The sequence below is a fragment of the Sprattus sprattus genome, assembly GCF_963457725.1.
Source record: "Sprattus sprattus genome assembly, chromosome: 19".
Taxonomy (NCBI): Eukaryota; Metazoa; Chordata; class Actinopteri; order Clupeiformes; family Clupeidae; genus Sprattus; species Sprattus sprattus.
In genome coordinates this window covers 6,666,822-6,811,000 of record NC_137917.1, presented here as the reverse complement: position 1 = coordinate 6,811,000, position 144,179 = coordinate 6,666,822, and the positions used below count along the sequence as shown (strand labels likewise).

Sequence of the window (144,179 nt, the reverse complement as noted above, 5' to 3'; positions counted from 1 at the left end):
CAATACATATATAATTTCCCATGACGCCGAATTAAGATGAAGAATATCCTATGTTTCACTGTTTTACACTTCTTTGCCGTGCATGTAAAGGATAGTTACTTCTGATGAAATTTGGCATAGTCATGATGACAGACATTTAGCATAAACATCCTCATATATACAGAATCATCAATTCATTGGGGTCTAGAAAACATTTTCATAGTTCAGATTATTTTTCCAACAAAGAACCAAGGATAGGTCACATCCTTTGTTAAGTACGGTCAAATACAGCATTTAGTCTTCAACTGATGAGAGATGAGGACATTTGGTTTACCTCTGCGTTTTCTGAAGCTGTATTAAAGAGTCAAGGGTAACATTTAGACGTAATGATATGAATCACACACACATAAACACTCACAAACAACTACAGCCATTACAGCTTTGTAATGCATTAAACACATTTTCTCTGAAAATGCAGCCAAAGGAATTGTGACAACTGTGGGAGCCTGAAGAGATGTCTGCAGCCTGCTGCTGATATAATGTCTAACTGCTGCCTTTTTCAGAAAACAAAATGTAAATGAAACACCAGTAACATAATAAACAGGCATGTGAAAAAGGATATCATCGCATTTCTCTTTGAACTCGTTCAGAATTTTACTGTGGAAGGAAAAGACAACAGACCAATGTTACAATCACAGTCTGATGAGGACCGCCACTCAAAGAGAATTTTCATCAAACATTAATACACCACACACACACACCCACCCACCCACCCACACACCCACACACCCACACACACACACACATCATGACATATATGATACATCACTTTGAGGCTAATATGCAATCCAATGTATTAGCGACCAATCAGCTGAATAAAAATGCAAAGAAACACAATGAAAGTTATGTTGACAGTTATAGAACAACTCACTCAGTTTCGATTATCTTCTGTTTGAGTGCCAAAAACGAGGTCATGTATTCGTGCAGCGTCTGAGAACGAAAACACAACGTCTGAGATCAAACAAAACACCCTGTACAACTTCAAGGATCACTCCAGATAGCGTTAGCATGCTAGCTACAACTAACCCAATGTTTAAGGTGTTACTTGTTCATGTAAAGCACCGTATCACCATACCGGTAACAGCGACTTTTGGTGCACATGACCAACCAAATAGCAAGTTACTATATTCATTTGCCGACTATAACATCGCAATAAGGTCACTAGCCACTGTCAGTAATGTGATTTCACCTCATTCAACACAGCGCAGTTTTGACAAGTTCCAGCCGTTCCGTCCGGAGCAACTCCAGCAGTTTTCGCCTGATTCTCTCCGGGCATCATGGTACCAACCTAAAGACACCCCAGGACTTGAAAAATATGAAATAACACGCAAAAACATGAATAATAGCCTAAACACCACAAACTAAAACTTCTTCAAAAGCATGGGGCACAAAACGGATTTACGATGTTTGCCTGGGGTCCAAAATAAGGACCTTAGGTGTCCATTACAAAGCCGGTTTCAAACTCTTAAAAAAGAAAATATGTGAGGGCTCCTGTATCTCTTATATTTCATTTTAGTATGTTCTTAGACCTATTATGTGACACAGAATATACTGTAGGATTAAGCAGTATTTAACAAACTAATCGGACAATGTCGCCAGTCAGGCAAACTATGAACTACTAAGAGCTGAATTGAGGACGCCTTTATTATACGTCATTACTTCTTTCAAAATCGTCGCACATCCAACGTTGCACGAGCACACTTATGACCAATCTTGCAGTCAAGCAGCAGAAAAAAACTGTGTTTGACACGCTAAGAACCGTTAGGATGGCGTCTGACTTATCTCACCTCAAGATTGGTTTCATTGGTGCAGGAAACATGGCCTATGGCATACTTAAGGGAATCCTCAAATCAGGTGACATAAACCCTGCAAACGTCACAGTGAGTGCACCATCAATCAACAATTTCCCTAGATTCCAGGAGTTGGGTGTGCATGTCATACACTGTAATGGGGATGCTGTGTCTGAGGCTCAGTTGGTCTTTCTAGCAGTGAAGCCCCATTTCATCCGTACTGTTGTCAATGAAGTCTTGCCACATTTAACAGAGCGACACATCATCGTCTCAGTAGCTGCTGGTGTCACTCTGGAGACTCTCGAGCAACTCTTGCCGGCTGGAGTTGAAACTGTGCGCTTAATGCCGAACCTACCCTGTGTGCTCCAGGAGGGGGCGCTGCTGTTCGCTAGGGGGTCATGCGCCACACCGGAGACGGCCTCCCTTCTTAAGCACCTGCTGTCTGCGTGTGGTTCCGTGGAGGAGGGACCAGAGAGTTGGATCGACATTCACACGGGTCTGAGTGGCAGCGGCGTGGCGTTCGTATACCTGTTTGCTGAAGCGATGGCAGAAGGGGCAGTGAAGATGGGTATGCCCAGTGCGCTTGCTCAGCGCATTGCTGCACAGACCATGCTGGGTGCGGGCCGCATGCTGAGGGATTCGGGGAAACCGGCGGCGGTGTTGCGAGGAGAGGTTTGCACACCAGGCGGCACCACGATCTATGGCCTTCACGCCCTGGAGAAAGGGGGAGTGAGATCGGCCGCTATGTCCGCTGTGGAAGCTGCCACTGAGAGGGCACGAGAACTTGGCCGAAAGTAATGTCATGAACTCATAGCACCCAGTCACACAGATATCCTGCAGAATTAAGCATTTCTAGCTGTGAAGTTCACAATAAATGAACGTTTACATTTAAAACAAGACTGTTGACATCCATACTAAAACCTACATCTTTCTTACAAAAACTAAAATGTTTTGAAAATCAAAAGAATGTTCCACCCTCTCACTGGATGATGAACGTGCATGCCTACAACTTATGCTGAAATGTCAGAAACCAGAAGCGACAAAAGGTAAAAAGTGAACTCCCATGAAAATAACGCTTTAATATACTCCTGAGAACTGTACTTCAGAAAAAGTTATAACATCCTTTGAGATTAGTAGATGGCACTCATTGCAACTAAACATTTTTGTTTCCTTTGTACACTAAACCTACAAGAATGTTTCAATATATTGACCTTGCAGTACAAACGTTCCTGTCAAATTACATGGAAAAATGGGATTAGAGTCGAGGATCAGGACTTCATTCCATTCAGGCAATGGCATATTGGTCACTTGTGGTGTCTACTTGGCTAAAGCTCATCTGCAATCAAACGTCCTTGGTTGATTTTGTTCACCAAATGTGCTTAACAATTGGATCAAGTAGGCTAATTCTTATGAATATTATTTAGCTAATCTGAAGGTAATGTACACCAGTTTATTTACCCTGATACATATGCATTACTGTCTCATCTTCCTGCTATGACAAAAGTGGTATTTGTCCAGGTTAGGCTTTCAGAGGTAACTACTCCATGTAACTACAAGTCAAACTACTTCTGTCTTTGCTTTCAAATACACAGTTTTCAAATATACTCTTGTCCAGTGTGGAAGGGGATGTAGCTCAGTGGTAGAGCGCATGCTTTGCATGTATGAGGCCCCGGGTTCAATCCCCGGCATCTCCAGTGGTTGCTTTTGAGGTTCAACTGGCATTGACATTAGCATTAAAGATAGTAGTAGATTTACACACTCTGACAAAGACCACAGTTGTGTACCACCTCCCCAGTTCAAAGGTGGTTGAAGCATGAATATTGGGTGGAGCTATTCTAACACTTCAAGATACCTACACTACCTACGACACTTAACTGGACTTTCAATCATAGTTTCTAAACTCCTTCTGTTAATTCTCCACATGTTGACCTGGAGCTGCAGAAAGGTTGTCTGGGAATTCCCCGCCCCCTTCACTGAATTTCATTTGCTCAGTTAGTCTGGCGAACTACTCAATGGCGGTCCACTTCAGTCACGTAATTGGACACTCCTTTAACCAATCAGACCAACGATACTATTCAACGATACAACGATCGGTAATAAAGCAAACACATATTTTTGAATTGTTCCAAGGGAAGTTTCTGTTCTGTTTTCAAAGAAAACTTGCCTTTGAAATCATCCAAGACATCCGCGAGAGCAGTATCGAAGTTTTGCTGTGCTTCGGCGGCCTCCATGTCCAATGTTTTCAAACTCTCTTTGCCGTCGATTTTGTTACGTAGTCGTGGTTAGTTTAAATCCGCCAATGGCGCGCCAGGTAGCCAATAGCCAGTTTGTGACTGGCTCCAAGGATCCTTACAATGCTGAACTAAACTGGTATAGCCGCCTTGCCAGACTGACTCTGAAGGCAAAATCAAATTGGCCGGAAGAAAAGGGGCGGGACTTCCCAGACAAGCAGAAAGGGACATTCGCCATCAAAGTTAAACAGGACATTTGATACGAGTGGTAACAGAGATATCGGACAATTTAATTATGAGAACTTGATAGATACAGGGGATGAAGCTCAGTGGTAGAGCGCATGCTTTGCTTGTATGAGGCCCCGGGTTCAGTCCCCGGGATCTCCTTGGGCTATTTTGAGGTCCTATTGGGAATGACCGTTCATATTTTAGGACGGGGAGTCTTCATAGAAGATGGAAATGGCAGTGGATTTCAACCCTGAAGTGAAGATACATAGACCATCTTGAAGGGCACAGACATGTACCACCTCCCCTGTTCAAAGGTGTTTTAAAAATGAATGTTGGTTGGAGCTCTACTATAACCTCAAGATATGTACCCTACCTACAAAATATTACTGGAACTTCAATCACAAATTTTAAACTCTGAGTTTGAAACCTTTTAACAGATGAAAAGTTTACGGGTTTGCATAGGATGGAAGGCATGGAGCTTGTTAAACTTTGTTGTGTAGAATGATACATCATGCTATTGATGACAGATTTATGTGATATATAATACAATGTCAAATAATAATATAACCATGTGATATTATTGCCCACTAAAATGGGCACTCATACAAAAATATGACACTTTATTTAACTGCTCAGTATTGATGTGAGCGGCAATGGAGGTAAGTAACGGTCAAGTTTGGACCAGCTGTTTGCTACAGGGGATGTAGCTCAGTGGTAGAGCGCATGCTTTGCATGTATGAGGCCCCGGGTTCAATCCCCGGCATTTCCATGGGCTGCTTTTAAGGACAAACTGGGAATGACCCCTCACATCTCAGGACAGAGGAGTTGACATACATAGAAGATGAAAATGGCAGTAGATTTCAACACTTACCAGGGACAATGAACATCTGAAGGGCGCAGACGTGTACCACATCCCTGTTCCTGTTCAATGGTGTTAGAATGAATATTGGGAGGAGATATAGTATAACCTCAAGATATGTACCTCACCTATGACACCTAACTGGAAATTGAATCGCAGTTTTTAAACTCGATCTGAAACTTTTTTAACAGATGGAAAGTTCATGGAGGAGTTGCTCAGGATGGTGGAAGTGGAGCTTGTTAAACTTTGTAGTGATAAATGAGACATCATGATGTTGATCACTACAGATTTATGTGATATATAATACCATGTAAAGTATAATAATATAATCATGTAATATAATTGCCCACTAATGGCTCTCTGAACAGTTGGGTCCTCATGAGCTACTTGAAGGTAGAGAGGGACGCCTCTGCTCTGGTACTGCTAGGCACGTGGAACTACGAATGAGAATAGTCTAGATTGCCGTACTTGCACAGGCGGCAGTGCTAAACGACGCTCATTAGATGAGCGCAGCATCCTGGGGGTAACATTTGGTTAATCTAAACATTTACATGAGAGCAGATACTCTACTCTTCAACTTAAACATAATGTAATTCCCATCGGGGTGAAAAAACAATGGTAGGAAGATGGAAGACAGTAGGATGGAAGATGTTGGAGAAAGTATAAACACAAGAAAAGACATTTTTATGGAAAAGCCAGAAACAGACGACAGGAGAACGCAATTATGATGCTAAAGGGAAATTAATTTTTCGTAACCATATGGAGAGAAATGTCTGGTGTCTGTGGGCTGGTTAGAATGTCCTGCATTCTTTAAGGCTGAAAAACAAACAAACAGAAGCAATATCATTAACATAAAGAATGTAATATGAGTCAAAGTAATTAAAAAAATCATTTGTAATTTCAGGCTTCTTATACTGGCAGAAACTTACAACCAAAGATGAGTTGATGAGGATTAAAAGCCCTCAGCACTGACAAGGTCAGCAGTCTGTTAAACAAAAAATCAACATAACATATAACAAACATCTACACTGTTTTCTATACAAGTGGTTTAAAGCCTACATTAGTTCAGTAAGACTTGTGTGATATGTGTTACCTCAGCTGCAATGGGGAGTCTTGAGAGCCCAGCCAAAGGTGGACAAGGCTGCATTATGCCTTTGCCCATTTCACTTGCACAGACTGTATGAAGAACAAACAAGACAACAATGAAAACATTTTGCTCTAGTTGCAGGAATATGATATGATGATGACGACCTTTGAATGTGAACCATCATGAAAGTTTAAAACAAAGAACACAATTCCAAGACTGACCTTGGGCTGGGTCGAATGTTCTCCCTGTCATGTCCACATGAGGGAGCAGGGCCAACATTGTTGTTGGAGGAACAGACATCACAGGCTTAGTGATGTATCCACCTGTGTTCATCACATCAATATATCTGTTCCAGGTTCCTGCTGAACAAGACCACTGATGTCATTAGCGTGCTGTAGATCACTATGTCAAACTTACTAATCAAGAGGTTTTCAGCAGGGCTGGGTAATGTGCTAATAATAACATTAAAGAGAAGAAGAAGAATTTCACCAATTTACCTGGAGAGAGACAAGTTGTTTTCAAACCCTTTTCAAACTATAATTACAGATCACTGAATCTAAAGCTCTAAAAAGGTCTGAAGAAGGACCATAAACACGACAAGGTTACAACCAATATACTGCATGCAGTGCAACTACTCTCAGGGCCTTGGTCTGAAATGTTCTAAGGGCTGACTATTGAAAAAAATGGAACTCTGCTGTAAAACCTTTAGAAATATATAACCAACTAAGTGATCTAATATAGTGACAACAACAACCTTAAATACAGCATAGCTCTCAGTCTGTGAGATCACTGAATTTTAGTATCAAACTGACTCAACAGTCAGGTGTTGTTAGTAGCACACTGTAGACAAACTCGCCTGCTTTTTTCCGGAACATGTTAGCCGGCAGTCCATTGGTTGGGGGTCCACTAGCTGGGCCTCCACTTCCTATTTTACTGCCACTGAGGGGCATAAATGGAAGGCCCATAGGTGGTGGTGGAACGGCTGTATTCTTTGGAGTAAAACAAAATCGATAAGCGGATCTTGTTTATTTAAGAAACTGTATTTCATTCTATAATCCATGGGTACTATCTGATTTTCACACTTTAATGTGGTTGTTTTTAGTTAATCTACATTTCATGGTTTGGAAATGGCTCAAAACGCCATCTACTGGTTGAAATCACTGATTGAAGGGACCGACTGGTACACATCTACGCCATGAAATGTGTATGTAAACGCCCTAATCATTTTATTTCTGGAAATATAAAAAAAAATTGTCTTATCAACCAAAGATTTCGCGACCCCACTGCAGTTGCTCCGCGGACCCCCTGGGGGTCGAGGACCCCCTGTTGAAGACCCCTGCCTTATACTAATTTAAGAGGTTACCTGTAAGAATCAATTTATGTGAAAGATGTGTTTATCATCTTCCTTGTATCATTATCTTACCTGATTTTATTTAACCCAAATCAGATTCCTTACAGATTTTTTTGTGTCATCAGGAAGATGAACCTCTTTCTTCCTAGGCACTATCCACCCTAACCAGCTCCTACAAAATCTCTGTGGAAAATACATCAAATCACTTACATTCAGAAGCACAATCTATAGTAAATGTATTATCTAATAACACCTACTTAAAATTAATTACTGACAGAACTCTATTATTCTGTACCCTAAATACAGAATTTTAATCAAATCAAACTTGCTAGATAACACAACACTAAACAAAACAGCACAGAAAAAAACCATGTAGTCTTAAAATGTCTGTAAAACCCAATATTTGGGTCTTCTTCCGTTTCTGTATCCAAACCTTAAAGGATGGTGCACCATTCTTGGTGGAAACAGCCCTCTGTGTAGAGGCCACTGCCTTCATGTTGCCAGGACTGACAGGATTTTGTTTCACAATCTCCACCAGCCGCATGTCACTGAGTGTTGCTGTGACAACATTGGCGACTGGTTCCACAACCTCTTCCTCTATCAGAGGCTGTAGATGGGGAGCCTCCATGGTAGCAAGAGCAGTTGGCTTGGAGCCACTCATCACCTCCTGCTGAGGGGAGAAAGGTTCAACATGTTGAATTTGTTCAAAGGGCAATCATTTAAAAAACTACTTATGTAAAATCATTGATTGATATACTGTCTGTCTGTATAGAACACGTTATTTGACATTTGACAAAGAAATTGAACTAGGAATCGGCATTTGAAACAAAAAATACTTCAACCCCTTCCAGCACGCACATGCACACTAACCATTCCCACTCACAGTGAAAACCATTTATTTTGCATTTATTTACTGTGATAGTGTTGTGTGGGTATGGAAAGTAAGCGTTTAAGTTGAATAGTTATTCAATCCCCCCCATTCAATTATTCGATCCCCTGGTGACCTAGCCTACCACAAACAAACGATAATCTTCTGATATGCTTGCAGTGCGAATCGCTTAAAACTTTAAAAATGTGTTCAAGAAGGGCAATAAAATGGAGGGACTAAAGCCCCCTTCATTCACTACACTGATACAGAGTAAGCCCTCAGGATTGTTAAATGTCTACGTCAAGCCATTTAACATCATCCAAAAGTGGTTGTTGGCGAGATGAGTTATTTCAATTAAATTGAGCTTCAGGCTATGCAGCAAACGGTTTCCTGGTTGCTATGTTTGTCTTGTTGCTATGCAAGCTATCTAGCTAGTTAGCTAAGGAAACTTTAAAGTAACCTTAAAAAGTTTAAATAGGAGAGTTCCATTTACATCAAATGATACCTAGGATCATTTCTAAATCCTTGATATACCTCTGAACAGAGACAAGGGTCAGGTTCAGGATCCAGGTTTTGGCTTAAGGTTAATCTTTTTCAACATTACATTACTAAGTATGAAAATCTAGCCTGTTGATGACTTATTTGCTGTATTGACCTGTTTTGATAACATTACAATATTACCTTATTAGAGTGGAGTATGCAGATGGCATTTCATCATCAGAGGGTCTCCCTTTTTCTGCAGCTCCATCTGAATACGTCAATCAGAAAAACACTATAGATTCTCTTGCCATTTTCAAATTGCATGTCTTTTTCTCAGCCATATTTCTTTTCGCCAAATGATGAATCGACAGATATAGGCCTAAGTGGGTAAAAAAACAAGTCTGTTATTGCAGTCTTATGACTGACCTTGGTCTTCAACCAGGTTGGGTATGGCCTGGATAGCAGCCTGAAGGCTGGTGGCCTCTGTGACATCAAGCAACTCTTTCTGAGAAGGTGCAGGAGGGATGGTGGCACTCTTTGCCTCCTGTTAAGAGGATTCAGAATCAAGGTTTTGGCTTGAGGCCAATCTTTTCCAACATTATTAGATTGTCATATTTCATATATACAAATGCAACCTTGTTATTTATTTGGTGTGTTTACAATTTTGGTTAACATTTCAGTAAATATTACCTGAATTGGAGCAAATACTGATGTTGAGGTTCCATCCTCATTGGTTTTGCCCTTTTCTCTGACCTCTGCATGCGATAAACACAGATTATTCACTCCAGATTTTCATCTCATTGGCAAAAAGCATGATTTTGAAAAAGTGATTATTACTTGACGGGTCTCAGTAGAAAAAATTGACACCTCAGAGGGTTTGATCTTCAGGACTATGTTTATATTTTCAACACAAGAGAGTATTTTGTATGACTGACCTTGGTCTTCCTTGAGGTCGGGTATTGCCATTGGTGCCATGAGGTCCCACATGTTGGCAGGGGCAGCTGACACCTCAGGCTTTGATGTATTAAACACTTCGTCTGTCCTCCTCCCTGGTCCTGCTGGAGAAAACACGATCAGTGCTGATTTCAGAGGCCTGCTGTTAATCACTTAACATCCCGTAATAACCTAAAGCTGACTCTGGAATAGATCCACATCCGATCTGGGCCACAGTGAGCAGCTTCTGGGAGTCTACCTCCAACATGATGGTTTGGGAGACACCTTTATGACATAAACAAAGACCCTTACCATTCAGTCTGTCGCTCCCAACATATGGCCGTTCCACATGGGACTGAGGCAGGATGGGAATTGGGGCTGCCACCGTGTTCCCCTCCACTGCGAGATACAGAGCCAGACTCTCATGTTGTTGTTCAGCCAGAGTAATGTCCTTCGCAGCATGAACCACCTCCTCTCGAGAAGATGGGCGCTCCAGGTTGTGGCTGCTTGCAATCTCGTCAGTAGTCACAATTGCCAGCAGCTGCAAGTGGTCAGCCTCAATATCAACTATGAGAGAGTCCAGTAGCCCGCTGGGCTCTGAGTCACTCGTCACCTGTGGAGAGGATGCAGGATGGAGGTTACGGCATTAGGTCAGTCTTTTAAAATATTATTCATTAGTTAAAGTATGCAATAGGGGTGCACGATTCAGAAAATGTCACGATTCGATTCGATACCGATTTTTAGGCTCACGATTCGATTCAAAATCGATTTTCGATTCAAAAACGATTCTTGATTTAAAAAAAAATTGATTCACAATCACAGTATGTAAATGTTAGTGCTGTCAAACGATTAAAATATTTAATCGCGATTAATCGCATTTTTGTCATAGTTAACTCAAAATGAATCGCGATTAATCGCAAATGAATTCATCGCAAATTTTATTTTTATGCTGTTATCATGGAAAAGTGGATTGGCTTGCTTTATCCAATGTTTTATTTTATTGAAAAATAACATTGCCAAACAGGGCGGTACAAAATAAAATTATAAAGTGCACATTTCAGACTCAGCCTATAGTGCAGTTAAACCATGGCTTAATATTTTCTTTTTTCAAGTTTGCTGTGAACATAGAAGTCAGGCCTCTTATTTAAAAAACAATGAACCGTAACAGTAAGGTTACCAATAAAAGGTAAGCCTACTACTTCTGTGCTTTCAGCCAGCTGCCTGTTGACATTTTCAGACAACAGTGAAGCTTGCTTCTTTTGCACAACACAACTTTTAAAGGTAAACTTTCTATTCAGAAGCTTTTTATCAACCATTTCGCCGTATCACGCTCACCATCACTCAAACCGTAACGTTAGCCTACTACACAGTTTGCGAAGCCAAAAAGAACGTTAATCTTAAAAAAAAAATATATATATTTTTTTTTATAAATATGAATCGATTTTTGGAATTCTATGAATCGATTCTGAAACGGGAGCACTTGAATCGCGATACGATTGTGAATCGATTTTTTTGCACACCCCTAGTATGCAATCTAGTCTGGTTATGTGTATTTGGTATCAGTTGACTACCTGAGCAGGAAGGCAGATTGTACGTGTAGGTGATCCACTCGACAAGCTTCTGGAGAGTGAGAAGCTACTGCACTCACTGAACGCATCCAGATGAACACTCTTGGATAGTGGAAGAGATTCGATGTAATAATCAAAACAGAATCAATTATATATACAGTATATATGATATATATATAGGGATTCTTGAGACAAGGGACAAAATGGGTTTTTAATTTCTAAAAATAAAAAGTTGATTTTTCCTAAATATATTTATATATCATAGTTGTCCCAGGTGTTGGCCTTTTGATGCTGTTGAAATACAATCTCCCAGGTTTAACATTTTTAACCATTTTGTCATATTTGCCGGACAAGCCTGGGATTTTGTCAACACCATAAGACACCAAGAAACATTAAAAAAATGTATTTTGAATAAACTTATAGCAGTATTTTGACTTTTGGAGGTTATTTTAAGTTGTGTTATTCTATCCATGTTTTTAAACAAATACATTTACTTTAAAATATTTATATGATCAAGCTGCAGATTATTATAACTAGGGAAATATACATTTACAAATGTATGTTTTATTCTCAAAAACAAACAATGAGAGTCAGAAATACAGGTATTACAAATGTATTCAGGAAATGCAGTGTTTTTATTGAGATAATCTGAGACAATGTAATAAAATGTCTTTTTAACAACAAAAATGAAGAGAAAACTCATCTTATGGAGTTGACGCACAACAGAAATTATGATATTCATGAAATGTTAAATACACAAAAGATATTTTTTTTTAAATAGGAAGTAATGACACTACAATAGTAATGTATAAAATGTAATTAAATGGGCATATGGTACATTTAAGTCCCATTTGTCAACACCATAAGGTAAGTCGTCAACACCATAAGACAAAATGTCTTATGGTGTTGACGTCTAATGCAGTCTAATGGAGTCTTACGGTGTTGACGAAATCTTCTATTTTTCATCATAACATGTGATTTCTTTGCAGAAGCCATCTTGTTTTTCACTAGCTGCATGTGGCCTCAACAATAAAGTTAGATTACACTTTTATTTCTTAATAAAATCACATAAACCTTGAATTTTATCGTCCACGGTGTTGACACTCTATGGTTGTGACATAGCTGGTTTTATAAAAGAAGATAATTCAGGAAAAAATTTGAAATATTTACTAACCAGAGCAGTGGCCTCATGGCATGTCCACCAAACAGGAAGTGGAAAAGGGGTCCTTAGAGAGTGAGTTGGCCAATATAATGCCTGATTTTTTGCATTTTTAGAAAAATCTTATGGTGTTGACAGAAACTCCGGACACAATTTCAATCACGTAAAAAGTACATAAATATATTTTTTAAGTGGTAAATTTCTATACAGTTTGAATAATTACTTAAAATACATGATCACAGTAGCTATTGTGTTTGTTTTATTTTATTTAAAACTATTATTTAAGTATTGTAAAGTCATGAATCTTCCTTTCGGACAAGGGTATTTTTAGGTTCAGGCAGCACACTAGGTGATGTAAAATAATAAAATATTTGTAAAAAACATTAATTAACGTTTTGTGGTATAAATAAGTTCTTGTTTTATTGTTTGATCTAATTATTTCACATTTTTTAAACACATTTTAAGAATTACAATGAGTTTTATCTCACGGACATGTTTTGTCCCTCATCTCAAGAATACCTGTTCATATTTAAAGACTAGATCGTTGCTTTGCCTAATACATACAGTTATACCCTTTATTAAAAAAAAAGACTTTGGGTGACAGATGAAAAAGACACAAGTTTGACTGTACAACTCTTACATTTCTTTCACACACTCACTGTTACAATTTCTGTACAATTTTGGTTAGTATGTTTTAGGCGACAGAAGAACAAAGGCAATGTATGACTGTTTATCCATTAATAATGGCGGTAACTTAGAAGTCATACCTTGAAGTCCAGTGGATCCTCTACTGTTCCTAGTAGAACAAGGGGAAGTCTGTGGGGGAAGGAAAGTCATGAATAGAGCAATACTGAATGGGAATTAAACCACATATAAATGCCGTAACTCTTCTTCTCACCTTTGCTCAGGATCCAGGAACACTTGAAACGCCACTTTAGATTGCGCGACCAGCAGGATTTTAGCTGCCATATAGCAAAAATTGGCTTTTTTAATCATGCCCTTAGAAGCTGATGAAAGAAATGGCACAAGCACAATCAGTATTGTTTATTATGGCACTTGATACAATGAGGTAGAGGTAGAGTTAGAAAGTTTTAAAGATAATATAATGCATAAGGACGAGCAAGTTTGCACTAGTAACTGTTTATATTTACCCAAGCTGTCTCCCATCATTCTTATACTTCTGATCCGTAGATTGTTTGGATCAGACTTCGCTGACAAAATCATGGCCAGATGAGCATGCCAGTTGACAAAAGCTTCACCGCCACAATGCTGGAAGGGAAACAGTTTCAAATGACAAATTGTCTGATATGATTGGCACATAAACACTGTTCATCTTAAAACAGGAAATACATACCTTGGCAACATCTGGAATTCTTCCAGACATTAGCTACACAAGGTCTTTAGGGGATCGGCCTCCTCCAATGAATTGGCAAATCTAATAGTGGAATAATTTACAACATAAGATATGAGCAGTAATGTGAAGCCAATGTGAAAGTAATAGATAACGTAGGAATCCTTTGCTCACCTGGTTATAACTGCATCCAGTGCTGCAGTGCCCATCTTGCTTGCCAGCATAAAGGCATGGCCCCACAGCCCCTCCTGTGTGGAGTAATCCAGTACCATGATTTTGTAGATTTCTATCCATTGCCGTCATACATGAAGGATGGAAACCAAATCATTCCGTTGAAACACAGTGTGTTGTCACAGTAATGGCTGTCTTGGGCTGTCATTCTTGTGTTTCAGTTTTTCTCAATTGTTTAAGCACGATTTTGATGGTTTTGTTTTTCAGAGCACTATAATGTTTATATGTATATAATGTAATATATGTATATAATGTTTGCTTGAATTTATTTGAGCCTGATGGCATTATTGACTAAAACCATGTTTATGATCTCTCTCTCTTGCTCTTGCCTGAATATGGGCCTCCTTTCAAGTTAATTTGATAAATTTGGTCCTCTTCTTCTTTGAGCAGGTTTTCCTCCTTCCGGTCTTCCTCTACGTCCGTCTCGGCCTCTAGCACGGCCTATGCCTCTTCCTCCTTCTCCTCCTCTGTGGATTCCCCCTCTCACCCTCACTCTTCTTGTTCTGACTTCTTCCCTTTTTGGTTAAAGACGGGTGTACTCACCTGCTGCATTTCTAAAGTGCTTTAACCTGTTTGGTGTGTCTACAATTAAGCACTCATGTGTTTGCGCACTTGATGGCTGTGTTTAACCAATTGGCTCATTTCAATCATAGTTTTTAAACTCCTTCTGTTAATTCTCCACATGTTGAGCTGCAGAAAGGGACATTCGCCATCAAACTTAAAGAGGACATTTTATTTAACTCCTCAGTATTGATGCGAGCTGTAATGGAGGTATTGGACAAGTTAGTTAGGAGTAACTGGTACATACAGGGGATGTAGCTCAGTGGTAGAGCGCATGCTTTGCATGTATGAGGCCCCGGGTTCAATCCCCGGCATCTCCATTGGCTCTTTAGGTGTCCAATTTGGAATGACCGCTCACAAGGGCGAGTTTTCAAATGCAGAAGATGGACATGGCAGTGGATTTCAACTCTGAAGTGAAGATACAAAGACCATCTGAAGGACACAGACGTCTACCACCTCCCCTGTTCAAAGGTGTTTTAAAAATGAATGTTGGGTGGAGCTCTACTATAAGCTCAAGGTATGTACCCTTCCTACAAAACATTACTGGATCTTCAATCACAAATTTTAAACTCTGAGTTTGAAACTTTTTAACAGATGAAAAGTTTACGGGTTTGCATAGGATGGGAGGCATGGAGCTTGTTAAACTATGTTGTGTTGAATGAGACATCATGCTATTGATGACAGATTTATGTGATGTATAATACAGTGTCAAATATAATAATATAACCATGTGATATTATTGCCCACTAAAATGGGCACTCATACTAAAATAGGACATTTTATTTAACTCCTCAGTATTGATGTGAGCGGCAATGGAGGTATTGAAATACTAAGTTTGGACCAGCTGTTTGCTACAGGGGATGTAGCTCAGTGGTAGAGCGCATGCTTTGCATGTATGAGGCCCCGGGTTCAATCCCCGGCATCTCCATGGGCTGCTTTTGAGGACAAACTGGGAATGACCGCTCACATCTCAGGACAGAGGAGTTGACATACATAGAAGATGAAAATGGCAGTAGATTTCAACACTTACCAGGGACAATGAACATCTGAAGGGCGCAGACGTGTACCACATCCCTGTTCAATGGTGTTTGAATGAATATTGGGAGGAGTTATAGTTTCACCTCAAGATATGTACCTGACCTATGACACCTAACTGGAAATTGAATCACAGTTTTTAAACTCGATCTGAAACTTTTTTAACAGATGGAAAGTTCATGGAGGAGTTGCTCAGGATGGTAGAAGTGGAGCTTGTTAAACTTTGTAGTGATAAATGAGACATCATGATGTTGATCACTACAGATTTATGTGATATATAATACCATGTAAAGTATAATAATATAATCATGTAATATAATTGCCCACTAATGGCTCTCTGAACAGTTGGGTCCTCATGAGCTTCTTGAAGGTAGAGAGGGACGCCTCTGCTCTGGTACTGCTAGGCACGTGGAACTACGAATGAGAATAGTCTAGATTGCCGTACTTGCACAGGCGGCAGTGCTAAACTAAGCTCATTAGACGAGCGCAGCATCCTGGGGGTAACATTTGGTTAATCTAAACATTTACATGAGAGCAGATACTCTACTCTTCAACTTAAACATAATGTAATTCCCATCGGGGGGGGGGGGGGGGGGGGAAACAATGGTAGGAAGATGGAAGACAGTAGGATGGAAGATGTTGGAGAAAGTTTAAACACAAGAAAAAACATTTTTTTGGAAAAGCCAGAAACAGACGACAGGAGAACGCAATTATGATGCTAAAAGGAAATTAATTTTTCGTAACCATATGGAGAGAAATGTCTGGTGTCTGTGGGCTGGTTAGAATGTCCTGCATTCTTTAAAGCTGAAAAACAAACAAACAGAAGCAATATCATTAAAATAAAGAATGTAATATGAGTCAAAGTAATTAAAAAAATCATTTGTAATTGCAGGCTTCTTATACTGGCAGAAATTTACAACCAAAGATGAGTTGATGAGGATTAAAAGCCCTCAGCACTGACAAGGTCAGCAGTCTGTTAAACAAAAAAAACAGCATATAACATATAACAAACATCTACACTGTTTTCTATACAAGTGGTTTAAAGCCTACATTAGTTCAGTAAGACTTGTTTGATATGTGTTACCTCAGCTGCAATGGGGAGTCTGGAGAGCCCAGCCAAAGGTGGACAAGGCTGCATAATGCCTTCGCCCATTTCACTTGCGCATACTGTATGAAGAACAAACAAGACAACAATGACAACATTTTGCTCTAGTTGCAGGAATATGATATGATGATGACGGCCTTTGAATGTGAACCATCATGAAAGTTTAAAACAAAGAACACAATTCCAAGACTGACCTTGGGCTGGGTCGAATGTTCTCCCTGTCATGTCAACAGGAGGCAGCAGGGCCAACATGGTTGGTGGAGGAACAGACATCACAGGCTTAGTGGTGTATCCACCCATGTTCGTCACATCAATATATCTGTCCCAGGTTCCTGGTGAACAAGACCACTGATGTCATTAGCTTGCTGTAGATCATTATGTCAAACTTACCAGTCAAGAGGTTTTCAGCAGGGCTGGGTAATGTGCTAATAATAACATTAAAGAGAAGAAGAAGAATTTCACCAATTTACCTGGAGAGAGAAGTTGTTTTCAAACCCTTTTCAAACTATAATTACAGATCACTGAATCTAAAGCTCTAAAAAGGTCTGAAGAAGGACCATAAACACGACAAGGTTACAACCAATATACTGCATGCAGTGCAACTACTCTCAGGGCCTTAGAAATGGGCTGAATATTGAAAAAAATGGAACTCTGCTGTAAAACCTTTAGAAATATATAACCAACTAAGTGATTTAATATAGTGAAGACAACCTTAAGAACAGCATAGATCTCAGTACGTGAGATCACTGAATTTTAGTATCAAACTGACTCAACAGTCAGGTGTTGTTAGGAGCACACTGTAGACAAACTCGCCTGCTCTTTTCCGGAACATGTTAGCCGGCGGTCCATTGGTTGGGGGTCTACTAGCTGGGCCTCCACTTCCTATTTTACTGCCACTGAGGGGCATCAATGGAAGGCCCACGGGTGGTGGTGAAACAGCTTTAGTCTTTGGAGTAAAACAAAATCGTTAAGCGGATCTTGTCTATTAAAGAAGGTGTATTTCATTCTATAATCCATACCATTTGATTTTCATTTCACACATGAATGTGGTTGTTTTCTGTTAATCTGCATTTCATGGGTTGAAAATGGATCAAATCACCATATACTGGTTGAAATCAGACCTGAGTGTAACTAGACCAATGCTGATGTAGAGTTGTAGAGACTGACTGGTACACATCTACGTCATGAAATGTATCTGTTAACGCCCTATAATCATTTTATTTCCTGATTGAGACTCATCATTCACATAAATTTACCCCGTCCCCCTTTTCAAAATGATGCAGTGGATTGAGCTAGGTTCAGAGCTGGGGGCGAACTGACCCTTTAAAACGGTAATAAAAGATCAGTGGCACAGTAATGGTTGTCTGAATATTCCTAATACTCTTTTAAGAGGTTACCTCTTCCTCTGGTTCATTGTGATCCACCCATCGCTGCGTAGACTCGTCCCAAAGAATCTGTAAGAATACATATTTATGTGAAAGATGTTTAACATCTTCCTTGTATCATTATTTTACCTGATTTTATTTATCCCAAATCAGATTCCTTACAGATTTTTTTGTGTCATCAGGAAGATAAACCTCTTTCTTCCTAGGAACCATCCACCCTAACCAGCTCCTACAAAATCTCTGTGGAAAATACATCAAATCACTTACATTCAGAAGCACAATCTATAGTAAATGCATAACCCAATAACACCTACTTATAAAAATGAATTACTATTTTATTCTGTAACTTGAATACAGAATTTAAATAAAATCAGACTTGGTAGAAAACACTAAACAAAACAACACAGAAAAAAAATCATGTAGTCTTAAAATGTCTGTAAAACACAACATTTGGGTCTTCTTCAGTTTCTGTATTCAAACCTTAAAGGATGGTGCACCATTCTTGGTGGAAACAGCCCTCTGTGTAGAGGCCACTGCCTTCATGTTGCCAGGACTGACAGGATCTTGTTTCACAGTCTCCACCAGCAGCATGTCACTGAGTGTTGCTGTGACAACATTGGCGAATGGTTCCACAACCTCTTCCTCTATCAGAGGCTGTAGATGGGGAGCCTCCATGGTAGCAACAGCAGTTGGCTTGGTGCCACTCATAATTGTAGGTATAGTCAAAAGTAGTTTTGCACAATTGCAAACTGAAAGCTTGTTAGATAGCCTTTGCCTGTTCCAACTTGTTAAAAAAAAGTTAGCCAGCTACAGTACGTTAGCATTGATTTGCACTTTAACTTGACATTTTTAATGCTATTATTGTATTGCACTTACATTTGAAAAGATTTTCCTTTAATTGAAAATAACTAGTTTTTGGATTGGATTTATGACCCCTTGTCCTTTTTTGCACTGTAAATGAGCGACCCCGTCAAGTTGTTGGAAGTAACTAAGTAACTTTAACTTAAAGAACATTTAAATGAACTACTTTTTTTACTTTAACTTGAGTATATTTTTAGATGGGTAACTTTACTTGTACTTAAGTCAAATTTAGTCAAAGATAAGGTACTTTTTACTTGAGTACAATATTTCAGTACTTTTTACACCTCTTCATTTGCCACTTACAATAGCATAGTAGATGGGAGCAGAACCAGCAATCACTCTGTAGGCAAGCATAAGTGACTTGAACTTGATGCGAGAAGCTACAGGCAGCCAGTGTAGCTCAATGAATAGTGGGGTGACGTGTTCCCTCTTGGGTTGGTTGAACACCAGACTTGCTGCCGCGTTGAGGATCATCTGTAGTGGTTTCACAACGCATGCCAGCAGGCCAGTTAGGAGGGCGTTGCAGAAGTCAAGGCAGGAACTCACCCAGGTTTGCACCAGCAGCTGGGTGACATACTGGGTTAGGTACGGCCTGATTTTGTGGATGTTGTATAGCTCAAAGGGGCACGACCGAGAGACAGTACCATTGTGGGCAGTGAATGTCAGTTTGTCATCAATAATGACACAGAGATTTCTTGCAGTTTTGGGAACAAGAGATAAGGAGTCAATTTTGATATTGATGTTTTGGTGGATGGCCTGTTTAGCTGGATAGACCATCATTTCCGATTTAGCCAGATTCAGCTGAAGGTGGTGATTCTTCATCCATGTGGATATATCAGAAAGACAGTCCGAGATTCGCGCAGAGACAGTGGTGCCGTCAGGAGGGAAAGTCAGATACAGTTGTGTTTCACCTGCATAGCAGTGATAGCAAAAACCATGCGAGGGGATGATATGGCCCAACGAGGTGGTGTACATTGCAAAGAGAAGTGGTCCCATCACCGATCCTTGGGGCACCCCTGTGGTGAGGCAGCTGACGAGCGCCCAGTGAGGTCAGATTCAAACCAGGAGTGTGCCCTGCCAGAAATGCCCTTACCTGACAGTGTAGACAGAAGCATGCGGTGGCTGACTGTGTCAAAAGCAGCTAATAATTCAAGCAGGATGAAAACTGAGGATTGAGCTTCTGCTTTAGCTGTTTGTTTTTTTGACAACAGGGCTGATTCGGTGGAGTAACCGCTTTTGAATCCAGACTGGTTTGGATCGAGGAGATTGTTCCTTGACATGAACTCTGTGACCTGTTTGGAAGCTGCCCTCTCAATGGTTTTGGATAGGAGCGTGAGAAGTGAGACCGGCCGAGAGTTTTCCAACTGAGTGGGATCAGGAGACGAGTTCTTGAGCAGTGGTGTTACCCGAGCCACTTTGAATGAAGAAGGAAATGTTCCAGAAGTAAATATAGCATTAGTCACCTGTGTGATTGCCAGTAAGACGGTAGGTGATATGGCCTGAAAGACGTTGGAGGGTATAGGATCCAATGGGCATGTAGTAGGACGGCTACCTGTTAGGATTTTGGAGACCTCAGTCTCAGTGACAGGGGTGAAGGAAGGAAACAATGAGCCATGAAGGGTTGTACCCTTAGACGGAGGAGACAGTTGGTTGAATTGGTTCCTGATGGCTGCCACTATCTCTGTGAAAAAGGAGCATTAGTATTGACGGGAATAGGAACGGATCGGACAGATTCATTGGGAGAAGCCAGCTGATACAGGGGATGTAGCTCAGTGGTAGAGCGCATGCTTCGCATGTATGAGGTCCCGTGTTCAATCCCCGGCATCTCCATTGGCTGATTTTGAGTTCCACCTGGGAATGACCACTCACATCTTAGGACAGGGAAGTCTTCTAATATAGAAGATGGAAACGGCAGTAGATTTCACTGATGTGAAGATACAAAGATCGTCTGAAGGGCACAGATGTCTACCACCTCCCCTGTTCACAGGTGTTTGAATCGTGAAAACTAGGGCGAGCTATACTATCACCTCAAGGTATGTCCCCTACCTATGGCAGCTAACTGGAACTTGAATCACAGTTTCTAAACTCTGAGTTTGAAACTTTTTAACAGACGGAAAGTTCCTGGAGTTGCTAAGGATGGGAGGCATGGAGCTTGTTAAACTTTTTAGTGTTGAATAAGACATCCTGATATTGATCACTACAGATTTATGTTATATAATACAATGTCAAGTCCGAGATTAGTCCGAGACAGTGGTGTCGTCAGGAGGGAAAGTCAGATACAGTTGTGTTTCACTGGCATAGCAGTGACAGGAAAAACCATGGCAGTGAGGTACAGACAGCTGACCTTGCCATGACACGTTGGGCGAGCGCCCAGTGAGGAAAGATTCAAACCAGGAGTGTGCCCTGCCAGAAATGCCCATACTTGACAGTGTAGACAGAAGAATATGTGATATATAATACATTGTCAAATATAATGATATAACCATGTGATATTATTGCCCACTAAAATGGGCACTCAAACTAAAATATGGCTTTTTATTGAACTGTTCAATATTGATTTGAATTGAAATTGATGCGAGATGTGATGATGTCAACAGTAAGATCTTTTACAGGGCATGTAGCTCAGTGGTAGAGCGCATGTGTCTGAATTGGACATTTCTCAATCTAGAAATAAAAGATTTAATTGCGTTGAACATGGATTCAATAATTAATTTTAATTTGTGTAGTTACAGAGATATGATGTAAATTATTTGCTCATTTGTATTACCTTGTATTACCTTGTAGGAACCTAGCCTTTTATGTTATTTGATACATGTTATAATGAGTAAATACCAATTAATACAATAAACTGTGCCATGAATATACTCATACCCTTTGATAAAGCTCATATTTCCTTTGCCTTGGCGCTTGTCTGGGAGGTGGTACACATCGGTAGCCTTTGTATCTTCACTTCAGTGTTGAAATCCACTGCCATTTCAATTTTCCATGCTTGAAGACTCCCCTGTCCTCAGAAGCGAACGTTCATTCTCAGTTGGACCTCAAAAGCAGCCAATGGAGATGCCGGGGATTGAACCCGGGGCCTCATACATGCAAAGCATGCGCTCTACCACTGAGCTACATCCCCTGTACGAACCTATAAGTCCTAACTGGATCGGCTGATATGGTCATTGTCATTTAAACCTATACTGAGTAGTAAAATAAAATGTCCTATTTTAGTTTGAGGGAGAATGTCCTTTTCTGCAGCTCCAGGTCAATTTTGCTGGGAAGTATTAGGTGCCTTTAGTCTGCAGGTTATCTATAAGAAGGCAATAATATCACATGGTTATGTAAGGGATAATGTATAGAACCGAGGGTGCTGTTCGCCCTGTCGGGGCTTATTTTCCCGACAATGACCGGCGTTCTATACATTATCCCGCTTATTATACGGCTACTTGCCAAAACAAAAAGTTAACTTAACACAGTGTGTATTTTTACAATGTATTTGTTACTATACGTAGTGTTAAAAAGCAGAGAAATAGTTCGCCAAAGACGTTGAACTTCAAAGACGTTGAACATTCTTTAGAACACAGCTGCTCAACCGTCCGCTGAAACTCCATTGACAAGTTACCGGACTACTTGCGGAGTGCTACGAAAGATGTGAATCAGAGGCAAAAAGGCCACTTTCCTTGACAGCGGTCATTAAGTCCATAGCAACGGTCAGTTATCGGAAAATAGTTGACCGCAGAACGTTGGGAAGCCCCATTCAAGTGAATGGAGAATTCTACAGCATTAAAAAGAGCCGTGTAATAAATTATTGTATTTGATATCACATAAAACTGTAATGATCAATATCATGAATTCTATTCAACACCACAGCCTTTAACAAGCTCCATGCCTCACATCCTGAGCAACTCCTCCATTATCTTTTTATCTGGTAAAAAATTTGATTCAAAGTTTTAAAAAATGTGATTCAAGATCCAGTTAGCTGTTGTAGGTAGGTAACATACCTTGAGTTGGTAGTAGACCTCCACACAGTATTCACGATACAAACACTTTTGAACAGGGGGAGGTGGTACACGTCTGTGGCCTTCAGAAGGTCTTTGTATCTTCACTTCAGTGAAATGTACTGCTAGTTCCATCTTCTATGTTTGAAATCTCCCCTGACTTACGATGTGAGCAGTCAATGCCAGTTGGACCTCAAAAGCAGCCCATGGAGATGCCGAGGATTCAACCTGTGGCCTCAAACATGCAAAGCATGCGCTCTACCACTGAGCTACATCCCCTAATTGACCTGTATGTCTTAACTCTGGATCTGGATTCTACTCTTAAGACATTCTACTTCAATGTCGCCACTGGCCCTACTGCTTGCACCCACACTACTCAAGGTCCAGTGCAGGGTTGTTGACGCCGACCGTTCTCCCAGTACATGCGCCCTTCCTGTTTTCCCATTTCAATCTAGTCCAGTTAATGCTCGCACTTCTTGAACATTGGCCTCAGGGCTGCGAGTTTCACCTGTGTAATGTATATTATGTATATATGTAGGCCTACTTTCTAGAGACCTAATTCCAGATATTCCTTTTCTATATGAATTTTAATAAATAGAGCATGTTACAGTGTTTGGTCAATTATTATCTCACACACTGTGCAGTCAGTGGAGTGCAATGAGTTATTCTGACAGGTTTGTGCCAGTCAGACGTGGAGCCAAGCCATACGTCCCGACTGATTCCTTTGCTCAGACAGAGATGCACCATAGCACCATCTAGTGGTCACTGTGTTCCCATTCTGTGGATCAGGCTTTCATTGGCAAGAGAACACATTCTCCATTGTTTGGTCTGTCTTTTGGTAAGTGATTTGCCATTATTAAATAAAGACTAAATTAAGGTCCAAGCTGACCGAATTGTCACCATGGCACAGTTTTCAAAGGTTACCCCTATTTTTTATCAACAAATTAAGATATGTTCATGCATTCCCACTTCTTTAAGTTAAGTGCCCAAAAATGCTGTGATGTTATACTCACTTAAACTTTTGTGGAAATGAGGGTATTTTGCATTTGAAATATGTTGACAAGACTTTGATATAAAGAGAAGTCTCCATAAGAGAGGTAGTCAGGAGGAAACTAATGGTGAGGAGGGGGGGGGGGGGGGGGGGGGGTTTAAACTTTTAAAACGTTGAGCTATACATTAAGAGCCTAAGCCTAACAAAATATGCTCTTGAATTTGAAAGTATAATTTAAGTGCTGTGCGGTATCTTCATCCTCTCCCTGGTCCTAGTATTATAATATGTCACAAACGAGTGCACGTCTGAGTTATGTCATGTGCTTCACTTTAGCCAGCCGTCAAAAGGCGTATGGGCCAGCACCCACACCCATGATTTCCTAAACTGGGACACATACTATGCAAACGTAGGCATTATGCGCTGGGCAGTGAGTTTCAGGGGTAGTAGGAGGGGTGGGGGTGCCACTCTATTGTCTGAGTTGCTGGGATGCGGGGGTGCTATGGTATAACCTAGAATGCTTGGGGGGGGGGGGGGGGGGGCGTTTTCTCCATTTTTTTTCGTCCTTTTTTGGGGGGGGCAGGGGGTTGTAGGAGAAGTTTAGGTGGGGGAGTGGGGCCTGTGGGGGGTTGTGTTAGAGGGTGGTGGTGGTGGATGTATTCCCAAGACCATACAATAACTCCCACACAACAGGGGCTTTGTGGAGAGAAGGGGCCAGAGTCCCCTACACCGACTCCCTGACCAGACAACACAGGGCCGAAGCGCAGACACTCTTCGGTAACAATGGTCTGAGTGGGGGGGAAAAAAACTTCAGCATGAATTGTGCCCAAAGTCCTGAGACAAGAGGAACACTCAAGACCTTCTTACGTCCACGGTCCTTAAATATCATGTTTCATATGACAATGGATAATCCTCGACTGAAGCCCAATATAAGCGAACTGAAAGTGAATTATTCCTGTTTGATTCTGACAGATAACACCCACATTCTTGTTTAATCTGTCCCTATGTATACTGTATAAGATTTACATACTACATTTGTCTTGATATACTTGAGGATCTTACTGAAGTGTCAATCTTCTCAGTTTTTCTTTTCAATCTGTGTCAAATTGAAATAACTTGACACGTGGATACATTGTGTCCCTTTTCACACACTAACATGAGGTACAACTCTTATAGCTAGGTGAGCACCTCAAATACATGTAAATGCTATCCCTCACATGCATGAGGGTCAAACATCTACAGTACCCCACTGGGTTGGTTTCACAGTTCCATAGCAGACCCCTTCACACTGGATTGTAAAAAAAAAAAAAAACAGCTTAGCTGTTTTTCCTTTCCCATGATCCTTCGCTCCTTGGGTGTGGAGTGCAATGGACCTCGTCTGTCAGCTCTCGGTGTCAGGAATCATCCCTTCATTTTATTACCGTCCCTCTTTTGTCATCCCACCACCCTTCCCTTCTGTTCTTTCCACCCAGCGGAATTTCACATGCAGGGGAATACAGTGCCGTTTCCTCCCAACACTTCTGCTGGAATTGACCTGTGTGGGTGGGGACTGCAGGCTGTGTACTGAAAGCCCATGGCCCGCCAAGGCAGGAAACTAGTTCGACTGGCTTTTTAAGTAGGGAAGGTGTAACCAGGAGATGAGCTTTAGGGATGGTGTGGTGGGTACTTTCACTCTCATGGAAAGTCGTAAGTCTAGGTCTGTGGGCAGTTTCAATTCTCAAGTAGCCCCACTTGTTTAAAACGCTGAGTGCATGACTTGACTCAACTTCATTGAACTCATCTGATATTGTGAGTGAACTGAGGGGTGCATGTCAAGCTGGCTCCTGCCTTTTGGATAGCATTCTTCTTACGGAAAAAACAAATACCCCCAATTCAACAACTGATCTTCCTGGCTGAAAATATTTCTATTTGTTATTCATATAGCTACGGTTAAAACTTTAAGTCTCTAATAGAACACTCTAATCCTCAGGGTTACTGAACAGCATAAATTCAATTTATGTTCAACAGCTGTCCATTTTAACACTTGTTCAACACAATCAAATAACAGTTGAAGAGGTGACTTGAGGGCCCTAATGAACTTTAGCGTTTAGTTTGCTGGTGTCACTCACTGGAATGTGCCTCTGTAAATGTTTATCTTCCCCGCCCTCCCATAGAATTGAATCTTCCCACCAAATAGCAAAGTTCACAGCAATGCTTGGCAGCAACAGCTTGTGTACAGGCCCAGTACCAATCAAACCTCGGGCCTCTTGCTAGGGCTTCAACTTCCAGAAGAACAGTCAACATACGATCAACAAAACAAGAATGGAAACGCAAGCAGGTTTTTCTTTGTCATTGTTTTTTGACATTATATGCTTTATTTTTTGAACATTCTTTTTCTGTTAATATTTGTACACATTTACAATCTAATGTATTTACATGTCATATGTTATACAGAGTTATACAAAGATCAGAACATCTGACCGGCATTGAAGTACAGTCCCATGTCGACACAGCTTTTAAAGTCCTCCGTCATCCCTCTAGTCACAAATATACCCCTGATCATCCTGAACTGAGGCAGAAGCCATAGAAAGCTAAAAGGCTTAGGATATACTTCTTACTGCATCTTTCCCCCAGCCCATCTGCAATCAAAAGGTAGTAAATTCATAAATTAACCACTGGAATTAAATATTTGCCTTTGGCAGCACCAAGGAGTACATTTCTTTTTTTAAACAGCTGGCAATGTACATATACACACACTTTGAAAATACTGCTGCATTATATATATAAAAAAATAAATACAATGCAATCATTCGGCTAATCCTCTCTAATCCACACTTCAACACACACACACACACATATTTTTTTTCCTTTTAAAATGATAATAATAATAATAATAATAACAACAGCTATAATAGCTTGTCAAGTCTTCCAGGAATGTTAATTTCGGCACGGGAGCGCAATCCACACATAACAGGCGTGCCAACAACTCCCTCACTCAAACACACGGGGCAGAATGAAAATGCCTGCAGCCCATGGGCACATCTAAAACCACTGCACACACACACACACACACTCAGACACACCAGTTAGGCCACGATGGCATATAGCACCAATGTCATGAGTGGGTTTTTCCTAGGATCACATGAAACTTAACTAGTTTCCCAGACACGCACATACACACATGATAAAAATCATATATGTTTTCAGAGCTAGGCAGTTGAATCCTCCTAACTGTGTATCAGCAGCATTTAGCCTTAAGACTGTTTTCACCCAATGTGCGGCCATTTTGTCCCCAACTTTCTTTTGGCCTCTTCTGCATTTTCAGCGCTTACCAATAAGCAAACATCAGTGATTGACAGCCAAGTACTGCCAAGATAGACTGGAAAAAACAGTGCAGTCCAATATAAAATCCCTGAATCCAACACAGGGAGCGGCTCATTTTAACCTGACATTCCTGCACAAGACAGAAAGAGGCACATCTGAGACATGAACACATATAGGGCTTCTTCGCCTGGTCCTCGATTGGCTTAGTGGCTTGTACTGGGGCTCTTCATTGGCTTAGAGGTTTCTCCGTACTCTTGGGTGGGGTCAGTACACCCATGGCAACTGGGGACAGACGGTCTTCATTTTCCTGCTGCCTCACATGAACATCATTCTGCCAAGAGAACACAGTGAGGTCATTAGAGGTCGAACAGATATACATGCAGACATGCAATACCGGTATGGGTCACAGCCACTCTGCACCCACAACTAGTTTACCATTAGCTGAATGGCTCTGCATAAATCTGCATAAAGTGCAATCTGCTCCAAACACATCTGGCTCTTAAGGCCTGTTTGGCCATAGATGATCCTTCACACTCATAGCACATGAAAAATTGGGACAGACATAATATATTATGGGTTCTATGACTGTTTAATTGTAAGTGAACTCTGGGATCTGGGCTTAAGTACATCCTGATAGCCCCCACTTCATACTAAGGGCGATTGTGGAGTGGAGCAACTGGCAATTAACTAGAAGTGATGTCAGAGTGGGACTCACCAGCATGCCCAGGTAGTCTGCGTGCGTCTGGATGTTGTGGCGATCTTCAGTTAGAACCTTACGGAAGTCCTTGAGCTCAGCCTTCTCACGCTCGCTGACCGCCGACATGTAGGGGGCCATCCAGCTTACACAGGCTGCCACATTCTCCCACGTCATACCTGGGCCAAAACAGACCAACCACACTCATGAGCACAAAGACGGCTCCAGAGTTCACAACCATATTCACTTAGGGAGTAACTCAGAACTCCAACGCTACATATGCAACTAAGGCATTATACCAGAACATCGCTAACTCCAAAGTCACAGCTAACTTGCCTTTACTGCTTTTCTATTGACAAAGAGGGGGGGAAAAAACTATTTGGAGAAAATGCAAACAAGCTAAAAAGTATGTCAATTAACTCCTTACCCGATACTTTATGAAGAACTTCAAACGACGAAAAGTGACAAAACGCTGCAGCGGCTAAGACTCCATAGTGGAACTCCAGTGAGTTGATGTCCAACACACACAAATCCAAAAGCTGCAAAAGCAAACACAAAACAGACCTGTCAGTACAATAATCTTTCACTGAGACACAAGTAGATGCAGAGCAGCACGGCAGGCAGTGGAGGAGAGGGAGAACGTGCCTGTGTGATCTGGATGAAGACTTCTTGGGAAAACTGTGGAATGAGGAAGTTGGGGCCATCCCTTAGGGAATCCACCTGTGCATAGAGCTTCAGCCAGGAGATGGCCGTTTCCGGGCAGAGTTCCCACTTCAAGGCCTGAGGAACAAAGAAAGCACACTATGAACAAAAAGATCAACTAGCGTGACAGAAACTTCGAGAGGCAAGCTCAAACACTGAACACACACCACTGACGAAGGTGATGTGTTATGATGAGACCATGTACCTTCAGCACAATAAGCTCCATCCCCAGAATCTCCTCCTCCTCACAAGCACCATCGGTGACGTAGGCAAACTCCTGGAGCTTGGGAGGGTAGATTTCCTGCCAAGACACAAGGATACAGTATAAGCACAGTGGCAAAGCATTGTAAAAATGGTCATAGCAGGATCATACATGGACGCATGATCTGAAAGATTAGTTGTGGCTTAAAGCAAGATACTAGCAATTACAAGGCCAAGAAACAATGATAATAACAACTCTGTAGACTGAAATAGTTGTTTAATAATCATGTAATATTTAACAATCAAGCCAGAGGCCTTGTGGCTACGGCGAACACCACCCGTGGGAATATCCCTAACCTACCCCACTCGCACGAGTACTTTATTGCTTTTATAAAACAATTTTATAGTCCACCAATTAACATTTAAACACACATTTTTTTTTTATTCGCCATTGTTTCTCCGCAACAAAAAAATGGTTCCATTGTCAACATCTTGGTTTGAAATTATAAGAACTTTGAATTGATGGTTGTCCCTAAATTGTATCAACTTGCTATAGAATGTTTCATCGCAGAGTGATTTATTATTAGCTGTGAAAAGTCCGAGTTGGGATGTCCTGGGATATTCCAACTCATGGAACGTCTCTCGTCCAATCAGAAACAGCTAAATAATGCGATAGAACCCAATTGTTTTATAACCTTACACAAATTACAGGATATCATGTTGCTCTGCTTGTAATACGCAGCACAAGAGCATCGTATATATCAGATGAACATCTCATTGCACCAAGTTAAACAGGGCCGTTCCTACCTCCATTTTGGCGGCGATGAATAGGGCCGTGATCCCGATGAGCTGCAGCTGGTTTTTCGGGAGGTCGCTCTGGGTGAGCATGAAGCGGTCGAAGAAGTCCTGGGCCAGGTAAAAGGTCTCCCGATGCAACGAGTACGCCTCACTCACCTGTGTAGAGATTGATTGATCTTTGTTTATTATTAGTGGTATATTGATGAAAAGCACGCTTGGCTGCACTCTGTATGAAAAGTGGTACTCTAGTGTGAATGTTGCTATAGTCATATTTGTTTTTGTAGAGTGAAAACTGAAATTGGCTATCCAGCATCAGCTAAGTGTTAAGCTTAGCTGTTTCCTCCAGTTGTTTACTAGCGTGCGCCAGCTCAACACAAGAGCACACAGGCTCCTGTGGCACGACATGAGAAATGGGTAACCGCTGAGGGTGGGGGGTAGGGGGGGCTGGAGCACCCACACAACAGTTTGTGTTCCCAATTCCAAGAGCCTTTCCCCCCCAGCTCTATGTGTCAACCACTATGTGCTAAGCAAGTGAGCCCCCCAGGAAGACATTGTCGTTTGGGTTGAGTAATATGCCCTGTGACTCATAGTATAGGGATGGTACATTTCAGTAGCATATAGACTCCCTGGGCACTGGATTATCATCTAGGCATTGCCAAAGTCTCTGTTGAGTCTGCACATTATCATGACTATCATACTACATGGGTATAACTATGAAGTAGCTCTCTAAATGGATTATATGGGGCTGCAAGTCGTCAACAACCAGCCACTGTTCTTTAATTGACTTACCTCCATTAGCCAGTCGAGGAGAATGGCCCTCATCTTGGGCTGCAGATTGGGGTGCCTTTCCATGAGACTCTTGTCATGACTGTACTTCAGTTCTTTATTCAGCATTTTAATCCACACATCGTCTGAGCTTGCCCAGCTGTCAATTAGACAATTAACTTAAATTAAAACAAAGATTGCACAAGTCTTTGTTTGTTGGGTACACATGGAAAAGGTGAAAACTGGATTTCACTGAATGAAAGCCATCAAATAAGGAGAGTTAATGACCTATTCAGTTTAGGTGTGCCGCACAGATTTGAATTTATAAGTAGTGAGACACAAAGGTAGCCACAAAGACTAGGCACCAAGAGATGGGCCATTCGCACCTTCTGTGGAGCCAATTGGGGGGACATTTTGGAATAACCCCCAGAAACCCCCTATTCCATGACTTTGAATACAAGGGACCAACCTGAGGCTTGGGAGTGGGGACGGCTTGATGAAAAGATTCTTGAATCTGTAGCGCTTGAAGGAGGAGGTGTTGGTCATGTCCTCTGGCTCCTTGTGAGGTGTTTCAATAAGGACACAGGGACTGACCTCTCCCTCTGGCCATCGGTTCTGAAGACAAGAGTCAGAACCACATTTCAGTATAAAACGGCTAAATACACCTACTACCAACAAAAGCCACTCATGTAGCCATGAATACCATACACATAAGCCATGTTAAAATAAACACAGTAGCTATCTCTTCAGGTCTCTAAAGTGTAAGGCTCAGACAGTACGCATCACATCTACCAAGCTAAAGAAACATCGAAGCAACTGAAGAAATAAAAAAAGCTCCATTCCCAAAATGTATTTTCTTATTATCATTATTTATAATCATATTATCGTTTAAAAAGTACGTGTCTTTGGGGGGGACAAAGAGCGGCTCTAGCGATTACGCGGGCTGTGGAAAAGGGAGGGACTAGACTTGAGGCTGGTCAGTGGCGACTGCGCCAAAACGCATCGATTAGCCCACTGACACAGTTTAGCCAGCACACGTATTAACACACAACCCCACGTTGAGCCAGACAGAGCAATACATTGTAATTCAATCCGTTACGAAACATAATCCAACAAACGGGAAACATATATAGCTCGCTAAAGTCAACAGTATATGGCCACCTCATATGGACCTACCTGAATCTCGTAACTTTGCTTCTTAGCAGCACTTGGCATCTTTTTATTGCACTCCTGCGATATGAAAATCAACGTTAAAATGTGTCCAAATGGGTCACACTAAGCATGAGTAATCACACTTCAATAAAGTTAAATACCGAACAAGATTACCAACAAACCTCAGATTTTCTTTTCCTTGTTAAAGTGGTATTCGTCTCTGGTGCGTTTTCATTTCTTGCTTGGAGAGTAGTGCGACCACTACAAAATTCCAAAAAGCAATGTTGGTGATATGTTTCCACCACAGAACACGCAATACGGTATTCTTTTCCAACCAAGATAGTATCAACTAAAAATGAATTAATGAACAACAAAAATTAATGTTACCTGCGCCTTGACATTTTGTTGATGGTGGTGTCTGGGTGATAAAAAAAAGTACCTAAAAGGGGGACATACTGCATTATTCACAATGAACATAATACCCCACAGTGGGCAAGTTCAAAAACATCGTTACGTTATAAAGCTATTTAAAGATTAGCTAGTGATTAGTTGGTAGGCTAAATTGGATAGCTTACGTTAACTAGCAAACTTCCAAAACCTCAGACCTTAAACCAGGATGGCAACAAAGCCACTCATCGAACTTCAACCCCAACACAAAACCTGACCATAAAGGTACATCATCGATGTTTCTTAGTTAAATAATGTAAAAATGTGAGGTCAACTTTCTGCAACTGACATATTTCTATATCAGTAATCATCAATGTTAACTTACATTAGCTCGAACTCGACGTACAGTCCTACGCGCCAATTTCTATTAAGCGGGAGGACAAGCTGATCACAGCAGGCTAGTGTCCTTATCTTAGCCATCCTACTCCTCACACCAATCAACATTTATTTAAGTTCCCAAACGGTTTAAAACCCACAGTATACATTAGCCTCTCTACTACAAACAATATTTTACACAAGAAGACCGTCCAAGGACACATCACTTCGGTGCCTATCACAGCTACCATCTGCAAGTAGCTTACTAGCTCGCTAACAGAATAAGTTAAGGTGGTGTGCCACGTCCATTCCCAACTTCAGGGCTTTGTCAATTCTATTTTAGTTAGTCTAGTTACACTGAACATGATCTATAGAGGCAGACAGACAGCAACCACAACTATAAACAACTATCCTTAGCTAACGTTATTGATAAAACTGTTTTGTTGCCTATATAGCTAGCTCGTTGTAAACTCTACGTCACTGATATTTTCTTGCCCCCAAAGGTTTTTTTCTGTCTGGCAGCACAAGTTATCTGCATTAAAACCCATAAGCTTTGCACATATGTAATACCATACACATAGTGCACCAAAAGAAGTAAAAAACGAGCACTAACATAGGAATATAAAAGTGAACAGACAGAGACCCCGCCAGCCCTTTCTTTACCTTCGAAGTAGAATGAATGAATGCATCAGCTGGCGCCGGCGCCAAACCTTATATTCGTCCACCACTGGCCAATGCGCATGTGTGTCCGGGGTTACTTTTTGCGCCTTAAATATTAAAATTAAGAACAACAAAGACTAAATGATGTGCTGTCGGATCTTTTTTGTGCAAAACTTTACCAAAGATTCACGAATACTACATAGTTTCGAGACAACAGAAGGATCTGGTTGCGGACTGCTCATCATAACACGTATAGAAGAGTATAGCGATTTTGTATATCTTTTTTCTTTAAAAAGAGCGCTTTCTCTATTTTCCGGTTGGACAGAATGGACGGGGAAGGATTCAGTGTAGCTATAACCATTGATCACATTTTATGTTTTTTTGTTGTAGATGTATTTTAAGCCATGTTTAACTCCAATACCAAACCCCCCAGATGACATTTCCTGATATGGGAGGAGCTTGAGAGTCAGCTAGCCAATAAGAACAGCGAAAGTTTCGGCAACGTGCTTCTACCAGAAAATGTAAACAAACCAATCACACTGTGGAACTTTTTCAGCGAGCCTGGCTGCGAACCTATCTCCAGTTAAATGTAGCCTTCATTTTGAATTAATTACCAATTAACAACATTTAAAAGGCCAACTGGAGTGAAGCATTCTTTTTCGTCTGATCTAAAGAAGGAGATTGATGTCGTAAACTAGCCACTCTGTCTCTCTGCTCTAAAGATTTAAGGCAACGTGCACTCTCTTCCTCGGTGCATGCCAGCAGCCTAATTTCTCTATTCTTTAATTTAAAGGCTAGCGTCCTACGCTCTTCAGATGTGGAACAGTCTAACACAGAATTCTGGTAAATATGTGTCAGTGGCCATGCATTACGGGCAGGTCTACGTTTAAATCATTGATAACTGATGTTTAAACCTTTTCTTTTTTATCTCCCTCTGTTGCCTGGAGGCCTAATATTTCAATGGATGGAATGTGATCGCTGACATTACACATAGACATAGCCTGTAGCCTCTGCTGTTTTGTTGTTGTTTCCATGGACAATTGAAAATGGGACAAACCCATCCAAACTGTAATGAAACGTTTTATTGAAGACTGGTAGCTTACATGGTATTACCAAATAATGAATTTCAGTGAAACAGAGCAGGCTACATAATTGTATCTGCAAATTAAAATGAAAATACAAACAGTCAATGACATTAGTAATGGTTCAAAATAAGTACATCATCTGAAATACAGATAAATAAATGTGACACTAAACCCTACACTTTTGGCAAAGTGCTGTATAATTCCAGTAAACTATAAAAATCAATCAAAAGCATAGTCTAAACACAATGAAAAAAATGCCACAGAAAATACACTTCACACATTTAACAAAAGAGGTCTGCTACATTTCGTGTATAAAAGGTGTACAGAGCAAGTGGTTCACAGAGAAAAACGAGCCCCTGTGCATATAAATTCGCTTTTTGTTTATGGTTGTGTCCTTTCTGGACTTTCAAGTTCTTCGTAAATGCATTGTCATACTGTTTTAACCTGGAAGGCACGTGATCAACACAATTCAAGGCAAAAATAATGGTATCCCTGTGATAAACATGACAAAGTGAGAGAAAGGAGAGAAAAGGGGGGTTTGTCCGGCATAATTAATGGAAAAATGGAAACCATTTGCACAGTTCCCATTCCCTTCGTGTTTTGCACCCCCCCCCCCCCCCCCCCCCGACATCCGAACAATGTCATGACACAAACACTGTTTTAACAGAAGCAAATTCTGGAGATTGATAGTTGTGTCAAATGAACTGAGTAACAAATAAGGATAGGAAACTGCGTATGTTGTTTACAGTCATGCTAGAACATCACACACAGCCACATACACAACGACAATTGTCCTAAATAGCTAAATACACGTTCTAGTGTCTTGCGTATGTCACTAACTGCTTGAAGAACAACAACAACAACAAAAAAGTAACAATCAAACAATACATATTGAGCAAATAATAGTCATTTGCAATGGATCTAAGAGCAACAGAAAAATAACAGGTGAATCTGGAAGGTGCATGATGTCCACAGTCATTCCTTACTGCCCTTTCCTTCACGAGAGTTCGGTCTAGGCGGAACAGTCCTAGCCCTCTGATGTCCACATATTATAAGGGCTATTCATAGAGAAGTAAGGAATGACAACAGATAACAGTAGGAAAGACTGCTGCTCTGAGAACCGCTACGCTTGTATTGGATAAGGATTGCTAGAAGATAATGAAACCAAATCAGACAAACATGGAACCATGGAAAGGTAACTGTACTGTACAAATAATAAAAAAAAACACTAACAGTTCCACTCCATCTTCATACGTTTTAACAGTCAATTAAGGGGAAAGAAGCATCATTTTCACAGTCCACAGCAAGCATCTAACTTCTGTTCTGCTTTAAGAAAAGCACTTTTTTTCTCCTTTAAGAAGTTCCACGGGTTACAAACATATCCACAAGGCATTATACACATTTTGATAATTTTTAGAGGTTTGTCTAGACAATTAACATCCATCAAGTAATCTGCATTTTAGTAAAAGGTGAATAGTCCTGACCCTGAGAAGTGTACTGCAGATTTCCAAGTTACAAGAGAGATACAATATTCAAAAACCTTTTTTTTTTTCATTGTTTTTCACTGTTCTGGAATCTAGACCTACACAACCATACAATGAACCACATAATTTAAAGATCAAAACAAAAACCAACTGTGGTTTACGTACATACAAGGAATAACATACACGCATACACAAACTTCATACTGATATGTAATATATAAGCCATCTTTTTTTCTTTTCAAAAAATATTTTAGGAATTTTTTTTCCATTTTATATATATTTTACATATTTTTATTATTCAAACATGGCTGTTAGTGAAACAACCATTATTGAACCATAAGTTTTTATTTTTTTCAATTCACAAAATAAAAGTTTAAGTACTAACCTACAGATATCACAGTGACATTTGCTCACTCCTAGACAGATTGTGTTACTAGCCTGAAGATGTCATTATGGCTTTGAATCGACACTGAGAAACTACACTGCCATTTTGTGTGGTAACTGTTCTTCATGGCCAGGCACTATAAGATGATCGCCTGGCTCTTGGCAGTTGAGCACCAGTTGAGGCTTATAAAGAAGGCAAAAATCCCATCTGCTTAACTGCTTAACTAACCAAACAATCCCACGTTCTGCTCAACACCAGCTTCAGACATGGCATTTCCATGTTTCTGATGCACACACACACACACACACAGACACACACACACTTGTTTGTTTCTAATCACAACTCAAAGCAGAGAATATGTGGAGTGGGGTTGGGGGCGCTCCTGCCTGAAAAGCCTTCAAACTATCTATCCAGATGCGAGCAAACCTGCTGTAAATAAAGTGACCTATGGTTTAAAGGCTCTGATTTGCGAGGGACTCCATTACAAAGACATATTCCTGGCCATGGAGGTGGCGGTCTGGAGAGCTGATTGTGGGTCTGAAGGAGGGCAGGTGATAGGGAAGAGGGCGACTGGGGCAGCTTCAGTAGTTGAAGTGCCTCTGACCAGGCTGATGGACCAGCCCACTGGTCGACTTGGCCTGACGGGCTCGGCCCTCACGGAGCAGGTTGAAGCGGCGCAGGGCGTTCCGGGAGAGGTTTGGCCGCTCCATGTTTTCCTGGAGGCGCTGAGCGAGACGGCCATGTTTGACCTGTGCCAGGAGGTTGGCATGTGCGGCCAAGGCAGCTGCATAGCAGCCAGTAGAATGGCTTGCCCGGCGCTGGACTTCAGTCCTTAGGAGGGGAGAAACAGAGCTGAAAATTAGACAAAAACACAAATCAAATATTTCGTCCTATACCTCGACTGAACTACCTTTCCAGAAACGATTTGATTTAGTCATTTTTGGTTGACTGCAAGGGTTGTATCGTGTTGACTGAATCGTATATTTCAAGGTATTGGGGTTAGCAAACAGTGACAAAAACACTATTTTGGACATATTAAGAAATAACTGTCACATAGATCAATAAATGATTCAAAATCCATTTTTATTTAATAGGGCTTGTTCAGAAAAAGAAAAAAAACGCTGGTATCTTACCTGTGCAGGGATGGCTCGCAAGAGCTCTCCTTTGCCAGGGGGCGGGTGACATGACGAGGGTTGTGGAAAGCATAGACGGACATGCTCGGGTGCTCGATCAGCAGGTTCTCCAGGGGGCTGGTCTCCAGTAGGACCTGATTACGCCCCCCAGCGGTGAAGCACGGCGGTGGGGTGATAAACCAGCTCTCCTCCAGCGCGCAGCTTGACGACTCCCCATCTTCCTCCTCCTCTTCGCTTGCCGCCTCCAGCCGTAAGAAACCGCCGTCCTCTGGGTCCAGGTCGGTGTCGGTTGCCGAATCCAGCGAGGAGCAGGAGTAGGAGCGAAGCGGGTGGTCAGGAGAGGGGGCCTCGAGGTCTTCCAGGTCCTCTGGGCGCACCTCAATCAGGCCAGGCCCACAGAAGGGTGCACAAGCCTCTGCTACAGACGGAAGAAAAAACAAGGCAAGGGTCAGTACAATAAGCCCAATTACCAGGCTGCACAAAGTTTAACATAGTTAAATATAGTATCAGACAGAGGCTGAAAATGGTACCAAAAGCCAGTGTTACTATTACCAGTAAAGAGATAAGATGGTTTCTGTTCAGAAAGTTTAAATTCTGGTTCAAGGACTTAACCTAGTGGATGAAAAAATATCGTAGAGACCGGTAGCAAAATTTGGGCGTTTCATATGTGAGGGAGCTTATGCCTTTGCTTATGCTTAAGCTATTTTACATAGTAAAACTGCACAATGAATGGCATTCGTTATTTGGAGTATTAGAATAACATCAACTAGTAAACAATTACCCAAAAGTGGAACAAAGGGAGAGGGGACGCTGATATAAGCACATTGAGAAACTGCACTTACATATCCTGCCCTTAGAGGGCGCAAGGGCATCTAGCAAAGTCAAACACTAACACGGTCAATCAAACTCTTGGACCACTTATCTACATTTATGTCCATAGCTGGCAGCTTCATGGGTATGGCAGAACTCAGGAGATTCTCAAAATGTATTACTTATCCTTAGACCGTAGTACAGCATGTAGCCCAGTCACAATGGGGTGGTTGGTATATACCAGCCCAATTTTTAGGGCCAAAAATACATTCTGATCTAAATTTTTATCATCCAAATGACACTAACCCTCCCACTACACCCGAAACCGAGGCCCACACCCTCTTCTGCTTGTTCTGCCCAAAGGTTTGGTGCATAACTATGAACTGCTCCACAGCATGACCTCCCACACCACGGGCCTAACAGATTGTGTGTCCACAGGATGTCTCCTTGCTGAGAGCAGCAAACATTTGGGTGAGAATGGCTGGTAATCCTAACTGCATTTGCTGACCCCTTAACCAGTTTAGGGGCCCATCAACGGGGCGTGCTTCCTGAAGCCAATTAACCTCTAATCCGCTCAATCAGGTGAGGCAGCAATGGTGACTGAGCAACCCAGAATACACAAAACTCAGGGCTTCTCATCTATTGGGTACGCAGTGACAAGCTTCAGATTGAAGCTCTTGTGGCTACCGATGCTCTTGTGGCTACCGATGGAGAAATAAAATGTCTATGTTCTAGCCAGGACATGTGCATTTGAGCAGCTCCTCTGCAGCATGTCTGTGATACTTCCCAGGGATGGACCAATCTTCATGTTTTCAAGCAGATGTTTTGAGGTGCTTGCCCAGACCCACCCGAGATGGAATTATATGGACATTTAATATTGGATGCGTATAGTAGCCTATATAGCCTACATTATATATAATCACTAGCCTAACACTAGATTGAATTGCTGTACTTTAAGCAACCAATACTCAAAAAGTGACATTGCAAGGTTATTATCTGTTAGGAAGCAGCTTTTTTTAAACATGAAATTACATTATTTCACAACCATTCATTGATGGAGATCAGCTACAGTATGTATATTTTGGCATTTGGGCAGCAAGGACAAAATGTGCCTAAATGTTGTTGTTGCTGTTGCTGTAGCCTTTCTTAAAATGTTAACAACTAGTAGACTAGCTGAGAAGACGAAGGAGAGGGGGCAGACTTTGTAGCTGACATTTTTTCTTAGAGAGGGTCGAAGCATCTCCTCATAGAGTTATGAGTTAAAAATATTGCGTTATTTTAGATTGTTGTTAATATTAACTGGGATGATAAAAAATGATGTGTACCCTAAGCTCAATCGGTTTCCCTCGCCAGCAATGTACACTGGCTACTCAAATGTTTAACTATGGTCAGCCCCTTCTTCATTACAGAACTCAATGAAATAACATACATACATCACATAAGTTGAAGTCGTTCATTCATCCTTTGTTGTGGTATTTATTCATTGTCTTTATCCAGAAACAAAGCATTGTGATTGTCATTGTCTATCTTTGTTTACTATGTTGTCACAGATTGCAACATGATGTTGCGACTTGCATTTGACCTTTGTCTCTCACCTACTCTGTTCCAATTGGTTATTGACATTGCAGATGGGATTTTGAGAGAGCAGAGGGAAGTCTGCCGGCCAATTAGAAATATAGAATAACTAGCCCAGCCTCAGAATCAGCTTGTCTCAGGTGCCCGGGCAAGTAATTTTTCCACCCTGCTTCCTTACTACAAATGAACAGTAGCTGAACTAGAACTTTGAGGCCTAGAGAGAACAGGGAATTTCCACACTTTTCTTGTTCTTCCTGACATGCTGGTAAATTTGTTTTTGAGCAGTGCTTCTATTTTCATCTTTTTCGTATTTATAATAGGAGATGGCACAGCCTCTGAGATGCTGATGGAAACTTTTGAACTCCGGTGTCAGGCGATTCAAATAGCTGTGCCACAGTCTATGTGTTACCAAATGATGATGGCCAATGGCTGCAGCCTAAAATAGCATCTCCCTCCTTCTTGAAGCTAGCCTTACCTTAATAAGAACACCTACGCTAGTGAATTGGCATGAAGTACGTCAAGGGCTATGACTACAGTGGTCTTGGAAATAATCTTGACCCTTGGCCCAAGCAAGACACACCGCAAGCCAGACCCTCCACACACACACGCACAGAAAAAAAATATTTTTTAAAGACACTGGCTGTTTGCCTGGTGCACAGTAGCATCTTGGTGTCTGCCATAAAGTCTCTCTTCAGGGGCACAAGTGTTATCAAGCTAACCCATGCAGTCAAACTTAGCTGAAGTCCGTCAAGACCATTTCATATATATAAGCCATAAGAGAAGTAGGCAGTGAGCACACTGCTCGCTAGTCTATTTTGGGGTACCCCCATCTAGGACATGAACTGTAATAACATTGAAAAGATGTTTTCACCTATGATTTACAGAAGGAGGTAAAACACAGAAGCAGATTACTGATGACAATGCCTATTGGGGTCTAAAGTTGTGACGACTTGTGCTACTAGAGTAGTGCTCAAAGCCAGGTGAGTTATAGTTTTATGCAACATCCAATGTTAGTTGCATATTTTTTTTCAGTTAATGTGTGTGGGGGTGGGGAAGCAGAGGTTGACTCACCTAGGCAGTTCACCAAGATCCACTCATCGTCCTCCTCTTTGTCATCGCAGCCTGGCTGGGCCATGCCTCCACGAACGTCCTCTTCAGTGTCCCCAAACAGGATGCTGGTGAACCTCTGGAACATGGTGGTGGTGGCGACTGTGGCTGCGGACCTGGAGGGCTGGGACAACGCTGGGCTGGTCGGACCCGCGGGCGATGGGAGAGGGTGGGGGTGCTTTGGTCATCAGCTGCTGAAACCGCTGCTTGGAGAAGTTTCCCGGAAGGTATGGAGGTGCATGAGGGGCAAGGTGCTCATCTGACGAGGAGGTCTCTCTGAAGTTCACTCATAGCCGTTTCCCAAAGTGTGCAGAACAAACACAAAATATAGAAAGGCCTAGAAGAACCAAAGGCAAAAATAACAATTCCCACATTATATCATGTGTAATAACATAGTACACTCAAGTAACAACACAATATTTTACTGGGGCATAGGCTGTTGTGAATGTTCCTTCATGTTATTTTGGCATTCCTAATAAATATAAACATAAACTTCACAACAGCCAGCTCAAAAAACATAAATAAGTTAACTTAAGTGATGATTCCAGTGTTCAATGATCAGCATTAGCCTATAGCAGAACAGAATGCTAATATTTGCTTAGAATGGCATATCTGATGTTTACGAATAGGGTGTGCGTGAAACCAGACCAACAAGATAACATAACTACCGGCTGTCTGTATATTCTCATCACAGATAACAGGTTGCTTAGCAAAAGCGAGCCAGTTGCCTGTTATGCTTTATCACGATACGACCCTGCCTGCAGAACAAAGCTGCACATATGAGCCTGTGTGATCGCGAATTACGTAATCATGGGTCCTCGGCTTTGTTTGGTCTGTAAGAAATCTTCCATAATGGCCTAACCTAGTAGGCATAAGTGGCACAAAGTTTATCTTGCTAAAACAGAATGATGGCGTTATGGCCACTATCGCTTTTTAATAAGTAAAACGGGTTTCACCCGACCAACAACCCATCAAATTGCGCTCCGGAGACAGTTTGTTGATCACCAGCAAGAGGAGGGGCTGAGGCGGTTCTGCGTAACCTTACACCGACTGGGCGGAACTCTACCGCAAACGTCTATAACACATTTTTTATGTAGCAAATGTTGAATGTCGAATAAAACCCGTTTGATAGGAATAGTCGGATAACTGTAGGCCTAGTCGTATCCACCACATTGCAAAGTTTCTGGAATAGCCTACATTTACGATAGGCTACCTAAGCGAATTATGTGAAAAGAGCAACATGGCAAAATAGTCTATTTTAAAACGTTTGATAGCATAGAGCATTTAACAATGTATATTTCTATAGACATTGTGGTGTTGTTAATTGTAAACAGCATATCTTAATTAATCAACATTTTACGAGTCTACTTCCAAACGAACTTTTTGTCCTTCCTCCGTCAGACAACAAAGAGCTCAAACTCACCTGCGGCAGGAAGAAAACTGTTAACAGCGAAAATATATTGACAGACTGTATGAGGTAGGTATTTGCTTTAAGGTATAAAAATATATTTGTTTTTCTTCGCAGAAGAAATTTAAGTTTCTGGACCCTATTTCGGAGCAACGTCGTTCTTTTTCTCCAGCTCCGTCTAGGTCTCAACTACACCCTTTGTTGTTATTGTTGTGGAGCATTAACAGCTGATCGGCTGCAACGTAACGAAGGACGGCCTACTGGGCGGGCAATAGAGCAGTCAAATCAGCCAATGAAACTCTGTTATTGACTCTGACTGACTGTCACCAACGCACGTGACCCAGCCTAGAAGGAGACAAGACCGGGCAAAGACCTGCCTTGAGGAAGAACTTGTGTTTGGAGTGACACAGATACCGTCTCAAGTTCTTATTCATTAAAGAGAAGAAAAGTAGACATCATTTTTGAGAATAGGCTACCTTTACACACACAGTGCTATTTTTTTCTTCCTTTTTACAGATATCTAGTTGAATCATCTTGACTTTAAAAAGCAATTAATCTTTACTACCTCAATTTATATTTTATTTTATCCAGCTCTCTGATGTGATAATGATATACGAGAATCATTAACTTGTAAAATAAGCACTCCATGTATTTGTCATATATGAGTGATGAGCATATGCGTTCAGCCAAATCAGTTGTCATAGGCCTGGGACCATTTGGTGTGATGACAAATACAAGCTCTCTGGTAGTTCACATCAGGTCCATTAGCTTAATGAAATACAGTATATTGAATAAATGTCAAAGCCAGTGGAGCATCCCACAGATATGGGCTCTTCCTAGAGTCTTGTGAGAAGGAGAAAGGGGTCCCAACAAAGAGCTTACAGATTGATCCCCATTCAGTATTTAGGTCACCCTAAAGGCAACAAAGCCCTTGCCCCCAAAGAGATGAGGGGGGGGGGGGGGGGGGGGGGGGGATGCATGGGGCTCAATCAATGATTCTGCAACCTCACAAAAACAGTTAAAACGAACAAAATAAAAAATCTGGAGCAACAATTAGACAGGGCAACCATGGCAATATTCTTTCTGCATTTGGTGCCCACAATTATGTCCTCAGATAAAACTGACTGAGGGTATGTCTTTCCATTTTAACTTCTGTTTATTTTAGGAAACAAAACTACAAAAACTATGTGTATGATAAAGATTAAATTAAATTAAATTATCGCATGTTCAATGGTAATTAGGGAGGCCAAACAGACTCTAAAACTGCTTGCCAGTCTAGACGCCAACGTTGTACCCATTCATCTTCCCATTCGGATTCACTGTGAACGGAAAGAAGAACTCAGTATTAATGCTGTAGTAATATAGCTGTATAAATGGAAAGAAATTCATCCTAAGTGAAATAACATGCATTGGTTATACAAACTAACACAAAAATACATGGCACAGGGAGGGAAATGCATGTCAGAGCAAGAACATTATCTCTGAGATCCAGGCCAGGCAAGATGATCAACATTTCCTGTGACTATGAGAGTCGGAGGCTGTATTTAGATCTGAACACACATGCACAACTAAGGAACTGGCGCAAGGGTAGGGTCACCCATGTTATCAGAGCCACATCATATGCCCCTTTAGCTGATTGTTCCCCTCTGGTGTTTAAGGCCAGTGTTTGTGTATAGAAAGGGACACATTCTTCCTGCAAGGCAAATATTTTCCTCCTTTTCCATCATTTCAAATTCTCACAGTGTCACACTTTCCTCACCTCAACCAAATATAGAGGCCAAAACAAGGTCACACCTGAAATGCAGTATGTGGTGTTATAACACTGATATGTTATCAGGTCTGGAAAAAAGCATTTTCCATAACACCTTTATATACCATTGGAAAATATAATAGCCTTAATATATAATCTTGTGCAACTGTGTGTATAAAAATAAAGTACAAAGTAAAACATTGTTATTCAAATGATGAAGCTACTTATCCATGTTAACATAATTGTCTTATGTTGGAACAGGTTTTTATCAGTCAAAAGTGTTAAAGGACAAGAGTACATTAACAAATGATTAACTTTGCCAAAACAAAATGTATTTTTCATAATTTGCTATTGTAATTCCAGTCCATGCCCCGTGACGACTACACAAGATACACTGTGAATCTCTTTGGGAGTCCGCTGTGAATGTTATGTAATGCTGTTAATGTTTAGGCCATGTCCAGTACTTCATGTGCGAGCATCGCAGGTTGAATGACCAAACACTTCATGCCACCTCCCATTTGGAGTCATTTGTTGACGTTCAATCACCATAAGAGATTGGGAAAAAGGTCTGTTGTTTTCTCAGTTTGCTTGTAGGCTAGGATTGTTCCCCATCACGCCCTATTTAGGAGATGATGTATATGCGAGTCACTGTTAATAAGAATAGGTGAAGTCAGTGTAGTAATTCAGATCACACATACACTTTTCATGAGGGTTTGGGTTAATCATATCAAAGTACTCTTATACTTATTTTACTGTTATGCTCAGGTCCAAATTAAAAAATGTACAGCGCCCATACGTTGCACCATAAGGCCAGCAGTGTGGTATACATACTGTAGGTCAGGTCTCATGTAACATGCACTCAGGAATGCCAAGTTCACAGCAACGTGAAGAAAACATTTGCAGACCTGTAGCAAGGACCTGTAGCAGCACAACCCCAACAAGAACAACTTTTAAAGTAATCATGCTTCTTCTTCCAAAGCAAACTAAACTATGTGAACCAGAGGGGGATCTGAAATTAAGCACTTGTACAAGAGAAAAAAAAGGTTGTAATTAACAATAATTGCCAACAGTGTAATGCCAACCTTACGGAGCGGTGAGCTAAGCTAAAGAATTGGATGAGGGGAAGGAGCTTAGAGTGACATCTGGGTGGAAGATTGCATCAGCTGAACAAGACAGGCAAGGGGGCAGGACACAGCAAGATTAGTCACTAACTTTTGGGGTGGAACATCCTGTCCATCAAGTCTGAGGTAACATTTGCCATGTTTTGCAAATCCTTCCGGTTGCTTTTGTGTACAGTAGAAATCATATGGGATACGACTGAATATGCTGATCAGTCCTGTACTGAACATTTGAAAAATATGATCTAAGATGTTTCCCTGTACACTCCTTGATATAAAAACACACCTTGTGGCTTCCATTTGCTGTCCCACAGGAATTCAACTTCAATAAAGTTGGCTGAATTTCCATTCAAAACAGGAATGGCACATACCTGTAGATAAAACAGGTATATCTACATCACCGGTTAATAGAAACAAAAACATCATAAAAAAACCTTGGCTGCGTTGTTGTTTGACAAGTTGTGAAAGGCATAGTGGTCTCAGAGAAAATGGCAAGACAGCCTCATTTGACTTAAGTTTATTGGAAGATTCATACAAATTACAATGTAACAGCAGTTGTTTTCTTCAGACAACAAAAATATTGCATCTACTCAAGAAATTTCAATGGCATGTAGGATTTTTTTGAAAAACGCAGCTTATTTGCATACTTTTTATTACAAAAGAATATGTCCAGCAAAATGTAAGTTGTACCACTAGATTTTCCATTTGTATGAACTATTGTACAAAGTGCACAAAATGACATAAATCTACCAGCAATCTTAACACACTTGCATCAACTTCTCTTAATGCATGCTAAATTGGTGTTATTCCTTTCACTAATTATAAGTATTGTGAAATTATTGCACATTACTTATTTTTGATTTACAATTTTTTATAAATTCCATATCAAACATGCATGAAATAAATTAGATGGCAGATCAAAGAAATATTTTGTTTAAACACTTTCTTGAAAGAACCTGAGCATAGTTTTGACATGAATTGGCAAACAAACAAAAAAGCTGCATGAAATGAAGAACACACAAAACATATCTACAAATAATTCACATTAGCATTTTGGAAACAACAATGACAAACAACTTCCTTGGAGCAAAAGCCTATTTTGGGAATCAGTAATGGAGTTGAATATTAACAGGAATGGACAGTACATTGTTCTCACAGTATCTGTTATTAGCTATGTGAGTCAGCTTCATAAACAGCTTTCACCTCTCCAGAAATGAGAACCATTAGTCAAGGTCCTGCGACCAAAGCCAGCCTCCTCTCACCAAAAGTCATACCACACTGACCAGAGCTAAAAGTACGCCAGATGCAACCACAGCCACACCAACGGACGACAACAGTCTTTCAATAACCATGTCTGCCATATCTCCAAATAAAACATGTTACAAAAGTAAAGCATCATAAGGTAAAGTCAATTGATAATAGCATAAATTAAAGTGATAAGATGGCAAAGACAAACACCAAATATTAACCAATAGACTTGTCATCTTACCCACACAAGGGGATGTATAATGACTACTGTCCGCCTCAGACTGTGGACCTCCAGTGATCCTTTCAAACTCTCTGCAAAATATGACCCAGTTGGCAGCTCAGCCAGAGTCATTGTGTGCTACTTCAAGAAGGCAGTAATGGCTGTGCCAAGCAAGCAGCCTTTGTTGTCAGCCCTTGCATGTGTCTGTATAATAGTCATCTGTGCTACAGTCGACTCCCTGGGACATCTCATTCAAAACAGGGTCCCAAGCCAGCTGTTTTTTTTGTGTGTGTGTGCTGCACACAGATTTGAGCATATGAAGAGGAACTGGGTTGTTATGGTAACGGGGGATGGCTTGACGAATGGAATTGAGGCCTCCTCATTCTTCTTGTGTGTTCTGAAGAGTCCATGCAATGCCCTTCATATTAATCCTATTCCCCTGGACAATATGTGCCTCTGCCTACAGGACGTGTGTCTCTGTTTTATTGTCCTGTGTGGACTGCGAGAGGATTGTAGAAGAAATACATTAGAACACATATCTACATAGACATTCAGGTTACTTCCTAGAGCATGGAGGCCATCATGCCAACTCCAGGTTGGTAGATACAATTATGTTCCAATCAACAACTACATAAGGAACTATCTGGAATGAGTTAAGGATGACTACCCTTTCACCCTCTGATCACAAATGTACCACAAAAAAGTCTTCAAAAACAGAAAAGAATAAGTCCAGCAAAAGCATCAGTAAACATCAGTTTGTTGAGTTCAAACTGGGGCCATATTTTGTACCTTGTGTGTGTCTATAGAAACAGAGAAAAACATCTATCCTAGTACCCTAATCTTCCATAGGGGTGAGGGTTTTAAAGGGACAAGCTGCCAAAAAGCATGAGTGCAGTTCTTTGTTTGTTTTGTTTCCGTCACCAAAAACTTCTAGCCTTTGCTCTCACGATACTTGCATGAAGAAAGAAACTCAACATGACTTTTTGTCTTAAAATTGATATGACTGAAAAAGGGAAAGTCATATGTGACCTCGTCTATCCCTACTGTTTAAAAAGACCAAATCCTTTGTCAACTTTAGGTCTGGCTTCGTCAGTGCTCCTTTAAACACACAGAGAGAGCATCACAAGGGTCTGTTTCAGGCTTTTTGGCCAGGCCATTCTGTGGGACCAGCTGCACTGAGCGTGTGGGACTGACAGCTACACTAACATCCCTTTCACGTCTGCGCTCCATCGGCTTTGCTTGTGGCCCAGATAGCCGGCAACAATGGCAGGGCTTCAACAGAGTCAGTGATTATGAGCAAGGACAAAAGGGGCTAGGATCAGTTAGGACTTTGTTTTGATTCAGTCCTTCAGTCCTTCAGTCCCCTTTTTCCTCTCTCTCTCTTTCCTTGACAAATTAGAATCCATTGCTAATGCAGATTCAGGAAAATAGGGCTCCCTGTGCAAAGGCCCCTCTGAGGCACTTGCTAAGGCAGAGGCTTTTATTAAGGCACAGGACAACATGCGCACACACACACACAAACAAACAAACAAACAAACAAAAAGTCAGTGACACTTCTTGGCTAGCATCCTACCAATTAACTATCTCCCTCTAATTTTTTCAGTCTCTCTCTCACACACACAAACACACACACAGACACGGCCCTGCACAAACGCACAAACACACATACACACACGCACAAGCACAAGCACACACACACACACACACACACACACACACACACACACACACACACACACACACACACACACACACACACACACACACACACACACACACACACACACACACACACACAAGCCTGCCTAAACACATTCATGGTTGTTCACTTGCTCTCATTTACTTGGCTGATATTCACTGACACACAGACTGGGAGGTGGGGTGAAAAGTGGGATCAAGTCTCCCAACCCCCGACATGGACACACACATACACACACATAGGCACATTCTCTGGCAGCTCTTTCAGGAAGAATCCTCGTCCGAGTCCTCCAGCTGAAAGTCCCCTCCTCCTCCTCCTTCTCCTCTTTTCTCGTCCTCTCTCTCCCGTGCCCCTCTCCTCTCCCCCCTCAGACCTCCGTTCATGTCGTGCAAGGGGGTGTAGGAGTACTGTGGCCGCCCGGGACGTGCGCTACATTTTCGGCACGCTTGGATCAGGTTACCGGCCACGCTCGCCATCAGTAGAGAGGCCAGGATTGCAGTGATAATGAGCCAGCTCTGCCTGCACAGAAGGAGGGAGGGAAAGAGAGAGAGAGGGTGAGAGAGAGAGAGAGAGAGAGAGAGACACACACACACACACACACAGAGGGAAAAAAAGAGAGAGAGGAGTGATAAACCTTGACCTCTAACTCACTTTTTGCACACAATACACTCCAGGACAGACAGTGCCTTACTTGGATGTAATTGTGTTGCATTCCCTGTGTATATGTATGCATGTACTGTATGTACAACCACTAATCAGAAAAAGTTGGGACGGTATGGAAAATGCAAATAAAAAAAGAAAGCAGTGATTTATGAATTTATCTTGACTTGTCAACTTGTATTTGATTGCAGACAAAAAGCAGCATCCTGGAAAGGATTAGTCCTTTAGGAGCAAAGATGGACTGAGGATCGCCAGTTTGCCCACAAATGCGTGGGCATATTTTTGAAAATGTTTAAAACAGTGTTTCTCAAAGAAAGAAAGGAACGGATTTGGATATTTCACCCTCCATGGGGATAACATAATTCAAAGATTCAAAGAATCTAAAGGAATTTCAGTGCGTAAAGGGCAAGGACGCAAGCCTAAGCTAATAACCGCGATCTCCGATCCCTAAGATGGCACTGCATCAAGAACTGGCATTCATCTACAAGGGATATAACCACATGGGCTCAGGATTACTTTGGCAAACCTTTTTCATGCACTACAATACATAGTTGCATGCAAAAATGCCAGTTAAAACTTTACTGTGCCAAAAGGAAGCCTTATGTTTACCGTGTCCAGAAGCACAGTCGACTTCTCTGGGCCTGGAGGCATCTGGGATGGACCATCACACAGTGGAAACGTGTATTGCGGCTAGACGAGTCAGTATTTCAGGTCTTTATTGGAAGAAAAGGAGGCTGTCCTGACTGCAGTCCTGACCTGTCCCCAATAGAGAATGTGTGGCGCATTTTGAAACGCAAAAAGGCGACAACGAAGAACCCGTACCTTTACACACCTTAAGACTTGTTTGCAGAAAGACTGGGACAAAGTTAAACTTGAAACGCTTCATCGCTTGGGGTCTGATTCACTAACAGGATTGTGCCCATTTCAGGCGTAAAATAGCGGGTGTAAACATAAAACGGTATTTACAAAGGAGGCGCATTTGAGTAGAAGCGCAGATTTACGCTGATGGGAGGGTATTAGGAAAAGAGGGTGTGTGGTTGGGTGTGTGCCGCAAAGAGATGGGTGGAGAGACGTTAAGTGTGCCTAATGATGTATTCCGTGGTATTTACTAAAACTGCCTGGCGAGAGTGCGACTCTAATTTGCGGGATAATTATCCGCCTCATAAAAGCACATCTAAACTAGGAAGCACTATTTTAATTGAGTCTGAAAACTTCGATATGGCAGCAGTTATTAGAACAACTTGACACAGACAAAGACAACGCGCAGAAAGAATGTTTTCAACACGAATAACACTTTTCCAGTTAAGTGAAGCAGAAATCATTAGACGGTACAGGTTAACCAGCCACGCAATACTACAATTACTGAACCAGATCAGAGACGACATCGAACCCCCACCCGGCGATCACATTCCATTCCATCAGTTGTTAAACTCCTGGAAACATTGCAAATATTGGCATCCGGATCATTTCAAACAGTAATAGCATCAGCATCTCAGCCTTCACTCAGCCAAATATTCACCCAGGTACTCGACACATTGCTACGGCGCACTGGTCAATATATACATTTCCCCAATACCATAGCTGAAATTAGAGACATCAAACAGGACTTTTTTGCAATTGCAAACTTTCCGAACGTAATTGGAGCCATTGATTGCACCCACATCCAAACAGTCCCACCTTCAATCCACGAACACATTTACCGAAACAGAAAGCACACATATTCAATGAAAGTCCAGGTCATATGTGATGCCAACATGACCATTACTAACGTGGTAGCCAAATACCCTGGATCTGCCATGACAGTTTTATCTTCCGGAATAGTGCCATCTATCCAAGATTGAGCATCGGGGATTTTGGAGAGGCCTGGCTACTTGGTAAATGTATTTGTTTCAGTGGGGATATATTGTAGTGAACCTATGTCCCTTGTAGAAATTCTTAATCTCGTCATGTACACATCTATATTGTTATATTAGACAGTTTATGCATTAATGCCACCCAAAAGTATATTCTTTATAATTGTGTTCTTTTAAACATCTTGCTGTAGGTGATGGCGGGTATCCCCAACAGCCATGGATAACCTATACCCAACCCAGCATCGGCAGCAGTATAACAATATAACCGCGCGCACATTGAATCAAGGGTAGTGATTGAGTGAATGTTTTGTTGTCCTGAAAAGCCGGATGAGGCAGTGTATTCCTTCCTTGTAAAAGGTTAATGTTCGCTGTTACTTCGCGAACCAATATATCTATCTCCTTCCTCGATTCACCCATGGTGGCAGTACCATGCAGGCGATTTCTCCCGTCTTTTAGCGACACGCTAATTAACAATAAAGGGCGGAGTAAGGCGCTGATTGCCCAACACGGATCTGGTTTGATAAATACCATGGAAAATACGGAAAAACACCGTGAGGTCATTTGCGCTTTGGCAAAGGCGCATATTAAGCTGCGGTCGCATTGTTAGTAAATCAGGCCCTTGGTGTCTTCAGTCCCTTAACATCTTTAGTGTTGTGGAAAGTAATGGCAACATCACAATGTGGTAAATTGTTTACTCTGCCAACCTTTTTTTTAAAATATGTTGCAAGAATTTAGAATGTTGCGTTTATTTTGAAACAACAGTAAAATGAATGAGGTAAAACATCAAATAATGTACTGTTGTATTGTTTTCAATGTAATACATGTCAAAGAGAATTTACAAATCACTGTTTTCAGTTTTAATTTTAATTTAACATACCATGTCAACTTTTTCATTAGGGATGTATGTGTGTATGTATGTGTGTGTCTGTGTGTCTGTCTGTGTGAGTGTGAGTGACACACCAGGCTTTAAACTGTATGGCTTTGTTGACAGTGTCACGCGATCTGCAATCACCATAAAAAAGCCGTTTGCTAAACAGAGTCCACCGGAGCAGCCATATTACCATGGCAATAATCAAAGTGTTGCACCCCTCACGGCACTCAGGAGCCAAGATAAAGAGCGACAATTACCACTGTGGACTTTTCCACCGACAAGTCCTTCTACAGAGATTTCTGTGGACGCATGTAAACATGTGAAGTAGGGGAGATTTGTACAGAGGCAGTGTTGTTGAATGATTCAAAACAAAGCAGAAATGTGCAGAGAAAAGGCCAGAAAAGGTCTTTGTGATGGGAGGAGCTCCAGCCAAAGAGGCTGGTCTGGTCGGAGGACGGGTGAGACAGATGATGGGATCTTGAGCTGTGGAGATTTACTTGCTTTGGGTGGTTTGGGGGTTTAGGGGCACTGGTTCAGGCTGGGTTGAGGTACATGTGTTGTCAGTGTGGGGAGATGAGGTGATATAGTTTGTGTAAATGCTCAGGGTGAGGGAGTAGATTGTGTGTGTTAACTGTACACTAGGGTGGTTGGGGGGGGGGGGGGTTACATGTCATGTGTTGTCAGTGTGAGTGGTGGAAGAGTGGTGATGTGAGGTTGTAAGATGAGTGTGTGTGTGTGTGTGTGTGTGTGTGTGTGTGTGTGTGTGTGTGTGTGTGTGTGTGTACAAGGTTACGTACTCAGTAAAATGAGGCTTTGGTTTGTGTGCATCCTCCTCTTCCTTCCAATCTCTCCACAGCTGCATGGCAAGGCAGTGGCCAGCTGTAAGAGGAAAAAAACAAACATTACCAGACACACACAGACACACACAGACACACACAGACACACACACACACACACACACATTTACTCACAAGAACATATACAGGTGTGCAAATCCTCGCACACACACACACACACACACTGGTGTGCATATACATTTACATCCACACACAGGTGCACATACATACAAACACACACACCAACAGGTGTGTAAATACACACACACACACACACACACACACGCAGTGTTGTTGTGCGAGGTCTCTGCAGTCACACACTGACACACATCTCTCCACCTGCATGCAAAACAGAGGCAAAGTACAGCTCTGATAAGCACAGTTGCCCTCGGCAACCTCACACCGTCGGGCTTCACGTGTGAACGAAACAACACAAAGCCAGCAGTGATGCACGCACGTGTGTGTCTGTGTGTCTGTGTGTCTGTGTGTCTGTGTGTCTGTGTGTCTGTGTGTCTGTGTGTCTGTGTGTCTGTGTGTCTGTGTGTCTGTGTGTCTGTGTGTCTGTGTGTCTGTGTGTCTGTGTGTCTGTGTGTTAAATACTTGTGCTTTGATAATCCCCAAAATGGACCCTTAAAAGGCCAAGGCAGGTCCCTGATAGAGCAGGGCACCGGAGTGGGGGTGGAGGGTTGGAAAACGGGGACAGTGAGTGTTTATGGGGGGTTGGTGGGGGTCTAATTTTAAACCCTCCATCTGTGGCAGGGGTCTGAGCCGGATGGGAGTGGGCAGTCGCTGGCAGGTTGGCTTGCCAGACGGATACCGATGAGGCCGCACTCTCGGACAGCCAGAGTCTAGCCGGAGTGATCAGCCGGGACTCTCCACAGAGGCCACCAGGTTCATTATCAGCTCAGCGGGGGAATGTTGAAGGTGGCGAGACAAATGTGTCAGAGAGAGGAGGGCAGAGAGAGAGTGTGTGTGTGAGAAGGGGGGGGGGGGGGAAGAGAGGGAGTCTAAAAGAGGAGGAGGGAGAGGGAGATAAAGGAAAGGAGGAGGGGAAGTAAAGACTAAGTTTCTTTTTCTTTTCAATCACGGTGCAGGAAAGGTCAGGGAGATGTGACAATGATATGTGCATGAGTATGAATGTGTGTGTGTGTGCTTGAGTGTCTGTGTGCATTCTGAAAGGGCTGCAATGTGCATACACAAGGCCAGCTAGGTGGGGAGTGATAGTTGTGCAAGATTCTGCAAGGTCCTTTTTGTCTTCTCTCCCTGCCCCCATACACATACACGCACGCACGCACGCACGCACGCACGCACGCACGCACGCACACACGCACACACGCACACACGCACACACACGCACACACACACAAACTAATCAGGGCCAACAGAGCCCCCACCAGCTTTGTTTATCACACCAACAGAGTTACTGGGGGAGCTATCATGTCTCAGCACAGCAGCTAAACCCAGGTCAGAGAGAGAGAGAGAGAGAGAGAGAGAGAGAGAGAGAGAGAGAGAGAGAGGCAGGGGGAGGGAGAGGGAGTGGGAGTGGGAGAGAGAGTCATAAACTAGCTCAAGTAGATGACCAAATCCTCCAACTCCAAAACAACCCAGAGCAAACACTAGCAGATAAAACAGTCCTAGCCTCACAGCTCCAGACCTTGCTGCACAGCCATGGGTCCCCTTAAAAGGTGCAACATGTAGTTCTCTTTGCAGAAAAAAAAATTCATATGAAATTTGAATGCATAAGTTCTGTTTTTAATGGTGACATTTCCACCACTCAAGTCACCGGATCACTAATTGAGCTTGGTTTGCTACACTGACAAGCACATCTCTTATGGATGACTACGGACATGAGACTGCAGAGATAATGGTAAACATTTATTTGGTGAATTATCCCTTTTAAACCCGTGGAACCATGACACAAGATGAACAGCTAGATATACCAGAAAAAAGAGTAGAACAGGAATAAACACAGAGACAGAGAGTGAGAGAGAGAAGGAGAGAAAGAGAGAGAGGTAGAGGTGGAAAAACAAAGGTGGAGAAGGACCAGAGATGGAAAGTCAAAGATTCATCAAATAAAAGTTGTTTCCTGTCTCTCTGTTCTGACTCACACAAGAAAAACTGCATTTTGACACTTAACAGACTCTACACTTTCTACCTGAATATCACATCTCCAAAGAGAATTGACAAGTATTCTAAGATATTCTACATGCCTATAGGCTTAAGTGGAATCAAGCAACCAAAAAACACATGCCCATACTTTCCACAGCCAGTTTAAAATGTACGTTGTAGGTCAGAGAGAGACTTTACTTCATATGCAAAGTGCCTTTTACAAACCACCCCTGCTGTCTTTTCAGTGTAATTTTATAGTTCTGCGTATTGCACTTTGCATAGATGTCCTATCACGCCACAATGTACCGTTTTATTTACTTATTACAAACTGTCCACTGTGTACTGTGTATATGCTTGGGGAAAAACATTGACTTTTAACCTGACGAAACTTCCTCATTTCACACAAACGAGTCGATGGTCTCCGCAGCAGTGATAAGGAGAAGAAAAACAAACAAACAAACAAAAAAAACCTGACACTCAGAAGCCTACCTCTGTGCATGGTGTCGTTTTGCTCTTTGTGAATGGTGATGTTGCAGCTTCCGGTGCTGGGGTCACAGGGACACATGTCCGCACACCTGCACGGCAGCAGGCAGCTCAGACCATAGAAGCCCTGGGGGCACTCTGGATAAGGAAGCAGACAGATAGTCAGACATGGCCTGAGGGATATGTACTGCTGTCAACATGCCAAGATCTATCTTTAATTTGACTGTCTTTAGAAAACAGGCAATACATGAGTGTTTATACATGCACTGAATCTCTGAAGGGGCAAGAAAAACACTTTAAGACATTTGTTGGCTTGGTATTCATTTGGGTTTTTTTTCTTCATTTTAACACAAACTGTCTGTAACTGTCTGTACAGCTGCAATCTGCAAGGCTGTAAAGACTGTAAAAGTTTGCAGTAAACAGCTTGTGAACTGAGGCCCAATGCACCCAAAACAGAGTGAACCCTTCCTTGGCACAACTGCACAGGAGTACATGACTGAAAAGAATAATCTGTTCAAGATTAATATACAGCCGCGGAAAAAATTAAGAGACCACTTCAAAATTATCAGTTTCTCTGGTTTTACTATTTATTGGTATGTGTTAAAGTAAAATGTACATTTTTGTTTTATTCTATAACCTACTGGCAACAATCCTACCAAATTTCAAATAAAAATATTGTCATTTAGATCATTTATTTGCAGAAAAATGACAATTGGTCAAAATAGCAAAAAAGATGCAGTGTCTTCAGATCTCGAATAATGCAAAGAAAACAAGCTCATATTCATTTTTTAACTACACAATACTAATGCTTTAACTTAGGAAGAGTTCAGAAATCAATATTTGGTGGAATAACCTTGATTTAAAATCACAACTTTCATGTGTCTTGGCATGCTCTCCACCAGTCTTTCACATTGCCGTTGGGTGACTTTATGCTACTCCTGGCGCAAGAATTCAAGCAGCTCGGCTTCTTTTCATGGCTTGTGACCATCCATCTTCCTCTTGATCACATTTCAGAGTTTTTTTTATGGGATTCAGGTCTCGAAATTGGGCTGGCCATGACAGGGTCCTGATCTGGTGATACTCCATCCACACCTTTACTGGCCTGGCTGTGTGGCATGGAGCATTGCCCTGCTGGAAAAAACACTTCTCAGAGTTGGGGAACATTGTCAGAGCAAAAGGAAGCAAGTTTTTCTTCTGGGACAACGTTGTACTTTGCCTGGCTGAGGTTTGTAAAAGACCATAAGGATTGAACCAAAGCGGACTGGAGGGTCTCCTAGTTCGTCTTCTCTGATGAGTCCAATTTTCAGCAATGCTCCATGCCACACAGCCAGGCCAGTAAAGGTGTGGATGGAGTACCACCAGATCAGGGCCTTGTCATGGCCAGCCCAATTTCGAGACCTGAATCCCATAAAAAACCTCTGAAATGTGATCAAGAGGAAGATGGATGGTCACAAGCCATGAAAAGAAGCCGAGCTGCTTGAATTCTTGCGCCAGGAGTAGCATAAAGTCACCCAACGGCAATGTGAAAGACTGGTGGAGAGCATGCCAAGACACATGAAAGTTGTGATTTTAAATCAAGGTTATTCCACCAAATATTGATTTCTGAACTCTTCCTAAGTTAAAGCATTAGTATTGTGTAGCTTAAAAATGAATATGAGCTTGTTTTCTTTGCATTATTCGAGATCTGAAGACACTGCATCTTTTTTGCTATTTTGACAAATTGTCATTTTTCTGCAAATAAATGATCTAAATGACAATATTTTTATTTGAAATTTGGTAGGAATGTTGCCAGTAGGTTATAGAATAAAACAAAAATGTACATTTTACTTTAACACATACCAATAAATAGTAAAACCAGAGAAACTGATCATTTTGAAGTGGTCTCTTAATTTTTTCCGCGGCTGTAGAACAAGGAAGTGATACAACAGGCACCAACAATAAGAAGAATGAGTACTCGGAGTACAAAGAACACGGTGCTGTGGTTCACCACTATGCACTCATACGGAAACACTGAAAAGTGTGTTTTTAAACATAATCATCATGTATACCTGGAGACAGCCTCTGATGTCTGATCACACACTGACAGACACACACATACACAAGCCTGCACAAACACACAGACACACAGACACACAGACAAACACACACGCACAGGCACACGCACACGCACACGCATACGCACACGCACACGCACACGCACACGCACACGCACACACCTTGTTCACACAGATCCCCATGGAAACCTGCCGGACAGGAGCAGCTGCCGTGGACGGGGTCACATGTGCCTCCGTTTGCACATCTGCATGTTTGATTGCAGCCGTCGCCATAGAAACCCCTGGAGCACACTGCACATAGAGGGGGAAAAGAAGAGGAGGAGGAGAAAACAGCCTCTGGTCAGGGGGGGAGACAGCTATAGAGAGAGAGAGTGAGGGAGGAGTGTGGGAACGAAGGGACAAAGCATTGGAGAGATAGATAAATATGGATAGATGGTATTGGTGTTCAGGAGAAGAGAGGTGTCATCGGGGTGATACCTCTCTATTTCTTACCTATTTATGGCTAACCTTGTCTTCCTACAGGGCAGCCTTTCAAAGGCATGCGTTAAAAAACCTGCTGCAACCTCTGTAGTCAGCATTCAGCACTCAACATATCTGTGACACCAGTCAACCAGAAACCGTGTTTTTCTTTCTCACATTCTAGGGGATGGGTAGGATTACAAGCCACGACTAACATGACGGGCGCTCCTGCACATTTACCTTGGCTGCAGTCTGAGCCTGTCCAGCCGGCGTCGCAAGCGCAGCCATCTGCGGAGGACAGACCAAATAAAAGTGATAAAGTCAGAGGAAGGAGAGATGAGATATGAGATACACAAACCATATGCCAAAGTGAAATAAAGCAAGTCTGAATAGAAGCATTCATGGGATATGATGATGAGCCTTTCGCCACACAAGGAGAAAAAGGAGAAAGAAGTTCAGAGAAATATTAACATAGACACTGTAATCACAAGCACACAGAGACAAACAAGCACACTCTAAGCTTACCAAGCAGTTGCATCATTAGCCAAGCACTTCATATTTAGTTGTTCTAGTAAAATGTTGACAATTCAAATCTAAAATGTTGACTAGTTAAGGTTTCTCAAGGGCCTCTATATGAGCACCAAAGGCAGATGGGATAGACCAACATGTTCTGGGCCGAGCATGAGCACGAGCATGAACATGACCATGAGCACGAGCACAACCTGACGCTGGCCCGACTCACTCTCTGTGCAGACCCCATGGACGCCACACGTTGGGGGCTGGCACACTAGACTGGCACAGTCTGGGTCCTGCCAACCTGGGTAGCACTGGCAGCGCCCCTCAACACAGATCCCGTGCCCGCTGCAGTTCTCAGGCTGGCACAGGGGCTCGTGGACACACAGCACAGTTGAAACATTGCGCGGGCAGCGCCACCTGGGATCTGGCTTGCTGCATTCGGAAGCACAGGTAGACACAGCATTATTCTGACATTCCAAAGATATCTAAATGAATTGTGGATTATTTAATAAGCTATGAAGGCTCATACAACTCAGTTCTACATTACAAAACACATTCTTAAATACAAAAATAAACCGTCTAACCATCATGTTAGAGCGACATTATTCCTTGTTGACAGCTTTGGTCATAGAGGCATTTACAGGACATATGAAGTAAATTGTGTGTGTGTGTGTGACTGTATGTAATGGCACACCAGTGGTCCGAAGGATAGCTGGCCAGGGAACCATTGACCACGTAGGTTGCGGATCCTCCTCCGTCCAGGTTGATAGCGTTGATAACCCCTTGACTCTTCAGGAAATTGGCCACTTCCCAAAGGTTCATGCTGCACACAAACGCACATCGGTGACGCAAGGCTACACACAATTGCAGAGTTGCAGCAGCATTTCACATAATCAATGCACTTAACTTACACAGAAACAGATACTGGGGTAGGTAAAAAAACTGAATTTGAGATATAGCTCTAACTTTGGAAATTAAACGTAGAACTTGCATTGTGCATTTCCACTCAGAAGAAAAGCCTCCTCCATAGGCACAGAAAGGAGTCATTATATAACAATGTATGTAATAATAACAATAATAATATACATAAATAAATATAATAATAATAATGTCATTATACAGTATATTGCTATTGCGGTGTGCAGGAATGACTACCAATAATTAAAGGAGCCTCCAATTAAAAACACTCTACTGTCTGACAAGTAGGTTGTGCAGGAGATGTAAAGTGTAGTTCAGTATTTTGAGCAGTGCAACAGCCTTCTGTCAGCAACCAACTCTCAAGGCTCCAGAGCCCTCCCCAGCACGGAGCACCACATCTTTCAAATGCAAATGTCGAAAAGGCAGTATTAACATGCCTCTTGCATTTAGCTAGTGTTACATATCGTTTCCTAAGTACCCAACTCTGGCTGGTTAATGTTAACTAATAAAACAATCCGTTTTCAAGCAATCCATCTTAAAGAAATCCTTTTACAGTAGCACACGCTAGTCCAACACACAGGCATCCTGCCCACACAGCATCCCTCCGACTGCACAAAGCCCAATGAAACCCACTGAGCATTAGTCACTCACTCGTCCCCGCAGCACCGCAGGGCCAGGGGTCAGCAGTGAGCCCTTCCCTTCCTCTGCTCTCTCATTCTTTTGTCTCTCCCTCCCCCTCATCTCTCCTTCTTTCTGTCTGTTTCTCACCCTCTGATGCTAGTCTGGCCATCGATGTGGAAGAGGACCAGCCTACCCTCAGCGTCGTGACCCACGGCGGTCCTGGCAGACCGCACGTTCACAAACGTATCAAATGTTCCTGTTGAAAAAGAAGAAGAAGAAGAAGAAGAAGAAGAAGAATAAACCAGAGGCACATACATGTGCATGTTAAAAAGATATACAGGACCACAAAGTCCACTTGCATATGAAACAGACAAAAATCTGTGTAACAAATGTTTATAATTAATAATTATAACCATAATTACCATAATAATAATAATTCATTATATTACTTATTATTATTTAAAGGTGCCTTTCAAGGCACTCAGACACTCAAAGAATAAGCGAGTTAGAAGAGGTGTGTCTTAAAAGCGGAATTAAAGGAAGGGAGATATGGAGGTGCTAGGTTAGAAGGAGTCTTAAAGTAAGAAGCAGAGTAAGTTTGCTGCTTTTATGCTAAAAATAACCCTGTAATTTGCATATTTGTGTCACCATTGCAATGTTATGAAAACAGTTCAAAACCTACTGGCTATGACCACAGTTAAAAAGACTGTTTGGCTGAAAATGAGTCTGTAATTGCTTCACGATGTGAATGGATTTACTTTAAAAACAAATAAAGAGACAGCCAGCTGGGTTGAGGCCCTGAGTTTGGTCTGCAAAATCTAAGAATCAAAAAACAGAGCATGATGGCTCAATTCTCAGATTTATATGGTGTCTCTCACGTGATGGTGGCGAAACTATCTTTAATAAACAAAGTTCTAGACTGAAAGTTGTCTCGAGGGGCACCAAACAGCTTTGTGTTCCCCTCTGAGCCTCTTCACTGCTGAAGAAGCAGGGCATGCCAACAACTCTCCTCAGGAGAAACAACAATCCATCCAATGTTGTACATTCTGCATTAGATCTAAAAATATGTCACCTGAACAACTGTGATAGCATTACAGTTTTCCTACAAGCTAGCTCTTGCTTTCCTGCCTATCCAGAAAAGCATCATAGCTTCATCATAGCATCAAGAGTTCTTTTTTTCCACAAAGTGACACACTGAAAACTCTAGCGATTTGAATGTTTTAGACACACCCTGACATTTGAACACTTCCCAAAAGGGTAAAACTCATACAGGCGTCAAATTCTGCTGATGGTCATCTTTCAGGTCATCACCCTAGCCACCGTCCCTACCATGGCAACCAGACTAAGCCTCTATTCGTTTTCCCCTGTCCCAGCCGTACCTGTATTCTGGGTCTTGCTGCACTCTGCCTTGATGCTTTCGTTGATGTACACCTGTCCGTTCCTCAGCAGCCACATCACCCCGGTGACCAACTGCACAAACGGGTTCTCCCGGTCCCGCACGTCGTCCTTAGACAGAAACCTACGGCCAGGGAACACAGAGAACAAACATGAGAATACAAACATGCTGATTAAACTTGGGTTTGACTAGAACATGTACGTCCATACAAATGGAAAAACATTCCTTCATTCCTTCATTAAAATAATGGCACATTTTTCCTGCAAATGGAATAGCTTGTCTCTTACACGTTTAGTTAGAAATGTCAGGTCAGATTAAAAAGCATTAGTGCAAAATGTTCGTTGAAATGTTCTAAAAACACAACAGTGCTGTCCCAAAAAATTGTAAACACACTCCTGACCAGCGATCACTTGGCAACAACAAAAAGACAAAATTGCACTTCAAAAAAAGGTTTCCATAGCTCAACTTTCAAATCATCCCTTCTCATCGTCCCGTTTTTTATGTAACCCCACTCACAGTAAGATGGGCAAAACATCTTGCATAACATCAGAGATGACTGTAAAACAAGTAGATAACAATGGACCTCACTTACTGAAACATTAACCCACAGACATAAGGTCAGCTCATGTATCAGTCTGTAGCGCTGCCTCACTCACTGTTCAAGGAAGATGGCTTTATTATGTTATTAAGTTTGTTATTGATTGTAGCACCTTTTGTATGTTTTTTCCCCTCTCGTGTAGTGTACATTCCAAGCTGGGTCATAACTTGTACTGGTTGACAGCTTGTGTAACTGAAGTGGACGCGAAAGGCTGCTGTGTTGTCTGTTTTTGCAAGCTACCAATTACATCACACTAGAAGAAGTTGAACTGCGGCAAAGCTACCCAAAGAAGAAATCTAATTTGGTTAACTACAGCGAGATAGATAACGTTTTCTTCAAAGTGCTTTGTAAAAGTTCATTAATTTGACAATGAACATGCGATAAGACATGATCACAGAATATGATACAAAAAAATCACATGCCAACATAAAATGCCACTCAGTTGATTGCAGAAAGTTCCTTCTTGTTCACAGGTCTTACATAAACCAACACAATAAAGTACCCCACTATTCAGAGGAAAGTGCAAAGACTCGCCCAGGTGGGGGTATTGCAGCAAGCAGGATTACTCACTTAGCCACTAGAAACTTCTAAAATAGCATGCAAAAAACATATTTGAACATTTGTTAATAAATAGCAATAATCAATACTTATGACTAATTCACAACTAATATATTTAACCTAATATATAAGTTAACATTTACATATTCCGATTCAAAACATTGAAATATATTTTACAGACGATCCAGCTGCCTGGAATACCCGAGACCCAAACCTATCCTCTTACTCGTGACTTTTTTTTTTTTTAACATCTTACCCATTCCATCTTAACAACTAAAACAGTATTCAACTTGCACCTTTTTAAAACTCTATGAACAGCTTGGTTTACTGGTCTAGACCAGGGGTTTTCAACTGGTTTTGTCCCAGGGACCACCATTCTGACTAGAAGGTAATCCGCGGCCAACTGATGTGCTTGCGCGTGCGTGCGTGCGTGCGTGCGCGTGCGTTCGTGTAGAGAGGAGAGACGTGTCAGTGTGATATCTGGGCATGGTGAAGTCCACACAGACTGTCTTTTCCTGGCGAAATGGTAGACAGCGACAGTCTAATATCATTATCTGATTCAAGCCTTGCCCTGTACTTATTCTTCAAGTACACCAGTGTAGAAAAAACGCTCTGGTAGATAGTTGGAAAGGGCAAAAGACACCTCATTGCTTTTGCAGCAAGCTCTGGAAATTCTGTCTGGCAACTTTTAAAGAACTTAAGACATATGAAAATCACGCAACATCTGTTGCATGTACTTAATAGGCTTAGCATTCAAGAAAACGTGATGCGTCTCCATATGCCTTAATAGGACTGAAACACACCAAACGCTTTTCTAAAAACGTGACGTAGCAAAACCATTGTTTCCTATGGTGCGGCACGCCTTTCAAGCATTTTTAGGTGCGCTTAAAAGTTGAAATATTCTCAACTTCTCAGCGCAAGGCGCGGATCCGCAGCGCTCATCAATGGCACACTCGGCCAGGCAGGTTGCGCACGCAGCTCTGCTTCATAAGCGCAGGGCAAAACAGGCTGGTGTGCCTGCTGCTGTTTTGCCCGTCGCACTTTGCCAAGAAGTTTTTGAATTGTCTACGTTTTTAGAAACGCGTTTGGAGTGTTTCAGCCCTTAGTTTCGACGGCTTCATTTGAGCGGTACCTCCTCTCCTGCTCTGTCTGTCGTTACTGTAAATTCTTATTTGATGTATTCCTCATTGTATTTTCTTTTCCAACTTTGTCTCCCTGTATCCTGTGTAGCTTTGCTGGAAGCCTGTCCTTGTCCCTATGTCATGGCAGTCTGTCCCTCTGTCACTCTCCTCACTAAAAAAGGATCCATTGGTGCATCTGACCAGCTAGCTCGACGTTAGAACGAAAGGTTAGCTAAGGACAGACGATAACTTCAGCCGTTCACCAAATGTATTACTTTTTCGACTAAACTTCAAAGGTACATGTAGGCTATGTTTTACTGCAGATGTGTTTCAACTTTGAGCGCCAGACTGTACGTTACAAATAAAATGCGTATGGCGTGACGTTAAGGACGCAATGCATTAACATTTGCAAAGCACAGGCTACCATAGACTGGATAGGTGCAGTGTACCTACATTCTGTCAGCGTGAATCTCCTTTAGACACATTTTTCTTATTTTAGATATTTTTCACGATTTCACGAATGTGTTGAAATATCCAAGCAAATTTATAAAAAATCAATAAAATCAATGGTGAACTGATCAACATAGGCTGAAGTTGCGGACCCCCTGCAATGCCGTCGCGGACCACCGGTTGAAAACCCCTGGTCTAGACAATGGGGCTGTCTTTTGACTAGTCAGAGCAGAATCTCTTGTTTATACAACACATGAGCAGTCTCTCAAAGCAGTCCAGACGAAAGAAAAGGGGGCAGGGCTGATCAAAGGGGTTCAATTACATAAGAGAAGCAATTGTAACATTCTAAAAATCAATCATTTATTTGTATAGCCCATAATTGTTTGTAGTTTCAGTAGTTAAAAATGCAAAACAATTGCAAATTTAACTTCTTGAATTACTGGGCAAATATGAATACAGTTGAACTACCAGCAAGCTACTGCAAAATGAAGTCAAACTACTGGTTTACATGTAGCCAATACTCCTCACTGCACATCGCACAATACTGTTAAGGTGTTGCTGTGGTTGTGGGGCAGATCAGATAGTGTTTCACATCTGTTATACAACTCAGCTGATATAAATAAGACCATGTCTGGCTTAGGCTCCCCTCCTCACATCATATCCTTAGTCATGGTTATACTATACAACTGTGAATGGGTTCAATGTAATTGTTTGACATGTGGTTTGGTGTGGCTCCTCAGAAACTATGGCTTTGGGTCACTCAGAAGAGTTGATGGATGTCAGCAGAAAAGAGCAGACTTTGGCCCAGCCCCATGGAGACAAATGGACTTAAAATACCCTTTTTCTCTCAGAAGGCTGCAGCTCTTTTGACAGACCATGAAAATATCACAAGGGTCATTTTAGGTCATGGATCTCCAGACGTTCTTAGTTCCCACAGTTTGTTAATTAATTAAATAATTCTAACTCCCATGTAGACTCCAACTACGTAACTCCACTATACAGCCTGTAAGTGGGGGGGGGGGGGGGGGGCAGGGATAAGCTATGTCACGCGCAGAAAAAGGTAGCCTAGATGGGCTTTGAGGATTAAAACAATATGACATATCGAGATCTCAGTCAGAGATTAATATATCCACATTATATTCTAGAAGCTGTGCCGTGTAGAAGCGGTACAGAAAACCTCAGGGAACCAGATGGCCAGGGAACCACAGTGCCTAGTTCAACCCTGGGTCCTTCTGGCTGCATGGTGAAGTGGCCTTGAGCAACACCAGGAATCCTTAACTAATCCCAGTTATAAAAAAAGGTCAAGGCCGTAGTGACAATTGCCAATGCTTAGCACAAGGCATGAAAGGGAAATGTAGTCAGTTTTCGATTTGTGATACTTATCCAGTCACCTACACTTCTTCCCACAGAATAAGGTCTTAGAATCGAATACATTCACTGAATGTGTGGCTCACCCAAACACCAGCGTCCCGTCCTTCCTGATTCCAAACTGGGCGTTCTGTACTCCTCCGCTGTCCTGCACCGTTTCTCCATCGCTCACCACGTTCCCCAGACAGTCGTTCTGGTCCATGTCAAAGAAGCCTCCGTTCTGCGCATACAGGCACTTCCTCAGCCTGGCCGTCTCTGGCACGTTCACGACCCTGCGGTGTCGGCAGCCCCCAGGACCTCCAGGCTCCAGCACCGACATGGTCCTCAGGGGGTCGGTGACGAACGTCATGTGGCCGCTCACCCACCTGGTGGGCTCCCAAGTCTGGGAGACGTCCGACACGAACACCCTGGACTGAGCCACGGGAGACGTGCTGCGGTTGTGGGCCTGCCAGGTCTCATGGGTGGCGTTGCCATGGACGACCGGCTGGCAGTCTCTCACATACCGGTTGGAATGGGGAGAGCCATGGCGGGACCCAGAAGGGTAGGGTAACAAGAGGTCATCACCCAGAGAATATCTGAAGAGGTTATGGGGAATTACAACATTAATGTATCACATTAACACCTCATAGTAGGTAAAACGCACACAGAAATAACATCAAACTTCAAGAAATAATGTAGAAGTAAATAGAGTGATGTCTGCAACAAGTTATTTTAAGTCTTGCCCAATAGTTTCTATGGAAATTAGCTGTAACACTGGGACTGCACTGAAAGCTGATAAATTCATGTCAATGCTAAGAACAAAAACAGAAACAATTTAAAAACACAGACACCATAAAGATTATATTATATTAGATTAGATTCAACTGTATTGTCAGTGTGCAGAGCACAGGTACAAAACCAAAAGGTAAACCTAACCAACCAACTGACCCAAAGTGAAACACAAACCACTGGGTAGGGTATCTCACATGAGGTCTATGATTCTGTAACCGTTACGCAAGGCCTGATGTGTTTAACTCTCGTGTCATATGACCATACTGTAAACATCCTTCAACGTCGGCAACGAGCCTCAGGGTGCCTCCATCTTGAGAAGTCTCATGATGCGAGTTGCCCTATAGTGTACTCTACCAACCCCCTTTCTTTCTCTCGCTGTGTGTGTGTGTGTGTGTGTGTGTGTGTGTGTGTGTGTGTGTGTGTGTGTGTGCAGTGGTCAACACTACCCTCTAGTGGCAACAAATTCAAACTGCTGTAGTCCGTTCACTTTTATAAAACTCTCATTTACACAATATCATGTTCAATTTAAACAACCAGACCCCTACACATTTTACTTCCTGCTGTCATCCATGCGCTGCTCCTGTATGACCTTTTCTTTTTCTATTGTTTTATTTTCATCGTCATGTGTTTAGTTAACAAAGTTAGTGAAACCGGCACAAACTGACATTGAACTGGTTGAAGTGGTTAGTTTTAAGATAAGACACCTTTAATGGAGTCAGCCGAGTCAACTACTTAACTACTTTACTTGAACTATGAGATGCATCCCACAAAGTGAGTACAGAAACAGTTCTCTAAGAAAATGCAGAAAATGTACCCCAATAACCGATATCACTGCCGATGGAGTGGCTGAGTGCGTCGACCTAATGCGAGTACTGACCGCTGGCACAGGTAAGGTGCCAGACCCAAAAACGAAACACTGAAAGGTTAGTAATTACCTCGACAGATTTTAAGGAACTTTTTTGTGCCCTAAATTAACTTTTATCAGTGGTCCACTCAGTGGTCCAAATTCAAACTATTCTGAAATCGCACCGAATATTTCAGACCAAAATAGCACAGAACTCAGCTGGATGGGGACCAAAGTTTTAAGCAACAGCTTTCTTCTCTTCCTCCATCACCCTTTGACAAGCACTTGACAGCCGTACACAACAAAAGGAAACCAACTAAAACTCAGTGGAACCAAAACAAAAGCCCCACCAGGCCCAGCCACCTCCACTGAAATGACGCAAGAGCGTGAGAATAAGAACACTGCTGGAATGACACACAACCAATCATTTCATCCAAACTCTTGGGGATCTCAGCTGTCAAATACAGATTGTGATTAGGTGGAAATGGATAACATTGGAGTGCAGCAGCTGTCTTTATCAGGCCACAACTACAACCAAGGCTGAGGACAGGCTATCTGACATTAAGGGCCATGTGAAGGGAGCCTCACGGAGGCTCACAGAGAGCCTCACGGAGAGCCATGCTGAGGCAGCCACAGGAACATGCCCACCCCCATTCCCTTGGCTCCTTGTCACCATCCCATCCCATCATCTGAAGTTTTCTGAAAGTATGGAGAGGTCACTGTCGATTGGCAGTCTGTCGATTACAGCATGTTACATATCAACATGAATATATCCTCTATTCTTACTGTAAAGCAAGCTCTTCTTAATATTAGATCTCATCTAAACAAACCATTTTTAATTAATGAATCTTATTTGCACACATAAGCTTTATTTTTAGTTTTAACTAACACAAGAACAAGCAAGCAGTGTTACTACTCTCATTTAATCAGCTCCAAATGTCACTTTTATGAGTGCTGCCAGAAAAGACAAAAGAGGTGGGGGGATAGCCACACTATTCAAATAATATTTTCGGTGCGAACAAGCATTTTACTTTATATCAATTGAATACCCCATGTGCTCTCCTTAAGTGTTCTCCTATATGTTCTCATATTTTGTAAGTAACTTTTTACAGGCCTCCAAAGCACTGGGCTAAAGGCAAACTATTGTCTGTTATTTGGTTATCTTATTATTGTGGGAGATAGTGGTTCATCAGGTTGCTAGTTCGATCCCAACTCCTCACCTAGTTTCAAGTGTTCTTGCGCAAGACACTGAACCCCCAACCGCTCCTGATGTGTATTTGCTTTTTTTCTATGTTATTTTAGCTTTTCAATAATTTATTTTTCTATCTACTTCTATAACGCACTTTACCTTTTTAATCTGTTATTTTTGTATATTCTTTTATCTGCACTTTGAATGTGTATAAATTATGCTGTATAAATAAGATTGCCTTGTCTTGCCAGGACATCTCTGCCCTGAAATGCATTTAATGACTTTAAATAAAGTAGGCAAGTAAAGCAACAATGTTTTATCATTTGCGCCTGGCATGTTGGATAATGAAACAGGTTACAAATTGGTCTACCCCACACGTTTTCATTCGAAAAAACAAAACCAAATTAGACATGTGCCATGACGTGCATTTCAATCCCAAACCCTCCCAGATCATAAATTAGCATGTCTAAATGAGGCTTTCCATTACTGCACTGGTTATATTGCAAGAATACATTTCCCTTAAAAGTTGGGTGGTTAATCGGTTACAAAGTTTGATAAATTATTCACTGATCTTACCGTGTATTTACACCTTCCGATAACCCTACAGCGATGCATGACAGGAAGGAAACCCATACATAAATACAGTTTAATAATATTGCCATAAGATAGAGACCACGGATTATATTTCGTCTTTAGCGAGTTATCAGACATACAACCTAATGTTTCTCATGTTAGCAGTGATCGTGTTTGCTTATCCGGGTCTATCACATGATGGACTGTCCAAAAAAACATGTTACGAGGGGAAGTAGGGGGAAGTAACGTTTCACTACTTGCAAAAAAAAACCACTAAATCATTTCGCGCGAAAACATAAAATCTAACATGAAACATGCCTTTTAACATGCCACTTTTGCCATTATCCTAAACTGAAACAATGTTGCTATACAGTAAATATTCCAAGCGGAACACTTCTGTGGTGCCGGAGTGATAAGTGTGTAACACAAGGGAAAAGGTGAAAGTTGAAGGGTGTATGGTTTGTCAACATGGCATCCATCAGCGTAAAACATGGACTGTTCTCTACCAAAGCTTCCTTTAAAAAAACGATATTGCCATATTCTGTTTACATGCAAAGAACAACTGAAGTGAAGTGTTTAAGAGCATCAACAAACTCAACTAATCAACACAACGAAAAATACTGTATTGACCTTGTAAGGTAATAAGCTATGATTATTCACAACATCTTGCTTCTGATTAAATTATCGCAACGCACTAATGATGGTTTACGAAATGAATGAATAAAGTAAGCCTAACCGCTAAAGCGACAGTTCACGGATAGCTTTTCTCCCACTTGCCAGTGTTGGAACTCCACACAAATCAATGTGTTAACGTTAAGTGCAAATAAGCATGTTACTTCTACTCAAGTTATCTAAAAGGTTTTTATGTTATACAGTTTTGTGTAATGAGCGAGCATTAACGTTAGATTGGTAGCTGCCTGTTCTTCAAACACGATGGAGACAACGATGTGTCCTGAGGTTCAGTGGTTCATACTGCTTTATTATTTTAGGTCGCGGGACTATGACGGATTTCTGTGTACACTTCTTTTACCTGAGGCCGCCCGACGATCCGCCTTGGCCCTAAGGGCTTTTAATGCAGAACTGGCACAGGCAGGTATTCCACCTTTAGCATATCACACAGCAACCCAGTCCAAAAAAGAACATCTCATTTCATTCACGAAGTTGACATTGTTTTCAGTCGTATATTGACGTTGTATTCATTCCTGTATGTCCATATAAACCTGTGAAATTAAATAATGTGCTGTCTTAACTCGGTTCACCTGGTTTAGGTGAAGGACTCAGTTTCCCAGAAAACTATTGGTTTGATGCGTATGCAATTCTGGAAAACAGCAGTGGAAGAAATTTACAGGGACGATCCCCCAGTCCAACCAATCAGTGCTGAACTATGGAAGGTTGGTGAAACTTCTTTTGTCTATCTTCACGTTTAATGATGTATGTGTCTGTGTAGCGAAGGGAGAGCGTAGTCACCCCACCCGGACTTGAACCTGGGTCTACAGGATGCCAAACATGCACTCTGACCACAACGCAATGGCATGAGCAGAGCACATACTCATCTGTAGTGACAGCACATCGTCACACTGCCCTCACCTTTGGGAAGCGCACCCTTGCGATTAACTCACACAGGCATTCCTCACGTATCCACCTACCGTACTTTTCCTACCCAGAGGGCCCCACACACAAGTGCTTCACCCATCTATGGGGTCCCTCACATAGGGGTCAACCTACCTGGGGGTCCTTGATACAGTTTTACGTGCACGCCTCCGAAGACCTCACGGCAAGCCATCCCACTTCTGACACCTTTTGTAGCAAAGGTTAAGTCACCCCACCCGGCCTTGAACCCGGATATGCGGGGTGCAAAACATACACTCTGACCGCAATGCCAAAGAGCACATACTCATCTGTAGTGAAGGCACGTCGTCACAGTCTGTGTTATTTAGTTTGACATAGATAGAAGGCAGGATGCATTAATGCTACAAATCTTTGCAGGCTGTCCGGAAGCATACACTGACCAAAAGGTGGTTGTTGAGAGTCATATCTGAAAGAGTAAGTAAAGCACATTTGTCCAGGACATATTTTATATGATCACTTATATCACTTAATTCTTAACTAAGCATGTTCTCAGCACTGGAAATGTGTGTCTGTTTGATGTCAACAGGAGAAAGACCTGGAAGACAAGGCATACAGGAATCTTCAGGAGCTGGAGGCTTACTCTGAGAACACCCAGTCCTCGCTGCTCTACCTTCTCCTGGAGACACTAGGTGAGCTGCCAGTCCACAGACATCAATCAATCATTATTTGTTTTTGTCAGAGGTCATGAGCCACTTCAGATAAATATTATCTTAGTGACTTTTGTGTTATGGAACCAGGTTGAGTTCAGTTGTCAGTTCAGTTGTCTTCTAAACACTTCATCACATGTGTCATCACAATATTGTGCCTGTAGATTTAAAACAATGACAAAAATATGTTTCCCAATTTTTCTGAGCATTCATCCACGTTGGCGTGAAGGCTTTTTGTTTTCATTTCCTGACACTTTTCCATCTCTTGCTAAATTAAAACTATTAAAGGAACACAAAGGTCAATGACATGCACAACAATAATTAATCTTTATAACGAATGAAACTTTTATGCTTTTTTTCTACTGGTTGATGATTTGGTGCTTATTTAATTCTGTTATCAGTGGTGATTATTTTGTGGATGACTGTTGAATTGAGCCAGTCCTGCTGAGATGAAAATGAAAGGCAGTGCCAATTCACAGGCCTCAAAGTAAACGAATGGAAGAGAAATATCTAAAAAAAAAAAAAAAAATTGGAAGAGTTAGCATTTCAGCATTGACTATCAAAGTGTTCCTCCTTCAAATATAAATGAATCAAAAATAAATAGAGAACAAGTGCATTTAGAGCAAAACTGTTGCTTTCCTATAACAATCCCAGTACAGCTATCCTGTTTTAATGTTGGACGTTTTGCTAATGTAGTGCACTCTATGCAGGTGTAAAAAATGTACATGCAGACCATGCAGCCAGCCACATTGGCAAGGCACAAGGCATCGTTACGTGCCTGCGAGCGACACCATACAACAGCCGACGGAGAAGGGTCTACCTCCCCATGGACATCTGCATGTTGGTGGGTGAAACACTCACATTCAATAGCAAACAGCAACAAACACAGTGACTCTGTATATAACCGGATTGTATTTAGGTCACATGAGCCACATATACTAATCAAAGGCTTTTAGAGCAGAGTTCGTGACTTAGTGTGAAAGTGTGTGATTTATGGTATGGGAATGAACTGTAGAGCCACATTCCTCAAAGTACAGTTAGTATATGGGTTTGATCAGCACTAGTTCTTTCTGCGGAATGGCTGATGGCCGTGGTGCTAATGGTGTCAGTGGGGCCAGGCGATGGCAGTTGTGTGATGGGGCAGTAATATTTGAACAGCAGCAGCAGCAGGAGGAGGAGGCAGGCTGGCTGGCTGACCTTCTGTTGGTATTTTCACCATGTGCCCATCCTCCCAGTTTACAGCTGTGTCCTGTTTAGACCGTGAGGCTCCCACTACACACACTCACACAAGCAAGCAGAGACACGCACACACGCAAGTGGACACACACCCATGCAAGTAGACACACACACACACACCGAAATGCACCCACACTCGCGCAAGCGGACACACACTCACGCAAGCGGACACACATAAGCATGCTGCTGCACACCTTCACTCACACAAGAGATTTGAAAACATCAAGCAATTACAAACACTCTAGCACACTGACAATAGTCACACACAAACACCAAACACACGCACGCACACATGCACACACGCACACACGCACAGCGTGTCCCTTATCTCATCTGATTGCACAGTAGGACCCCATGGTTTAAATACAGGGAGAGAAGGAAAGGCCCATATGGCGGCAGTAGAGAGATAGAGATTGACTCATAGTGGGAGACCAGTGTGCAGGAATTTAAGCCCAAACCCCTGCTTTTGTTTCACACCATCTGTCAACCTAAAGACAGCAACCTGTCGTTGGATGAGCTACAGATTCATGTCTTGTCTGGAGGGTCATGGTCTCTGATGCATTAAAAAATAGAGAAGAATATTATGATACCATAGAGTTAGAAATCATCACTACTATTCCTCATGATATGCGAAGTGCAGGCTTTTGAACAGCAGGGGGCACTGTTGTAACACTGTGGCTAAGTGAGTTGGTCTACTGCTGAAGTTAGTGTACACTTTGGTTGCGGTCATTAGTCGACGGTAAGTGCTGTTACTTGCACTCATTTCTTTTCAATTCCATGCAGGGGTCAGTTCTTAGTGTTCACCCCACAGTCTCTCTGGAATTCTGGGAAATGTCTAATAATGACACAGTACAGACGAGCACAGTAACAGTAACTTCAAACGGCGCATCAGAGCCATGGCCTGACTAATTTCAGTTTCTTTGTATGAGTCATATTTTGCTCTACATGCTCTATTTTGCCACAGAGAAATTAATTGTTTTTATTACATCAGTCTTCTGGTGAAATAGTTTCACAAGACAGAGAATTGGCTGGGAACCTTTTTGAATATATGTTCTGGGGTTTGTTATTCTGATATATGTTATTTTGGCACAGTTTTCCGTCTTTAGCAGACAATAAACAGTATGCTCGAGGTGCTGTTGATGGGAGATGCTCGAAAATACTGAGAAATCCCTGGGGAGTGGGGTCTGGTATGTCAATATTATTGATCCAGACCCTCTTTTCAATATGTTTCATGATTTGTAAACATACCCCTAGTTGTCCGCGGGTCAACAAGTCTAAATTTATAATAACAGCAGCCAAACCTCTGAGACACCACCTTCAAAGAATAAAAGATATACTCCCAGATCAATGAAGATAATACAATTATTCAGTTGTTCTTTTTTGAAAATTGATTCTTTTGTTCACTTGGCACTTTTTGTAAAACTCTGTAGTTGTATGGAGGGTACAGGGGATAGAGTTTTAAACTGAGAGCAACAGATTGGTATGTCTGTAAATGTTGGGGTGGCGCTGCAATCACAGAGCTTTTGTGCGGTTTTCAACAGAATGCTGATTGTGGGGAAAGTCAATTAGGAGAGCTTCAGGCCTTGTTTTTTTGTATTAAATGCCAATAAAGCCGCTTCAAAATGCTTTTGAAGTCTCTAATAATAGAGAGCAGCACTGGATGATCCCTGCATACGTCTAATTTGAAGGGAATGAGAACATGTAATTGGAACGTTTTGAGTGATGGACATTTCAATTGATTAAACCCGGCTCGTAGTTGGTGAAAAAAACATTCATGCATAGATAAAGACAGAAGATTTAAGTGCCAAAATGTTTTGTGTGAGTGTTCAGTGTGTACTGAAAAAAAATGGCGTCTGGGCCTCTGGCTTCTTCTTGTGAAGAGGAGATGGAGTCTGAAATTGTGACTGATGATATTTACTGACATGTGGAGAGATGCTGGTTAATGTTGGTCTCCTGTGGAGTGATGCTGGTTAATGTTGGTCTCCTGTAAAGAGATGCTGGTTAATGTTGGTCTCCTGTGGAGTGATGCTGGTTAATGTTGGTATCCTGTGGAGTGTGCTGGTGAATGTTGGTCTCCTGTGGAGTGATGATGGTTAATGTTGGTATCCTGTGGAGTGTGCTGGTGAATGTTGGTCTCCTGTGGAGTGATGATGGTTAATGTTGGTCTCCTGTGGAGTGATGATGGTTAATGTTGGTCTCCTGCCCCTCCAGCACGGAGTGTCTCAAGAAGACTTCATCCGTGGGAGCCAGGAGCAGAAGGTCAGGGACGTGGTTTACGACATCGCCAGCCAAGCTCATGTACATCTACAGCATGTAAGGTTACCCCCCCCCCCCCCCCCCACACACACTAAAACTTGTATTCAACAGCATGTAAATGTTTAAACAGTGTGAGGTCATCATACTTTGACATCAGCTGGTTTGTAAATGCAGTTGACATTTAGTTTTGTCACCAGTAATAACATTCTAAACTTTGTTCAAATAAAGTACACATTTTTTAAACCAATCCAGCCATTTTAGTTAAAAACCAAAATTCATCGTTGCCAAACCAGTCTTATACTGAGACTGAGATTGGGAGATTGTTGATTCTTCATTGTTGGATTGCTGTCAAATAAAGCTGGCACTAAATCATGGCAGAGCTGGTTGAATCTAATCTGGTCTCTATGGTTTAAATCAAGCCACTGTTTATTTTTCTCAGAATTGGACTCTCTGGACACCCCTTCTGTGCAGGATCAAATGATTAGTTGTAGGCCGGGTCATAGGGTCAGTGCCTTTTCACGTAAATGTAAAGACTAGGAGGAAGAGCTTCATCCTCAAGGCCATACAGACAGAAGGGGCGGATGTGGGGGTTCACTTCTTATGCGTCACCGCGGTGTGTGTGTCCTTCTCACCACTGTGTGTGACCTTTTTCATTGTTGCATTTTTACCCTCCACCTACACTGCACTAGCAGACTTCTTCCTGCTTCATTGTGTTCTCCCATTCACAACTCCGTGTATTGATTTCATGGTCCTAGGCCAGATCATTCAGCAAGAGCGTTCCATCTGAAGCTTCAGCCACCTTCCTGCAAACTGTGAGTATTTTCTCCTCCTCCTCCTCCTCCTCCTCCTCCTCCTCCTCCTCCTCCTCCTCCTCCTCACTGTGTGTGGGGAAAGTAGATTTTGCTCTTTTTGCAGGTTTGCTCTTAGAACGTCTTTTTTTTTGCCCCCACGCCAATCTGAATATGAACACATATGCCCTAAGGGTTAATATGTAGATATTCATGCGCAAAGTTTTCGGTTTTGTTTTAGATAGACAATCCCAGATTGAATGAGTTATTAACAGATACATTCAATTATTGATTTGTGTTCTATTAAACAGCGATGTACTGATTCATATTGTTTACGGATAACATTTTTACATTTTTATATTGTTTTTGCAGATATTTGCCATTATTAAGGGCCACATAGGCAGTGTAAGGAGCTATTCACACCTCCAGCCACAGTTCAAATTAGACATCTAGCTGAAGAGGCAGCCACCTCCAACGGCAGGCAAAATGCACAAATCCCTTATACATGAGGGAGAGAGAACAAGTCAGGCAATGAATTAGCATCATCCTCAGGTACTGAAAAAAAGGTTCGGATTAATTAATATGCTCGTTTCATGAAATGAGATCGTAGGCTTCTGCTCTTGCATAGACCTTCCAGTGAATCAGCCTGGTTTGTGGGGTACTGAGGCGGGGGAGGCTGGACTACCTTTAGCAGTAATTTTGCTCAGGAAAAGTTTGACAAGGGTCATTAAAAGAGGGTTTTTTTCCTCTGCGTTGGTTTTTATATAGACTTCATAATTGTTTTTAATCTGTTTACTTTTAAAACCTGAGGATTTTATGTCTCTGTGAAGGACTTTGTAACATGGCTTTTGAAACGTATTTCATAAATAAAGAATATTATCATTATTATTATTATTTCAAAAAGCAGTAAATGGACACGTACTAACAATGTACCTCTACCTCTAGCGGAGGTTTTCTTATCTTCCTTAATTTCCACCGACATTTAGTCTGGCATGTCTATAAATATCCGCACACAATCTGTACCTGTCCTGATGCATTCAAGGCACTCAGGTTTTTTTTGGCTTGACTCCCATTAAAAAGCACTTTCTTTGTCTACCTTACCTGAACTTCTGAACAAGAAGTTTTCGGTCTTGGGGCAAAATCTTTCACCATTTTAAGGGCACCACAATGAGACGCTGTTACAACTGAAGTATTCCTTGCCTGTTCATATCGTAGTATTTTTTATTTTACTTTACAGCATGGATATCCCTCATTTAAAAAAAAGGGTTCTCCTTGTGTAAAGGATTCGATGTAGATTTCAGTATTTTTCTTAATGAGGCAGTATCACAGTCTGCTCTTCTAAACTTTTAGTCGTATGGAACAGTATGGAGCCAAATACTGACTTTAATCCCTCTGTGTGTATCTGCTGTGTTGGAGATTAGTGTTGCTTCATTTGTCTCTGTTAAAACCACAGGTTGGTCTGGAGGACTACCTGCAGCGGGTGAGGAGGGTCGACTTTGACGTGTTCCACCCCTCCCTACAGAAGAGGAACCCGCTCCTTCCTTTACAACTCTATATCAGGTCATGGAAACAGACCTACTGATGTCAGCAAGCACTGGGCTTTTTTTGTTTTGTAGCTACGATTGCAAAATTCATGCAGTTCATATGAAGTAATGCAAAGGCACTGACTCAGTGAGTATTTCAATAAATCATATTGACCTGGGATCTGTTATTTATTTATTTATTGTCTTCCTTTCCTCTCTGTATGCATGGTTGTCGTCTTTGTCTACAGATGTTTATGATCAGGCAGTAATGTCCGGCCATTGAGAGAATGTGAATACTGACAAGATTGGATTTGCATGAAGCACATACAGTATATGTAGGTTTAGGCTTCCACATAAATTTAGCAGGCCATTAACTTTGGAGGCAAATATATTCTGCTTGTGTCTTACATGGATCTTCAGGTTTCTTCTTTCAGTTTGAGCAGCCTCACACAATGCTGTCATTAGGTCCTTCAGTCAGGTTTAGTCAGAGTCTGAGCAGCCTTCAAGTGAAAGTGAATAAAATGTCAGTGAATTATCTCAAAAAGGACCTATTGTTATTTTCAATGTTCATAGTTTTATTTCTGGGGTCTACTTGACCTTCAGTGTTCCAAAAACAAATTTTCTTTCTCATACTGTACATCTGTACTTACCCTCTGTCTGAAACTTTTTTTATATATATATTATCGCGCTAGTTTAAGACAGAAAACTCCTTACTCCTGCTTTATATGCGTTATAATTACAGTTGGTTATCAGGAGGCCATTAAACACAAATAGATGTTGGCATGGAGGGCTCCAGGATTGTAATTAAGAGCCCCTGCTTTCAAGCACTGTGAACACTGTGTCTGTCGCTAACAAGAGAACTTATTTAGCAGGAGAGCACTGAAGGCTACAGGAAAGGAAGAAGCACTCAGGGCTACCCACTTGGACCTTGTCTGTAATATAACAGATACACAGATGAAAAAAGACGGCAGATGCTTGTTAACGTGTGTTCTTTTCCTCTCAATGCTGCATTGAAGTACATGATGAAAAGTAGTGCCATGTTGTGCACACTGCACTCATGTCTGATGGAATAACTCATCGGAGGAGAACTTTTGTAAGGAACAGCATGTTGTCCAAGGTTGTTTGCCATTATAGTCTCCTTTTTGTTGTTTAGGTCAATGTAATCACCGGCATCAAAGGCTGTTACTTTGTTTCCCTCCACCCCTTTAAGTCTTTGTATTCAGATCTAAACATGCGCTCCTTCCATTAATGCAGTTTTAATAAAAAAATGTATTTGCTTGTTTTGTTTAGCTGATGCTTTTAATCCCAACCAGTACATCAGCCCTCGTGTCACAAGCATTTATACCATCCAGATGATTCACTCCCCATGCTGTACAGTGACTGAGTTTATGTCAGCCTTCTGAGCATGGATATAAAGCGTGTAGTGGCACGCCGATAGACCGACAAACAGCTCCAGGACATGGGGCAGTACGTGTTTGGTTTCATGTTTTACATGTGTAAACTTTTCCAGTGCGGGAATTAAGATGATCAGCAAAATGAATCCCATTTTTAAAAATGAATTGGCCATCATGAGTCTCTTTTAGTTTGATAAGAGTATCTGCACGGCTGTCTGCACTCATCTACAGTTCTTAGGTCTGTGCGTCAGCCAGGAAAGGCTTGATGAGCACTTGTTACCTCAATGTACAAACAGCCAGGGGTAACACGATGTGCATTGTGGTGGGTACACTCTGTCCTCTCAGTAGACATGTGAAGGCAGCAACAGCATGAAGTGGTGTTTTGGACCAGCAGTAGGGACACGCATGTAAAGGGTTATGTGAGTTATGTCCTTCTTGGGTTATGCCGGCAAGAGATGTAACATAGAATGTTTAAGTTCCTCTTGGTTGTTTATCCATTAACTACTCTAAAAGGTCACAACCAAAGACAACCAATTGTCTGCTATATCTGGGTAACCTTCAAAAATCGCTTGAACAGAAAGGTGGATGACTGTCTATCATTTTTCTACTCTAATAGCTGTAGAATTACCCCCTCAGAAATTCTGAGTCCGAATACTGTTGTGATGGCCTATCACTTAATGCAGGTTCCTGAGTTTGAAGTGTTCTTCAATTGCGACTTAATTGGGAGGGATTTGACTGTCTCATTTGCCACTCCTGTGCACAGTATGTGTTACAAGTTGTGTTTAATGACATATGGTATAGATTGCGCAGTAGAGATGAGATTCGAAATCGGGTACTCCTACTAATGTGGTAGACCTGTCCCCTTTTCCCGATATCAAAGTGCAGCATAGGCAGTATCTTCTTTGAACTTACAGCAACAGCAGACACTCTGTTCGTGAATATCCTATTTGTCAGGTGAGTGTAATGTAACATAATAACTAAAAAGTAAGATCAGACTGCACACCAACTCTCTTACAGGCAAAACTTAAGTCAGTTGATTGATCAGTCTACACCAGGGGTTTTCAACCGGTGGTCCGCGGCCCCCTGGTGGTCCGCGGCGGTATTGCAGGGGGTCCGCGATTTGAAAAAAAAAAAAAATTGCTTTGATATTTCAACACATTTCCAGATTACTCTTGAAAATGTCTGAAATAAGAAAAATATGTCTAAAATAATATGAAGGTGATTCACGCATGACAGAATGTAGCCTTGCACCTATCCAGTCTATGGTAGCCTGTGCTAAGTTCTGGATAAGTTGCCAGACCGAATTTCCAGAGCATGCTGCAAAAGCAATGAGGTGTATTTTGCAAACTTTCAAACTACTTGTGTGAGAGCATTTTTTTTTTAGAATAAGCACAGGGCAAGAGAATGATATGAGACTGTCGCTGTCTACCATTTCGCCACGAATAGACAGGCTGTGTGGACTTCACCATGCCCAGATATTACACTGACACGTCTCCCCTCCCCCCACACATGCACGAACGAACGCACACACGCGAGCGCGCAGGCACATCAGTGGGCCGCGGATTACTTTCTAATCAGAATGGTGGTCCCTGGGACAAAACCAGTTGAAAGCCTCTGGTCTACACCACTGACTCTTGATTTTCAAATCGTTAATATCACTTTAGCGCAGAGAGACACCATGTTATAAAGACATGTTATAAAAAAAATAGATGAAAGCACAACATGCATGGCACTGAGGCCACAGCGGCTAAGGATCATGCGATATTCACAATGGCATCAAGGCCAGAAAGGTGGACAACAGTAGCTAGCCATGGTCATCGTGCTGGCAGTGAAACTCCTGTCCTGATGACGCTCATGTTTTCCTATTCTATATCCTCTGTTGTCATATTTTATATCTGACATCAAAGGCTAAAATATTAATATAAGCGCAGCATGATCCCTAATGGTTCTTTGACTATCATTACCTATTCATTGTAGCTACTCATGCAGAATGTTTCTGCAGTGCAAAGTTGGATATTAACTCATTATTAAAACTTTTCTTATTGAAAAAACTGTGAAGAACCTTCCATAGAGGGTCTGTACATGCAACAGCATCACAGGACATGGCAGGACATTAACAGATACCAGAAATGATAAACCAATGGTATGCTAAACTCTGGCAAACTCGACTACAAACTCCACTCATTAACCAGTAGGGGCGCGATTCAGGTACTGCAGCTGGTCCCAGCAAAGGATATCAATCACTTAATTCCCAAGCGTATCCTCGGATCCTTACAATACAAAAGCATTTTAACATCTAATTTCTAGGGGGGGATACAAAATGTGCAGACATTAGCATAGGGAAAACTAACTGAATCAGACACTGATGTAGATGGTTTAGATGAGAAAAGTGTCATGGAAAATAGGCTACATAATCATTGAAACACATTGTACTGTAGCCCACCGACAGGGGCGCGCTAGACCTATGGTTACTTCCCTTTTTGGAGACAACATGCTGTCCATCTCTAGTCATTGATATGCCAAGTTAGGGAATCTGTCCTTAACTATCAAAATCAGTTAGCGTTTAGCCAGGTGTATCCAAAGAGAAAGGTCATGGCAGGCACAAGGCCATGTGATAAATTACTGAACTCATTTGTGAGTTTGCTGTGTTTTTATAAGTACACTGCTCAATTATCGCTCAGCATCCAGGCTGTGATAGAAGTGATGATAGAGAGATAGAAGTTACTTTGTCACTGCAGAAAAGATGTCTTGGTGAGCTTCAACATCCACTCATGTTATAGGCAAATAATGGTTCTAAGTGTTCTGGGATCAAAGGTGGATCCAGAGAAAGGTGAGAACAACCAGAATAGATATGAATGCAATCAGGCTCCATTATAGTGGCTGGAGGCCGCTGCTCTTTAAACAAAACAAAAAAAAGAATGTAAAACAATGTTTTTTTTGACAACCCACATATGCAGGCCACTAACAATAACCTTTCATCAAGGCTATGTCCATTAATGCAAAAAAACAGTATTATGCCAAGATATGCAGTTATAGACATGTCCCTTAAAGGTCAGATGCAGTCTCGGCCGAGATAAAAGCCTTTTAGTTTCAAAAGAGAAACATTTTATAAATTTTAGAAAAGATGGCTGAACCCCCGTCAGACAGAGTTCTGGAATGCCAAATGGAGGATTACTGCAGTTTTACTGAGATTTCGGTGGTCTGGTTCATTGATGGTATGAAAACAGATAATAACAACAGAAGATGTATATTCTTAAACCCCTGCCAGAATTGCTTGCTGCACTCTTCAAAACACAGTCATATTTTCGTATATGCTTGTATATGCAAAAATTACTATGTAGAGATGTTGTAGTCTACACAGATGCGAATGCGAAACTTCAAACCCTAACTACAGACCTGTGACAGATTTCAAGATCTCTTTTTTGCATTACAAGGCTTTCTGTTGGTTATAGAGAAAGGGCTCCTCATGGTGAGTCCAGATTTGGTGCTGTTAACAGAAAACTCAGAGGGCCATAAAACAACCACATGTAGTGAGTATGCTGTTATGCTGCTGAGACTAGTGTGGCTGGCTATGTTCAACTCCACATAAACATGTATGGCATATAGGCACCATAGACACCAGGGCACCCTAAACAATGAAACTGCAATGAAAAATAAGCATTTATCAATGCTTTATTTTAAAGCACAGTGCATTGTAATCCTGTTTGACCACTGTTTTCACAACTGACTTGATAAATCCAGTGAACTGAACTTCCGGTGCTTGAACACCCGCCTGCTTTTGCCGGCTTCAACAATGCAGTTTCCCCCCACTCTCATAGAGCCAGTTGAATACACTATACAGTACATCCAAATTGCTCCCCGAATGAACCTTCTCACCCTCTTAAAAGCACAGACAACTACTTGCCCTGTGGGCCACCACTCACGACTCAAATAATCACACCTCCACTATGTCCACCTAATGGCTTTCTCTTCTTGGCAGAAAAAACTGACATTCAATAATGACCTCAATGCATCTGCCCCTTTCTGCCAAGGGCAGAAGAAAGAGTGTTAAGTGCGTGAGAGTTTTGTTTCCTTTGACGATAAATGCCATCGTCTGTTTGATTTCCTGTTCATCCTGTTCCTGTTGCAAATCATCTGTCATTATGCAGGACCCTTCATTATGAAACTCACAGACAGAGCGTGGCTAGATTCGTACTGTGTTGTGAGAGGACAATGGAAAACATCCCACCGTGGTGACTTTTCTGTAGCAAATGGTAGGATGAAGTTAAGTAGCTAGTTAAGTCTGAAAGAACATGTACAGTCTGTGATTTTAAGGTGTAATTGCAGGTGTAACTCCCCATATTACTTTGAGTTCACAGTGAGTTTGAATTCCTCCTGTGTCTAAATATGGTCTCATCACAGTTTCATTGATTTACTGAAGCAGAATATATGGCTGAGTGAGACTTTATTTAATTCATAATTTGCTTGTTTTCTTTTTATTTCAGATTACATTAGGTTTCTAAGACAGGTGCTTGACAGTAGCCATTCCTATCTAAAGGTTTGCTGAAGGTGATCAGATAAGCTGGATGGATGTCAGCAACCTTTCCTGAATCGGTGCTTGTAATTAAAAGACTACAGCTGAAAACAATTAAATGAGGCAGTAGAGTGGCTCAGCATTTTAATAAGACTTTTAATTGGGCATCATACTGACAAGGTTAAGAACACTGTTTTGTTCTTTGCTTTTTAATACGTCTTGATCCTTCATGCTTCAACAGTGTAGTGTGACAGGGAACTAAGTCTTCGAGGTTTGTTCTAGTTCTACTTCTGTGCTTCCTTTCACACAGTCTCATTTAAACTTGTAGACTGCTGTAGACCAAAAGACAAAGTCATGTGAAGATAACCTCTAGGCCTAAAGGTTGAAACACAACAGTATATTAAGTCAATATAGCTTGAAAAAGGAGAGCTTGAAAAGAAGTTTTTGTTGGAAAATTAGGGACACCAAACACACAACAATGAGGAACTCATATCATTGTGAGACAGCTCTGACATTTATTTCAATGTATTTGAGATTTATTTCAATGTATTTTTTACTCTCCTTAATGATAACAAGGTATGTCCAGTGTGGCGTGACCATTTGTTGAACTTCAAACTACTGTACTGTAGATCATCAGGACGTCATTAGCCACTTTCATTGTACTGCCAGGTCAAGCACTTTCACTGCAGAAGAGTACAAGATATTTGATACCATGATGGGCACAGTAGCAAGCATCTCTATTTCCAAGAACGTTACATGAAAGCTTCTTTCACTAACGGCAATTGAAAGGGGGGAAAAAAATAATCTACAAAAGAGAACACAATGGCACACAATACAATGTGGGCACTTTATAATTAAACTCACAGATTGCACTTTTGTCCAGGTTTTGTGCCTCATAGAGATATTTTCCCCATCAAGAGGCTGAGAGGTCAACTGTTTGTAGCGCTTTAGTCAAGCCTCATCCCACTGAGGCCTTTCTTTTAAAATATGCCAATTGTGATGTCTTGCCAAGACTGTTGATTAATGATCATTCCTTAGTGGTTAATTAATGAGGATTCTTGTGACAAGACATTGACACCTTAGATTTTGTACTTGACAGCCATGCGATATTATATGCATATAACCTGATAACAAAGGCTCAGAACTGTTTTCTCTCATAGTTTACTAAATAACTATACTTTCCAGTCTCCAGTTTCCATTTTCTTTTTCTGGAGAGTATTTGTTTCTTATGCCTAATGTTACATTTCTAAATCCCAGCAACAGATACAATCATGTCTCGTACAATACAAAATACACAGTAACTCACTGTGTTGTAGACATGCCCTTTTGTGCTTTTATCTCTCGGTGGTAGCAAATCGGCCTAAGGCCCTTCGAGCAGTGGAAATAGATTAATGTAACCTTCCTTCTGCTCGGACTGTGTTCCATGGCTTTACCACTGTTCCCAAGGTCACGGGTCTCGTTTCCAGGGAACGACTGCCTTTCACTGCCTAGTGACAATGCTGTCAACATGATAAGTGGGTTTGGAAGGAGAATCACGGTCTATAAATTACATATTGCATGATTAAGATACAACACTTTCAAAGTGCGAGAAGTAAATATTTTTGGAATGTGGGGAGAAAAACGATAACATGAACTGAGTGAGATTGACCAAACATTATGAATGTTTTATGCTGTGTGCTTTGGAAGTCTGAAAAAAACATTTCTATTTTTCCATCTGCGAAAGCAGTCTATTCAGAGGGTGGCTTCTTGCAAATCCGTAGCACAAATTCCACAGTTGTCTGAAAAAAACATTCCACTGAGCCAAACCATTTGTTACAAAAAACATAAATCCCTATTTATCTTCAGCTGCATAAAATCACTGACTTTCTTTGTGATGTAAACATCATCTAATTTCAAGATCTACCACATCTTCTGTGAACATTTAGTAACATGTCTTTAGAAAGTGTTAAGTGTGCAATGACACAATCATAATCAGAACTCTTTTATTGGCCAAGTATATTTTCCCATGCAGGAAATTGACTTGGTGTGGTTGGTGCATAGGACACATAGGACAACTGCAAAATTTTAATTTTCTAAATGTCTGGTGATGCAAAAATGATACAGGTGACAGACTTGTGCTTTCTAAAGAAGACAAGAAATGAGTTGAGGTCTAGATGTTACAGACTGAGATAATTTAGTGTGTGGTAAACTGCCCTCAGAGTAACCTTTCACTATAACCTGATTTCCGTCTCCGCTTGGGCTATGGAATGAGCCAAGTCTTGCAGATTCAGATCAAATCACTATTTGACAGACTACTTATTAGATGTGTAGTAATATGTATCTAGTTGTATAGCCTACATGAATCAAACTTTTTTTATATATATATATGTGCAGAATCTAAAGCAATCCTTTGTATTTCTAAGGAGTGCCACTTCAAATTTGGTGGTGTGAAAGCCAGGAGTGTTCCTGGCTGTCAGAATCAGTCACCAGTGTGGAATATTGAAGCTTCCATCCAAAAAAACCTGGCAATTGTCGTGAGAGTGTTGCCACTGAGATAATTTAACTTTTGAAAATCCAAAGAAGCAGATGAGGTTATAAAAATCACCACACTGTCCTCATACTTGGGTCCTGGAGGGAGACCAAAAAAAACATGGAGTAATACAAACCCTCCCACTAATCCCTGATCTGGCCATCTGCACTGAAACGTGACAGCACACTTTCACGGCAGGGTTTCCATTTACTCCAAATGTAGTAAAAACAAAAGATGGAGGGAAGACAGGGGGAAAAAAGGATTTTCCATAGGCTCTCTGAGAATCCTTACCCCTGTGCTAAAGCAGAAGATCCCTTCTTTGCCTGCAGTCAAGACAATGTGAAATAAAAAAAAGAGTAAAAATACAAACAAAACAAACAAAAGCCAGGCCATCTGCTTCACGACTGTTGGCTGATAGGGTGTTCTGCGCTGACCACTCCAGGCACTGGACAGCAGTGAAGGGACAAATGATTGGAGACTCATCTGGCCATAATCCTCAACCAGAATTTACCATGGGTTTAGAAACTTCAGACCCAAGATTCCCCCGGACTTACCTCATGTCCGAAGGATTGCAGCTTTGCAGTAGCCGGCTGTCTCTCTGTGTCTATGTGTGTGTGTGTGTGTATGCGTGTGATAGTAAATGGGAAAGTAGGCTAATGTTTCGGTAGGATAGTATATTTTGTTGTAAGTAATGGTATTTTTTAATAATGTCTGCATGAACATAATTGGACATGTGAGAACACTTACGCATGTCTCATCGATGAAAAAAAATTGTTTATTTTTGTATTTGATTCCTCTCATGTAAACATTTACAAAGCCTAAGTGACAATTGTCAAAAAAAGCATGCCAATTACAACAGCGCTGATGAAGTTATCACTTGCTTGCAGCCTCTTTCCCCACTGAACCATGCTCACTGTTTTCCACTATTCCCTTGATGTTTAATGCAGTACATATTTACATTCCATATCCTTTGAGACAAGGTACTGAGCTCTGTCGCCACCAAGTGTCATGCACAGAACCCAACAGAACAATACTGACGACAACAATCCGTATGTAGCCTACATAAAACGCGCACACACACACACACACACACACACACACACACACACACACACACACACACACACACACACACACACACACACACACACACACACAAACACACACACAAACACACACACACACACACACACACACACACACACACACACACACACACACAGAAATAAACCTGCACAGCAACATGGCAATGTTCACCAAACAGCATCATTAAGCAATAAAGCTACACTGAAAAAAGCATGTTTACAAAATGTTATGTTGTTAATAACATAAATATTAATAACATTACCAGCATGCTCCACTGACGTGAAAATGTAAATGAACGAGTTCCACAGCTTATACCTGCAAATAACAGAGTCATGCAAAATAAATACAAATAAATAAACTGACAATACAGAAACCCTGTTCTTGAGACAGTCGAAGATAGTCAAAAAGGCATTCATTCGGAGATATTACTCCTGTATTTCAAATTAAATTCATAGAATTATGTCAGGCTACTTGTAAAATGATAATTTACATGCATGTTAGGTGTTGGCATCATTCTTTGCCCTCGGTAATGCTAGAAGCTGGTGCGCGCAATGTCTAAACTTTTGGTCTCTGACACTGTATATTATAACGTTCCAGCAACTGTTTGTGGCTAATATCCAGAAAGCAAAAAAAGAGAAATTGCACCATTCATTGCCTATGACATTCCCGACAACGAAGACAGCAATGGGAGTGAAAGATGCCGTGAAGGCTAAGGTCAAAGTTCCTATGGTCTTCGCAGCCTTGATGTCGGAAAAAGTTGGTTTGGAGATGCTTTGGCAATCCGTCTCCGCTAGATGTTTCCTTCTCTTTGAATGCTGGCGAATGGTGGAGAGTGATATAACATTTATCACCACAGTTCCCCCAAGTAGAGTGAAATCAAATGCTGGAAAAAGTAAAAGAATGTTCCATGCATGAGAGGGGAAGCCATTTCCCCCCACAGCGTAATTACACATCCTGCTGCAAGGGTTATATTCCAGTGAGATGTCTTTGCTAAATATAATGGGAGTTACAGCCAGAAGAAAACTCCCTAGCCAAGAGAAGACAATTAAGACGGTTGTTCTCTTCTTCGTTATCACAGACTCCTTATGCAGAGGCCTCATAACCGCAATACTCCGCTCAATGGTAAGAAGGAAGATAGTTGTGATTGAAACCAATGTGCAACCTGCAAACATGGGTCCGATAAAGATGCACGGGTGAAAAGTGATGTCCTGTGAATTACGCATTGTCCATTCTGGTGTGGTGCCATTGATCAAAAGAGAAACCTCTGCGTAAACAGAGAGCGGTACCACGAAAATGCCCACTGCTAGATCAGCCGTGGCCAGGGATGCTTTCAGGTAACCCTGAGGAGTGTGAAAATGTTTGGTTCCAAAAATCACAGCTAACGTTACTGAGTTTCCAAACAGTATCGCAAAGATTAATAAAATCATAAATACCACCATCAATATTTTGTTGGCAAGTGTACAGCAACACACAGTACAGTTCGTTGGCTCCAATCCTTGCAGCATCTTTGGTCAGCGGCGCGTAAAGTCAGTCTTGCCGAATGGTGACCACTCCTCGAAAGATACAGAACCCTCTGTGGCCAAGCATCACTTCTATCCCAAGCTTTAACATCCACAGTTGGCAGGGATTGGATAGCTTTAAGGTAAGTTATACAGCCCAGCCCTAAAAACAATGAGCAAACACGTCTATTACCAACGGAGATGAAGGATTGCTCATGACAATGTCAAGGTAGCAAATATAGCATTAAAAACCACGACACAAATAATGCACAGAAACACCTACCGTAAGTTTGTATGTTGCCAAAAAACTGTAAGAGTGCAAGTGTTGAAGCGCAAAAGCGCAAGGTTTGAACACCGTATCAGTGGATACAAAATAGCCTAGGCATTAACGCTATTACGCACGTCCACGGAATGCATTTGTCCTGTCCCGAGTGTGAACATGTAAACTACTATGAAACTCGAGCGTCGTCAGTCAGATGGGAACAATGACCATAATGTAATGACGCATGATGTCGCTATTGGCCCCTCAGCAGAGATCATACATTTAGAAAGAACCTATGGTTGACATGCTGATGTTTTTTCCCCTTATTTAACAATTTATGTTGTGTTTCTTGACCACTTAACCTTACATAGTTTGACAAGAATGTCAGGACGTATTCTGAGGTGAATTATATGAAATAGACACGGTTATGAGCGAGGTCTCAATAGATGGCAAAAGGAGTAGGCAATAACCAATAGGACTAAAAAAAAAAAACGACATGCAAATAGCGTCATGAGTCAACCTCTTTAAATGATGCCCGTTAAATGAGAGGGGCAGACACCTGGGGGCAGCAGGGAGTCGCAACGGAATGAATAGTCTTCCTCAGTTCTTGGCGCTTTTCGACATTGACGGCCCATTATGTCAAACAGGACTATGTCAAACAGGATCTCTTTTTATCAGTATTCTTTTATTATTATTTTTCTTAAATGAGACTTGCCATAGATTTTTTCTTGACTGAAAACACAACCAACAAACCTGCTCCAGTCATGTCACTGGACCAAATGTGAACTGGTGTGTGGGCATGAGGATGTGAAAGATCAAGTAGGTCAAGCGACTGACACTGACACTGTGACAGTCTGTCAGAAAGGCCAGCCGAAAGCTTGCAGTCAACCTTGACACCTTTGCATGACTTCCTCACTAAGTTATTTCTTCATGTAAATTGTCTTTCATTAATTTATGTTGCAATCATGCCTATATATATTAATGTCTCGAGCTAGTATGTGGCAAAGAAGTACGCTAACACCTGCAGTTTCTAAAAATTACATCACTTACTTCACGCAAATATAAATCTCATGCTGTCGCAGGACCAGTCACTTGGCAACGACACTTACACTGACGGCTTTAAAAAAGGGAGACTATTGATTTTCTTGTAGAAATATATTTCTTGCCTTAAAAACAAACGTTTGTTGTTAAGAAATAGGGATATCGGATGTCTATTATTACATCTAAACCTCAAGCCGTTTGGTAGCCCACTACACCAGTATTACTATAGGAAAAGTTTATTCATGTTAAAAAGTCTATGTAGTTTCCCAAATCAATAGCCATAGGCCTTTCTGGAAAGAAAGTTGTCATACTGGTTCATCTACTTTGGCACAGGCAACAAAGTTCTCAGAAGAAGCAAAGAGCAAAGTCGGAAGCAGGTTACTGTTTGCACGACAGATGGAAATTACTTGCCCAATGATTGGATTGTGTATTCTGTTTATTACATCAAATTAGAACGTCTCTGCCCTTCTCACCCTATCTGTCTCCGGAGAAGTGACGTTTCCAATCCCGCTAACAACTTTACGGAGCCATATTGTTGTTGCCCGCAAAGTGCCCTAGTAAGCTGCCGCCTTGCGACTGACAGAGGCAAAGTTGAAAGGGTGACAAATCTGGAATTTCTTCTGGGAGCTACAGGTCACTCCAACTTTACTGGCATACGTTTTCTTTTCGAGGTACGTATGTATACATTTTTAATGCCACGATTCCGTTTATTTGTCTGAGTTTACTTTCCCATCTTACTCAGCCATTTGTTAGCTAGCGTTAGCCTGCTAATATGGACTTGGAACTTGGAAATGGGCTCATACGTTCTGCTAATGTTAGCTTCACTTGGGATACAGTCGGGGGTTAATATTAGCCAAGTAAATGGTCTTGGCAAAGAAGCTCGTCCATCTGAAATGAACTTAGTTTTCGTTGGAAAGCCCGCGTTTGTTTCCGATATAAAAAATAAGTGGTGTACTATTTTATTCATCGGTTGGAATCCCGTTTAGCTGTTAAAAACTCTGGACCGTTTGTAAACTACCAGCTAGCTATTGCTAGCTTACTTATGCATTATTGAAACGGCTAGCCTGTCAGTGAGGATAGTGGGTTAAGTTGCATTTATCCTGCAGCTAGCTGTCCGTATTAGCTGTTTTGTTAACCAGTTATAAGGAGGAGTGATGTGTACAACTTTCAAGCGAATTTATAGTTTGAAGTATAACTAAGTGTTAATACATAGTAGGATAACTTATGCGGCTAGTGACGTTGAGGAGGAGTGTATTGCTTCTTAACTATACATCGTCAGTTATCCTGTCTGTTGTAAACAACCAGGTCAGGGTATCTGGACGTTGGAGGCGACCAGTCACGGTAGCGTTTTGAAGTTCGCAGCAGTGGTAGCACCATACAATTAAAAAAACACAGCAGACAAATATAAGCCTTGACTGCTGGAGTTTGGAGACTACTGGAGTTTGGGTATCTAACTTAACTGTAGGCTTTAACGCGTGACGCGATTGAAACTAAATTATTCGTGCATGTGTAATATGGTGTTGTAAAAGTTATTTGCCACCATTATCATAAAACCAACAGTTTCACCAACAATTAACAAAGTCAATTCATGCATGATTGCCTAAATTATAACGTTACATTGGTGGTCAGCAGCTGATTAGTAATAGTTCAACGCGTATATGCACGGATACATTATTATGTATTTGTTCCCACCGTCTAAATTAATTTGTTAAACCGGAGTAAGCACGTAATTATGGCACAGACTTAACCTTTCCCTAATGTGTTTGTTATTTTGACCCAAAGGCTGTCATCACATCTCGCATTTCCTGAACCCGTTTTATCCCAAATTTCCCACACATGAAAATATTTAAATCACGTGTAACCCTTTGAAATAATCAAAGTTTCATGGAAAATTAGGGGTTTGTAAGGCTGTTTTATGGGCGCAACAAGTGTGACCGCTGAGGTAATGTGATGATGTGCCATCCCAGTCATTAACACATTTAAAACTCGTGTTACTGGCAGTCGCCAGCATTGCCACTAGAATGCTTTATCACATTCTAGTGTGACTGATAATGTTAATGTCATCTGTTTGCATAATAAGTTCAGCATATGCATTCAACAGCCTAGCTGGCAAATAGCCTGTATCCCCTTCATAGTGCATATCTGACCCATCGTTATTAGTCACAGAGGACATCTTTCTCATTTTGAGAGATAACTGCGATGTTCCCTGACTTGTCTGGGCGTTAACCTAGATCCAAAACTTCTACAACTTGACTCAAAGTGAAACTAAAAGAAAGAACAGATACATCATTCATTAACATTTCTAGAGCCTCATAACTGGACACATTTTTGTAGGATTAAACAAGTTAATTGTGCTGCTTCCAGAGTAAAAGAGATTCATAAGTTGTTAGTGTCGTGTCAGAAAGTCACATGCGCTGGTGTGATTCATAAGACGAACCTGCCTGACTTGTCGGTCTTTACCCATGCTGTGGACTTGGAAAGGGCTGTTTGTAACGGTTTGGGCCATGGCAACACATTTGACAGAAAAGACCTATAGCCTACTTGGGAAATTTCACGGTCAGTAGGAAACTGTCAATTTGTTATTAGTCCGACTGAGAAAGCAGTTATTTTCACAGTTTTGAGATGTAACAGTAGTGCTATCAATACATATTGCAGGTCTGCAACATTTTCCACCCTGAATTTTCTTCCATCTGGGCTAAAGTTGTTCAACAATATGCCTGCATAAAACTAGTTCATTAGACATCTTAAGCCAATACAGTGGGCACTGATGCTCTCTGAGTTTTTACTTCTTTATCTATGAAGGTTAATGGTGATAGACTTCCAGCTTACCTAGGGGAAGACTGTTGGATCATTAGCTCATGGTTGGAAAAGCCCTGTCTTTCCTACATCATTGATGTCAGCTTTTATGAGTTAAAGGACCAATCTTTAATATATTTACTGCTCCCTCCGACAACAACGCGACAGCCAGTAAGTTCTCCTTTGAGATTTCTGTTTCGGAGTGGAACGGCAATTTGTGATTTGGCCATTTCTGCAGTACCATTTCAACACCTGGGGTTGCCAGATATGAAACAAATTGGCTGTCATGCTAACACATGCTAACATGAACTGCTATCAGTCACAATGGAGGAGCAGAAGGCCCACGGCTGTTTACTACCTCAGCAACTTGCATGACCTTTGAGTCTGGGGAAGAAGGGGCGGAGGCAGACAATTCTCTCCAATATTTTGAATTTGGACTGCAGGACTCATTTTAAACGCTTGTTGCTGATTCTGTATTTAAAGAGTTTGATGAGAGCCTTTTCTGATTGGTTGCTCACCTTCCCTTAAGAGGAGCACCCATGCAGAACACCATCCGCTTTGATGTCGAAGGAGTGCAGTGCAATGTGTTCAGCTTTGTGCACAGCGCCTGTCGTCTCAGGGAGCGGTGGGCTAGGGCTGTGGAGAATGTGTTCGGCACATGTATGAATGAGAGAAACAGATGCTGTCACTCTGAGCTGCCCCCAGTATGTTTCTCTCTCTCTTTTTCTCTCTCGCTCTCGCTCTCTCTCTCTCTCTCTCTGGCATCACTTGAGCAGCTTTGAGGTCTTTTTAAAGTCCGACCCTAGAACCTGGAAAATGTTTGAGGTTCTTTTGTCTGTGTGTCTCAGGCATCTGGTCTTGCTAAAATTTTAATGTAGGCTGAATCGTTTTTACGAGTTTCCAGCTGTTCCATTGAAACTGTTTATTTCAGTATAGTCTCTGTTATTTTTTAAGCTGCGCATTGAAGTGTAGGGTTTTGAACGCCATCTTAAGTCTGAGTAGTGAGAAAAGTTTCTCCTTCGGCTTGGTGGTGTAAAGGTGATGATGCACAGGGTAGCTTTTTGAGCAGTGTTGCCTGGCAATTGCGTGACCAGTTCCTTGTGTTCTGATTGAGTAATCGGGACAATTTGCATACTAGTGATTAAAGTCCAGATAAAAATTTCAATTCCGAATATCGGTGGGAAAGTGCCTGGACAACATTACTCAGGAACACTGCCCAGTGATGATGCTCAAAAACTTGCAGTAATTCTTGTAATCACTGTGTAGAAGACAAAATATTTTCTCGGTACAGATATTTTGCCCTGTACAGCCTATATCCACTTTGTGTCAGATACTTTCTGTATGGCCAGATAATGTAGTTGAGTAGTTGACAAGGCAGCGTAGCATACCAATTTGCCTAGCCCTCTGAACTTAGGCAGTCCGACAACCACTGTAATTGCCCAAGCTGCCGCAAGACCTTTACACCCACCAAGGCTTCAGCACTTCCCGCTTCTCAAGAATGGAAATAGCTGAGCCGAGAAATGTGTTGACTGTGCAAGTGTGCAATTGCTGGAGGCACAAGGAACATAAGCTTGGACCATTAGCATCAGCAAAAAAACGGGGGAGGTACTAGTGGCTAGTTTGGGTGGACTGCTTATTCCATGTGCCCTGTCATTCAGTACAGGCGTAAACAAGGGGGTTTCTAAACTTAATTACTCAACCATGACACTATTTCACGGGATATAATGAATGAATGAATGACTAGCCAGCAGTACTGAAATTGAACTCTTGGTGCCAAGGTGAGTTATGCAATGATAACAGGGTAATTAACCGTGGCTAAAACGGCTATTATCTGGGCTAAGGCTTGACTGACAAGAGTTTACTGATTATTACATGTGGACAAAGGGAAAAAAAGAAAGTAAAAACAAAAAAAAACATTTTGACATCTGGCATCAGTGGTTTAATCTGCAATTAAAGTGACAATTCGGAGATGAGCCCTGTTCCTGACGTGAAAACACTTAAAAGCTGCTGAATAGCGTTGTCCATTTTGAGAAGCTGGTGTGTTCCATGTCTGAAACTGGGCAAGAGTGTGACACATGCAAAAGAGGTACACTGTAATTGAAGACCAGGGAATTTCCCACATCTGTGTCTCGGTAGCCACCCAAGATTGCACATCAAGACATCAAAGGTTCCAAGGACCCATACAACCAAGCCACACGGCAGGCATTTGAAAGCTGGGGTTCATTTTCCCGTGTCGTGGATGTCTTTTAAGTGAAGCTGCTTCAGTGTGTGAGAGGGGAAATAGTTGATTAGTTGTGAGTCACTTAAAAGCCTGTAACCACTGGTGCCTTTGGTGACAAACCACAATGAAACAGCCATTAATGGGATTTGCCCAACTGTGCCCCCATTAGTCGGATGATATGATTGGGTGAGAGGGTAATGGTGAAGGTCCAGGCAGGTCTCTTCTGTGTAGTGGGTGCATGATCTTACTTATGTTTTTATTGTAATGGTTAGAGTTTGTCTTCGATGATGAGCACTGAACTTTTTCCAGCTGTCCTTGAGTCTTTTGGATAAATGCTTTGAGTTTAAAAGACTGGGAAATCCTAGAGCCTGTCTGTGTAGTCTAGCTGTAATTGAAAAAGTACTAGCCTATCTCTGTTTGAGACGCTTCATGTTGTACTGAGAGCAAAGGCAAGGCTATGGGTTTGATCTTATTCTCCACCGCCTATTATTATTGCTTCAAGGCCTGATGGGCAAGGGAAGAAAAAGACGAAATGAGATCTGCTCTTGATTAGAATTTAAGCAGACGGGGTGACACTCACAGGAGATGTTGAGGAAATAGGAAGCTGTCACTGTTAATTATTATCCCCTTTACTGAGAGCAGTCAACTGGCAGCTCTTCAAGATTGAAGGCACCTGAGAGTAGCGTTTGACCTCATTCCAGAACTCCCTGTATAAAGTTCTGTTTACAGTGCCTGTGGCATTCATAGGATCTAGATACCTTTGGTATTATGGTTCAGGGTTGACTACTGTAGCAAACACTTGTTGCACACTCATATCAGGTGTTGGCAGCTTGATGTTTACAGTGTGCGAGTCTGTGAGATCCTGTCCACTGTGCTGTCTATGAGCTGAGCTGTTTACGTATCTGAGATAATCTGCGTCTGTTTCTCACTGAGATGTATTTAGGACCCGTGACCTAGTCCAGCATGATCGCCTTTGTGTGATGGCTTTGTGCTTGCTGAGAGTACATGCACTATACTAAGAAAGACTAAAGCTCGTAGACACAGACACAGACCCTGACGTCTGGAGGAAGCCTGAGAAGCGCCCGCTGGGATCTAGAGGTAAGGTGTCCACTTAGCATTTTCTAGACACTTAAATAATTGTTAGCCACTGAAAACAAAGGAAGAAGAAGATGGTAAGATCTGCAATTGTATCAACAGATGATAAATGGATAACTAGAGATTTATAGAATTTTTCTTTCGATTTGGAGCACATTCACTTGAACAAAAGAACTGACTAGGACCGTGTAACTGAAAAAAGGTGGTTGATGGTTACAGGAAAAGGTGTAGGATATCATGTGATAAAGTTCTACTTGCTTGGTACCCTTTTGCTGTTCTTGGTTCTGACCGAGGCAAAGGTACATCTCATCAACTTTGTCTACAGGATCTTTGGCTGGGAGGTGAATAAAGGTGACTATATTTTGAACCCACAAACCCTTTCACTATCTAAGGTGCTGGGTAGAGTGTTCGTCTGTAGAAGGGGGAGACTGCCGCTGATGTACACCAACCTCAAACACAGGATATAAATAATCTTCACTTTAGAACCTGAAAATATGCACTCAGGCTTCCTTTCTATGAATCTGCGCGGTGGTGTGAAGTGCCCTTCTTCCTCTGTGTGCCCGCCTCTATTCACAGCCACATCTCTCACCCAAGAGCGCTATTTCTTTATTTCACTAACGCTGGTTTTATTTGGTGTGTCAAATATTTATAGCTGCATTATAGTTTTGTTCGTGAAAGGGTCATAAAATATGTCTGTTTGCTTTAAAAGTTATTTAAAAAAAACAGCATGGAGAGAAACAGCTTGTTACCAAGACATAGCAAGCATTCCTTGAAGGCTTTAATGGGATTAGCGCTGTTTGAGGTAGTTGTTTATTAAAAGGCATTTGAGGATCATATCATGTGGTAATGTGTGACACAGGCAATGTGCAAATCCATTGGGAATGGCTGTGCTATGGTGCACCATGACATGCAGTTCATCTTTCGAGGGATCATGCTGTCTTGGCCACACAGCTAAGGACACTGAGGCCGATGGCCCGCATCAATAACCCATGAGTGTAGCTGATTCCGATCAGCCCAGCTCCCTCGCCACACTGTCACAGTAAGCCCCAGAGCTCTGCTTTGGATGTCAGACAGGTTGCACTGCACCTCATAAACAGTCATGATAAAAAGACAGGTTACACTACACCTCATAAACAGTCATGATAAAAGCCTCCTGCATTATTCCCTGTGAGACATTCTGAGACAAACTCACTGGTGCGAACACACACACACTTCCATTTCTATACATAGCCTACATCACAGCTCGACCCCACAGCCCAACCAATGCCTGATTTCACTCACTTGCCTTCACTCAAACACAAACTTTTTACGCACACAAATGCCTACTGTTTTCCCTCATAACCGCATCCTCACAATCTCTTGCCATCAGTCACCACTCTGTGCCATGGGTATTTTGGTTAATTCAATCTTCAATCCGCTCTGAGAGAGGAATGATGCTCTCCAGAAAGAAACAGTGTTCCATCTCTTTTACGAAATAACAAATGTTTTGTTAAGGACCAAAGTGGACATACCACATACAGCTGTGTTGAAATTGGGTTTATGTTTAATTCAACAGCTTGAGGACAGTGAGGATGATGAATACTTTATAAGTGATTATGTTAAATGACTAATTATCTTCTGTAATTCTCCAATAAGTCTGCAGCTGTCAAACCTTCCCAAAGCACACTCTGTTGTTTTTTTTCTAGTTAGACTGCGTCACATTCTGACACTCGTCTCTTCAGCTGGAGTGCCCACGGTGTGCTCTGAACGCTCTGGGAGTGTGACACTCCGAAAAAACGATTGACAGTTCCAACGGCATTCCCAATTTACGAACGGTTTCAAAGTGCCAGAGTATGCTCAGAGTGGCAGTTTCCGAACACTCCCCATGTTAAGAGCGCAGTTTGTGCCTAAGCAGAACTGAGCAGACGCATGAAGAAGGAGCCATGTCAGGCTGAGGTGCTTCAGTTCCCCAGGTGCTTCAGTGAAGAGGAAATGGGTGGTGAGGTGCCACTGATCAAACAGTTAGACTCTGCATGCATGCGTCATCTAACGGATGTTTTAAAGTAAACATATGTCTGCATGTAATATGAATGACACTGATGGCAAGAGAGAGCGGAGCACATGTGTGGGGTAAAAAGCCTGAGTGTGAGGATGGTTGACAGGCCGAGTTGTTTTAGAAGTACACTGCGAGGCGTCCTCCCCTCCCGAGACGCTCCCGTACTGGGCCATTGTGTGAAGTGTGGGGCCCACGTGTGCTGCCGAACCCAGATTCAGTGTCAGCAGTCAGGGAAGGATCTGGTGTCTGGGCTCCTCACATCACAGCTGCTGCTCCTGCAAAGCGCAACTGTCTCGAGCAGTGTGTTTGTGTTAGCGCGTGCGCGCGCGAGAGAGAGTATACTTCTGTCCCACACCTGCTGCTTGCACACCACCTGCTCTGTTGAATAACCCAATAACCTAAATCCATCCCATATACATGACAGCATGTAAACAATGTTGGGCTCAACAGGTGTGTGTGTGTGTGTGTGTGTGTGTGTGTGTGTGTGTGTGTGTGTGTGTGTGTGTGTGTGTGTGTGTGTGTGTGTGTGTGTGTGTGTGTGTGTGTGTGTGTGTGTGTGTGTGTGTGTGTGTGTGTGTGTGTGTGTGTGTGTGTGTCTGTGAGAGAGAGAGAGAGAGAGATGAATGGTGGGTGCATCGGCTAAGGTTGGCACGTCAACCTTCCTTTAGTTTTGAGCTATTATAGTTAGTGTACCAACCCCTGTGGCGGCTCCACAGATTATGAGGCCATGTTTCTGCAGATGGAGTTGAGCTGGCCAGATATGTGTCATTGTTTCTTGTCATAGTGCGCCAGAGCCCTTTGGGAGGAGTAGTACTCACAGCATGAATTCATGCCACTGGATCAGCTGCTTATGAGGTCTGTGTGTGTGTGTGTGTCAGTGTTGTGCATGAACGCGTTCAAAAGAACGCGTTCATTGAACACGTTCATTTTTATGAGAACGATGAACTGAACGCAACCTAATCAGAAATAATGAATTTGAACGGTGAACACGTTCTAGGGATGCACGATATTGAATTTTAGCCGATATGCCGATATTTACAAGCTCATTTTGGCCGATTGCCGATGCCGATACCGATGTATACAGTACACCTCAGCTTTTTAATTATTGAAAAGTCTCTCCTGTACTAGAATTAATCTGTTATTATGCTAGGGTATTGCTGTAAATACAGGACATTACTAACTTGATTTGTATCATTTTAGAAATAGACATTCACTCATGAAACTGAAATGGTTTCAAGTATGGCAGATTTATTTATATTTTCACGTCACAATTTTCATACTTGAACAGTACCTCCTTGAACTTGAACAACTACACTCTGGAAATGCAGCTTGGCTTACTTGGCAAGCTAACGTTGGTTAACTGACTTACAGTTTAATATCGTCCCTTCTAGGATTTCTAGACTAATCTATGTAACGTTATTGCCAAGTTAGCTGTATAAATTCCACATATGGAAAAGTAAACCATGTAGATCGCGTGGGCTCGTGACATAACGTTTCACATTGGGTCAAATGAGGCATCATCAACTTCTCTGGTGTCACGTAGCATGCTTGGCTAACTTTCCAAGCTAACCTTGGTTAACTGACTTACAGTTTAGTAACGTCCCATCTAGGATTTCTAGACTAATCTATGTAACGTTATTGCCAAGTTAGCTGTATAAATTCCATAAATGCAAAAGTGAGCCATGTACATAACGAAGCTAGTGTTGTCTAACTAACTCTGTAACTTATTAACGTCTATTAGCGCGACATGTAATGTTGTAAAGCGTGGCACGCGGGTGGTCTGCATCTATGCATGCAACCTACGTTATGGCCAAGCTGCATCTCCTCCTTCTCCTGAAAAGTTTTCTGACAAATAGGCATTTTGTCATCATCCTCTGATACTGTGAAGTAGGCTACTGCCACACAGCCGACGCTCATAAACATTTGCTTTGCGTGCGCATAATTTACACTTCACCTTATCGGCCAGGTTCATCGGCAGAATTTTTTCATATCTGCAGATACCGATAATTAAGTTTTGAAGCCGATACCGATGTCTTGCCGATAATATCGTGCATCCCTAACACGTTCATATATTATCTGGGTCCGGTGCAACTGAGGTCTAGCTGAAAAGTCACGGAATGTTTTCCTTCTACTGAGACGCTGTCTAAATCGAATGCTTGCAACCTGTCATTGCTCAGTACCTGTTAAAAAGGCCATAGTAATTATTTGTTAAGTTGCTAAGACAGAGCATGTTTCGGTAAATTACCATATTTGGTAATTGCGTTGGTCATGATTTCTCTTCACGGCTTATTTAGATGGAGTGGCAGTTAACTTCGGGAATATTTTCACATACTTGAATGTTGCACTTTGTTGAAGTTGTAGCCTATTTGTAAGTTTGACTTTGTAGCCTACCTTGTTTTTATGTGTTTGTTATAGTTTAGCTTGCTCATAATTGTTACGAGCACTGTCACTTAATTAATCTAGCATGATGGTACTACTGTTCGTGAACTCACTTAGCATACACTGCTAATGTACAAATACAAGTGTTACAGTGTTGCTCTTGTATATCTTAGATTAAGCCAGACGCATATCATTGCTTAAGAGGTTGCATTCCGTTAGTTCCCTGTATAATTCATTATTTAAATAGTACAACAGGGCTAGGTATCTGATAAAGTTTCCGTCAGTAAAATCCTTACCTTTCTGTGCAAACTATGTCCTCCTGGAAAATTAGCAATTATTAAAATAAAAATGAAAATGAACTGAACTGAACCATGAACGAGTTCAGAATTTAATTGGTGAACTATGAACGTGAACGATTCATATTTACTTGTATGAACTGAACTTTGAACTAGTTCATGAGAGGTGTGAACGTGCACAACACGTGTGTGTGTGTGTGTGTGTGTGTGTGTGGGGGGGGGGGGGGGGGGTAGAAACATGCAGGGGTAATTGTCATGAACGGGCATAGTTCCTATTTGTGCTTCTGTACCTGCTGTGTGATTGCAACACCTGCAGTAACTGTGTGAGAGGATCGCAAGTCAGACTGTATGGTGCCTGTATCTAGTGTCTAGTCACGCTGGGAGGGTCATCTAGCTATGAGATCAGCTCACTGGGTGTTTGTGTGTGCGTGACAGTAGTGTTGAGGGAAATTGATAGTGATTGGCTCATCCTTTTCCGCACTGTATCACCGGACTGTAAGGGAATGCAGTAAGCACTATTGAGCAATGCAGGACCAAGACATTTTGCAGTTGATGAATTGCAGAAAAATAGGAAATCTACTCCTTGTCTGTGCTCTGGCTCTGCATGATATTTATATCTCTTCTGTGTGTGCATTTTTCAAATTGTTTTATTGTTGTTTTTTTAGAGGATGCCTCCTTGAGTGTTTTAAGGAGATGCCAGGTCTGTGTTCTACTCCCAGTTTAGCCCTGGTAGCTCTAGCAATCCAGGCCACAATAGGCTGGTAGTCATAAGAGCACGTCACACTGACCTGTTGACTCATCCGCGGGAGTTTGAAATGATGAAGAGTGGCACATGTCCTCTCCTTCCCCCTCTCTGTTGTATCATCTCAGCTGACAGAATCGGAGCAGCGGTTCGCCCCAGGGGGACCCTGCCACATCCAGCAGAACGCCTAGCCTCTGGCTCTGCTTCCTCCGGTGCCGACCTGATCTGTTCACCCAATCCACTTGTTTTGTTCTCTGAGAGCACCCTGGAGAAAAGAGTAAAAAAAACAAACAAACAAAAAGTGCCCCTGGTTTCCCATCAGTCCATCCAAATGCATGCTTACGCAACGGTGGCACCATGTGGGATCAGATCAGGCAGTGGACTGGCCAGCTGTGCTGAGAAAGGCTCTCGGCATTGGCCTCTCCATCAGCCTCTGCGCGGTCCTGGCTGACAGTCGTTCGAGTCTGCCTCCTCCTCCCTCTGAGCAGGCCTGTCGCCCGCCGCCCGACAAGCGAGCAGTGTGTGAATGAGTCATCTGGAACGTGTCCCATCTTGTAATGTGAAGGCGCCTTAGAAACCCTGGATGGATGGAGAGGCGAAATGGAGCGCCTTCCGAGGCTTTATGTAATGTCTGTCTTTCACACTCTGGGCACTCATTTCGTAGAGCAACGAGCACCGTCAATGGGCTTCATGCAACATTAGCAAAATAAAATCCCTATGAGAGAATTAAGGGTATTGATATGATGACTACATCACCAAACCGTTGCCTATGTTTTCAACTTTGTTTTGCTCACACTTTATTTTCACATATTTTGTGAAATTAATTTGTTCCATAGGGATTATTTCTTTTGAATCAGGAAGTGTTAAAAAGCCAAGTATCCGTCCAAGCATCTGAATTGCTTTTTAAACTGGTCAAATGTCACTCAATCATAGACCTGGTGCTTAATAGCGCAATATCCAATTGCGTTGGCCGCTGAGTTGTTGCCATAATGTATGTGCGTAACGGACAGCCATTGCCTTAACAGCCACCCGTCCCAAGGTGCAACGCCCTGGAAGGCTGCAGGAACACCTGAACTCACCAATACTAAAGTTGTGTGTAGAGCCAGGGTATCCCGACTGGGATGACCCGGGCATGGAGGCCCGGGGATCCTGGAAGTATCCAGTGGCGTAAAAGTCCAACACTTCAGTTGCAAGGGGGCTCGTACGTCTGTGGTGTTGCTCAGGACGGGACGAGTTAAATGGCAGTTGCAATTAAGAGCATTTTTGGGGGATAGGCGGTAATATCTCTGGCAATCCTGCTCGGCGAGGTTCATGAACGAGCAGCGCAACCGAGCCACTCTGTATAAACCAGAGCTTTCGAGTCTTGCTTATTAGAAATATTTTTTCATATCTGTGCTTCAGTTAATTGGGTCTTTTATTCCATAGATCTTCCATTATATAGTATACAACTGCATGTGAAGACGGTATACAGTTGTAGCAAACTGCTCTGCAGAGAAACATGTGTGGGTCTCTTCAGAATAGGACTGATTACATGGAATCACTATGATTGCAAGCAGGACCACAGACAACAGATGCAGCGTCTCAACAAAGAACTGGCACTCATTTAAACAGTCATTTAAACAGACTCAATGCAGGGTGTGGAGAAGAGAAGGTGTGTGTTTGTTCATTCCTGCCCTGCCCCGCCCTGGCAAGCCTCGTCTTCTCATCTGAATTGCTTGAGGGGTTCTCCTCCCCGTAGCCAAAAGTTAAGCAGAGCTCTTAGTGAGCCTCACACTCACACCAAATGAAGAGGAGGAGGAATTGGAGATCTGAAACTGATGGCACTAACTGCTGAGAGTCTCTTGTGAGAATTGGCTCTCTGTGTGCTTATAATGTCAAGATGAAGGTGGGTACTGGGTAGGTGCCGGTATTGGAGTCCAGCTGCTCTCCATTCCAGTCTATCCAGTTTGTTTTCCAATGTGTTGGACTGTAGGGACATAAATCTCCCATTCCCTTGTAGGCGGTTTTCAACATTATTGATCCTATGTAAACTGTGCGAAACCACGTGTTATGAATGCTTACTTACTAGTTGCACACTATACACTGGGATTGACATGGTGGTTGTTTACATTAAAATTGAATCCCTTCCGGATTACACAAATTGGTTTTGCAAGATTGGTTGCTACCTACTGTAGCCTTACTAGCTAGCGTTATTAGAGGAACAATTATTTAGCCATACATTTCCTACTTGTGTAGGCAGTATGCATTCATTCTTTCATGTTTTTTTGTATAAATGCACAAATCCGCAGGAGGCTATAATAGGGTATTGAGCTACATGTATGGACTTAATTATCTGTAATTATCAATGTTTATCTGGACTGCACGCCTCGGTTTATCTGCTATCATTACACTGCTGTGTGTCTAGCAGCATGGCGAAGCCTCGTGTCGCAACCCACCCCTTCCGAACTCCTCCAACCAATTCCAGTTGTCCTCCACCCCACAACACACGGAGGCCGAGGATGCCACGTGACGGCCATCACCGCGCCATGTCCTGGCTGTCCGCTGTGCAGTGTGTCTGTGTTTAGGGGACGGCGAAGGCTAAAAGATGGCCAGCCAAAGGGGTTTCTGATAGCGGATAACCATGTGATCCCTATGCAAGGGAATGAGATGGCACGGCCCTGCCCTGCCCCAGTGTTATCTCTTCAGCTAATTAGGCCAATTAGCGGCCCAGCCACTGATGGAAGAGACACTGCGATGCGTGGCCTCAGTGACATGGCGTGCTGACAGAGGGAGAGTCAGCATGTAGCCTCCAGTAGAAAGCAATAGAGCACGTGTGTGTGCGTGCCTATGAAGCTACAGCATGTGTGAATGTTCAGAATGTGTGTGTGTGTGTGTTTATACGTCACGCAGGGGCAATGCAAGTATGCCTCGACTGAATGCCTGTGAGTGTGCTGATCTGGAAGGTGCATATGAAACAGAATGTATTATGGCAGATGTAAAGCAGTGTTGCCGGGGCCAGTGACACTCCACTTGCCTAGTGCGCATGAGGTTGTGCCTCTTTTACAGACAGGTACATGCCACAACGCTAGTGTGATTAATCTAGGGTAGGACGCATGTCACACAGCACCAGTGTCAAAGACACTTCATGACAGATCCTCTTCAGCAGAGGAGTCCTCTCCCATAGTGGGAGGCTGAGTCATTTGGATGAGTGCCCGGATCTCCAGCCCTGCCCTGTTCAGAGGCATTTATCAGCACTGTGCCAGTGTCCCTGTGATCTGAAATGAGATCAGATTTGCTTCCCTCATTATGCTCCCTCTGTGTCTCCCTCTATCCTCAGGCTTTCCACTGCTGTCTTTCTCTCTCTCTCTTTCTCTCTCTCTCATTTGTTTCCTTTCATATGGACACTTCCTCTCTTTCTCTCACACACTTTCTGACTCTATGGCTAATGTCCTGTCACACCCTCTCTCTTCACCTCATCCCCACCATTTACTGTGAGCCCCAGTTATTACCCAGCCTGTGATGATGGGGCTGGGAAGGGAGGGAGAGAGTGAGTGCCAGCCCTCTTTTTTTATTATTATTTTCACTGTGTTCGAAGAGGGGTGAGCAAAATTGGTATGGAGGTCATCTGGGCTTTGAGGGTTGGCTGTGAATTCCCTCAGCAGGACTTTGACTAGACTGATGGGCTGCTTGAGAGCCTCACAGAACTCTGTGCTGTGACTGATGTGTGGGTGGGGAATGCATTTTGATGTTTGGCCCCCTCACCAGCTCATTCACGCACAGGCCACTCATTTCATTTCATCTAGGCTCCCCAGCAGATAGTGCTGGTTATTTATGACACGGACTACTGCTGCTGCTGCTGTGTGGAGATCCATAAGGGTTGCTTGAGGAAGAGTGCTGTGCACGTCCTCCACTGAGCCATCTCCTTCTCCCTACTCAATTTCAGCCTGCGCTGGATGGCATTTTTGGCTCTTTGTGGAACCACATATGCCGACTGTTCATGTTTGTGCCCAAGCCTGCTCACAGATGCTAATCAAGAGATGCCTGTCTGGATGACTGAGAGGAGAGGAGAGGAGAGGAGGGGGGGGGGGGGATGGCAGTGATAAATATCTTGCGGTTTCACCGATCTGACCTTACAAAATGTCAAGATGAACAACAGGAAGAGAGCTCTTTTCACACCTGTTTGATAAAAAACGTTTTCAATACATCACTATGGAGCCAAGTTTGTGTGTGGGTGTGTGTTTGTGTTTGTAGACGCTGATGTGGTGTGGTGTGGTGTAGAGTGTACACTTCCATTTTTGATGTAGCTTCTTTCATTCAGGGAGGGTTGCCTACTAATTTTACACAGCCTCTCTCTCTGGCAAACTGATTGCATTTGGTTTCTAAAGCAAGAGATATTGCATAAAAATTGATCTGTTTTTTATTGCACAGACACATAAATTGGACTTTGCTGTTGCATTAATCATTTTGCCTTTCCATTTAAGCAGGCCATTACTACTCTACTGATTGCAGGGAAAGAGAATAATAACAAAAAGAGGAGATAAAAACAGAAAGAGAAGATAAAAACAGAAAGTATTCATACACATACTTTTGCTGTCAAACAGACCTGGGCTCATTGCTCGACCGAAAACATACGGGCTATTGTTAGCCTCAACGTCGCGGAAAGGATAGACTTAAAAGAAACTAAAATAAGATTAACACCTCGAAGCGTCACTGCCCTCATTTCAACGTGACTTCAGCGATTTAAAGGTCATACATGTTGGTCAGAGGCCTCTCCTTTGTGAAGAAGTCAAACTGGTTAACAGGTGTCTCACTGCCTTCATTTTGAGCGCTAATTGAATTGTTTGGACATTCCATTAATGTTTATACATAAAATGGACTATGATTAGAAAATATCTTTTGCAAATGAGCCTTGTTCTCCGGGTGACCTTTTGTGGAGTGGAGCCCTGTTGGGCGTCTTGCCAAACTTAAGCTGACCGCAGTAGTTTTCTTATCTCAGACAGTACACTTGTGGTGTCCCTGTATTTGTTCAGTTCTCTAAAACGACACGTCAACATGATGCAGCGCGTAATACAGTCTTTCTCAGGCAGCCTTATGAAACTAATTGTGGTTTTTAGCACTCTTTTTATAGGAATAGTTTATGCATACATTCAGATATTTGCAAAGTTTGCACTGTCAGATTTTTTTCAGTCCATCAAGCCCAGGAGTGAACACTGAGTGAAGTACAAATACTGAGGCTGCTATGTCTGGAGAATAACGCTGTTTCTTCTTTCTTTCTATCCCCCTTTCCAGGTAAAGGAAAGATGGTGGACCGGCTGGCGAACAGCGAGGCCAACAACAAGCGCATTGGGGTTGTGGAGGGCTGCTTCGGCACGGCGGGCCAGCCGCTGGCCATCCCGGGCCGCGTGCTCATCGGAGAGGGCGTGCTGACCAAGCTGTGCCGCAAGAAGCCCAAGGCTCGTCAGTTCTTTCTGTTCAACGACATCCTGGTGTACGGCAACATCGTCATCCAGAAGAAGAAGTACAACAAGCAGCACATCATCCCGCTGGAGAGTGTCACCATCGACACGGTGGCGGACGAGGGGGACTTGCGCAATGGCTGGCTCATTAAGACGCCCACCAAGTCCTTCGCCGTCTACGCCGCCACTGCCACTGAGAAGTCTGAGTGGATGAGCCACATCGGCAAGTGCGTGACCGACCTGCTGTCCAAGAGCGGCAAGGCGCCGAGCGGTGAGCATGCCGCCGTGTGGGTGCCCGACTCTGAGGCGACCATCTGCATGCGCTGCCTGAAGGTCAAGTTCACGCCAGTCAGCCGCAGGCACCACTGCCGCAAGTGCGGCTTCGTGGTGTGCGGCCCGTGCTCGGATAAGAAGTTCCTGCTGCCTAGCCAGTCGTCCAAGCCTGTGCGTGTGTGCGAGTTCTGCTACGAGCAGCTCTCCCTCGGCACAGGGCTAAACACAGGTCGGCACGACCCGTACGGACGTTCGCCGGGCAACAACGTCTCAGATGATGACGACGAGGACGACAGCAGTGACTGAGGGACCTGACGAGATCTGGTCCCGCCTTCACCTCTCTCTTTTGTCCCTCCCTACCTTCAAGTCCAGTCCAGTCCAGTCCAGTCCAGTCCAGCCCAAAGCTTGGCTTTACGGAACATTAACGTCCAGTCTGAGCTTTTTGACTAAACTCTGTCCACCCCACCTCACTATACCTTCACATTAGCACAACGCTTTTGCAACCCTCTCTCCTGCAGTAATGCTTTGGACTTTACAATAAATGTCAAATTAATTTTTTAAGTCTACCAGCCCTTAGGATGGCATCCTGGTGCTGATGGATTTGAGTAGGTGCATTCCACCGTGAAGATGAAACACTAGGTGAAGCCCCTGCTTCCTACGCGGCTTTCTCCGCACCCAAGGACCTCTTCAGCAGGCTGTGCCGTCTCTCACAGTCTCACTACAGGAGTGTGATGTCTCACAGCCTCACTAAAGGAGTGAGATGTCTTACGCTACCCTTTCCCCGCCCACGCTCTCCTCTCTCTGTCGGCTGGATCCAGCCTGTGGTTCTCTTGGTCCCCTCAGGCGTTTGTGTTTGCCTGTCTGTTCCTCTACCTTTGGACTCTACATGGTGCGCGGCTACTGCTGCCTTGCCGATGTTACTGCAGGGAAGAGCGTGTTGGCAGTGCTCAAGCACAAGCTGTAAATAATCTCTCGCTCTCTAGCTTTTTTGGGGTGTGATGGAATTGAGAAGGTGCACTCGTGTCTAGATTCATGTCGGAATCAGTATTTTTGTACCTTCTAACCTTCTTTTTTATATAACAGGAGATGCATTTGTTTTCCCCCTTTTGTCCCCAAGATACCGACTCAGTCAACAGACCTACCTGTTAGTATGCATTAAAGTGCATTCTAGTCCTGAATAGATAATGCCAGTTGAATGAATACTTGCTTAAGACAAATCAACCTGTCCCTTCGGGGACTGTGCTAGCTCTTAAAATTGTGTGTGTGTGTGTGTGTGTGTGACTGTGTGTGTGTGCGTGTGAGTGCTTACTTTATGCAGGTTCCCAAAATGAAGCCTATCAAAGGCCTTACCGCCACTGTGCCTTCTGACATATAAGCATGCTAGAGGAGCAAGTTTTTCTTCTCATGTTTCAGGGAGTCCAGTGAAAATAGCAAAATCAAAAGCCATGTTTCAGTCCCAGAAGAATCCAGTCCATGGACCACAGCACGACATGAGGGATAGATTGTGTTTTACAAACTCCTCTATGTTGTGGGTGAATATGAGATGGATTTAGAGTTAGAAATTAGAGGTCTATATCAGATACCACAGTTTTATGGAAACACCTTGCCAGTTGTGTGTTAATCAACTGGAAATTTCAGGTCTTGGCCTAGCTTCTAGAATAGGAAGAGGAAGAATGTCTTGAGACAGTGTTGAGTCTCTAGTGATAAAATGATGTTAGTGTTGGTCACATAGAGGAGAGCTACTGTACTCTGTTGCATCAACCACCGACTGATGCAATAGAGCTTGCCCTAACCCTGCCCTCCAGGCCTACTCTTCGTTAAGGGACCTCTTACTCCAGAGGAAGTGGTCAGTGTCACTCAGATGTGAAAATCGTCCCCTTCCCCTCCCTTCTCCCAGCCAACCCACGTTGGTGTGTGTGTGTGTGTGTGTGTGCGGGTAGGCTTGTATGTGTGTACGTTTTCTGGGTGAAACCATGGTCTTTCCCGTGACTCTTCAAACAGGAATCGAGACATGCAAGCAGATGTTGTTTTTGAGGAAGCAGCACTGCAAAACCACAATACTGCATACTGAGTTGCATTGAAGTGGATGTCTGAATGCACTACTATTTTTGTACGCCCTCTCCACATCTCATTTTCTTACATCACACCGAGCCATACTACACACCTGCCGTGGAACGCCACATTGCAGTGTCTGGGCCCAATATTACTTTACTCATAAACCACAGGTGAATGTGAATCCAATACCGATGCTTCTAATGTCCTGAGAAAGGAGCAGCAAATGTGTGTGCATGTCATTATCTATAAGAGAAAACTGACATTGAAAAGGGATTTTTTTTTTTCTTTAATGTTGAAAGCATTGACTGTTACTAGATCTAATATGCAATAAGATGTTTTCATTAACACAAACTTGTTTGCTGTTTTCCCTGAAAACAATTCTTTCAGGTTATGCTTGTGCACACAAAACCTCACATGGTTCGTGAAACTAATCTATAAGGGTTTACGGAAATTAATCTCAACCTCGATCACGCTATCCTGTGTGTGTGAACTGCTTTTAATTTTAGTAATTGACTTCAGGTAATTGTGAAGTTTAGCGGTCACCCGTCCAAGGAATAGGAACAGACCAGAAATGAAGCGAGGCTTGGACTAAATTTAGCTTTATCTGATCATTTTTGCACCAGAAACCATCCATGCATTTCCAAGTCCAGTCTTTTTTTCCCCCCACTTTAAACCAAAATCTTACATTAATTTAGTAATGTGTTTAATGTTAGCTGTCTCAATCTTGCCAGTGTTGTACATTTTGTACAGATCATTTTTTTTCTCTAATGTAGATTCTGCCCTTTTGAACTGGCCCCAGATTCCGGAACAGGCACTTCGGTTCTCAAACTTGAACAAAGGATGGGTGCTTTGATCGAGGGACTCATGTCAACAAGCCTTTCAGAACACTGGAGGAAATGGCCTTAAGAGCTACCAAAGGGAGACTAGAGCAGGGACTAGAACCCATTGGACTCTCTGGACCCAAAGTCAAAAGGACGCTAGATAGAGCAAAGGCGGGATCTGCAATAACCAGAGCTGACGTGTTTTTGCACCCAGACGGAGAGTAATAATGTTGTGGACAGAAGTTCCAGTGAGGGAAATAATACTTTTTTTTTTTAAACTTGAGTTGTAATATGAACTGAACAATATAATTTTTTTTTTGGTTGTTTGGATTAGTTGGAGGGAACCATTAATTTTTATTGTAATTTGAAAAAAAAAAAATCCTCTTTTGGGTGGTTTTCGCTCCTTGAATATGGTCTGTTCCTTTGTCACTTATCTGATTTAAAAAAAACCTAATGAAAGGGCTTAAACCAGAATGTAATCAAGCATATCATTATTAGATACTAATTTTCTGAGGAAAAATACAGTGTATTATTACAGAACACTTTGACTCCTGTGTTTTATTTACAAGCTTAGGAGACCCCAAAGAGACCTGGAAAATACTTTTGGCAGGAGTCGGGATCCTGCTGGGAGGTTTCCTTCTGAGCACTTGCTGGTCTAAATATGTAACTTTGAAATATGTTTTTCTTTAAACAGAAATACTCTTCTTGAGCACAACAAATACAACTTGCACCTTAAATTCCAGGATTAAAAAGACACAGACGTGTATTTCTTCACCATATGGAGCCCATGGATTCAGAGGAAAGGGCATCAGTGTTCCTGGAGTTCCTGTTTGTCAGGGAGGTCATGCACTGCCTCTTACCAGGCAGAGCAGTAACAATGTCAGCAGTGCATCCGGGATTAGTGTCACTACGCAGGCTAATCCCCCATGCCTTCATCGCTTTCCCTGTCAGCATGGAACCGCTCTGCACGAGGTGGGTTGTAAATCCGATGACCAGTCGTCCTTTGGACTATTTTCGCTGCACAGGAACCCCAACCAGGTTGTTATCGGATTTGGTTTCTTCTTAAAGCACTTTTCATGGAAGAATCTAAACCTATGGAACACACAGTGGCAGTCAAATCATTAGGTCCCCATAAGGTTTAGAGGTTGTGTATTTGGTAAGAACACAAAACAGTGTACACCCAGCCTGTTACGTGTAATGAGAGTTATTGAGTGGAAGCATGCCTGAAATGTCATTGCCTTGGGGTCAAGGAATCCTGGGATGTCTTACACTATCCTGAGCTTCAGCTAATATCTGTGTCCACTGGTATACCAAGCATGCACACTAAACCATTCATTCTCAGGAGCAATTTATAGGGAATGTTGCAACATTAGCAGCCTGAAGCTAGCCGGTACCATTGTCCAATTCTGAGAGGTTTTGTAATGTGATGGTAACCCTTAACTGTAGTAGCTTTGTTCATGGATTTATTTGGTTCCTTGTTAAAATTCCTGCACAAAGGAAGTCTTTCTTCATGAGAAAAAAAATAACTATGTGGTAATACTGTTGTAGAATGAAAATATTAGATTTTTGGAAAGGATCATTTGGAATGTGCAGTGGTATTAACTGAATAGTAGGGTATTTCTTTTTTTTAATTTCAGTATCTATTGATCCTAGGCTTCTACACCCGCATTAGCTGGAGCCTGCATTCTTTGAAGCTTTTTTTTACATGCATGACTTAAACAGAATAAACATAAAACTAAGGCTTAATGAAAATGATGAATAAAGGGCTAGCTGTTTTCCCCCTCTCCTCTGGTCTGGCTCATGCTGTTACCATGACGTCCACATGAGTTGTGTGGACACATTTAATTGATTTCTCATGGTTGCTACTGTATTGAAGCAGAAAGAGCAGGTGACTAAATGCCACAACGGTTCAGCAAAGGTTTTAGATAAAAAAGTATTGTTTATTTTGTTTTCCCTCAACAGTCAACTTCTTCTTCTTCTTGTGATTGGTACGTTTTCCCAAGTCTAAAATCGACTCTAAAACAGACACTTTAAAAATGGATGGAAGCACCTTGCTGAGTGCTTGTGAGGGGCAGTTAAAAGCTGCTTGACTCTCTAAGAGATTCAGATAACCATGAAAAGTGAAACCATAGTACGTTTTAAGGCCAAGCACTCCCGGCCCTCTCCAGGGTCCTCAAAGGCTGTGTACTTCTTAAAATGTCAGAGCAGTCCACAGTACTCACATACTCAAAAATATTCACTATCGGGCAGAATCATATGTCAACACACCACTGTTTGTCTGCTGATAGCCTGGACGGGACCGACTGCTGGCGTGTTTGTTTAAAGAGAACGTTAGACGCATGGTTGTCCATTGTTGTGGATGATTGTTACTGAGTGTGTTTACATGGTTTTCTCGCTTGGACTCCCAAACAGCCCATAACTGTTGTTATGGAAAGCAGAAGAGCACCCCCTACTGACACAACAAAAATGTCCCATTCCCTCTACGGCGCATCCTCATTAGAGTCGGTGCCCAAGAAAAACATCTACCTCCAATTGTCTGACCTCATTATCACTAATTGACCCAAGGTCATGTGGTGATAACCTGGTGGGCACTAAAGTGATAGCTCGGTGCCAGCCTGGATTTATTTGGATGTTAATAATGCTGTGGACGCATGAAATTGTCGACGACAATTTATGTTTCAGCCTCTGTTTGTGAAGCCAGCTTCATAAATAGATGTATGTGTTCCTGAAGTACTTTCAGTGCTTTTCTGTGTAGTGCCCTGAGCGCTCGGGCACTGTAGAAGTCAACAAGGAAATGCTGATTAGGAGCGTCTGAGACGAGATGTAAGACTGCAGGCACTTTCATTACATAGAAATATTTAATTTCAACAAAGAGCCCACATTGCAGCTGGTATGTTTAAATAACGCAAGGCTTCAGGAATGAGACCTGGGCACTAAAAGCATCCAGCCCTGTGGACAGTTGCTGTCCATCTTTTCCATCAAGGTTTTTTATAATGCTAAAAGAGTCGAAGTCATACAAACATAATTATCTGTGTAAGGCATGGGTTGTTGAGTCTGTAAGGGTACACAGAGCCAGTGACACAGTAAGTATGCACAATGTGCAATTCAACATCCCTTAATAACTATTATTAGGGCCTGGATCCAAACTGCCCAATCAAAGTATACACTTAACCAGTGATGTGACCTGCCCTGCACCTTTTAGATCTAGGTTAGATGCCACTTTCAGGTTTTAATGGCAATGGGCTACATACTGTTTCGGAGATATATATGACATTTAAATTCCAGATTGAAATAAAATCTTAATCTCATCTTGAATGATTATTTTCCTCTAATATTAATTCCATTTGATATTCTGATATTTCCTAATGCACAACCTGCAACTGAGAACGACGGTGACTGTCATATTGCGTTTTTTTAATTGTGAACTCTGATTTGCTTTCAGTGGAATTCATTGAGCTGCATGAGACAGAGGAGGGATGTGTGAACATTTCAGCATATGCCTTCACAATGCATTCACACTCAAATGAGTGGGCATTAGAGGATGAAATTAATATAATACTGGGTGTAATGGATTTGTTCACAGCTTGTGAAAACCACTATTCATTCTACCCTGTCGTTGTGCCTGTGCCTAGACTACCAATCACAGTTATCTATCTATAAATCCAGAAATCTCTGTGTGTCAGTCTAGGGCGTATCTCCCTGACGTTAGTTACGTTAGTTATGAGATTTCGTGTGTAGCTTACGCATGTCATGAACCTGTGCATCCTTGATTTTGAAGATTTTTGAATTCATAGGTCGCGAGATATTTGTATTTTACCGTTTCCCTTAGGCACTATGGGTTATCGTTTCCCGTAGCAAGTCCCACTGACCGATTGTGCACCTAAATTACATCACAATCGAACATATACGCGTAGCGGTATTAAACTATCCTGCCTTCACTCAAAATTCAGATTAGCGTTGGATACGATAAGGAGGTCCGCATTCAAATTCTTCTTGGTGAACAGATACAGACTTTTGTTCAGGTTATCTTAAGACAGTGATTGATTTTATCTATTCGTTTATTTTTAAGCTTCTTTATATTAAGTTTCAAAGAAATGTCTAGAGTTGTACAGTCATCTAACAGACAGGGAATAGTAATCCATCAAAACGTGCATATTGTTTATTAGTATAGCGTATTTTTACAGTACATTTCTGCACTTATTCGACTTACAACTTGGCAAACTCATTTCATAAGCATGGTTGAAATGTAACTGTGATTACAGCACTTATTCATGGCATATGCAAAACGCATGAATTTTACTCTATACAACTCTCTCTCTGAATTCATAGTTTGCGAGATATTTCTATTTCATCGTTTGCGTTAGGCACTATGGGTTATCGATTGAGTATACACCGCTACAAATGGTAGCTTATTGATAAGCCTCGGAGGCTTTCAGATTGTCCATTGCTTTCCCGTCTGTTGCTAGCCTGGCCATTACCAGCCTGTGACTCCATTTCATTCCGTCTTTCAGTCTGGGCCAACCCAATGCATTTTGGTTTCCGAGATGGGCGGGTGCTTATCTTGAGGTTTAAAATCATTAGAGTTCCCTTAACCAATCAGCAACGTTTAGTAAGCATTCGGTAGATTAAACTCTTCCCAAAGCCAGTTGGGAGAAGAGCTACGACGTCCTTTCCAATCATAAAACTTACAAGAAAATACTCTTGTTCTCCTTTTAATTTTTTGATGTTCTCGAGAGTTGAGACAACTTTTCCGATAGCTTTTCGTGTCTTTTCCTCCAAGGCGAGTTTTGCCTCACAGCTCTGAACTGTTCGCTGATTGGTCCTGCAAAATTTTGAGTTCTGGAGACGATTGTCAATGGGGTTGGGCCAGACTGAGTATGAGCTTGAAATCAATTCAGGCGGAAATACGTAGGCTGGTGTCACCAGGCTAGTCTGTTGCTATGGAGTCCACGAAATACGCGCAAATCTCGCTAAGCTATGTTGGGCCACGTTGTCATGTTATCCTCACAGACCTGCACTGAATTCGGGTGGGGGATAGTAACGCCATCTCCAGTCAGCGCAAATCTCGCTGTAAATTATGTTGGGCCACGTTGTCATGTTATCCTCCCAGTCCTGCACTGAATTCGGGTGGGGGATAGTAACGCCATCTCCAGTCAGAGTATTTAAACTGTGTTCCCATTGTAAGGACATTTATTAGCTTAAGATCTGTCTGAGAGTGGGCTGTCAAAGCTAGCATCATCGAAGTCATACAGTACAGTAGGCTACATATTTTCAATAAAATTAACCTACATTTGAGTCCAACTGCATGACCATTCTTACCCTACACTAAAGAAGTGATCCTATTTCAACCATAACTTCATTTAAAATAATTTCTTTCTTTATGACATTTAGTTTATAGTTTAGACAGCAACGTTGACATCTATATTCAACTGCATCCACTACATAATCTCAAACTTTATTTGTTGGTATATCTCCAAAAAGGCTTACATTAAAACATTTCTTAATGAAAAGAAAACATGCATCACAATAATACTTCAGTGTAACCTGTACCTATGTGGAGTGCAAATATGTCTTGCTATTACACTACCCAACAGCTACACCTGCGTCTGCTAACACTACAGAATGCATAATTCCTACGGGCACTGCACTAGTTATTATAATTCAGAAATGTTCATTAATTCTATGTACTTGATCATCTATGATTATTGTACTTTTTATTTAGTTTTTGTGTTTTTTAAAACTCGTTTTTATTTTTATTTTAGTTTGTATTAACCTTGCTACCAATCAGGTCTGCTTGTGTCATAGAAGTCAAATAATTCACAAGAATATAATCGATAAAGACATATTAATGAATGGGAAATGGTACTAGCAAAATTAGTCATACAACTTTAGTTTTAAAAGAAGCTTGGTTAAAGCTTAGAGGATAATATCAGGATGTACAAAATTAGTTTATTACATTTTTTCATCTTAGCTGTCCCTGCAACAATGCAGCACCAGAAGAGTACCTGGATAAAACTGTGGTATTATCTGTTTGAACCCCGCTGTGTCTTACACCAGCCCCCCTCCAGTCCCCAGCTGAGACATCCCAATCAGTTGGAGAGAAATCACAGATCAGTAGCATGTGCATCATACGTTGCAGATCGAGGTGTAACCAAAGGACACAGTGATGGTGCAGTGAAGAGAGCCTCCTTTTCATCTATCTTTGTACGAATTCACTGCAAGACCATTTTTGTGAGGCATGGCGTGACAAAAACATATGTGGGCCAGATTTGTATTGATGTTCGCTTTATTCTACCATGGTGAAATATGAAATGTGGGGCACCTGAGGAATGGAATGAGCCCTTTTCCAGGTGCACGGAGAACAAGCTCTTTTCAGCATACACTGAGAACAACACTTCTTTTTGATGGTTTCTATAAAATCTCTCCAGCCTGTGGCCTTTTATTAAACAAAAAGCATTCCCCGGAGCGCTCCCATTATAACTATTGCCAGTGTGCAACATGATGGGGTAAGTGAAATTGTACCTTGAATAAGACTGCAAAGTGTTCCCATTTCACACTGAAAGTTCTACTGGGGAAAGTTTTAAACTGTCATAAAGTTAAAATACCAGGAGGCATTAAATAATTGTACAAACCTAGACAACATAGCTGTGGGCTCTGTGGAACCAGACAGGTCTTTCCAAGGGTAGGGTACACTTTGTCTGGGGAGAATATAATGCAGGAACAGAGATGATTCACACACAAAAAAAGAGCACTGTTGGGTGAAATGGCCAAGCTCCCTGTCAAGCGAAAGTATGAAACGAGCTTATTAGTTAAAGTGGTAACCTCTTGCTCATTCTGCTTCTTTTTTCTCACTTGTAATACCAGGGATCATGAAAGGAAAGACCCAATCACACCCACGTGTTAAGATATATACAAGCACTTGTCACTTTCTTGTTTTTGTATATGTTTAATCATAGTCTTATCCCCATTGACATCTGGTTTGCTAATGTTTGAGAGTACAGCAGTACTGCCCAAGAGTTCCAAAGCCAGCAAAGACCCAAAACTGTCCAACAATCCTGCAACGACAAACACCACCAACAGCCCACCTAGCACTGATAAAAGCTTGCTTTTGGCGATTATTGTTGGAGACGGTGTGCTTTGAAGGACTTTCTTAAATGTTCGCCTGTATTCTGACCTGAACCTAGTGCATAGGCCGGATGTCGAGTGGGAATTACAGGTGTGTACATCTGTTCCTCACATGATAATATTCCATCAGAATTGATACGAAAATTATACCAAATAGCTAATTAAAAATATATTGCAAATATTGCATAGTATCTCCTTTTACCTTAACATTTTGCCAGGAACACTACTCTACATTTTTTTGGGCAAATCCATTTTTCAGTCATGCAAGTAGCTACTCTATAATGACGAGAATATAAATTTGATTCTGATCTATTATTACTAATCTTTGTTCCATGTGTTTCTTGGGTAAGCGTTATAGCAACAATACATCTATACAACAATACAACACATCTGGTAAATTATGTTAGGCTACTCAAACCAATCATTTTAAGAAGACATTTATTATTCTATAACGTATTATTTCATTAAGAATCAACCCATGGGTTCTGTAAAATCTTCTTTTTTGAGCTCTGTTGGGTTAAGCCAACACCTTGCTCTGATGCACTGATTTGCAATTCATTTTAAAACTCACTTAGGAGTATTCAGTTGCACAGACAATTTCAAATAGTCTTACCACTGACCAGGTTTTCTAAATTATACTGTTTTCATCACGTAGGCAATGTACGGTTTTTGGAAAATGTACTCAGTGGTGTGTATATGATGGACATATAGGGCCTGATTTACTAACAGGATTGCGCCCATTTCTGGCGTAAAATAGCGGTCGTAAACATAAAACGGTATTTACTAATGGGCCGCAGCGCATATTAAAGGCACCCAGTGCAACTTTCGAGGCTTAAAAATAAACATTCAATTTCTAGTCTTTTTTACACTAGTAAGTTTCAATAACTCCATACCATTACATACAGACATTCAAGCAGCAAAGATGAGACGTCGTTGTGTGGTGAGAACTGATAGAAAATCGATAACAACAACAATCGCCGCCATTTTTGTCACCTACAATAAATAAAGCAGGCTTCCAGTCAATGGAAAAATGTCTTCTCCCCACCGGCGATTGTTGTTGTTTACGATTTTCTATCAGTTCTCACCACACAACGACGTCTCATCTTTGCTCCTTGAATGTCAATATGTAATGGTATGGAGTTATTGAAACTTACTATGTGTAAAAAAGACTAGAAATTGAATGTTTATTTTTCATTGAATGTTTACATAAAGTTGCACTGGGTGCCTTTAACGCCTGTGGGTGTGAACAGGGGAGGTAACTTGGAGGTGGGTGGTAACGTAGGCGTGAGGTGCAATTTACATGGGTGGAGACAAGGTAAGTGCGCCTAATGATGTCATGCGTGGTATTTACTAAACTGCCTGTGGAGCGCACGTCTCCAATTTGCAGGCTAATTCTCCGCCTCATAAAAGCACGTCTTAACCAGGAAGCGCAATTTCATTGAGTCTGAAAACGTTGATATGGCAGCAGTGATAAGAGAAAGGCGAAGAAAGAAGACAGAGACAGCGCACAGAAATATTTTTTTCAACTCGCATAACACATTTTCAGTTAAATGAACCACGAATCATTAGACGGTACAGGTTAACCAGCCACGCAATACTTAAATTACTGAACCAGATCAGAGATGACATCTAACCCTCCAACCGGAGATCACATTCCATTCAATCAGTTGGTAAACATTGCAAATATTGGCACCGGATCATTTCAAACAGTTATAGTATCAGCAGTTGATATATCTCAGCCTTCACAAATATTCACACAGGTACTCGAAGCATTGCTATGGCGCACTGGTCAATACATTTCCCCACTGCCACAGCTGAAATTATAGACATCAAACAGGACTTTTTTTGAAATCGCAAACTTTCCGAACGTAATAGGAACCATTGATTGCACCCACGTCCATATATATTGTAGTGAACCCATGTCCCTTGTAGAAATTATTAATCTCGCCATGTACACATCTATATTGTTATAATAGACAGTTTATGCATTAATGCCACCAATAGCATATTCTTTATAATCGTGTTCTTTTAAACATCTTGCTGTAGGTGATGGCGGGCAGAACAACATTTTAGCAGCGCACACATTGAATCAGGTTCAGTGATTGAGCGAACGTGAACCAATATATCTATCTCCACTTGCTGAAGCTTCATTTTCTCTTCCTAAATAAATACCACGGAAAATGCGGAAAAACACCGTGCGTTTATGTGCAGTTTAAGCAGCGGTCGCAATGTTAGTAAATCAGGCCCTATATAGGGCGGAGTAAACACAGATTGCCCAGCGCGATCTGGTTTGATAAATACCAAGTAAAATGCGCAAAAACACCATGCGTTAATTTGCGAACGCAGATTAAGAAGCGCTCGCATAAATCAGGCCCATAGTGTTCTTTTCCCACTCACCACACATACAGTATAAGCATTGCATAGCCTATGATGATTGAGGGCACCAGCCTACTCGGGATGACGTCTCACCAAAGCCTTCACGCAAATGATCGTCTTGACAGGTCACCACACAACTGTTTTTGTTTTTAGCCTATTGAAGAATTTGTCATAGAGGGCATGAACACCTTTGTGATTTGTTTTAAGTGAAGTTGTCACGCAAGCCCCTTGACAGTTGCCGTTTTTTTCCCTACAGTCACTGCCTAATCAGTTTGATGAGTGACATTGTGAAATTGACAACGACAGCATCGCCGACACCGTGGAGATAATGGTAATAAGGTCTGACAGTTCATTGTTGGTTCACTGAAGTTCTGGAAATATTTGAAGCTCAAACTCCGCCGGCTTGTGTGACAGGAAGTAAATGCTATACGCGTACATCCATACTACTGCAAACATTAGGCTACATATCGGCCTACTTTGTTGAAGACGGTGACAACCCATAAAGCATTGTGACGTCATCTGCAGTGCGTGTGTCTTCATCTCACGTCACATAAAATGATGTGGGCCTGTATGGCCTTAAACCATTCGGTTTAGGTCTGTGCTCATTTCCCCAACTATGTCTTCAGGTTAATACATTACTATTCTATGATTACTTTTAACATGATGTACTCAAATGTACAAATGTTTTAAAATGCTAAAGCAGTGCAATCAAGAGAGGGTAAATATTTCTTTTTCTGTTGTCTCCTCAGCATCAGACAATGATAAACCTCGCAAAGGCCAGAACAGGGGTCGGGGAAAGAGGAAGAGGTCTCAGAACTCCAACAGATCGATGCGGAGGTTGGCGCTGGGATGCAGTTCCAGCTCCAGCTGCAGTTCCATCACTAATTCCCAAGTCAAATCCCCTGGAGGGGGCCGACCGACCCTCCAGACCCTCCAGACCCTCTACAGTGGAACCCTGCGGAAAATGCAACGATGCCCAGCCACACCGTCCAAGAGGGCTGGAAAGAGATACTGTCTCCGTAGCCAGCCTACTGATCTGGCTCTGACACTGGCTGAAGCCCTTGCACATAAGCCCTACCTGGGAGACGAGACGCCTGGGCCATCAAAGAGGTTTGGCCTCTTGATTAAGGAGGAGGAGCGACCCACAAAGAGGAGGAAGTCTGGGAGGTCCAAGCGGTCCTGTGATCAACCTGAAAGCACAAAGACCTCTGATGCTGTCAGACCTGCCAAAGCCCCACGCAAAGGTTCTCATGCAGAAAATGTCATTATGTTAACCAGAAATATAACAGATGAAAGACTGCTTGTAGTGCAAAAGACACAGACTGATTTATTATACCTACAAAATGTGAGAGCTTGATGGAAGCTTTCATAATTTAATGCAGTGTGTGAATTCATCTGGTTCAGACTATTGGAACTTATTGCTTGTTACTTGATAGTCTACATTTCTGTGCACTTACGTAAGGCTACTGAAAACCTACCATAGTTTTGGGTTGGATATCGAAAAAATGAAAAGGGACACCATTGTGTCACATCATAGATAATTGTTTACGTCTGGACTAAACACGACATTCTTTTCACAGCACGTTTGGAGCGCCTTTATCAGAAGGGATCATTACTGGGGAAAGGTGGGTATGGGTCTGTTTTCGCTGGAGTGCGAAAGTCTGATGGATTACCGGTAAGAGTAGCTCGACTAGTAAATATGCTCTCACAACCTTTCCACACACCTTTGGCAGAGACTGACATTCTCTCAACAGCAGCCCCAGTCCATGGCGTATGCACAAAAGGTGCATATTAAAGCCTGCTGAGGATTTGTGAACTGGAGCAGCTTCTGGCATCTCCAGAGACGGATTAGTCACACATTATCTGAGCTGTACTGATAGCAGACTTTCTTAATAGCACTTTGAAACCATGCATGTTCTTTTCAAAGAAACTTCTGGTGTGTTTCCTTCAATATTCTGTCAGAAGTTGGAGAGTGTTGACCTTCACAAACTTATATGTAATTTTCACATATTTAGACTCCATTATAGTAGCAGTGTGAGATGTGTGATGAGCTGAAAAGACAGAGCTAATTAATTTTAATAGGATGTTGCCCAACTGAGAATGATTTTACTACATAATCTGAGCCCTTTCTCTTGACAGGTGGCTATTAAGTATGTGTCCAAACTCCATGCTGAGGAGGAGATCAAACTTGTTAGTATTTCCACCATTTCTCTCACACAATACCTGCCTTAGAAATATGCTTTTCTATTTTCTAAGGTCATACCAACCTACAGCATTTCAGTGTCTCTGAACTTTGTTGTTTGGAGTCAAAGTTTAATATTTTGAAAGTTTAAAATTCTCTTTCCCCTTATTTTCTTCTCATCTCCTCTTTTCCACGTCCTGTCCCCCAATCCCTCTCCAGCCTGAGTTCGAGGGTCCTCTCCCCCTGGAGGTGGCCCTGATGAAGCGCGTCTGCTCCGCTCCGGAGAGCCCTCACGTCCTCCACATGCTGGACTGGTTCAACTTGCAGACCCAGTACGCCCTGGTGCTGGAGAGACCCGAGCCCTGCCAGGACCTCCTGGCCTTCTGCCTGGACGTCGGCGGCCGTGTCAGCGAGGCCCTGGCCCGACGGGTGGTGGCTCAGCTGGTCCGCGCCCTGCTCCACTGCACCGAGCGCGGCGTTCTCCACAGGGACGTGAAGCTGGAGAACATCCTGATTCGCACCGACACCCACGTTATCAAGCTGATTGATTTTGGCTGCGGAAGCCCGTGGAAGAGCTCTGCCTACAAGGAGTTTGCAGGTAAGGGAGGATCTGTGGTGTGATATAAAAAAATCTTTTTCATCTCTCTCTCTTTTTTTTTCTCCAATATCATGTTTTGAAGTATCTATTCACATTGATCTCTAGTGTCATGTGTAATCTTTTCATGTGCTGATGTGAGGGTGAGATGACATCTAAATCATACAAGCCTGAATTCCCTAAAAGAGAAAATCTTTTCTTATCAGTACTGCTTTGAGAAGAATGCTGGTTATTTACTGAAGCTGTGAAAGTTGGCTTCTTTATCATATTTGCCGGAATCCCAACAAATGCCAAGTCGACATTGTTAACCCCCCTCCGTATGTTTCATTTTGCAGGAACCTTGGATTACACTCCTCCAGAAGTGTTCCTTCTGGGTAAATATCATGCTGGTCCAGCCACGGTGTGGTCTGTAGGCGTGAGCCTCTACTGCATGCTCTCTGGCTACCTCCCCTTCAACAGTCCCAGGCACATTATCAAGGGGAGACTGAGGTTTGACACTGACCTGTCACAAGGTGAGGCAGATAATACATACAGTGTGGACACAGGGATGTGAGGCAGCATGGATAATAGGGAAAGACTGCGTGGTCCAGGAAATGTAGTCCTCTGAATTGCCTCACAAGGCATTGGGTGCACATATATTTATAATGTATATATACAGTATACATGTATATTTATATTTATTTATTATTTATATATATATATATATATATATATATATATATATATATAAATAATAAATAAATATAAATCAAATATTTATGTAGGGCAGGGCTCAAGATCATAGATTAAAAAGCAAATGCAATAATAAACAGTCAAAATTTATATTATATATATATATAGCTTTGACACTGTTTATTATTGCATTTGCTCAGTCCAAACATGTGCAACAGGAGCCATGTTAAGCAGGCTTCCACGAAGGAACAGCTAGGATTTCTTCTTGTCTCATTGTCCCATAGTGTGCCTCAGTGTTTTACATGCTTATGTTGATCATTTAAGACACTTTTTAGCTGAGCTCTTGACGCTCTTGATGCCATTAGTATCCTTGGTACTAATCACTACATGGTCCTGCTCCTTACTCTCTGGCAGGACATGTAACAATTTTCTTGTGGATCAAAATGACCAGAATCTCGAATGTTCTCACTGCAGTTTTAAAATGTTGAACCCATTCCCCGTATTGTGACTGATGACAGAGTGCAGTGACCTGATCCGCTGGTGTTTGAGTCCGAAGGCGTCAGACCGGCCCACACTGGAGCAGATCGAGCTCCACTCTTGGCTCCGGTAGAGGAGCTGTCCAGCCCCAGGTCAGTGTGGCATTCACCTTAACCTTCGCCTTCACCAGTAAGCCATCTGGCATGGTTATAATAATAATACATCACATTTATATAGCGCTGTTATGTTACATGCATTTGGCAAAGTAAATTGGAAAAGTAAGAGTAGTTCAGGCACTGGGCTCTGTGAAGCACCTTGAGACAATTGTATTGTTTTGGCGCTATATAAATAGAATAAAATTAAATAGAATTGAGTACAAGAGTCTGAAACCCTGAAACCATGACTAGTCATTTAACAGAGTGTTAAGTGTAAGGTAAACCAATCTAAGACATTAGTGAGTGTTGAAAATGATTGACAAATGCATAAGGCGCACCTCGAATCTTATCTTGTGTTCTCATGTTATCCTTTGATCTTGTGTGTCTTTTCATCTGCTCATAGACTGGATTCATTGGAGCCCCATTCAGTCTGGGCGAAGCTCTGAAGAGGGACTCTTATTGATAGAAAAAGATTAAAAGCGGAGAAGAAAAGGAAAGCCATGACACAGAAGCAGTACCAATATATCACTCCACTGATACTGGCTGTTGTTAAAAAATAAAAATAGTTAAAAATAAATGGGAAAAAAAAGAAAAGAGGGGAGTTAAGAGTAGTCATTTCAGAGGGTCATCTAGTCCATCTGAAACTCCACAGAACATTTTCTTTGATTTCTTTGAAATGGAAAAGAAAATGTATCCTTTGATGCGCACAGGTGGTGCGCTGTTAAATGGCTTTGAATGGAATTGTTACTCTCCCTCTCAGCCCATCCCCAGTTGGATCTCTTGTTTTGAAGCTCACATCGGTACCGCCTTTCCACTTTTTTTCCCCTTTTTTACATATTAGAATCAGCTGATTTCACTAATGCAAAAAAAATGGATCAGCTGTGTCTATTGATACAGTCACACCTGACACATTCTCTTCCCCACAATAGCCAATTATGCCAGTGCACCCCCACAATGTTTTTTTCCCTGTGAATCCAGCAATAGCTCAAAGTATTGGCAAAGCGCAGACAGCAAGGTGTTTGCCCCAGCTTCACCTCTAAATGACTCTCTTTTGTCCCAGCAGCATGGCTCCCTGCCTCGTCTGCCCATCTCCATTAGAAGACTGGCACAGGTGCAGTGCACCTAGCAACTGAAACATCCAATTCTGTGCAGCACCCTTTGGTTCTCCAGGCTGTGCACTCACACTGCTTACACTGGCATATCAACATCCATCCTATAACATATGTATTAATTGAACATTACTTATAATTCTTGGTGTTTGCTGCAGATGCTTTTCCTTGGTAATGTAATAGGGAGCGGAGTTTAAATTATTTACAGTTTCAGAGGTGCCTCAGGCAAAGATTTTGATAAGGTGCTTCTCCAGGTTACCAGTGTGGAGGTGTGGTGTCATTGGTCGTGCATTTGTTGGGTAAAGAAATCAGAAATTAGAAGCCCAAGGCCTGTGGCTCAAGTCTGAATGGACTACTGGATGAGTCATAGAGATAACCAAGGATAAAGGGAAACCCATTCAAATAAGTTTTTTTTTTAACCTGTCACAAAATGACTTGACATGACATGACTCCCAGTTGATAGTGGAATGGCTAACACAAGGTAAGTGGTACTATCATGGTCGGTAATGTTGGCCTGTCCAGGCACCCTGCAGTAGTCGTTATTGCATGGCTGACTGATGCATTGCACGTCTACCAACCGTGCCCATTACCGGCATCTAAACTTGTCAGGTGTTACAAGAAGACATGGCCAGGCTCTTGGAAATCTGGAGGGGGCGGGTGGATAAGGTTTGAGGGAGCTGGGGTTTGGAGGTGGTGACAGGGGCTTGATGGTTAGTCGTACAAAACAACAGGTGTCGGCTGCCACCAACACCCATCGCTTGCCATCTCCAATTGGCAGTCTCTCATTCTCAGGTTCTTGCCAAACATGTCCCGACAATCCCCCCTCTCTGTCAGTCTCTAGGTTTCACTTTGTAGTCACTGCAGCCAGAACAGTGGGTATCTGATCATGCCCAGTTGTTTCTCACGTTAGCCAAGAACTGACTGCAGCCTCACCAGACGAGGAGAAACATGATTTCACAGAAGGATACTTCACAGCCCTCATTCCCTTCTACATGAATGCAACCTTCTGGATGTCTTCACTGCTCTTTGAAATCTCTGCTCAAAGAGTCCTATTCAGTTTAAAGTGAATGGTGTATTGGCAAGAAGAGATACAACTGCAAAGCTTTCAAACTCTTGATAAAAACAGAAGTACCTCTGTGAAAGTAGACATAAATGTATGCTGTAAGGTTGGGGTTCTTCTAGAGGAGCCTAAATCCTCACAAGAGACTTTCTGTCGAAAACTCTGAGAACATTTCATTAATGTCTTTCATCAGGGCTGGACTGGGACAAAAAATCGGCCCAGGCATTTTGAACCAGACCGGCCCACTTAATTCGATAACACACCCTTTGGTCTCTCGAATGTCTACACACCAACCAGGCTTTTAGCTAGCAGGGCATCTGCCCTATCGTCTACAAAAAAATAAGAAGAAATGGGACGCCCTACTTAGGGCTGGGCGATTTTTCGATTTCGATTTTAATCGCGATGTAATTTTTTTCTACGGTTTTAAATGAGACGTTCGATTAGACGGCGCCTTCAAAAAAAAAAAAAAAAAATCAATGTTTTCACAGACCCGCGAATACAGCGCCGCACGTAGCCCATGGGCGTCGCGACAATGTAATTGGGGGGGGACAAGACCCCCTCACTTTTCAAAACAAGTCGTTTCGACCCCCCCCACTTTTGCAGTCAAAATAGTGCGTGCGTGACTGCTGGTCTACTAGTCCATTATTCTTTCTATTGCTTCACAATTAAATCCGTTCCACTTTATCAGTGGGGAATACCCACAGCAATATAAATCCACTCCGCGTTTCCCTGGTGTACTACGCAGCCTCATCACGCACGCAGATTCAACTGTCATTAATGTTCATTCATTCTCTGATTTGATCGGAGCGTCGCGCTAGAAGCAGACCACAGAAAAAGAGGATTTTTTTTTTTTTAATGTGTCACTCACTTGTATACCTCTCTTTGACTCACACACGAAAGATGATGTCAATGCCACAAATAAAATGAACATTGGTGTGCTGGGCATGCTGTCAAGCTTTGCCATGTATGAAAACTATTTCCCCTACGTTAACCGTTTACTTCTGACAGCTTCCATCCTTAAAGACTATGGGTTTCAATACACATTTGGCCATTTCTGACCTGAACAGTCATACTTTAATGAGGTGGTCAGTTTGAATGTAGCCAACATAATTATCAGGCTACCAAACCTATATCAATTGTGAATTTGATATGCTGATAACATGATTTACATCTCAAAGAAAAACATGGTAAAATGCACCAGAATGCGGGAAATTGCATGCACGTTTTTCAAAAAAAATTTGGGGTGATTTTGTTCATATCGTGATATAAAATCGAAATCGAAAATTTTGGGGGGAAAAAATCGAAATATAACTTTTTCCCATATCGCCCAGCCCTAGCCCTACTTTTAGGCAGGACGGCCTAAAGACGCCCTATTTTTCTCCCGTTTTACCTGTTAACTTTCGCTGAATGTGATCAAAATTCACCGTTTCAGTCACTTCAGCGAAGTCTAGAATCATATGCCCTGCCAATTAGAAAATAGCATTGCTGTATTCCCGCTACAACAACGTTACATCATGATTCCAACGAAACATTGATTCATGGGCTCGCAGAAGCTACAGAAGACAGCTGTCTCACCGCACGTCACTGAACCTACTACTTTATGAGTTCAACAAGAGTTTGTGTGTTAAGGTGGTGGTCTTAATTAATGTAAATTCAATACAATACAATACAATATACATCATACACTTTAAAGCTTTGTTCAGAATACGGAGGTTTAAGATCGGTCGATATTTTCCGTCCTTTTTTGGAACCAGAAAATAGCGACTGAAGAACCCCCTGTTCTCGTCTACGAGAGGTACAGACTGTATTGCTCCCTTTCCTAGAAGGGAGTCTATTTCCTCCTGTAGGAAACGCGTTTGATGAGGTGGCACTAACGTTTGTACCACGCCCCTGAACTTCGGGGGGCAAACTGGAGCGTATAACGGGCTATCATAATTCGCTATCTGGACAAATTGGCATATTTTCATAAGGTTTCATACTGGGCTTTCGGAACATTGACATGGCACCGCGCACCAATAGGCTAAGGGGCTTGCCCACCACTCAAACACACAACATAGAGTGTAGGCTAACGGCTGGCTGTTTCAGAGTAGAGTAGGCTGAGGGCTAGCAACAGCTACAGACTTGTCTTGTATTTACAATGCAAACGAACTTGGCCATAGAACATAGGTCCTAAGTCAAACATATTTTAGAGACGTTTGAATTCATGATCAGTAAGCTTACCGTAGGTCGTTGTATCGTATCTCCCTGGCTGTCGCCACCAGTAGGCCTATCACTTTCATCCACGGTACCTGATGATGGCCCTGCCGTGGCAAACATTTCCGATATTTTGGCACATTTGGCAGTGTAGGCTTGAATAGCAAGCCTCTTCTTATCTCGCAGTTTCTCCGCACCCTCTTTTCGCTTTCTCTCCATTTTGGACTGGAGGATTCTAACGAAACGTGCGTTTCTGTGCACCGCCCAAGCCAAAGGTAGAAGGTGTTTGGTGATATGATTGGACGAGCCCCTTGTCACTAAAGAAGACAGCCAATGGGCCGCAGACTAGCATGCGCTTGTCAAGCATGTCAAGGCCATGGGCCACGCTGAGTTTGTTTCCCGTCCTAATGCATTATGTAGGCAGGTCCAAACCGAAAGGGGTTGGTGTTGGGTCAGCCCAGGGGATGTGATTGGGCCAGCCCAGTGTCAATAGGGCCGCTCATGAACTACTTTCGTGGGCCAGCCGGTCAGACCATTATATGGGAAAAAAAAAATTCTAAAAAAAAAAACTTTTATATGGGAAAAAAGAAATTCTAAAAAAAAAAAAAAAAACTTTTTTTTTTTTTTTAATAATAAATTCGGGACTCTCGGCCCATATTGCACCTCGGCCCACCGGGAAAACGCCCGGTATGCCAGATTGCCAGTCCAGCCCTGTCTTTCATACATGGAGATGGTGGTGATTTAATCCAAGCCCACTTAGTGGGATTTTGAAATTTGGCACAGTCAGATTGCTCATGCGGTTCTGATCAGCCGTGTAGCACGTTGAGTGTTGCATGCACCTGCCACAGTGTCAGATGGTGAGCAGTCTCTGTGATCGTTTTTGTCATCAGTTCCGAATGAGGAGGGGTTCTTCTCAGGCGTGTTATCATTTTAATTTCATCTCTCAGAGCTCATGCTCACTCACTGAATTGCCAGGGCTAGAAAAGATGGATGTGTTCACTTTTAGTAACATGTAGGTCCATTTTCTTCTCCTTGTTGCACACAAACAAAACATTATGTGTCAACAGAGCAGGTCAAGGTTCCAATCCCTCGCCAGAGCACATGTTTTGAACAACATCAACACTGCAGACGCCTTTAATTACAGAGAAATGGAGAAAAATAAGCAAGTATTTACTGGATGTAGTAAACAACATTGTACTTGTTCAAATTATTATGTACTACCCATGCCAGAGGATCAATTAAATGGAAATTGTAACCATAAGTGGACACAGAGGCCATGACTCATGAATGCATTTTGTTTATAGATGTCTAATTGTAGGGCTGGGAGGGGACGACATGAATCCCCAAGGCTTTTAATAGTTTCTGAAAATCAAAGTTAGAACGAATCAAACGGTTTAGTCTCAGATATTCTGTTAATCTTCAGATTGGAATAAATTTGCAAGGAGTGACACAGCCAATTTCAGCCCGAATTCAAGGTCTGTCAATACTGTCTGCATTCCACACACCCGAAGCACTTTCAGTCAATAGTAAACAGACAGAGAGCGTCTGGGCTCAATCTATTAGACATTTCACCAATTATATGTGCATTGTGGATAAACCATATGTTTGCTGGCACAGAATAATTTAGAGCTGAAACAAAGGATAATGTGATGGATGGAGAAAGAGGTTGCAAATGGAAAGATGTGTCTGCAGCTGCTAATTTGATAATTATTGAATCATTATCCACCTCGTCTCCCAGTTAATTGACTAAACATGCTTTTGGATATCATGACAGGCTGAGAAAAAAATGTTTGGGCACCGATTATCTGTATATCTTTGTTATCTGTAACCCTTGTGTTAAGACACATTTAGACTGTCAGTTAGACACTGTAGAACTCTGTGGATTGGAACTGACAGTAGATCTTAGAAGGTAAATGTACCATGAGGAAAATGGCACCTTTTAGTTTTCTGTCATAGTACTAATAGAAATCACCTACTTGAAAAGAGCAAATGCAACTGGCTTCATAGTCTTGAATCATTTTGTTTTTATCTGTTTTTAGACTTTTTTTTTTATTTCTCAGGCCACCCTGGCAGAGGATTCATTGACAAGGATGCCTCTACCTGCATCTTATTCGCCTCCATTTACCTCCATAATGCTATCCTAAACCATAACGCTTTCTAACTAGCAGATATTCATCAGCATTTACATGTTTAACGTGCAACAAGTATTTCATCTGTCTGTCAATATCTATGCTCTTTGCATAAATCGCTCCCAGCCATCACTGCTATTCTGTTGCAGAAGCGAGGCAGATGGGATGGTCTCTTTCCTCGTCTGTCTACGCCACTTCATTATACTGGCGCTTTAGCTCTGAGGGCACAGCCATTTAAATGCAACGGCATTCGCCGAATTCACACAGGAACGTGCACAAGAGGTTGACGGACGGGAAGAGATCTCCGCTGTCCCTTCAGAAACACGCCATGAGTGCGTCCTCATAACAGCCTCTCACGAATGCATAAACACAGACTGTCTTCCGCAAGTGTCACAGGCACGTTAATGTGCACACAAACCCTGGGAAGGTACATTTGAGGACATGTAACCTATTGTATTGAGGTTTTTTTAATATCCCAGTTTTGTTTGTAAAGTGTGTGTGTGACACGAGACATGTGCAAACTCCCAAGACTCCAAATTGTTTGTCCCTTTCCATTCGTTTAAAACTTTATTGGTCCCCTTCCATCAAGGATACGGATGATGTGCCCAAAGAAATGTATTTAGCTGGTACTGTTGTTTACCTCATTATTCCTGTCTGGCTTGGCCGCTCTAAACAAACTGCCACTAAGTGTGTAGCCAGGAAAATAGCCCAAGTGCTCTTGTCCATCTTTCTGTTAGCACTTGTTTTATAATGGCAGAGAAAGAGAGTATTTGACATCCTTCATAACAAAACTAATGATTTCCTTGTTCCAGTGTTAAACAGAATCAAGAGTGTGCAGTTGGTGCCAATGGATCACCGCTGTTCAGAAGCTTATCGGAAGACCCACAGCTGGCAGGTCTGCTGGCTGACATTTATTTTTGCACTCTCACAGTTGCTCTTTGAAGTAATGGCTTTTCAATGTAACATCGCTGCCAGCTCCAAGAAAATGTGCGCTCTCTCTCTCTCTCTCTCTGCTCAGAACCTTCCCTTCCGCTGGCCCTGTGAGTGTGTCATCTCCTGTTGTTTTTCCTGTTGACAATTTGTTGTTTACTTTTACCTTGTCAGGAGGTGTTCCTCTTGGAAAATCTCAGTGATGTGTTTGTACTTGGACCTGAATGACTGTGTTTTCTTTTCTTTTTCCAGGATGTCAATCAATTTGTAGAAAATGTATGAAGAGTATTTTAGCATAATGACTGACATTAGTCATTACACTGTAATCATATGGTAGTCTAAAAATCTTGTCATAATGTTCATCGTCTTTAAAATGTCTTTATTTTTTAGTTTCCGACAGGTAAAAAGTCAAAGTCAAAGTGTGTTTATTGTTGCATGTACCAAAATGCTTCAGCACAGCAAAATTCTTACGACTTGGCCAGCATCATCATCTACTGTACGCAGTAGACGTCATACAGAAAATATATACCAAAAAATTTGTCTGGGAAGTCCCGCCCCTCTTCTTCCGGCAAATTTGATTTTGCCTGAGAAGTGGGTCTGGCAAAGATTGCACAGCATTTCACTACAGCATTCTCAGGATCTCTGGGACCAATCACAAACTGGCTTTTGGCTGCCTGGCGCGCCATTGGCGGATTTAAAATAACCACGTCTACGTAACAAAAGCGAAACCAAAGAGAAAAGCACAGCAAACTATATACTGCTCTCGCGGCTGTCTTGGATGATTTCAAAGGCAAGTTTTCTTTGAAAATAGAACAGAAACCTGCTCTGGAACAATTCATACAGAAAAAAGATGGGTTTGCTTTATTACCGATCGTTGTATAGTATCGTTGGTCTGATTGGTTAAAGGCGTGTCCAATTACGTGAGTGAAGTGGACCTCCATTTAGTACTTCGCCAGACTAACTGAGCAAATGAAATGCAGTGAAGGGGCGGGGAATTCCCAGACAACCAAAAAATAACATAAAACTCTAAAACACTAACAATAAAACATATAACATGTAACATTAACAGACAACAATTTAAAGAACAACAACAAGGTCAAGCAATGTAGAAACTAGCTCACTGGGTTGCATTTGTTGGGGTAAACATAGGTTCAGACACATTAGTTAGGAGGCTAAAGTTATACAGGGTGAGCTGGTTTATTTTTGACTCAATTTCCCCTATCTCTGCCTTCTTGTTTTCGGAATTTCAAGATTTCTGGAGGCTCTCTAAAACGGAGGCTGGTGTCTTGCAAACCCACTGGCTTTCATCCTTCGTTTACTGCCTCCTCTCTCCTAACATGACCCAGCTTCCTTACCCTCCCTCTCCCTACCGCACCCCGCCCCCCCCTGTATCTCCACACACACACACACACACATACACACACACACACACACACACACACACACACACACACACACACACACACACACACACACACACACACACACACACACACACACAAAAACACACACACACACACACACACACACCACATTCAATCTGCAACTCCTACCCGTCCTTATCACCCTCTGTCTCATGTGTTTCAGCGTCTTCATCATTCATCTGCCTCCTCCAGACGCCCCATCTGGGGTGCCAGCTTTCAGCATAGCCTCAGGCGAGACGCTGTTCCTCTCTCACTCTCTCTCACACACACACACACACTCACACACACACACGCACACCATTATCATGCGAGTTGGACACAGAGACACAGTCTAGGAAAATATCTTTACATATAAATTGCCTCGGCAGATTTTGAATGTTTTTCTGTGCAGAATGCAGTCAATGCAAAGTAGTAGTTGTGAGGAACTTTTAGGCAAGCTAATGCTGAGAATGCTGAGTCCCTGCTTTTATTCACTCTAGGCTGTTATTTTATGAGGTGTATTTTGGAAGATTGGTTCTCTAGGATTATTTAAGTAGAGTAAATTTGAGAATTTGACATAAGATGAAGACATAATGTTAAACAACACAGAGAGAGAGAGAGAGTTAATTCCTAGTTACTCACACCTTTTAAATTCACACATGGATAAATCAATGGTTTGACTGTGTATCCATATAAGTATATACGTAGTAGCATAGTTAAGAAGTCCTGGAAGTCAAATTGATGACACAAACGCTTGATCTTCTGGATTTCATTTTGTGTGAGAGGGTGCATGAACTGATGCTTGAGTGGGTGGAAACCAGTTCCTCACTACTTGTCATTATCCTAATCAGCAGCTTCAGAAGTCAAGTAGAGCCCGTTATAAAAGCAATCATGAGTTTTAAATTGGAGAAGATGTCAAGTACTTCAAAGTGACATCATTTCCCCATATAGCAATCCACAGTGGGACCGACTGAATGTAGGGCAGGTTGGCCAGTCAGGTACCGCTTGAGGGCAGCTTCATTTAGTCACAAAGACTGTGAAGGGATCAGGACAGAAATGGGGATGCCTCCCACTCAGTGGATGGCTCATACAAAGAAGGAAAGACTCCTGAACTATTCTCTTCTCTAATCTTGAGTGATTCACAAGGTGATGAAAGTAGACAGCTCCTCTCTCTCTCTTTGTCTAATAATTCATGAGGCAGGTAGAGCTTCCACTACAAAGGGACTGCCTTTTTCAAACATGTTTTTTTTTCCTCCCTTGTAAACCCATGTTTTGAGGCAGGATTCATGTCTCTGTGTTTTCATTCATGCCGCATAAACACGAGGTGGAGGCAGGAGAAAAAAACAACAAGATGGCACAAATGTATTTGATTGCTTTACATGACAAAGTAGGAACTCCGTATTGTCTAATTTAATACCTGAACAGTGATGAGGCACGTCTTTGTTCGTGTCCAATCTTCCTTGTCAGAAATGTGACTGCTCTTTTGAAAATGTCATTTGGGGGCTATTCAGCTCTTGAAGAAAAGCTTGATTAGGTTCCTTCTCGGGGAGAAAAATGAATCTTGAAAAGTCTCTGGGTGATGATGCCCGCTGACAGGATTTTTCTAAAGTGTCTTTTCACAGAGCACAGAAAATGTCATTCTCTGTGGAACAGTGCAGCTTGTGGTTGCCTATGGAAAACAATGTAGGCTGGATACTGGGTCTTTTAAGCAGAGACTGTCTGGGCAACCAGAGAAACAACACAGGGCACAAACCATTAAAGCATAATATTAGTCACTGGAACTCATTACGTGAGTGATTGACGGGCAGGCTCCTTACACACGTCCCTTCTCCCTACTGGGACTGAAAACCTCATACAGTGTTTTTCATAATCACCAGAAGAGCACTCCTCAGTGGTTCAGTCAGGTTATTGAGTGTTATTTGGATTTTGGTTCCTCTGATTCTATGACAGCTTGTAGGCTGCATGTGAAGCCAAATAACAGTGCTGACTGTTAATGGAGGTTGGAAAATGATGTCATTCTACAGTCTCACTTTAAAAAATAACCAGTCGAGTGGACATGCAACCTGAATCATGTCCCCATCGTCCTCATCACCTACTGTTGCTGTTTGTTGGTCTTCAAATAGATTCTGCCATAATTAAAGGCATCCTTGGTACCCACTGCGTGTGTGTCATTAGTCATCCCCTTCTAAAAAGTTCCAAAACAAACCACTAATCCCTTGGTATATTAACATCGGTTATAATCACTGTATCATTTGGCAAACCTATTATAGATGGCTTCAATTCACACAGAGCCCTGTGCATAGATGGTGTTGGTGTTAGTGTTGGGTTAAAGGTAGTCTAAAATGAATTCCTATTCCTCTGAGTGATATCAACAAAGCTGCCTTGAGATGAGGAGACCAGGTGTTCCCAATGAGAGATGCCCTGTGGTGCAAATGGCAGTAATTGCTCCTTGCTTTTCTGATTCGTTAATTTTTTTAGGCTAAAATTTTCATAAGCCCTCATGAGCGATCATGCTCTTTCATATGCTCTTAATCTTCATCATGGATGTCCTTAAGACCCTCCTGCAACAAAAGAAGTACAGCTTTTAATCCATCATTTATAATTAGTGGAATGCCACTCTTTGGCCAAGCTTTGAAGAAGAGTTTACATTATTGGGCTGCAGCTCTCAGGAATTGCTTAACATTTTAGAGCAGGCTTATAATGACTCGACTGTACAAGAAGACATAATTACATCCCGTCTTATGATCGCCTATTACACATTTGCAAGACCTCTATCATACAGTAATTATAGAGTAAAGGAACCCAACAGTTACTTCCGGCAGACGTTTACTGTTGGAGCTGCACCCTGAGGGGTCAACCCCTTTTAGATGTAACTGATTGTGCTACTACCCTTAGCGATGATTTTTACGATAAACTTGCGCAATCAGTTTGTCTCGAACAACCACTACAAGTCAATAATGATTGCATAAAAGATTAGTCGCTGTGGAACAATAATACCAGTATATAATATGACTTTATATCAAAAAGAACACCGGTTCTTACTGATGTTTTTTATTATTCGCAATCAAATGCTTCGCCTCACAAATTGTGTTGCTTAGCAACCTCCTGACACCAGCCAGGACTATCTTCTCCTTCTTTTTTCTTATACAGTATGTAACTATTACTTGAATTGGAACACATTAAAATATAATCTTCAGTTCTGGCCAGCTTTGCCCTTTGAATGGTTGAGGGAATTCTGTGCTATTAGACTGCCCCTTGTTTACAGACTAGTGATGACTGTTATTCTGCTGCCTCCCGCTGTAGGTGTTATGATGTATGTAACCAGCTGCTAGTTGTAGTATTTCTGAGTTAAACTAGATAAAATTGTTATCCACCAGTAAGTGAACAGGGCAACAAGCGTAACAAAAAAAAGGACCTCCAGATCCCTGTCCATGTTTTCCCTGTGTCCCTGTCCATGTTTTCCCTGTGTCCTGTCATGTTGTGTCTGCCTTGTGCTCCGTTCCCTGTTTATCCACTCCCTTACTCTAGACAGTATCCTTCTGGGCTCCCGACAGACTGACAGGTGGCTGAGCGAATCACCAGCTCTGACCCTGCCTGCACACCTGCTGCCACTTCCTTCGTCAGCTACAACTCTAAAGGGGTTTACTATGTCAAGTTTGAGTTCTAGAAGTGATGAGTTTGCTTGTTTCCTGGGTTAAAACCCTGATATTGGCCTGCCTGATATAACCAAAACCCTGTGATCCTTCCTGCCAACAGAGCTTCCAGACTTTAATCACAGTGAAAAAAAAACTGAACTGTGAGCAATTGGCAGGCAAACCCATGTTTCTCAGCTTAAACAGTTAAAATGTCAACTTTAGCATACCATAACTGTCAGCCCCCTGTAATGTCACTCCCACCACTTACAACTTTTATTCAAGATAGGTAATTACTTTTTCATGTGGCTGTCCTCAAGCACAAACACAAAAGGAAAGTGCCTTTGGTATGTTTTTTTCATTTATTTTTCATCTTTAAGTGTCAACACACACTTCATAGTCCCGCTTTGTGTTGCTCTCAGCCTAATGCTGTCTACTTGGGGCCTTTCAGTTGCCCTGACTACCTCAGCCATCAGATGGAGTGGGAAAGCATATGACAAAAGAATAGTTGTCTGTCACTGAACAGTATACTTAAAAATACAGCTTAGTTTGAATTGACACATTACTCGACTCTTTTATTATCTTGGCATTATCTACTCCTGAGGGCCTATCTATTATTCTTGCTCCATTCTTCCAACAACGGTTCCTTCGTTGCCTAATCAAAGGGTTTAATTGTCGTGTGAGGTGGTACCATAAAGTGGAGGGGTCTCACTGTCCACTCAAGTTACACAGTGCAGTACCAGGCATACATGGGATGCTGTGGCAGTGGTACAGACGCCATTCTCCTTATTACAAGTCATTTTTACCCCCAAAATGATTTTGAAGGTTTTTACCTACACTGTAAAAAAAAAATCTGTAAAAAAACAGTAAATTACTGGCAGCTACGGCTGCCAAACAAAAACCGCAAAATTAAAGTAAAACATCCTAATTCAAATAAAGTGCAAAAACCCTATATTTACAGATATTTCCATTTAAGGATTTGCAGAGAAAAACTGTTTTTTTTATAGATTTTTCCTCAATTAATACAATCAAACACCATTAATAAAGTTACAGCCCTAACAGTTTAGCAGAGAAAAACTGTTATTGTACAGATTCTTCCTAATTTATTACGAGCAAACACCTTTTATTAAGTTAGGGTACTAAAAGTATAGCAGAGAAACACTGTTATTTTACAATGTTTTCCTCGATATTTAAGATTAAAAACCTTCAATAAAGTGGCAGCCCTAACAGTTCAGCAGAGAAAAACTGTTATTTTACAGATTTTTGTATCTATTATTAATATCGAACACTTTCAATAAGGTGACAGTACTACAAGTTTAGCAAAAAATGCTGTTATTTTACAGATTCTTCCTAATTTATTACGAACAAACACCATTCATTAAGTCAGGCTTCTTTAATTAAGATTAGAAATCTTCAATAAAGTGGCAGCCCTAACAGTTCAGCAGAGAAAAACTGTTATTTTACAGATTTTTTTATTATTAATATCGAACACTTTCAATAAAGTGACAGTACTACAAGTTCAGCAAAAAATACTGTTATTTTACAGATTCTTCCTAATTTATAACGAGCAAACACCATTCATTAAGTCAGGCTTCTTTAATTAAGATTAAACACCTTCAATAAAGTGGCAGCCCTAACAGTTTTGCAGAGAAACACTGGTATTTTACAGATTTTCCCTCATTTATTACAATGAAACACCTTCAATTAAGTGACGGCAATTCACATTTAGCAGAGAAACTGTCATTTTCCAGATTGCTCCTACATTTTTATGATCAAACACATTCAATAAAGTGCTGACACATGCTCAAGATTGTAAAATGATGGTTTTATTTTGGAAGACAATTATTTCAAACATTGACTTGCAGGGTTTGTGATTGAAGAGTTTCAGGTGATGCAGAGTTTATTGATGGAGTACAGACGGGGAACAGGACACAAACAGAGTATACAAATCAGCGAAAGGGTTAATAGACAGAGTTCTAACACAAAAATCTAGGTACATGAACTAAAGATCGCACAGAGTCTCACTCTGGCTACTGTGCGCAAGGGCAAAGAACAGAGGTACACGGCTACAGGCCGGACAAGACAGTCACATTACTCCCGGTGCCGTATGCACGGCACTCTGGATAATGCAGTCCTAAAAGTCTGCCGGCACCGAAATGGCTGACTCGGAAGCCAGCAGACAGGGAGCTTGCGGGGCTGGACGCCCATGGACAGAGAGCTTGCTGGGCTGGAAGCCAGCTGACAATGGGGTTGTAGTTGCCGGTGGCCGGAAGGCGGAATCCCAGGGACAATAGAGTGGGCCACAGAGCTAGAAGACTTGGGCAAAGGTTTCACCCTTGTAGCGACGAGACCAAACACGGAGTGAGGGGAGTGCAGGTTATATATAGGAGTGAATCAGGTGTGTGTGATCATGTGATTTGGGACTTGAATGCAGTGCAGCTGGGATGGTGAATGATACTGATGACATGCAGCTGAGAGCATGAGTGAGAGTGAAACAGGTGTATGTGCTTGTGTGATTGAAGGGGGCGTGGCCGGAGCGGAGCTCAGCAGGAACATGACAATAGCCTCTACCCACAAAAGTTAAAACATTTGACTTCAGACTCATATTAAACTACATGGAGTGAGTCAGTCCATTGCAAAGTAATTTCCCCCTTGTCTCGTCTTTATTGTTCTGCATTGCTCTGGGCCAGCCAGATCCAAGGTTAGGTCAGGTCAAAAGTATTGGGACACCTGATCATCACACATATATGAGTTTCACGCACATCTCATTCCAAAACTACTCTATAACAGCTGCCTCTCTTATAGGAAGTCTTTCCACAAGATTTTGTAGTGGGTCTGTTGGATTTAGTGCCCATTCAGCATTAGGGAATTTGGACAATGCTCTTGTGTGACTAGACCAGGCTTGCCGATGCCGTTAGAATGGGTCCCAAATATGTATAGTGGTGTTTAGTTCAGGGGTGGCTTGATTTTAACCGAATGAACAAAGTGAGTCTGTGACGGGGCACCTGTGTGACCCACCACTGCAGCCTGTAGGCTGCTGCTTTTGTGGACTGGGTGAAGGTGTTTTGGTGTGTGTGTGTGTTATATGTTTGATGTTCATGTCTTTGTTCAGTTAAAATCAGCACACATTCAATGTCTTGTCTCTGAAATTTTCTGTTTATTTAGTTTAACAATAATCGGTGTTTAGTGTCTAAGTTTGTGTTGTGAAGATGGCGCGATATATGGAGTTTATGTTTAATGAGATTTGGCTGCTTTATTATGTGTCGGCTATGCCGGCACCAAGCCTAATTGCTACCATGTGTAGTCTGTGTTTCCTAGTTGATTGGGAGTTTGATTGTTTAGGTATGGCTGCTGTGAGCCACAGGTGTTGGTGCCTTGCTGATTGACACACCTGAAATCAATGATTGGTATGAGCCAATTCAAGGTGCTTGTCAAGGCTACTTAAACTTACCTTTGTTCTTTGTTCAGGAAAGTTGCCAGTTTAATAGGACGTAAGTCCTTGGAGCTCTCACGATGGGCTAGTTACCTTGGTCCTTTTATTTGCTTTTGTTTTGTTTCGTAGTGAGAGTGATCGTGTTTAATAAGGACTCTCACTGACCAGTTAATGGTCCTTTTTATACATGTGGTCTTATGTGAATTGCTTATTTGTTGGTGGCTTCATGCATTTGTCCTTAGTGAAAACTGTATTTTTTTATATTGATTTAGTATTGTCAGTGTTTTAACTGCCTTTGTGCCTTATTTGGGTTAATAAAAATACCCATCTTTCTAACATCTTCAACCTCCTGAGTCCTCTTATGAGTAACATCTTGCTCTAAGCGTGAAGGCTATCCTGACCTTTTACAGAGTCTTATCTTATCAGGATAACCCAATCAGCCAGCAAGATACGGGAACCTGTAACTAATATCATAGGTTGACTGACCTGTCAGTCTGACACAATGCGCACACCCAAGACTATTTTGTTGCTATCATATGTCCATGGTTGCTATGGTAAACTCTGCTAAGTCTGTGCGTGAAAAACATAAACTAATACTTTCCTTGACTGGTCCACACATGTGTCAATCATGACTGTAGACCAATGAGATGCAAAGATATCCGAGTGCACAACAGAGAAGGTGGGATGTAATCAGTAATTCACGTGCCTTTGTTTTGCCGTTTAGCCACGCAAGTTTTAGACAGTTCTATAACGAAATGCAGTTGTACAACGAAACACATTTATTCTACATCATCATGGCTTCTAAAAATAAAACAGTGAATCAGCCCCCAAAAAGATTGTTTTTATGGGGTAACAGCAGCATTGAAAGAGCTTCAACCGTTGGATGACGAGAAGATTGAAATAGAGTCTGGTAGAATCAGAAAGCAGCAAAAGTCACGGAAGAGTATATGGAGAGATCACCGATTATTTATCTTCTAACTTTTGATTGGGATGAGATATCAGTTCCATTTGTTCAGGTGATGGCATACCCTTGGGGGCACACAATTTTATGACATAACTGGCCATTTCAATTAATTTTCCCACTTAAATCCACAGTAATCTAGATGCAAAAGGAAAAAGAATTAGGGGGCGCCTATATTTTGGGAAGGTTATCAACATCTTTCTAAAATTTGAGATAACATATATGGTACTCTAAAGGTATTTTATCATAGCTTGAGGGGCACTTTTGTAACATCAAATTGAAATTTGCCATCATACTATACTTAAGACTCAAAAGTAGGCCTTTACATTTGGGCATGGAATTTTAGGTAGAATTTGCCAAAAAACATCAGGGTTCTAACAGGTTAATGAAAATGGGTTTGCTGAATTTTTGAGGAATTCACTGTAAATTTACATAGAAACATGATAAATTGTTAGTATGTACCTAAACCTTAATATAATGAGCTACATATTTAATTTCAGATTATCAGTGTAATTTTATTTACATTTGCATGTATTTTAGAAAAATGGAAAAATTATGTATAAATAATACAGTTATTTTCTGTAAAAAAAATAGAAATCCATGTCATTTGTCATTATTGGCATTATCCTTAAAATAGCAGTCGTGTTTTTAATTTATAGTTAACCTCCATTATTATACGTAGTTTTGTATACAATTTCATAAAACAGAAAACCACTGTAAAAATGTAGAGTTATTAACTGTAAAATTAGGTTGTTTTTTTACAGTGTACCTACATAATGTTGCTTTAATAAGAAAGTCACAGTACAAGCCACTTGGCTGAAACTCAGCCTCAGGTCAAAAACAGTCCAAAAATTGTATTTACTATTTTAATGTTATTGTAATTGCTTTTGAATTTGTTTGTAAAGAAGGAAGTATAGCATGGTATAGTGGTATAGTGGTCAATGCTGATTGTTGGTTTTTCAAAATTGACACAAATGCTACATTCATTAAGATGCAACGACTGGAAACAATCCCCAGTGGAGCATGGCCATGCTGATTATACCAGACTACAGCTTGGTTCCCTTTCAGAGAGAAGCAGCCACTAACAGACTTCAGAGTTCAGACAGACTCTTGCATTAGAAATATTGGGTATTGCAGGAGTGAATGCCAGACCTACTTATCGAACTGCACCATAAGAACAAAACAAAGGAAACTCAGGTCCAATCAATATGTTCATCTGGAGTTATTTGACCGTTCCTTGAGTTCCCTCAATTCTGGGGGCATTTGATGTTGAAGATGAATATGTGTCATTCATGGAAGTCTTCCTTCATGCCAGTTTACTGCTACTTATTTTGTTACTTGATTGAAGTTATGGATGTATGTCAATATCTGCTTTCTTGAAGGCTTCTTAACAGGCACGTGCAGAGGGGGGGGCTAAGGGGGCTTGAGCACCTGCCCCTTTTGCCCTTGATGCCCAAAGTGCCCTTTTGTCAGAGTGTTTTTTTTTAATTATTATTATTTTTTTTTAATTTGAGTGTGAAAAGTCCGTCTATGCGGCCCAAAATAATAATAAATTTAACGAAATGATAATAATTTACATCTACCTTGGTCGGTCACATGATCCACAACGTGCCCTCACTCTGCCCTGACGTGCCCTGCTGACCGACGCCTCTGATAAGTTTCTCTGGAGCTCCCGTTTTCTAGGTAAGCCGAGTAGCCTTGTGATGCCAAATGTGCCATGATGACTCGGGAATAACTCGGTGTAAAGTTTGCTATAGGGGCTTATATGCCTCTCTCTTGTACGTCGCTTTGAACCAAAGCGTCTGCTAAATGACTGCATGCAAATATGAGCCAAAAATAGTTGATGAACTCCCGTAAATAAACTTGTCAATGTATGAAGTTTGTATCGTTTAATATCGAGCGTGGTCTTTAAATCTGAGAGCATTTTCGTTCATTTCACGTCATGAATTTGTATTGGTTGGTGAATTTTGGGAACGTTATTTCATATCAATCAGAGAGAGAGAGAGAGAAAGGGCCAGATGGCGAGAGCGAGCAGAAGTCTTTGAGCAGAAGAAACAAGAGGACGAGTGCGAGAACTTAAACTGAAACACATGACATTTCTGATAGCAACAGTGTATTTGAGTGCGACAACTTAAACTGAAACACGGCATTTCTGCAAGCAACAGTGTATTTGAGTGCAGACAATCCGTTTTGAGCAGGATCTCTCTCCCCCCCCCCCTCTCTCCATCCGTCTCACTCCCCCTCTCACTCTCTCCATCTCTCACTCCCTCCCTCTCTCTCTCTCTCCCTCCCTCTCACTCATTGAAAATTGTATGTTGAAATGGACCCACATTGACTATAAACATTGCACCCTTTTGACAACTTTCATACTCACAGTGAAACACAGCTGTCTACAGTACTTGCTGCCTGTAAAATTATAGTTTAAAGGCCTTGTTCCCATATAGTTACCCCGCTCATTTAAAACCTAATGAGTATTATTATATATGCACCTGTTTGTGAAATGGATGTATTTGTGTGTGTGTGTGTGTGTGTGTATGTGTGTGTGTTGGGAGCTGTGGAGACACTGTAATGTGTCTGGGGGTATAAACCAACCCCTTGTGACAACACTGTCCTATAGTGTGAAATTAACTCAGCGTCACACTGGTGGAAATGACCGTCACACCAGTGGACATAGGCTATAGAAAAGGCCTAGATAAATACATTTTTACAAATCCGTGCTACATGTGCCCCCTTTTTAACTTTGAGCACCTGCCCCTCCAGAGGTCTCTGCACGGCCCTGCTTCTTAACGCCACTCATATACATTTGGAAGCAATGGCTTTGATTGGATCCCCTTTACTACAAAGGTCACTTGTGTCTTCCTGCCACTTGATTAAAATATGACCCAATCTGTTGTAATACTAGGTCCTCTGGATTAAGTATTGAAGTGATGAATTCCATTTTCATCTAATTTGCTGGGGAGATGCATACTGTGGAAGACTGGGGTGACCTTTAATCAGACTAGTAATGGACTCATCTACCTGAAGCCAAGTGGCAGTTTCATGATACCTCATTGAGCCCAATCTGCAGATTGTAATTTACAACTTCTTGATGGTCTACAAATGCAGGTGTAGGGATAGAAAATGTGATTCTTCAGACTAGCCTTGGTCATTCAGGGAAGTGTAGCACCTCTAGGGTGCTCTTATCAAGCCTAAAGTGTTATGTAACAAAGATTTGGCATAATATACAGGTATGTGTATATTACTTCCTCTCGACAATGAGCCTCTACTGAGTTGTCAAAGATATTATGTTTAGGGTAGTTTGCGCCACGTCTATGGGAATTATATGTGCGAATATTGCATTTACGGTGGTAACAGGTGGTTACTGTTTACTGAAGAAGAGCTTGTACTGTATGTAATATCAGTTCATGAGGATATTCAAATGAGCCATCTGATTTCCACAGGCACTAATTACCCACCCTTGTCACTTGGCGCTGTGTCTCCCCCCTCAGCTTCTGCATGACTGCACCAGTGCTCTACCAGCAGCAGGGAACCACTCACCACTCAGTTCATCCTTAAAAACATAACAATTAACATAATCAAGCAGACATCAGTAACATCACCCTGGCCACAAATTGAAGACTAATTTACTCTGAAAAAACGCTGACATTTTCTCAGCCATTGCTGATGCACTGAGAAAAGCTCTGTATTAATAGTTAATGCTGGGAGACCATCTAGACACAGGCAGGTCATCCGAGTTCGTCAGAGCCGTTCAGGTCAGCCTGCTGTCGTCAAACCTGCACAAATCCATTTATGTCGGCTTCCTTATCAGACAGGGTGACTGTGAGACACCAAAGCCTTGTGTGTGTGAGAGACACTCACTCACCGTTATCTACAGTGAGACATTGGCAGGGGTGTAAAAGGTCTGAATCACACTGTGCAGAGACACTGGGTTGTAAAGGTATTTGGACAGAGGCTCTGAAACACATGAGACAGACGGTGATCAGGATTGGTGTGTGTGTGTGTGTGTGTGTGTATAAATGTATTTGGACAGAGGCTCTGAAACACATGAGACAGAGGGTGATCAGGATGTGTGTGTGTGTGTGTGTGTGTGTGTGTGTGTGTGTGTGTGTGTGTGTGTGTGTGTGTGTGTGTGAGAGTGTGTGTGTGTGTGTGTGTGTGTGTGTGCGTATGTGCGTGTGTGTGTATAGATGTATTTGGACAGGCCATTTTGCCTGTCTTTTCCAGCATGGCAGCTTCTTTTTTCATGTGTAAGGCAGGTCATTATTTAAAGATCCAGGAAGAGCAAACAAACTTTCGTCAGGAAAAGCTAAACTGATGATTATGGGTTCGTACTTTGCCCGTCCATTTATTCAGAAATTACAGACGCAGGAAAGAAGATTTATTTATTATTTATTCTAGTAATTTTAAATCTAAATTTGACAGTCCATCATGCTCAACCACTGTTATCATTTTACTGAAATATTTAGAATTGCAATAAAGTCATCGTCAGGTTTTCATTAACAACTCAGATTAGACTAAAGCCTTCTGAAGCTTGTACCCAAGGAAATATGATTTATACGAGTTGTAAAGCCATTTGGTGTCCCAGGTAATGATGTAGGCTAAATTGGAGAGACGGTTAGAGTATTTATACGCACCAAAATGAATTTGTCCTTCCCCGGGGTACACAGTATACCGTACTGCAGAGGTGAGAAAAACATTTCTGCTGCTTAAAGGAGCCTCCGTCTTCATATTTGCCACCCAGTTATTTCCAGGCATGTGCACTCTGTGTATAAATTGCATGCGTATAATTTATTTAAGTGGAGCATACAATTACCAG

The 144,179-nt window shown here is 41.9% G+C and overlaps 8 protein-coding genes across 10 annotated transcripts; 4 read left to right on the top strand and 4 right to left on the bottom strand.

Annotated features, from left to right (window-relative positions):
* Positions 1–1,757: 1,757 nt before the first annotated feature.
* On the top strand, positions 1,758–2,702 carry pycr3 (pyrroline-5-carboxylate reductase 3). The gene has a single exon (XM_080858224.1). It carries the CDS (start codon positions 1,806–1,808, stop codon positions 2,625–2,627), a length of 822 nt encoding a protein of 273 aa, XP_080714350.1. The 5' UTR covers positions 1,758–1,805; the 3' UTR covers positions 2,628–2,702.
* Positions 2,703–27,622: 24,920 nt separating this feature from the next.
* Positions 27,623–32,185, bottom strand: ccne2 (cyclin E2; the record flags this gene model as incomplete). Its single annotated transcript, XM_080858303.1, is given in 12 exon segments — positions 27,623–27,727; positions 28,112–28,269; positions 28,518–28,629; positions 28,736–28,870; positions 28,998–29,093; positions 29,801–29,947; positions 30,581–30,716; positions 31,026–31,171; positions 31,733–31,786; positions 31,891–31,969; positions 32,096–32,158; positions 32,160–32,185. Coding segments are annotated over 12 exon segments (1,257 nt in total).
* A 2,642-nt stretch (positions 32,186–34,827) lies between these two features.
* Positions 34,828–40,806, bottom strand: tp53inp1 (tumor protein p53 inducible nuclear protein 1). 2 transcript variants are annotated; one of them, XM_080857690.1, is made up of 3 exons: positions 40,674–40,806; positions 37,218–37,635; positions 34,828–36,936 (listed from the first exon to the last, which is right to left on the bottom strand). In XM_080857690.1, the coding sequence occupies exons 1-3, from the start codon at positions 40,795–40,797 to the stop codon at positions 36,666–36,668; spliced, it is 813 nt and encodes a 270-aa protein (XP_080713816.1). In that variant the 5' UTR covers positions 40,798–40,806; the 3' UTR covers positions 34,828–36,665. The 2 variants fall into 2 exon arrangements, with proteins under 2 accessions (XP_080713816.1, XP_080713817.1); XM_080857691.1 differs by having other exon boundaries at positions 34,828–36,915.
* Positions 40,807–45,596: 4,790 nt separating this feature from the next.
* Positions 45,597–68,556, bottom strand: nagpa (N-acetylglucosamine-1-phosphodiester alpha-N-acetylglucosaminidase). The gene is made up of 11 exons (XM_080857468.1): positions 68,404–68,556; positions 65,110–65,598; positions 60,912–61,051; positions 59,680–59,788; positions 58,688–58,816; positions 58,220–58,425; positions 57,718–57,765; positions 57,181–57,309; positions 54,971–55,102; positions 52,334–52,415; positions 45,597–48,671 (listed from the first exon to the last, which is right to left on the bottom strand). The coding sequence occupies exons 1-11, from the start codon at positions 68,487–68,489 to the stop codon at positions 48,416–48,418; spliced, it is 1,806 nt and encodes a 601-aa protein (XP_080713594.1). The 5' UTR covers positions 68,490–68,556; the 3' UTR covers positions 45,597–48,415.
* A 312-nt stretch (positions 68,557–68,868) lies between these two features.
* Positions 68,869–76,658, top strand: ndufaf6 (NADH:ubiquinone oxidoreductase complex assembly factor 6; the record flags this gene model as incomplete). 2 transcript variants are annotated; one of them, XM_080857306.1, is made up of 9 exons in its annotated part: positions 68,869–69,038; positions 69,390–69,489; positions 69,669–69,791; positions 70,387–70,443; positions 70,556–70,658; positions 71,387–71,520; positions 74,124–74,225; positions 74,924–74,980; positions 76,410–76,658. In XM_080857306.1, 9 exons carry the CDS (start codon positions 68,869–68,871, stop codon positions 76,536–76,538), a joined length of 975 nt encoding a protein of 324 aa, XP_080713432.1. In that variant the 3' UTR covers positions 76,539–76,658. The 2 variants fall into 2 exon arrangements, with proteins under 2 accessions (XP_080713432.1, XP_080713431.1); XM_080857305.1 differs by having other exon boundaries at positions 68,905–69,038; positions 69,390–69,493.
* Positions 76,659–86,478: 9,820 nt separating this feature from the next.
* Positions 86,479–87,486, bottom strand: LOC308380212 (beta-2 adrenergic receptor; the record flags this gene model as incomplete). The annotated part of the gene is made up of 1 exon (XM_080857490.1): positions 86,479–87,486. One exon carries the CDS (start codon positions 87,484–87,486, stop codon positions 86,479–86,481), a length of 1,008 nt encoding a protein of 335 aa, XP_080713616.1.
* Positions 87,487–89,331: 1,845 nt separating this feature from the next.
* On the top strand, positions 89,332–109,409 carry plekhf2 (pleckstrin homology domain containing, family F (with FYVE domain) member 2). The gene is made up of 2 exons (XM_080857302.1): positions 89,332–89,454; positions 105,616–109,409. The coding sequence occupies exon 2, from the start codon at positions 105,627–105,629 to the stop codon at positions 106,359–106,361; it is 735 nt and encodes a 244-aa protein (XP_080713428.1). The 5' UTR covers positions 89,332–89,454; positions 105,616–105,626; the 3' UTR covers positions 106,362–109,409.
* A 9,714-nt stretch (positions 109,410–119,123) lies between these two features.
* On the top strand, positions 119,124–122,491 carry LOC308380102 (serine/threonine-protein kinase pim-3-like; the record flags this gene model as incomplete). Its single annotated transcript, XM_080857378.1, has 6 exons — positions 119,124–119,676; positions 120,013–120,107; positions 120,572–120,622; positions 120,834–121,212; positions 121,545–121,721; positions 122,400–122,491. 6 exons carry the CDS (start codon positions 119,124–119,126, stop codon positions 122,489–122,491), a joined length of 1,347 nt encoding a protein of 448 aa, XP_080713504.1.
* Between the last annotated feature and the right edge of the window lie 21,688 nt (positions 122,492–144,179).

What these genes read in the sequence shown, in the direction of transcription:
- plekhf2 (XM_080857302.1), top strand. Translation starts at nt 105,627, where the DNA reads ATGGTGGACCGGCTGGCGAACAGCGAGGCCAACAACAAGCGCATTGGG.
- pycr3 (XM_080858224.1), top strand. Translation starts at nt 1,806, where the DNA reads ATGGCGTCTGACTTATCTCACCTCAAGATTGGTTTCATTGGTGCAGGA.
- nagpa (XM_080857468.1), bottom strand. Translation starts at nt 68,489, where the DNA reads ATGGCAATATTATTAAACTGTATTTATGTATGGGTTTCCTTCCTGTCA. An exon ending in AGCTATCCTTCGGACCACTG is followed by an intron (nt 58,426 to 58,687) that starts GTGTGCCATTAC and finishes TTCCGAATGCAG; the next exon opens with CAAGCCAGATCCCAGGTGGC. An exon ending in CCAAAGCCTCATTTTACTGA is followed by an intron (nt 48,672 to 52,333) that starts GTACGTAACCTT and finishes CCTTCTGTGCAG; the next exon opens with GCAGAGCTGGCTCATTATCA.
- tp53inp1 (XM_080857690.1), bottom strand. Translation starts at nt 40,797, where the DNA reads ATGTTCCAGAGGTTCACCAGCATCCTGTTTGGGGACACTGAAGAGGAC. An exon ending in GATCTTGGTGAACTGCCTAG is followed by an intron (nt 37,636 to 40,673) that starts GTGAGTCAACCT and finishes TTCCGTCTGTAG; the next exon opens with CAGAGGCTTGTGCACCCTTC. An exon ending in TGCGAGCCATCCCTGCACAG is followed by an intron (nt 36,937 to 37,217) that starts GTAAGATACCAG and finishes TCTAATTTTCAG; the next exon opens with CTCTGTTTCTCCCCTCCTAA.